The sequence below is a fragment of the Trachinotus anak genome, unplaced genomic scaffold (assembly GCF_046630095.1).
Source record: "Trachinotus anak isolate AG129_WGS33_773 ecotype Australia unplaced genomic scaffold, CSIRO_AGI_Tana_v1 ptg000001l, whole genome shotgun sequence".
NCBI lineage: Eukaryota > Metazoa > Chordata > Actinopteri > Carangiformes > Carangidae > Trachinotus > Trachinotus anak.
This window is the reverse complement of record NW_027273852.1, coordinates 14,385,397-14,529,575: the sequence shown is the minus strand read 5'-3', so window position 1 is coordinate 14,529,575 and position 144,179 is coordinate 14,385,397. Positions and strand designations below refer to the sequence as shown.

Sequence of the window (144,179 nt, the reverse complement as noted above, 5' to 3'; positions counted from 1 at the left end):
CTTTTTTTTTTTTTTTTTACCGGAGGCTATGGATATTAGCCGCCATCTTAGCTCTTTAAGTGATAGTTTCTTTGCTCCTGCCTGCTGTGTTTCCCCTCATTAATGCAAGCTATTCTCCATCACCATCCTCTGCAAAGGGACTCTCCTCATTTGGGCCGCAGAACTCTGACAAGGATCAAATTACTGTTAGCTTTCACACCTAATTAAAGTGTAGATGGCTCACCTTCAGTAGAGTTGACTGTATTGATGTCATTCTTTTACAAGACAAGGCTTTGACTGTAAGAAGGGTCGCTGGATGGATCCTGTACATGGTGCTTCTGAGTCTCAGGTAGTCCTCATATCTGCATCTGTCAGACAGAGTCCAGCTGTTTTCGGCTCAGCTCTAGAATGCCTACAGCCTGCTTACAGAACCAGAATTACAGCGCTAATATTATTGTTACGGTAAATAAAGGATGTAATGAGGATTTAAATTCTATTATATTCATGACATGATGTCTTCAGAAGCTCTCTTCAAAATACTGCATCATTAAACTTGTGGGAGCTTGCAGTGTTCAGTGTGTGGAATACCTTTCTTTTTCCTTTGTAGATTGGGGTTGGATGTGGACACTATCCAACCCACTGGGGGAAAAAAGAGCAGGCATGAACAGCATTCTGTTGTTAGATTTGAGACAAAGAGTAGCCACAATGTTTGCTTTACCAGACTCCGCAAGATTTCATTCGGCAGAAAGTTAGTTTTTGAAATCCTTCAGTGGGCTTGTTATATAAATGAATTTCCACTGTCTGTGAGAACATGCTGCATTTTTCCAAGCTGCTGAACAGAAGGAAATGAGAGACGGAGCTGAGGCGAAATTGAGCATCCTCAGCTGAGACATGAACACTCAGGGATACAGAGAAGTGATGCGTAAAAATAGGTTCCTTGCTTAATGTCAGTTTTGGGCATGTAAGTGTGTGTGTAAGTTTTGGGTGATTCTGCTCATGCTCATGTCTGTGTGTGTGTGTGTGTGTTTGTACGTGAGGGACATAAGGGGAGCAAATTAGCAGTTCTTACATGCAGGTTGGCAGGGGGAGCTTTAGAAAAGCCTTGAACATCAGCAGCAACTGATGAAGACCTTGGAAGTGCTTGAAACGGCGTTTGATTTCCCATGTGAAGTCACCGTGGCACAGCTCAATTGTGAAGAGATTTGGATTCAGCACCTTTGAGGGGAGCATTTCAAAAGGAGATGGTTCAGCTCCACTGCATCAATAGTCGCTTACAAGAACTTTAGAGGAGATGAAACACATATAACGATACAGTGCTGTCTTTAAGGATAAGTTTGGGGAGTGTGATATTAGGAAACTTTTGATCAGAAAAGGTGAGGCTTACGGCTTTATCCAAATAATGAGTGAAGAGCGCCTTTTAAAGCAGTTCAGACAGGGTGTGTGACAAGTGATGACTCAGTACCTGGTTTATAGTCAATTATATCTCACTCACCTTTGTTGTAGATGTCTGTTCCACCTCTGGCACCCAGACAAAAATAGGAATGTTTTCCAAGAACAGTGACTTTAACGGGGGGAAAGTTGTACAAAAGAAATGGTTCTTGCTTCTAGAAAAAGCAACAAAGGTTTTAGTAAGCAGAATAAGGAAGAGGTTACATCCGAATCAGATGAAGAAGCTTTTGGATTGTATGACTATGTTTGACTGAACTTGTGCTTTGACATCACAGCGGTTCAATCAGGAGAGACTCAGAAATATTTGAATAAGCAAAAACTTTCATTGCCATGTGCAAAACAGGAAAAGAGAGGTGAAAGAGTCTTTAGCAATTAGACGCCATTGTGATGTCATAATATTAGAAAGGGGGAAGATGCTATGAGTAGTGCATGAAATCCCAAGAGAAATGATGAGGAATGGATTCTGATCAGCTCAACCTAGATGCTGGACATGAAGCCAGGAGCTGAAAGTGGAGGAGGAGGATCACAGCAATCTGCCTGGAATGACAGCTGACAGCAGAAGAGAGAACAGATTTAAAGTTTGACAGCCACAACATGATTGGCTGATTGAGATTGTGATAGGTGTAAAGATAGTCTTCCTGATTGAACTTAGGCTAAGCTTCATTTTCCATATCCCCAGCACTGGTCTGGATCACCAGAGGGAGGGCAGACAGAGTTTGTAAGCTGCACCGTACAAGTATTGTATCTGACTTTCACCGTGACCGTGCTCCATCACACCTGGAAAACACCACGTTACAGTTCTACACAGAGAGAAAGGACATATCATGTAGAGCATTAAAGGCAACAGGGCAACTGCAGACCAGAGACTTTGGTCAGTTCATTCCTGCCCCTCTCCCATGTGGGAATGAGGCCACATCAAAAAAACTTACATTGCCAGGTAGTTTCCTTATTGTGCACACTGTGTAATGTTTTGTGTTACACTTTGACACATTTGTTCTCAATATTTGGAAGTTTTTCATTTCTCACAGGCTCAGGTTCTGAAACTGCATCTACAAGCTCAAAAACCTCTGCACCAGCCTTAAAGTAAGATACTATGGAACTAACTTGATAATGTAAATAATAGTGTGATAAGATCTAAAAATGACTATTAATGTTAAAAAAAAACCAGATTAAAACAATGATTGTTCTAACCTCATAAACAATGAGAACTATATTGCTGTTGGCCTTCTGAATGTGTTTTTAGACCTGATGTCCTTCCAGTTGGACATTTCATTCCAAACACATCCCTGTTTCTTCACTATTAAACTAACTCAGAGTAACAGTGGATATTGTAAGTGCAGTATGTCAATATTGCAACCTCTTCAAGACAGTGGGCTCTATGTATACAAACTGATATTTAATTTTTTCTTACTCCACTTCCTGTTTTGTCTGTCCTCTGTGCTGATCTTGTGCGATTCCACACTGTCTCCTCTGTTACATAGTGATATAGTTTGTCTTTAACTCATAACAAGGCAGAAGTCAAATCAATGCATTTTCATTGTCTGAAGCTAATAAATATTTGATGTCTGAGGTGTGAATAAACACATATTACCTCAAGACATTATTATTATAATTATCATAAAAAATGTAAAAGTAGTTATAGTACATCTATTTTTGCAAGATAAGTAATCTCTGAAAAATGTGACCATGTTTTACACATTTATTTTTGCCTGTCATTAATAAACATTTTTCTTCATAAACAAGACTTTGGATAATATGATTGTAAATGAGGAAAAACACATGCGGGCTTCGTCGTTTATCTGAGGACATTGCGTGATGCTCAGCCATTTCTTCACTTTCACGCCATTTGACCCTGACCTTTCCTGTCTGCTGTGACTCTGTGTCAGGCTGTGCACAATCAATGTCTGTCCCCTTCTGTGTGATCACTAAAACAGTGCACCCTCCCTGACAGGGTCTCCACTGGCAGCCCTGTCTCCCTGCATTGGGGCCACTAGATCTTCCACTGGTAATACTGCAACATCCTCCCTCATTATCTCCTCCACCCTGCCCAGCCCACTGGAAGTGATGCTAATAACATGAATTCCAAGTGACTGACATGGGTGAAGAACCAGGAGATGAAATCCATACTTCATGCATTTTGCATGGGGTGGTAATTAGGCAATTTTGGGGGTATTAAATGCTTCTGCTGAAGTATGCATGTTCCTGGTGAGACAGGAAAAATCAAAATCAAAACCAAATGTAAAAACTGAGTACATTAAAAAATGATGGCTGTACTCTAATCAGATTTGAACATTTGTAATAGAGAAAATTCCAACAATGAAGGGAATAAAAGACGTGATTCTCTTCACCAATCCTTCAAAACTTGCAGCTTCACTGAATGAGTAGCACCAACTATATTTGACTGTTCAGATACCAAGGGTGATGTTTTGAAGCATGGCCTTAATTATGTGTGCTTTCTTGCTCAATAAGTGTCTACTTCTCTAACCAACCTTGAGACCCATTTTAAAGGTCTGAGAATGTGCCCTTGACAATTGTTCCCCCCTCTTGTCACCCTGGGCCCCTGGCTCTGGCCATTAGGGAGATTCCTTGTCTTCCCTAAGCAATGACAGGTGAAATGGAGCACAAAATCCCAAAGCCTGCCGTGGGCCTCTCCACAATCCCAGCACCTCTAATTCTTACAGACACCCATCTTTATATTAACACTTCTTTCCACTAACATATTTTATGACAGACAACAGATTACTCGCGTTTGAAACGACAGACGCACGATCTATGACAGAGAAATACAGCGGTCAGAAAACATAATGTGGAATTACCTTTCCACATTAAATGGAGATAAAATGTGATCTGATCTCATCAGATTATAATCTTTAGTGTCCTTATTGAACAGTGAAACTCTTGATTGAACCTGCTTTGGCAGCTATAACCTCAAACTAGCACTTCCAGTAGCTATACAGCCCTGTATAACATTCTGGATGTTTTCTGGGCCTTTCTTCCTTGGAGAAGTGCTTCAGCTCAGTCAGTATGATGGTTGTAAATGTCTCTCTGTAGGTCATTCCACAGCATCTCTATTGGATTAAGGTCTGGGCCCTGACTGGGCCACTCCAAAGATGGATTTTAATTATTCGAAATCATTATGTAGTAAATTTACTTTGATGTTTAGGGTAATTGTCCTGCTGCATCACTCAACTTCTACTGAGTGTCAGCAGGTAGATGGCCACCCTGACATCATCCTGTAGGATACCTTGATAAACTTCAAAAAGAATAGTGAAGTAGCTAAGGAAAGGAACGTTAAGGAAATTCATTTTCCCCTGTTGTCCTGGCCCAAAGGGAACAAAGCAGCCCCAAATCATGATGCACCATACTTCACCTTTGGGATGATGTTTTCATGTTTGACATGCAGGGCTCTGTTTACACCATGTAAGGTTTTCTTCCCAAACCATTCAACCTTAAAACCTTAGTTCCATCAGTTCACAAAACATTTTCCCGTAGCATTGTGGAGTTCAAGCTGGAATGCAGTGACGTTTTTTTTTTTTTGGAGAACAGCAGCTTCCTCCCTGTTCCATGCAACCATGCACCATGATTTGCATATGGCAGACTTATGAACAGAGATGTTAACCAGCTTCCTTTAAGCCACTTCACTAAGTATTCTCCATTGTGTCTTTGGGGTCATCTTAGCTGGGCTGAGAAATGTGTGTGCACAGGCACATGTGTAGATGAGCTATAGACAAGCCTCCTTGGCACTGTTTAGCACCGATTTACTGATCCGATGTTCAGCAAGAGGGAAGTGAGTTTGAACAATCAATACCGTGATTATAACTTTGTGTCAGAAGTGGAGCCAACAGAGGTAAGTAAATAGAGGTTAAAGGGTAGAGACAGAGAGATTTTTCACAGCTGACAATTTAACTAGACATTGCAGGAGAAGCACAAGTTTTACTGATAACACTAACTATTCCATTTAGGTGTCCCCGTAAGCTACGACAGTGTGTGGCAGGGAGCCGGCATGCACTGAAACTGTAGAAGCTACATGGAATTTGGTCATCGATTACTTTATTATTTACAGCTGTGTTTTTCATAACGTAACATCAAACTATCTTCAGTTAACAGCTTGCCAATTGCATAGGATGCATCAAAACACAAGCACAGCCTATAGCTATAGGTAACACCCTCAGGGCTGAAGCTATCCAGAGTGTGAAGCTTCAAAATCAAGTGCAGACTATTGCAGGAGGATGGAGCGAGCTCTCCAAGCAATTCAGTGTGTGAACCTGCAGCTAAAACCAGCTGGCAGACTGAGTTTGATGGGCTCCACATCTCCTTGGGAGAAGTGAAGAAAGGGGTTGAGGAGCTTTTAAGAGCTTTTTGCCTCAACTTAATGACCGCCAGTCAGTGTTTTTATTTATTAAGTGCAAGGGCAATTAATTTCTCAGAGGCTAAAGTGCATCGTGTGTTTCTGTGTGTGAGCCCTGGGCATTTCTGGATCCACACAACACCATGTTCTTGCGATGCCACTTACACTCTGAGCAACTATTGGCTGAAGTGATCACATGATAGTGACGTATTCCAGGAAGTGCTGCAGCCTGAGCGTGTATATTTGTTTACAGCCGAGAGGCGCCCGGTCTGCACCTCACCGGGAGCGCTTTGTACGAATGAAACCCGTCACAGTTTTCGGCAAAATATTCAGATGATATAGCGCGTATTACCGATACATCTGCTCCCGAGCGTCTGTCGTGTTTATGCCGTATAGCAAAGGGAATAGCATCCGCTAACAAGACATGCTAAAGCCACGCTTCATCGGCTTGCTAAATACCAGGGTACCTTTCGCGTTACACCGTCATGCCACCGTCTGTGACTGTGTAATTACTTCACCTCTCGATTACAAAGGGCGAAGCTAACCACTGCGTCGATTCACGGGCACGATCGTCGTCCCTTTCTGCGAGTTATCGTGTGCAGGCGCTAGTTAGCCAGCTGACAGAGGAGCTAACATGGGAGTTACACAAGGCAGGGTGACCTCTCACAGCCTGTCTCTCAAAAGATAAGGTATGAATCCACCCAGTGTGTTAAGGCTGTGCTTTTATTGTTAAGACGGCTGTATACTGCTGTCACACCGCAGTTATTTACAGCCCATCATTTAGATAGCATTTGTAGCAGCTGAGCTGACACATTATGACCCTGTCTGGCTGCACTCATCCTCCTCCACCTGCTGATACAGGATGACCAAAGAGTGGGTGCATCATGGCGTTGTCTGAAGTTTACTGGGATCGCCAAATACTCCTGCCAAAGCTTGGCCCAGTCCAGGCCAAGGTCACAGTCGCCCTGGTGGCACTCCTGTGCTTCATGAACAGTTATGACGGGGAGTTTGTGTTTGACGATTCGGAAGCAATCGTCAACAACAAGGTAATTTATCTATGACCCCCACCTACAGACAGCTGAAATAGCAATGGTATTCCCTCCTGTGTTGCGAATAGAATGGATTTTATGACACTGCTTATGCTGCATCAACAGTCCTGCACAGGTCAGTCTGACTTTATGTTTCTGCTGCAGGACTTGAAACCAGCAACACCCCTGAACAACATCTGGACCAATGATTTCTGGGGAAGCAACTTGAGTAGCAACTCCAGTCACAAATCCTACCGACCTCTCACTGTTCTTACATTTAGGTAAGGAGTCCCATTTACTGTATGACCTCAAACTCACTCTTTAACCACAGTGTTATGTAGCCCTGGCATCTGGCCACTTTAACTTCTTTCCCTGATCTACCACTCATTTACCTCTGGTTTTTGCAGGCTGAACTACCTCGTGGCGGGAGGCCTACACCCTGTTGGCTTCCACCTGCTGAACATCATCCTCCATGCTGTCATATCCGCCCTTATGATTGATGTGTTTGCTATACTGATTGGTGGACTGGCCTATGATGAAAAGGATAGGATATTGAACCACGCCCCCAAGACTTCTCTGCTTGCTGCCCTCTTCTTCGCTGCACACCCAGTCCACACAGAAAGTGTAAGCAGAGTTCAAAATCAAGTTCACAAAGTTTGGATTTTTATTTCTGATAAATACAGCAGAATTCTTGCATCTTTTGCTCTTACAGCATCATCAAGCAGTGCAACAGGATGCTCTATACTGTTAGTATATAAAAGTTGTAGACCTTGGGTGTTCTTGGTACAGTGTATATAACTATTTTATGATTTTTTTCTGTTGTTTGGATGCTCTGTTAGAGACAATAATGCCACATTTGAGAATGTTTGTTCAGTTTTGCACAACAGCGAATGCATGCTCTAGATTTTGTTTCAGACAACCCGCAAATTGCATAATCATGTCTCAAAGGAAAAAGCTCAAGAAAACACCAACCACCAAATACAGAGAAAAGAAATACAACCGACTTTTTTTAACATAGTACTTCAAATCACAGGCCACATCTGCATTTTCAATGCTGAAAACAAATATCTTTGGGTAAAAAAAGCTCTGTGTGACATCGAAGGTTGGCATGACTGCAGTGAGCGTGACAGAACAATGACACTGGAACAAAAGTGTGTAACTATTGTCCCCTTCATCGTTTTTACCTCCTTAAACGCACACATCCCTTTCTCTCAGAAGTGCATTTCATACATTTCACACAGTGGGAGACCAACCTGATGTGTCCTCTTATACACATAGTGAATGAGACGACATAATAGAAACAGATTTGTCTTAATTGTATAGAATGCTGGGAACATTGTAAGCAGAGGTTTTAGGTGAAATCTGCAGTTAGTGCCTGTGGTGAAAACAATGCCCTCTGTGCTATCCGTGTGAAGTGTAAAGTAAGAAGAGAACATGAAATGATTTAGTGAATGCATATGACGTTGTGACCACAGCATCACTTTCCAGTCTTAGACCACAGTTGGCTGCAATGCATCTGAACAATGAAAAAAAAAAAAAAAAAGCGGATTATTCTGACATTTTCATGACGCATGATAGAACATCACATATTCAGATCAGCTTTTTGCCCTGAAATCCTGATGCATTAGTTGTATCAAATTAGGTCAGATCCTGTTCGTTTGCTTGGGCTGGGTCGGGCACAGTTGCCGTTGTGGGCCTGTACAGACAATTGCGTCTCAGCACTGGTACTTTTTTTGCGCTACGAATAAACTTTTCTTAACAACGTGGATTCTCTAAAGCAGTGCATCATGGCATCTTGACATACCAGTGTAGAGGTTTTAATACAAAACGTGCAGTGGTTCCATGCCAAGAACAAAAGCCCTGTCTCAGCTGGGAGTGCAGGGCCAAGGTAAGCGTGGTAGCACGGCCTGACTATTAGCTGTGCTGGGTTGCTTATTGACCTGCCAGCATATGTGTGTTTGCTGTAAAGCCTGGCTGGAAGGCAGCAATTCCCCCTCTCCATTCTCTTTAATCATGCAGGGCAAGGACTGGGTGAGACCTGGGGGGTGGGAGGCAGGCAGACAGTTGGCTTAGGCCTGCTGTATGTATCAAAGTAGACAACCCCAGGATGCCAACCATACTGTACCCACACACCATATACAACACACAAACCAGAAGGTCACGCTGCTAATGAGTCATTCTTCCTACTTTCGTTAATAAGCCATTCCATTATAAGTCCATTTGTAACTGGATGCACTATGCAAAGCAGAATATGATGTGATGCAAAATGCAAACGTGTGAAAGGATGCATGTCATTATTATGCTGTTTCTTAAAGTATGTTTGGTTCCTGCCTCGTGACAATCTTTCATCCTCTCGCTCTTTCTCTCTGTCCCCTCTCCATCTCAATAAGGTGGCTGGTGTAGTGGGTCGAGCAGACCTTTTATGCGCTCTGTTCTTCCAGCTCTCTTTCCTCACCTACTGCAAAGCTTTCAACAGAGGTAGGTATCTAACACAAATCAAAGTATTACTCTTTATGTGTACTATAATGCTGTACAGCGCAGAAGACTGTCCATGTGTGATGACTGATAAATATAGAGCCAGCATCAAAGATTGTGGAGCTGCTTGTTTTTGGGGTTTTTTTTTTTTTTTTTTAATGCACCTGTTTGAACACCTGCATCTTCAGCCTTAACTGTTCATAACCAGCTTGGTCTTGGCTTTGTGTTCTCAGGGAGTGACAGAGATGACAGGTTTTCTGTCCAGTGGGTTGTGATCAGCCTCTTTCTGTGTGCTGCAGCAATGCTCTGTAAAGAACAAGGCATCACAGTCTTGGTAGGAAGTCTTTTTGTAAAGCCGTTTTGCAGTGAGTTAATGATTTCATTACATCCACTAGTCACAATGTTTAAATGATCATCAGCGATACAAGATAAACACTTAAACATGCTGTAAAGACAATATAATTTTTATTTCATGCAACGGCTTAAGTGAAAAACCTAAAAGTCTCATGTTTTTCACATGTATGATAGGAGCTAAAGACTTGTTTTGTTGCTGACCCATATAAATTTTAAATGCCATTTCTTCTTCCTTCTCTATGCATTTTTCTTCAGGGTGTGAATGCAGCCTTTGATGTCCTCCTGATCTGTAATGTTAATGTGTATGAACTCAGCCAGAGGCTACTCCTTAGGAAGAATCCACTTGATGTGAGCTACAGTTTATACACCCTCCCCCTCTTTTCTGTCATAAATTATGCACTCCCTTGTATGATTAATGTCGCATCACATATATTGTTTAAGCGAGGCAACATGGATTTATGTGCATCGTGACGATGAACCAGTGCTTGAGAGTAACTTAACAAGCATGGGTTTTTTTCTTTGTCAGTGACACGTTGTCATATTTTTCTGACAGGTAAGTGAGATGTTACGAACAGGACTGCTCACACGATTGGCTCTCATGGGTCTTGGAGGACTCTCAATGCTGTATGCACGCTGGAGGATCATGGGAACAGGGCCGCCAGCATTCACTGAAGTAGACAACCCTGCGTCTTTTGCTGAAAATATATTTCTTAGAGTGAGTAAGGTTTCTTCATGGAGTTTATTTAATCTGAGACACAACATTTAATCACTCACTAAAGCTAAACATGATTAGATCCAGAACTAACCTTTATTTTCTTGAATCATTAACACTATAACTTGAGATCTATGCTATTATAAATAGTCTGAAACGTATTTCACTTTTGTCTCGTCGAAGTCTAGTTAAACATCTGATATTGTGTTTTAGCCCGAGTAACCTTTATTAAACACAGTGATTGACTTTGATTCTGAACCTGAAATGCTGTACTGCCCTCCTCTTTCCCTACTCTCTCCCATTCTGCACCCCTCCTCTTCCTCTTTGATTGGCAGATAGTGAACTATAATTACTACTACTCTCTGAATGCCTGGCTGCTGCTGTGTCCCTGGTGGCTGTGTTTTGATTGGTCCATGGGCTGTGTGCCTCTCATTAAGTCAGCCACTGATTGGAGGATAGTGTGGCTGCTGCTGCTCTGGTGCATCCTGATAGGCTTGGTAAGCCAAGCCTTATGCTCGCAGGACAGCCAGAGAAGGAGGTAAGCAAGCACAGCCATCTCACACTCACTGTAGATGAGATGAAGCACATATTGGCCTCTCTAGACTTACACTTGATTATGAAAATTGTATCATATCCACTGCAGTGTGACCAGAGCCCCACGTCTCGATTGCTGTTAGAGGAGTTTTAAAATCTCTGCTGGATCTAGAAACAGACTATGTGGTTCATGGGGAAAGTTTTCTGAGTTGGTGGTTTATAGAACCTACATTTCTTAAACCTAAATTTCTTCTCCACACAGTGTCAGACTTGATTTGTGATTGTCATGTACCTGTATATAATCCTTTTGTATTCTGCGGGCTTCTCCTCTCCTCTCCAGGACACTGACCTTGGGTCTGGTGCTGCTGGTGGTCCCTTTCCTGCCAGCCTGTAACATTTTCTTCAGGGTGGGCTTTGTCATTGCTGAGAGAGTGCTGTACCTGTCTTCAGCTGGCTACTGCCTACTGCTGGCCTACGCCCTGGGACACTGCTGCTGTCGCTGGACCAAATACAGGGTAGGACTGAATCATACCAGAATAAGAGCCACCACATGGTGCTGACAAAGCTTGATAAGCACTCAGTTTCCAGCATAGATACAACCAGGTGACCTTTCTATTTCTACAGCCAATAGGTCACACTGTCCTGGTTGTAAACTCTTTCATTTAGCCACCTGTTTATGCAACTTTGATGCTTCAGTAGTTCAGTGACGCAGAGTAGGAACAGACATGAGAAATGACTAATGACTCACCTATAAAGGGATGATAACAGCAGGTGGTGTCCACATTTAACATAGGAACATTCACAGGCTATTAACTCTGACTCTGAGAAAATCTATTTTTGAGGTTAAAGGTTATAATGTACTTAGAGTACATGGTTGTTAAATGTCTTCTTTTTTCATTTTCTGTTCTGTTTCTTCCACATTACAGAAGCTGCTGTGTGTGTCGGTGCTCACGCTGTTGTGTGTGTATGTAGCTCGCTGTGCTCTCCGCAGTTACCAGTGGCGGTCGGAGCAAAGCCTTTTCACCAGTGCCCTGCCGGTCTGTCCGCTCAATGCCAAGGTAGAAATCCATGTTTTGTGTGTTTGCCTGCTGCTTTGCCGCATGTGTCAGTAAAGACTTTGTAGTTTACATGTGGAAATAAATAACAGCCAAACAGGTTGAGGTCACATTTGGATGTTTGATATCTTTGTGACTAATTCCACAGGTCCATTACAACGTAGGTAAGAACCTGGCTGACAGAGGGAACACTACTGCTGCGATCAGATATTACAGAGAGGCTGTCAGGTACATCTCCTCACAAGCGTTGGCAATCCTGTCAACACATGACAAATGAGCAAGGAGTTGACTTTGCGCTGCATGTTTCCTGTGGCTTTCAGGCTGCATCCTACCTACGTCCATGCCATGAACAACCTGGGGAATATCCTGAAGGAGAGGAATGAACTGATCGAGGCGGAGCAACTTTTGTCCAAAGCTGTGTCGATTCAGTACGTCGTCCAACGCAAATGAACACAGTAGTAATACACAGATGATCATTTCATTTCACTGGTTCCAACACTGGATAACTTGGTAAAATAAAGCTCCTGCTGATGGTGTTGGATGTTTTTGATCTGTGCAGGCCTGACTTTGCTGCTGCTTGGATGAATCTGGGAATAGTTCAGAACAGCTTGCAGAAGTTTGAGGAAGCAGAGCAGAGCTACTGGAACGCCATCCGCTTCCGGAAAAAATACCCAGACTGCTACTATAACCTGGGACGCTTGGTGAGACTCCAGGGTGTCAGACTGTGTTTAGCACGTCCTGTTTTTAAAGAATAAAGAGGCAGTATGCAAAAATGGCTCACGGTCAGTTTTACATGGTGCTTCTTCGTAAGCTGAGAAAAAGTAACAATGGAAAAAAATTTATCTATAACAGTATATTGGTGGATTTTTGCCATACACAGATAAAGGACCACTTGAGATGGCTGATCCTTTATTTTTTCTCTCCTTTGATGATAGTATGCTGACCAGAACAGACACGTGGATGCCCTGAACGCATGGAGGAACGCAACGGTGCTGAAACCTGACCACAGCCTGGCTTGGAACAACATGGTCATTCTGCTGGACAACACTGGTAACAACAAAATACACACACAAATACTGTAAATACTGAACTGAAAAGTCAGCATCAGTCATTTGTAGCAGTGAGGCCAATCACACCTCAAGACTGGAAGCTGCTTAACTGCATTGACAGGTCTTGTAATACACAGATTACACTGAATTTTTCTTTTGCTGTAATAGGTTCGTTTATGTCTTAAATGTTTGTAATAATAATAACTAATAATTCTAATACTAATAACAATATTCACCCATTTCTGAATTAATGTGATTTTTTTTTTTTTTATGAGGCCTTTCCTTTCAAAGGACTCTCTGTCCCGGGTGCAGTTTGTTTCAGCATTAGCAGCCAAGAAAAACAGCATTGTTATTTTGGAAAGGCAGGAAATCTAAATGGCCAACAAGATTAGACCGGAAGAGCAGGAATCAGCAATGCTTGAAATTTATGTATTAAAGCTTTGTGTTGTGAGTTTTGAAGGCACTCTTCCCTGCCGTGTGGAGAATGCTCTGATTTCCAAACGCTCGAGCCGTTTTGTCAGAAGCCGCTCCCGTGGGGGCGGAGTCTCCCAGGAGGGCACTGGAACTGTCCAATCAGGGCCCAGTGTGTTCCTGATCAAACGTGGGCAAGCACAGCCAGAACAGCGCCCCCTCAGAGTTCCCCCCACTGCATTTGTTCCCCAAATCTGACAGAAATAATACTACCCCTCTCCCCAGCTCCCCGCCAAACAAAAAAAAAAAAAAAAGAAAAGAGAAAAGAAGAACAATAGGTGTCATTTTCAAATAGCAAGGAAATGGGAATATTCTTTTTCTCTTTGGTGTTCGACCCCCCCTCTTTTGTTTTGATCATTACACAAACAAAAGGCAGAATCAGTGTCGATTCAGGCGGATGCGCTCAGACACAGTCACACATTTAGTCGCATGTTAGCAAGCTGTGTCTGAAGGGCACAGGCCATGACTCAGGACATGACTGTCATTGTCTGTCTGACTGTCTCTCTCTCTCTCTCACTCGCTCTCTCTCTCTCCCGCTTTCTCTTTCTCCATTTCTGGCCAGACATCAGACGTGTCTGTGACAGAGATCAATAACCCAGTGGGCCTTGTGTTCAACCTTAATTAGGAGACTAAACCGCTCCTCCATGTGTGGAGAAGGAAAAACTCTGCTCTAGACAAGCAGTCAGATTCTCTGTTTACCAGCTGTTATTACTGATGTATCTCTGGGTCTGATTTATTTAACTGCATTTGAATGATAGCACACAAATTTAGTAGCATCTGTGTTCATTATTATATTGTGTAGATGTGTGTATATTGTGTGTATGTGTATCAATAAAAATTTAACATGATATTTTTTCTACTGTCCTTGAGGTAACTTGGGTCAAGCGGAGTTGATCGGCCGAGAGGCTCTGAAGCTCCTCCCCAACGACCACACTATCATGTTTTCATTGGCTAACGTCCTGGGGAAATTACAGAAATACAAGGCCAGTCTTCATTGTATAAACATTTCAACTCTGAATATTATGTTTTGTGCTTTGGTGATTTAATCCCTTGAAGGTCCTCCTTGTCTGCCTTAAGTCAGACGTGGCACGTTTCTCTGAGTAGCACGGATAATGCAGTGTGTTTTCTGTTTCTGTTTTTTGGTTGTTTTTTTTTTTTGTTGTTATTTATTTGGTTTTCTTTCCTCAGGAGTCAGAGGGCTTCTTCCTTCACGCTCTTCGAATCAACCCAAATGCTGCTAGTTGCCATGGCAATTTAGGTAAGGCTACTGCAACTTCGTTTATAACACAGTTGATGAGAGATTCTAAGCAACCAAAAGCTAAAAGAATAATTATGTATCTTGGCAGAAGCAATATTGTACCCGACCTGAATTGCCTGCACTAAATGAACAGAATTAGAATTGTTGCTTCTTCTCAGCTTGAAGAGCTTTTCTGTTTTTCCTCAGCTGTGCTGTATCATCGCTGGGGGAAGCTGGAGCTGGCAAAGAAACACTATGAGCTGTCTCTAAAGTTGGACCCCGAGGCTCCTGGGACCAGAGACAACTACAACATGCTGCGACGCAAACTGGACCAGCTTAAACGCAGCGCACCCTGAGGGAGCCTACAGGGACCCCTGCCTGCCGTAAAAGAATTTTTCCATTGTTCCACTTCGTATGATTTTATCTCACTAATTCTGGCTTTGTACCATTTCGAAATAAAGACCACGATCTGTGTATCAGGCTCTAGTTTTGTTCTTTGTGAAAAAAAAAACTCTTCCACTGCTTAAAAAGAGAAAATAAACGTAAAAAAAAAAAAATGTTGCACAGTTACAATTTGTCTTTTTGTAGTTTAAACTCATAAAGATTTTTTTCGTGCATAGGATTGCTTGTGTATCAAGTATCTAATTTGATTTCATGGGTGTGAGATGTGTCTGGGGCAGGTGTGCTGGATGCCTATGCTGGTTACGTGGTCGTCTGCACTGTGCTGTTTTGTTGCCCCACATGAAGGGCCATGTGGAACTGATCCTTGGTGAACCCCGTCCTCTTTTCATCTCTGACCCTGTGTTGTGTCAGCTGGACAGAGCACCATGCATGTGTGGATCCAGAGAATCTGTTGTAAAATTTATTTGGGTTGGCCTCCTGTCAGGAGACCCAAATGTTCCTATACTCAAAAGCTGCTATAGTTTCAACCGAGAGCATTAGTCTGCACAGGACCACAGCATAGAAACACAGCACACCAACTGTCTGTGAGAGGCATCAGCTGGTAAGTGTTGTCCACTGAAGGGCTGATGTGGTTATCATGTTTGTTTTTAATACCCGTGTCTTTGTTCCTGAGTGGGATGGCACTCTGAGGTTCTAAACCCCCTTTGCCTGCCCTCTCCCCCGTAGTCTCTGTAGTTAATGGGAGAAAGGTGTTTGTGCTGAGAAGTTTTTCTGAAGCGTCCAAGAGGAGACGAGGGGTCAGCCGAGACAGGAAACCCGTGGCCGGTGCTGTATGAAAACAGCTCTATAGCACAGAGCCTTCAAAGGGAGATGGGGATGATCTCCCCGGGGACTATGCAGGCACACACACACACATACAGACCCACACACAGGCCTGCTCCTCTTGAAGAACGCTGCCAAGGGAAAAGACGACCCCGGTGTGAAACATCAGTCAACAAGTGTGCGCCCGAGGTCAAAGTTCATTGCACTTCTATTTTTTCACCTGCTTCCTACAGCTTGCAGGAAACTTTTGAAGCTCTGGCGGGTTGGTATGGCTTTGCTTTAGGGGCCGCTAAGTTTGTTTACACATACAGTACAATACCCCAGTTGATGCTTTGATGCTTGGGAGATGTTACTGATATTCACATCGGGGGTGCCACAGCACACACGACCATCAATGTCCTCTGTATGCGACCTCCTAAAAACGCAACTAATATCACATGATGAAATTTCCTTGTTGCTCGGCTCAGTTTTTATTTTTGCTGCTTTGATGTAAAGACTTGGTGGTAGATATATCTGAAAACATAACAAATAGCCTAACTCACAGCATTGTTTAGTCAAAGATTAAACCTGTTTCAGCAAGACTCATGTAAAGGTCAGAGTGGTGAAAGGGCTTCATGCTATGGAGCCAATGCAGACAGAATACGATCAAAAAGGTTTTCATACTGACATTAAAGACTGAAAGTTTTTGCTTCATATTATTTTTCGTCATGCAGTGTAACACGCAGCGCTGCCGACGTAGCTACAATAACATCAGCTATTCACTGTATGTACTTACGGATCCTTTCTTTACTTGCCGTGTGATCCCTTTATTCGGTGCCTGTAGCTGACTGTCTAGCTGCACAGCTGTGCTGGCACATCAGTGGGGGAGTCTACTTTTATCATAATCATTCTTTGAGTACCTTTCATTATCATAAAATATGTGAGTATGAAAGGGATGGACTCACCGGCCCTGCCAACATCTTCATTATCCATTCTGACTGACAAAAACCTGCTGTCCTAGGGAGTGACATTAATAAAAGATGGGATACTACTGCCTTATGAAGTCCTTCCCTTGTTCTCCGGGTTTCCACTGTACACCTTTTACCTGCTTGGATGCTCCATCACAATGATAATGAAATCAGCTCCCAGGTGGGGTTCTTTTTTGTGTTCCATTAATCACACCGATGAGTTTTGATCAGTGTAATCAATGGATTCAGGAGAATCATGTCTGATTGTTCGCAGCCAAAACCACTCACAAATCTGTAATGCCAAATTCAACAAGGCATTTTGTTTTGATTGTCACAGAACTTGTAATGAAAAAAAAAAAAAACAAAAACATTGTCGTCCTTTTGTTGCAGCAGAATATTCAATAAAGAACAAGAAGCAGGGGAGCACTAATTTGAACCCACTGAGGGTGTTTTGGAACAGCAGGTGTGCTATTTTGCATCAGATAAGCACCCCCCCCCCCCTCAACAAAATAGAGAAACACAGGGCTTATCAAAACTGCTACATGGAAATGTCCTGAGACATTAAATGAAGCAGCAGTGGGAATACATGTGTGTGATGGTCACACTGAAATCGAGTGACTGGGAGAACAGGGCCTTTGTGACTCCATTGTTTTAGATGTGTTGTTGAGAAAAGCTCCAGTGGGTAAAGACTACACTGTGTAACATAATTACGTGGTATGAGTCACAAACATACTGTATCTGGCTTTGGCACAGTTCTCATCAATGTGACAGGATGTGATCAAGGGCAGTCCTGTGATGTGTCTGCTGGGCCTCTGTAGGGCCCTCGCCGTCCCTCCCTCCTGCTCCCCCCAACCACAACAATCCTAATGGGCTCTGATGGGCACCTCCATCCTGCCTGTCTAATTGATGTAAATACTGTGCATTTGAACCCACTGTCCTTCCCACCATCCCAGCCTGCCTCTCCCTCTGTTTCTTATAACAGTAGGGGTCAGAGGTTAGGCTGACTGAGTGATCATTAGAATGGCAGTCCTTATTAGAGGAGCAGCTTGTCTGACACCCCATCCGCATCCCGGAGAGGGACCCACCCTGTCTGCTTCATCTAGATCATATTACATGACACGACCTCAGAACAGATACTACCAGTGCACTACAACACTGCAGGCCACTAGGGCACGGTGGCATTTTCAGAGGGGTCCCCTCGCCTGTCACAGCGCCTCTCTGACACCACTCTGTCCGTCTGGCTTGGATGCACTCTGTCATTTTAAGGAGGGCTACTGTCAGTGGGCATTGGGACCGTCGTGTCTACATGCCCTGGCATTTTCAGTGGTGTTCTCTGTAACGGAGCATCCAGCCACCCTCTTGAGACTCCATGATGTCGCGGCCAATGATTAATAGTTAGAGATGGGCTATAAAATGTCCAGTGTGGCCAGATGCTAGCCAGGGCTTTGCTGAACTGATATAATGGACCTAGTCTGCCAATTTGGCTCCCTTACAAAGGCTGGAAGTTCCCCAAGATTGATTCTGTTTCTATGTAGCAGTGCCCTGGGGGCTGAATGTTGAGGATGCACTCTTGTGAAAAATGTTGTGGTGTATTATCTTCAGCTGAGAAAAGCACTATGAATGATCATGGATATAACAAGATGGCAAATGTACTCACTGACATTTTTATGCAACAGTGAAAATTTAAGCTGATTTATGATCATTTTATCATTTCTTAAGTCAAGCAAAGGGTCTCTGGAAAAAGGGTGGGTGGGTGGGGGGGCGCTGGGATAATTTGCAGCAGGAGCCCTCTGAGGCTGTTTTGCAAAACAAAACGAAGCAGCTAGACCCTTATTGAAAAATATAGTGCAGTGAGACGGAAATTTATTAACTGGCACCAGTTAATGTGTGCATTATTCATTTCTGGTGAGCATGAAAAATGATCTAAAGAGGTTTGAAATTGCAGACGCGCAGGCTGACTGCACAGTGGCTGGGCTTGCTGGTTCGTTTCATCCTCTTGCGGGGGTGTTTGGGCAGAGAGGTGGAGGGACAGAGGGATGGAGGATGGAGGGGAGGAGTGCAAGCCCCTTTCTGGACAGTAGGGCTTTCCAGTAACAGCTGTGCTTCTCTCACGAGGGGGCGGCAGCAGCACTGGGAGAGAGGCTGCTTGGGACAGATGGACCAGCCCAGCACCACCTCCCCTCTCACCTCCCACCGCCGCTTCTCTTATTAAAAATACATCTCTACCACTATCAATGTGTGTAAATAAGTCTGTGTATATATATGCACTCATGTTTTTTGTGAGTGTTAAAAGCTGTATTTAAGATTTTGCTCATGGACAGAACCACTTCAGGATAAGACGACCGTGTTTGACTTTTCTTATCGTTTTTTTTTTTTTTTTCTCTCTTTCCATGCTCGTTGTCCTCTTGCTTTTGATTCCCATCTCTCTCATCCTGCTGTTCTCTCTCTGACTTTCTTCTTCTCCTTCTTCTCTCCACCACTGCTTCAGGAGGAGGTGGTGGGCAGGAGTCAGTGCCAGTGGCATATGGCTTTCCACTGTGCTAAACATTCATACAAAAGACAGGCCCATCAGTCATGACTGTGGCCGGATGAGGGGAGAGAGCAGGTCTCTGATGAATGGTGTTTAGGACTTACCTGCTGTTAAAACATTACCTCCAAAACACCAGCTCCCTGAAGCATGCACAACATTAAGAACCGTATAATATCGTGAAATACGACCCTTGTGAGCACACATCATGTACGCCAGGTTATAGCAAATAATAAATATGCTTCTTAAACCCCTTGCACAGAACCCTGGGTCAGGCCTTCATAGACCAATTAATGCAGAGCATCTGCTGTATAGAGGGAGCATGCTAAAGAACTTCCGAGCCATTTCAAGCAATTTAATAAGGAGGAGAGCTGCTTCCTGCTTGCTCCAGTAGCTCTCATTGCTGGAGTAAGCATGGAATGGGTCTCCTCGATTAGACCAAATTAATCCATTCTTCAGGGATTCTTTTTCTGGTTCTATGGTGAAACTGGCGCGCCTTTGTTCTTCCTTGAGCCCCGGTGTTTTTTCTGCCAAATTTAACAGAAGGCTCGGAGGGTAACAGGGGTCCAACCCAGTATCACCTTCTGGAGCAGAGCAACTAGCAGAGAAAGACAATCAGCCTGAACCCTGCTGTCTCCAGCACAAAGTGAAAAGACTCTAATTGGGCTTTTTTACGCTGCATTTTCCTGCAGGATTGCTGGATCATGAAAAAGCAATTAAACCTCAGAGCTGCAATTCATTCATTCTTATTTTTGTCCTTTCATTGGAAAGAGATAAATTTGAGATCACTTATGCGAGACAGGACTTATGGTTTTTTTTTTTTTTAATTTTTACTCTGAGAGAGACGAGTTGTTGGCTTAAAAGATGCTATTACATATATAGACAACTGGAAAAATTACAAGAAAATGAAGGTTCTTTATTAAATGATCTCCGGGGCACCTTTGTAAATTCGAAGGAGGTCTTTAAAATTCAACCATTGCCTTTAAAATCCATAATACAAATTGTGATAAGACTGTAGTTCTCAATGTTGCATCTAGAGGCAGCGCTGCCCACAAAACCATGACCTCAGGACTGCAGTGAAAAAAAGTCCAAAAAATATTCAAGACCTGTCCTCTTTATGAAATGTTGTTTTCATTTTGCTTGTAAAGGAAAAATATGTCCCTGTCAACGAGCAGGTTAGAGGTCAGTGATAGATCATAAAAGCATGATGTGGATTTTCTGAACAACCTCTCTCCATAACTTTAATTTATTTAATACATTTTTTTGAGTAGCAATTTGTAATGGTGTGTGAGAGAATGAGCTATTGCAGCAGTTCAGACCTGCTATGAATGAATGTATAATATAAGTGTTTATCATGGTCCCAGATTCTTTAGGGTAAAAAAAACTCAACAAAAAAACCTAAAAAATAATTGATCAGTTAATACATTGCATTGCTTAAAAGACAAATGCAATATTTTAGAGGATGATTTGAGTACCAGTGTGAAATCCCCCTCCCCCCAAAATAAAAAGAAGGTCATTGCCCACCTGAAATGATTTCCTAAACACATAATTTAAGTAAATATTTTGTAGAACCCAGAATCCAGGGGAGCCTTAATGAAAGTTTTACTGGCTGCATTGGAATAGCTAAAACTAATCACAGAAATCCTAAGGGCTTCTGCATCAAACAGGACAATTAAAATCTCATTTATTAGATCTAATAATTTATACAAACAAACAAAAAACTACTTAAACATCCAAGTAAATGAGTCCATCTCAAATACTGATAATTACTGAAAAGAATATGCACTGTCAGCACTGAGTGATAAATCACACTAGTATTAAAATCTAAACTTAGTAAGTAAAAATAGAAAACAATTCAAAACCAAATAGATAAATCAATAACAGAGTATCTAAAATAATATCCAAACAACATAATTTATCTAACATTATGCTAAATTAAAGTATTTAAAATCACATTATGTAATACTAATATAATAACTGCATAAATGTACTTTATTGATCCCAAACTGGGACATTCTTGAATAATTGAAATTACCCATCACTAACTTACTTATAATTATTATTATCTTTTATTATCATTATTCTTATTTTAATGTATTTATTTTTGGCCATGTGTGTGTTTTTTCAGTTTTTAAAAAGCCTCTCAATTAAACTCATAATTAGAGACACACTAGATCACCACCAGCCATTGGCCCCATTTTCAATCCAAGCATTGTTAACCAAGCGCATAACTATCTCATAACTCCAAATGTTCCAGTCCGCAGAGTCCATACATTGTAAATTAAGGGTCTGTTAATGTACTCTACTCTGCTCCCAGACACAGAAAGGGACAGTGGTGGGTGTAACCACACACACACACACACACACACACACACACACACACAGACTATGTTGGCTTTGCATGCACTTTTGTTTTCCCACCATGCACAAAGTGATCAACTATCACACCCCAGACGGTGAGATGTCAACATGAAATACCTTCATTTGCATCAGCTTTAAAAAACGGCCTGACTTCTTGTTATGCCAGCGACCCACCAGTGCCTCCATAAAATTCACTTTAGCCACGGGGGTCCTGAGACCTTGCTAAATACTGCCCCAATACTGCTGTCAACAGTCCGTCAATCACATGACAAATCCTTCTGATTAAACAGAGCTTCACTGGCTGCTTCACAATGGACTGGAGTCAAATGAATTAAGTTTGGACGTGTCTGTGCCACAGAATTATGTCATTATGTTTTTTTTAAAAGATATTTCTATATACTGGGCACATTTTACATTATGGAAATTAAAGATTAAACTGTAGAGGCTTTGTTTCAAGCATTTGAAAATTTGTTAAAATCTGTGTGAATCTGAATGTGTGTAATCTTTATCAGATTTAAGTATTTAATTTTTGCATAGTTAAATTGTTTACACAAATATTCAGCTTCACAGAACTGCTGTGTGTGTGAACAAATCTGAGAGTAAACGAACAAATAAATAAAACAGTAGAAATAAATTTGCTGTTGTTTTGAGGGCAAATTAAAAGCCTCCAGTAACTTTTAAAAAAGGTAGTTTAGCAGGTTTATTTTGTAATTCTATTTTTTTTTGTTTTAATTAGGACCACTTTTACAACTTCTTGGTTTGTTTTTACAGTTGATTTGATAATTAATGAGCAAAACGGAGCACTAAATCATTCTTTAGGGAGGCAGTGAGTGGGTGCATCATACAAATCAGGCTGCCTTGCTAAGAGCATCTAAGCAGCCTGCAAAAGCCTCAGACAGACAGCTGAATAAAAGGCGGCTCAAAAGACAGGCTGTGGTAAGATAAGAGGCAACATCTAATCTGACTCGGATAGCTGATACAGCCCTGCCACATCTAAATCCTAGAGGTTTGGTCTGAAGAGGAAGGATTTAACTTAAACCCCTTTCAACGTGCTAAATGTGTTTTTGTAATTAAACCCATACAATTAACACTGACAAGCACAGGTCAAAGAGAGCACAGCTCCTCTGTTTAAATGGATCTCCACAAGTGAAAAGGGACAGAGAAAGAGGACCAGAGAAAGACAGATGAGGGAAGAGGGAAAGATAAAGAGAGAGAGAGAGAGAGAGAGAGAGAGAGAGCACATGCTGCCACTCCACACAAAGTTACAAAAGCTGCTGGAGTGAGAGAGGGAGAGAGAGAGAGAGAGAGAGAGAGAGAGAGAGAGAGAGAGAGAGAGAAAGCAGTGAATGAATGAAGGCTGAGGTGGGGAGAAGAGCGAGAGAGGCACCTTCATTGAAGCCGTATGGATTTCAGCATTCAGGCTATATAGTGCTCTGCAAGTTAACCTCCAGACCACAGTGTTTATTCTGGGACTGTGTTCCAGATCTGGGGGGATATCCAGTTCCCTGACATCAAAGACACAGAGCTGTTAGAGCAAAGCTTTTAGCTGCTCCTCAAAGCCCAACATTAAGTGAATTTGAGCAGCTGTGGCAATGTGTGACAATATTTTTACTCTAAATACAGCACCACATGGCAACTGGACAGCAATAAAAACAAAATCCAGATGCATTCATTAAGGAAGGAAAAAAGTGACATTTAGGAAAAATAAGGAAAAATTGTTCTATTCTTTTAAAATTTGAAATAAAAGCAGACAAGATTTTAAATAATGAATGGTAATAAATATAATCATGCTATGTGAATTACAACAGTTTCATTGCATCTTTTAACAATCCAGGTAATCAAAAGAAATCCAAAAATAGCCAATCTGAAACACTGAATTACAATTTGAGCATTAATTACTGATGACAGGTTCAAGCAGATAAGCACCAATCTGTGAAAGTCTTGATCGTAAAAGTATGTTTTCAAGCCCTGCAGTGAATACAGTGAACCGCTGTTTAACAGAGCACAGTCATAGTTACACTTATTCATTTGGAAAGATAATGCATATCAGACAACTTCTATTTTACAGCTTTAGCGAAAGATGTCTCTGCTTGCCACTTCTCTCCGTGCAGCCCCATGCATCTGTAAAGAGATTCTTCATTCAAAATTACATTTAAATCAAATGCATTCTGTTTTGGTAATACATTTTAGAAATGAATCTCTTGAAAGCAGCTATGTTCTTCCTGTTTTAATATCTCTTATTATTTTTTGTAGAACTTCTTAATTCTTCATTTACATGTTTATTACCATGTCATAATAAATCTTCTGTTTTTTGCTTGCAAAGAACTTCCTGCTGGCTTTGAAGTCCAATAATTGTATTTATACTAATTTGACTCACATCAGTAAGATGTAAAAATTCTTTTATCTTTGTCTATCTTGAAAAAAAAAAAAAAGAATGATGTTTGGTGATTGATTTATCTTTTCTGCAATTCCTTCTTTCAGCATTCATCATGCGCAACGTAAAGTAAAAGATTCAGGTAATTGTAAGTGAAGCTGACAACACCTTTTTAAAGAGCACACAGTTAATAATCTGCCCAACCAGCCATGAAATCATAATGGATCTCATTCAGGGGCCACTACGACGGTCCACTCATTATTGTGGGACCATTCAAAACATTGGTACTTCTATTGCTGCCAGCACCACATTAAAGGATTTAATAGAGTGAAGTGAGGCCTGCAAACTGAAAATGAAAGAAAATCTCTTATCAATCTTTGTGTAGACTGAATTATCTATCTAATTATAATTACAGTTCACTGCTGCTCTACGTTTTAATCCTTAAATGTTTTTTTTATTTTTTTGAACCAATCTGTCTCTTTTCAGATTAATACATTATGCACAGTGTCAGTAACAAAAAGTGGCTTCTGAACCTTCCCGTTCAACTGATTTTTCTTTACGCAATCACAAATACACAGCCAAAGTATTTTTGATGAGGAACAAATTATGGCATCAATATACAGTATGCAATCTCGATAAACTTTGAACATTGTAAATATTTGAACCATATAATACGCGATGACTGAAGGAGTTTGAAAGTGCATTTCTTTTTTTTTCTGTCAATGAGAATAACTTTTTTTTTTTTTTCTTCGCATTCTTTGTATGAACATCATGAGGGAGCTTCTGCACATCTTGTCCCTGAACAAACAGCTAGAAGGGCTGCTCCGCTGCCATGATCTTAGTGGGTCCTTAGTGTGTGACCCATGTCATGGGCCCCATGGCCTGATGGACACAGCTGTCTTGCCGCAGGCAAAAAGGAACGAGGAGGGACGGCGGGAAAAGATACAGACAGGAAAAAGGAGAAGGAGAGAGAGGGAGGGCAAGCAATTGTATTTGTGTGTGTGTGTGTCTGTGTGTGTGTGTGTGTTCAGTGGCAGTGGTGATTGTCCTCTGGCACTTTCTGGGGCATGTGCCCACTCAGCATGGCATCCCGCTTATTCAGCACCCCACGCAAAACTCCACACAACACAACAAAGTAAAGTCACACAAACGCTTGTGACACAGAAGGAAACAGCACCTCACATGTTGCTGACCATCGCGCCCACATAGAGCAACGCAGACACACTCACATGAACACTTGGCAGGTAACACCAAGGCACACAAACACAGGCACTGGGCCTGAACACCGCACAGCGACATGAACATGAAACATAGCTGGCCAAGTTGCCGGACGCCATAAAGGAAGGCACACAAATATCCCATGGGGACACGCTTATCCGAAACAATGGAATGAACAGAAATGCCACAGGACTTGGCTGAGAAGAACGGTCCTCACTGAACCTTACAAAGATCAGAACATACTTTGTCAGATTTTAGTTTAAACTGGAAACTGTTTAGCAAAAGATAAATGGAAAAGAAAAAAAGCCCAGCTGTATCTATAAAGCTTTTATGTTGTATTTGTATCTATTTTTTGATCTGGATACACAGTATATCATGATATAGCCAAGATGTATTAGTTTTTAATTACAGTTTGCTTTAAATGATTAAATTTGACCGCGCAATTTTACAAAACAATAACACGATCAGATCCTCACCAACAATAACACTGAAAGTCAATAAATGATATTGTCAAATGACTATGTCTATAGAATCTAATCTGGCTCCATGCTAAGGCCCTGTTCGCCTCAGACAGGGCCTCACAGAGCCAGGCAGGGCTGGACAGGGATGGGGTGGCACAGAGCGCATGTTAGGAACAGAGGAAAGAGCCACTCGGACTGGAGGAGGGCCACATGCGCCGGGCCGCGGAGAGAGACTCCGACACTGCTCATGCTGTCAACACGCTGACATATACATACGCAAACATTTGTGTGGCGGTACAGACACGCACGCAGACACACACCAGTGCACATACACACTGCAGGGCCAAGCCAATTAACACCCTGCCACAGCACAGATCACATTCAGAGCAGTAGTGGAACAGGAGGGCATATGTGGATAATCATACATGCAAATGAGATGAACAAGGAAGGCATGGAAAATTCTGGCAACAACTCGTGACAACATCTCAAAGTAGAGCCTCGAACCACCTATCAAAGATGTATATTGTTGCATAACATGATATGCACTATCTCACTGATAAGATTTATGTATGATTTGAAGACATGCGGCACTTTTAGACAAAAGTTCAAACAGAAGGAATGAAGGTGAAACTTAACGTGGGCTGAACCAGGCAACAAGTCTGTCATTAAGTTTTTATCTCAAATCTTAACAGTGGCACTTACCTGTAAAAGTATCGGTTGGTCGGGACAGGGCTGCCAGTGGCGGGACAAATCTCACCTGCATTTATGTCACCAATATGACAGATGGGGCAACTGGAGGTCTCAGGTGCAAAAAAATGTTTCTTCCCCTGAAGTTTGACTCCGAAACCAGAAGATGGCAACATACCTCTGGCTGAGACACCACCACTGCCTTGCTGCTCCTTTACTTATTTATGCATTCACATGTTCACCTAGTGCTTCATTTATTTATTTATTTATTTATTTATTCATTTACTTGCACTGCAATACAAACATTATAAGTCTTGAAGAGAGGAGCAGGTAAATATAGTGAATTATTCACTAGGTTCCTGACTTGACTACTGGTGGTTAGGCAAGATAAAAGCGGGGCACACACAAATCCCCACGGTTGGGTTTGAGTCTGTGTTGCATTTGAATGTGTGTATGCACGTGTGTGTGTGTCTGTGTATATTCAGGTAGGTAAAAGGAAATGGACCGCTGATGGATGGGTGGATGGACAGTGTGTCAGCTGCTTTTTTTTTTTTTTTAAAACCATTCTTAGTTCTCAAGAACGGTTTAGTATTCCTCTCTGATTTTCTTCCTCTCTTCCTCCTCCTCCTCCTCCTCTTCACTATGTCACGTTTATTACATAAATAAACGAATGCAGGCCACTACAGGGTTCCAACGTTAACACCCAAAAGCGAAGACATCAACGTCAGTCCTGACTAATGCAGAGTGGGTGCCTTTCCAACAAGAGTGTAGTGAAGAAGAGACACAACAGTGTGAATGGCAAATGAGTCTCTTTTACAGTAGAGAGTCCCCACTTTACGACAAGGGCTGATCCACTTTACCCACTACTCACAGCAATGACTGTCACTTCAAACAGACTCGGCTAAGATAAGTTTATTTACCATGGTAAACAATTTAATATTTGATGTACAGTACAGTGAGCAACCCTCCCCTTATGGTTTTCTCCCTTCTCCTCTGTTTGTTTTCTGTGTGTGTGATTGTGTGTGTGTGTGTGTGTGTGTGTGTCTGTGTGTGTGTGCTGGCATAGTCAGCGGGGCTACATGAGGCAACGAGAGCATTTGAGTGCATGCATAATCTCTCGGAGAGATGACGATGAAGAAAACATACTGGCTGCTAAGTGAACACTTTGATATAGTGATATCAATACTTACTGTGCGTACGATGGCTGCCACCATTATTTATTCATTTTGCTGCCTTTTTTTTATTTGAATTAATAAAAGTATCTCTACAGTGGTCACGAAAAAAAATTTAAAGGGTCAGTTCACTTTAAACACACATGCAAAACACACATTTTTTTCCCCCCATATTTCATCTTTTATCCAGCTATGTAGTTTCAGTTTTATCTGCCCAGGGCTTACATTACCCACTGTGTCGACTTGTACCATCAATTGCTTTCACTGGAACGATTTCTGTAGTGAAAAGAGGACCATAAGAAAAAAAATACAACAGGGACACTGTTTCTGGAAAGAGACGTTCCTTAAAAACAAAAAATCAATGCGCAGCACACCATGAACAATATTCTATTTGCATTTTTTGTACATTTATTGTGTGTCTGCTGAAATCTTAATCTGCATGGTGAGATACCACAAGAGGTAAGTGGTAAGAATGTATTTTTTATAATGGAGGTAAATCAACCCATTAATTAGATTTTTCTTTTCCACACGATTTTTTGCAAAGCAAAAATACCGGAATCTATCCACAACATCAAACACATCAGATTTCTTGTTGAATCTTATTTATTTTTAATGGTCCTTGTGAATAGCGACACAATGATGAGGGTTATGTAAGCGCTACAGTCATCAATAGGCATTCATCTGAAAGAAATTCCACATCAACATCAAACTGTACAGTTGTATTAAATCTCTGTGTTGAGGGGGCAGGGGAGTGGGGGTGGGGGGGTGGAGGGGGTGGGGGTGGGGGGGCTGTGGGGCCATGCCAAGACGGCCCATGAGGGCAATGTGGCACGACCAAGAGGAAGGAGCCAGTTGGATGGCTGAAGTGTAAGAGCTGGGAGCAGAACAATTACAGCAGTCACTTACCATCACAGTGTCTGGTTGAGGCAATGGCACAGCAGGACGCCGCAGGGCAAGAATGAAGCTTTCATCCAGCTGGTATCACAAGATCAAGCTGGTCATGCCAGAAATGACAAAACAATATGCTGAGCCCACTAAAAGGTTTTAAACATGTTTTTTTTCTTCTTTTTTTTTTTTGCTTGTTTAATAATTGAAACTTACAAATTAGAGATATAACAGACTCACCTGTGGTTAGCAGTTATGTGAAAGGAGATTAAGGATCTATGATGTCAAAATCTGATACTGCATGTCTGAAAATTCAATTTCTTCCACTTCTGTTCGTTTCACTCGTCTGTTTTCAGCTCGATTCGTATGCTCAACCTCAACATGTGTCATTTGGCACCTGTCACAGTTTTGGGAAGGTCCAATAGCAGACATGACAAACATGACAAAGTCAAACACTGCTGTTGTTTTGTCAGCTTTCGAAATAAAATGTAACATTCTACAGCTAACGAAATACTTCAGGTCCAGATGGAGAATGTGACTAGAGTGGGAAAAAAAAAACAAAAAAATGTGCCAAAATAACCACCCACAGACATGGGCTAGGCATTTAAATGCATGCACTTACAGAGATGCTAACATATAACATATCTGCATGCAAACATTCACACACAAGCACACACACACACACACATACAGAGCTGAGGCAGCTGACCGCATCTGCCCCTCGTCCTCAGGTTCAGTGGTGGCGACTCCTGCAGCCTCACCTCCCCCTGTCACGTCTGATTCTCCTGGTAGGATCCATCATCTGGCTGGCAGTCTGGGTGCCAGTCAGCTGCTTCCCAGGGGAATCCCAGGCGATGGGAGCTGGGAAGCACTGGGCTGAAGCCTCCCCAGCCTCGGCAGCAGCTGTGTGGGAGACAGAGAGAGGTGCGGCACAGATGTGGGAGTCTGGAGCCAACAGAAGGTATGGCTGATTTCAACGTCGGCCATATTTGTTATTCCACCTTTTCCTGGGAGGAAGAAGCAGGCCCTTGATCTGGCTCACAGCTAAACACTTAGCTTTTGTTCCTGAGATGAATAACTGCAAGGAGAGTGAGGCGTGAGGGAAAACGAGATAGAAAAGAAAAAAAAAAAAAAAGATTTGGGGCCAGAGGAGAAATCCGGTGACCAAGTGCAGAATGAGGCTGGTCATTTTATTCCCTGCTGAGCCTGCATTACAGAACAAGAGCCTCGGAGCCGTGACACACCTTTCCCGTTGCTACAATTCCTTGAAGCCCCTGACAAACTTACACTCACACTACATCACAATGCCTGCACACCATGTCAAAACATCACAGAGCAATTATGCTCATTTTCCTCCTAAACTAAACTCTTAATCTTAATTGATGACTAAAAATATTTTTACAAGCAATGAAAACATATTCTAGTGTCCAATCATAAAAAGATAGAGAAATCTACATTAAATTAAATTTGTATGAACAGCAAAAAAGTTTTGATTTTTTTTTTTTTTTTAACAATAATTGTTCTTTAATGACATTTGCTACCTCTCCTGTTACATTTACTAGGGGTGGGAAGGGATTCTGCCCACCATAAACAAACTTGCTCTGCTGACTCTCTGCGGACCCATGTGATGAATAGTACCAGTCAAAATCATCGCTAACGCTCATAACCAGATTTTCACAGGGAATTTTGCACAACTTCATTTCGTAGTAACACTATCCACCTTGTAAAAATGAACACCCTCTTCTAACAGCACAAGTGAGAAATGGGATAGTCTTCCCACTGAGTTCCCAGATGTAGGATTGCCATTGTATTCACACACCCGGTGTTAGCCCAAGACGGCACCCTCAAATACAGCTCTGTCTTAGCTTTGCAAAAAAAACAAGACTGTGATATGGAAGAGGTGGCAGTGTGAAGCTGTCAGTAAAAAAATGCTTGTTTATACTAGCGCAATTTGACTCGAAATCTGACAGTCTCTTCTCGTATTGCCTTTAAAATCCATTGTCCTAATAAATATTTGAGTTCCCATGATGTGCCAAATGCTAGAAAACAGTCTGTGTGTGTGTGTGTGTGTGTGTGTGTGTGTGTGTGTGTGCAGTACAGCGAAGCAGAGTACATCTGCAGTAGCAAGGAAACAGGCTGTTAGCATACAGCTTTGACAACTCCATCAGGCCAGTCTCAAGGTAGCTGTCAATCACAACAAATCATCTCATCCCTCAGCGCTGCGAGGACTTCTCTCCACTACTACACACATGACAGGCCCCTACAGCTCTATTTACCCATGCACACCCTCCTGGTGCCAGTGGATTTGTAATTAGAAAACAGGAAAAGAGAAAAGAGTCGTGGGGGTAGGTGGTAAAAGTAAGTCAGTAACAAGTTTGGATACAAAGCAAGTGAATGGTGCCTTTTCACCAGTGATGTTGGCATTTGAAGGGCGGGTTGGCACTTGCGTTGTGGCAGCGCAGTGAAAGGCAAAGGCATTCTCATTCACTGTCCTATTTAGGGGACAATTTGAGTGTGTGTGTGTGTGTGTGTGTGTGTGTGTGTGTGTTCATGTGTGCGTGTGTTTGTGTGTGAGGGGGGAAGCAGGGGTGTCACACACAATCCTGATTTGCAAGACTCATTTTCAGTTATCTATAATTAGATTAATGTGGTGATGGCATAGCACAAAGCCAGGCCCACTCCACTTCCATCTGAGAGCATATGAATTAGGGAATAAACACTTCTCTCTATTCCAGGCAGAGAAAGTGGTGGTGTGAGTGTTTAGCATACCCTTTATGATGGGGAAAGATGTTAATTGTGTGCCATTACCTCTAAACTGTTTGCTTGTTGTATTAATCACTGTGCTAATTGATGCAGAAATAAAATTGTTGCCACAGGCGAGGAAGGGAGTGAACCAGAGTCAGGGATGGCAGATAAAAGATTATCGTGGTAAACATATGGAGATGGCACTGCTTTGAAAGACTGCTCTATATGCCCACCAGCGCGGCATGGGATGATGAGTGGAGTGCCAACAGCAGCACAGTGCAAGGTTTATGCAGAATGAAACAAAGCATGTTGGTAGGTTTGTCTGCAATGTTTTATTGTATGATAATGGGGACCCTGCTATTACTGAAACTACAATATAAAATATATGTAGGCCTGTGCCAGATTGTGATCATACAAGAACCCTGGAATAATAGACAGAATGAGTGCAACAATATAATATATAATGCTGCCTCCAAATGGGACAAGATACAATACACAGTAACTGACTTGTGCAGCCTTTGTTGTTTCATGTTGAGTGATGGTTTGTTTGTGTTTTATTACCCTTTTTAAAAAAAATTAATAGCACTGACAAAATGGAACAAATATAACAACTTAAACCTGACCAGTGTGGGCCTAAACATTTGCAAAGACATCAGCACACTTCACAGCTTGTGAAGTTGGAGCCAGGGGCGTCACGTTAAGGGGGAATAGTGGAACTAACTACCTCGGCCCCCACAGAAGATACCTGGATTTAAGAGCTTAGTAAAAGCTCAGGCTCCTTTGAGTCTCCTGGGAGCTCTTCCCCCCCTGAAAGGAGCGCAAGGTTAAGTCCACTCCACCAACAGGACTGGACGAAAATAGTTCATCTATGAACTTGGTACTTGCACTGAACTTCCACATAATCATGTCTTCATCATGACATGAAGAAGTGAACTCAGGCTACAGAAAAAAAAGACACAAGAGAGAAAGCAGTTTGAAAAGAAAAATAAACTATTCAATCAGAAAAAAAAAATTAGAATAGCCAGATTTTGGTATGTACTATAGATCCACAACAATCGTTAGCTTGCTGATTAAATAAGCGGCTCTGCCCTCATTTTCAGAAATAGCTACAGAGACAGGATCAGAAGCAGGTCACCATCAGCATTATCACTGTTAAGGCATAAAAAAGACCTCAACCACCATGAGGAAAATAATATCCTTTAATGTTCTCTAATATTCGTAGTAATAGTGTTGCATTGTAATAATGTAGTGTGTTGAGAAACATGAGCAGGAAATATGCTGAGACTGGGGGGGCACTGTTATGGCACATTCACATGGGCCCAGATTTTTGTGCTACACCCCTGCTCAGAGCTTTCAGAAACTTTCTACTTTCAGTAATGATGATGTCACTTTAGATTTTGTCTTTCTTAAGAAGTTTTGTGTGTGAGGTTTAGCAGGTAGAAGAATGTGCAGGTGCCAACTTGCAGCACAGAGGCTTTAATGTGCGGCTCTATGCCTCATTGCCTTACTTGCCTCCAGTGTGAACGGGGGGGTAAACAGAGGCAGCCATTTAAAGAACCATAAGTCCATAAGGAGCAGGCAGTGAATGAAGAGATTCAGAGAGAGGCCCTCACCAGTGGACCAGCCGCTGCCTCTAAACCCGCTGTGTTTTTGTATGCAGATTCCCCTTGTCAGAATTCATTTATTCAAAGGGAGTTATCTGAGAGAGCGGGTTATGAGACAAAAATAGTGGCATTCACATTCGTCTTGAAAAACATTTGGAATGCTAATGCCATGAGAACATGCCGTTTATGTGCTTGTGTTTGCGTAAGAATCTGATCCAGCGCTCCGTTGGCTTGCTGGCCAAAAGGCGCAGTTCACACAGACAGGATAGCACTGATGCCGCTTACAGGGTTCAATGAATCTAAATCTGCTCTTGGGGAACATTTCTTTTTTTATTGCCAGGAACATTTACTACTGGAGCTCACCATATGCAGCATTTTGATCCTCTATGAAAGGGCAAAAAAAATCTATATTTTTTTAAAGGGTCATTAGATCATTCTGATCGCAGCCAATGTTCATACAATTGCACCGTTGTTTATCAAAATAGATGTCCTTGGTGATGATGACAAAATTGCCTGTCCTAAACTAAGAAACGATAAATCTCCTGCATTTCACAATAGCCTGAACCATGGCGTCACTATCTTGTTCTCTCTGTGTTGCTCTCCCTCTCCCCCGCTTTCTTTTGCTCTGCACAGGTGGTAGGAGCTTCCTGGTAGAGTCTTTCTCATCCCTTTTTGTTCCCCTCCAATTGCTCTGATCGGGAGCTGTTGATGATGATGACAGTTCTGGCTGTCCATTGATTTGCTGTGGCCCCTAGTCGTGAGTTCACAGCAGATGACACTCTTCCTTTGGCTTTAATTAGAGCTGCCCCATCTTCTCTTCTTTCTTGCCCTGGATGTGGTTCGACACATGAACACAAAAAAGCTCCTACACACAAAACTCCCTGCTAGGAAACAGCCAGCACTTGCTGACTGGAGCTAGTATTTAGTGTCTTGACTACAAATCTGCGTGGTCAAGAAAGGCATTTGTTTCTAGTAAATAAAAAAAGACCAGATGCTTATCATTGTATTCCAGCCTATATTGTAAACCAATTAGCGCACATGGGCAATAACGCATATGTGCTGTGTCTGTTTATTTTCCTGATCCACACAAGTCTAATCATAAGAAAACTACTATTAAACTGGAGAGATGACAAATTTTATCCTTATATCACCCATGAGGCACTGTACTCTGCTGTGCCAGGACGTACATGGGCCTCATCTTACCATCTGTCCCAGACATGAGCCACTCCAGACCTGGGTGGGAAAGAAGGGGAGTAAAGAGGGGGAGAGAGAATCCCTGGTCTGGACAGGGGTTATTATCTCAGTGGTCATGGGTCCTTGCACATATTTCATGGTTGCTCTCAGGGTGTCCTCTCACAGCCATTAGCAGACTAAATTCATTTAAGCACTTGTGGGTCACTTGCGGCCTGCACGTTACTCGCTCTGTGTTGAGAGACAAATAAGACGAGCTCAATACAAGGAACATTCAGTTCTGTTTGGTACAACTAATTCATTACAGTCATCTCTGTGTTTTCTTTTTCTCTTTCTCTCTGTAGAGGGTAGGCAGTTTATAGCCACTGACACAGAGATGTAATTCCAGAGTGGCCCTTAAGTCACTGACGGACACGTGCCATTGAGTGTCTGTGGATGACGTATAGGTTTGTGGTGTCTACAACAGCTTTGGCACTAATCAGGTCCTCTCAGCTTTGGTCGATTTGTTTTGCGTTTGATGCTGGTTGGTGAGGAAGCTCTCTGACCTTGGCTTACAGGAAATTAATAATTTCACTTATTTACTGTGGTTTCTCCTTAATTTATTGTGCATTAAACATTTATTTTACTTGCACGAGCAAAAGACAATGAGCTGACAACACCAGTGCAAAACAAAGCAAAACAAAATGTTGCAGTTCCTGTTGCAACTTTTTCACAGACATGTTCTTAATTTGTATTCCAAGCATGTGAAACTGTTAATGAGGTTCACAGTGGCATTAAAATGGTTGGCTAGCAGGCTTCCTTTGTCTGTCTATGACAGTATTGGTATACTCTGCACTTTTGACCAATAATTTCCTCACACATTTGCTCAGATCATATGTGCAAGTCAGGGTCATCCTTGTGATGCGTTTCAGTACAACATTTGACATAAAACGTGAGGCCACAGTCAGGCTTTGTTGACACTAGTTCTTTTAACTGTGCCAGTGCCACTGAAGATCCAGATGGCTGCAGATACTCCTCGCCGTAAGGGAAGGTCTAATGCTTAAGCTAACAGCAAAACAACAGCTGCCTTACCTCTTCAAGATTATCCCATCAAGCCATGATCCCATCAAGGCTCCTGAAGATGTTGGGCTGATGACTTTGGTCCGTGGACATGCAAGTACAGTACAACACACCCACACAGATCTTAAAACATGTGCTCAGGTAGAGTATGTAATAATGCTAAAATGAACATGCTTGACCGCATGCTTGCAGACAAGCACATAATCAATGCAGTCATACAGCAGGGCTGACCAGTGGGGGGGCATGACCTGACAGGTGACCCATGTATGTCTCCACTAGTGCCAGTGCTTGCCTGTGAGTGTGTGTGTGTCTATCAGAGTGAAAGTCAACCGGTCAGCCATGCGAGCATAGCATATTTCAGTTTACAACTTCAGAAGGCTCAGTGCACACACTACTACAGACTAACAATGTATACTATACGACATCATGTTCCCCCAGTAATTAACCCTGGCAGCAGCTCAGCTCCAGTAGTCCCAGATCTCTGTATCAAACTGCCCTCTGACCAGAACAGCCTAAGTTTAGAGTTGAAGACCCCCTAATGACAGTAGTAGAGAGCAGAGTGGAAGTCCTGCCATAAAGCCAATCAGGGGAGTCCTCGTTGGGCCTCATAAATCTCCCACTTTGTAGGGTTACTGGGAGGTCTGGGAAGTGAAGATTTCCCACTTATTATTGCCAGGAAACCCCAGACAACCTTCCCCTGAACTTAGGTCACGCAAGGTTATGACCTCTGGACAATCGTCATTGTTGTTTCAATAACCACGGCAATCAAGCACCTCATTGATGTGAGATTCACACCCGCTGTTACACACATACACATATAACCTTGTTATATACATATATATATATATTTAGCAAATATAGATAGATAGATATTATGCAGATACACACATCGTTCGTCCACTATGTAATGATTAATTTCCCTTTGAGAATGCAATGTATTTGAGCTGGCATAATAAAATAAATAAATGTATTTGTCATCATCTGTTTGTCTAATGCATCAACAGAGATAATACAAGCTTAGATTTAACCGCTGTTGTCTAGATATGTGGTTATTTGAATGTACACCCACACATCACTGTGTGTGTGTGTGTGTGCGTGTGTGTGTGTGCACTTGTTTGTGTGTGTTTGAATACGTTATGTTGAAAGCCCTCAAAAAGCTTTGTGCCAATGTTCCTGCAGACACCTTAACAGGCATGAGACACATTTCCAGTGGGACACCAACCATCTCTTTCTATCTCAGCAGAGAGCATTGCTCCAGTGCCAGCCTGGTGCCATCAGCACCGGGATAAGCTTTTTGACAGAACATCGACAGGCTTTCAGAGTCTCCCGAGGCCATTCCAGACCTGAGAGGATCAGCAGGCTTCCAACAAGTGGTCTTCAGGGCAGCACAGGCTCTCATACTGTGAGGGTCTCTGACAACTGAACCATGAGAAAGTAAGTGACAGGAGCCAAGGACCAATAACAAACTGTACCAAAGACCACAACAATTTTCCCTGTATTTAGTATCATTTCAGTTCCTAACACCTTTTTAATGACTGCAAGAGTGCCAAAGAGTGTGGTGTACAATAAACATTATGACAATGAAGTAGGACATAAACCTTAATTTTCTGAAGAATCTATAAACCGCATTCTGATAATTACATTTGTTTTGGAGAAAGTTCTTTAAACCACCTCCTCATTTTCCACATGTACCACAAAATTTAAAGCAAAGAATAAATAAAACACACTTTTCAACTCTAGTGCTTAAAAAGTTTCCCCAAAAATATCAAAACGTCTTTTTATGACTTCTGTTCCACTTCTAGTTCTTGTAACAGCCATATAGGCCATGCCAAATGTGCCCAGAAATAAGCTGGGCCTCCCCACTGTCTCTGAGATTGCCCACCCAGGAGTCTGGCACACGCCACAGCGAGCAGGAGGCCCTCTGGATTACAGTAATACACACTATCTCATAATGGAAAGCTGCCGTGCACATTTCCCTCTCTCCGCCCTCATTGTCCACACTACCAACTGCACAATCAGGATATGAGACTGTGATTGCACCCGTTAGCATCTGTGAGCTTGCTGGTGAGCTTCCCTCCCCCCTTTTTCTGGGTTGGGGACTGCTTGGCTCCTACAAGGTAAAACAATCAGTAAAAAAATAGGTGCTCTATTCTGCAAATAAGTATGTCACAACATGTAAAAATTTAACTGTGAATTAAAACTAAAGCTAAAAATACCTTGAACTCTTAGACATGAGTGGCTTGATTAATATCAGGCAGCAGAGGTCATGGGTCATAAGGAAACAATGGCATGAGCATACTTAACCTGAGATACTAACATGGTTAAATAAACAGTCAAGCTGGCCTGTTTGGACCCGCCACACTGTAGGCAAACTCCGCCACTTTCCCTCTAACCCTGTAATCACCAGAAGCTGTAATTAATTGGGAGGCTGACCTACAGTTCAGGGCAGTGGAGAGGACAGCCAGACAAAGTTGAAAGCCATTAAGAGGAAAGGGAGGTTGAGGGAAAGAGAGAGCCACACAGTCCTCCCTGGGTGGCTAACAAAGGTGCAGGTGGGGCAGGGGGAGCAGAGGTGCACTCTGGCCAGAATTTAGACCACCAGGTTACCCCAGACTGATCGTAATTGCACCATAGAGGTCATTTACTCCACTAAGTGGCTTGCCTACCGACCCTGTTGGTGCGCACACACTAATCAGGCTTGGTGCTCCGAACAATGGACCATGTGCGCCTCTGAATGTTGTGGGAGGAGTAGGGGTAACCAGTAGACCACCACTGATCAACGTGGACGAGATGTTTCAAAAGGACACAAAAGCTCTGAAAGGGGGAGAACATGAGGATAGCCCAGAGGCAGACAGACGGACGGGGAAGGGTCCACTAAAGTTGCAGACTGGCACGTCCTCAGACCTGTATTTATCCTGGAGGTTCAAGAGGATAAAGGCGGATACAGTGACACTTAGGACAAGCGCAGAACAGATGCTTTCTCACACAAGGACAAAGAGGATTTGAAGACATTAACAAACCACAAGTCTCAGATATCCACTTTATTAAAATGATTATTATTGGCCTTTCATGTTCATTCGCTGTTACTGCTCAGGCCACCGTATTGTATTTCAATGATACGTCCTTGTAGGCTAAAACTTAATAAATGCATGTGAATAGTGAATCAGTTCTCTGTAGTTTGTTAAGAGTTGTGCAGCAGTAGCACCAGGTCTCACCATATTCGATGAACACCCTTGAAAAGGACTACCTTTGTACCCTTGTGTTAGCAGTTTCTGCTAACTGCTAACATATGGATCATTGTAATGTAATGTTTTTGCTACTGGTTCTTGTCCTTATGACTTGAGTTAACCAGCTGTTCAGGAGCATTATTTCTGGCCATCAAACAGGCTAATGTAACATCACATCATAAAATGATCTGCCCTAATTAGAACTGTGCTGCCCCCACTACACAGGAGCTTTGTTGTTCTTTCGTATGATCTGTGTATGTATATATATATATATATATATATATATATATATATATATATATATACATTGCTAACAAGCCAATCAGCCCTGCCAACAGAAGCAGTGGAAGCACAGAGAGCCATTAAAGGCCCGGCCCCAGCTACAAAAACAAAACTTATCCACCTGAGACCACAGAGGGACAGGATGCAGGCTACTTATAGCAACCCAAAACCAACCCACAAGAATAGCAGGAAAAACGACTCGGTATGGGAGCTGCACTAAGGCTTTTGAAGTGCGCCACCTCTAAACTATTCTAATACACCACCCCGGCATCTTTGAAGGCAGGTTATCCTCCACGGCTGTGTGTCCTGTTGTGGACGAATTGTTTCCTCTTTCACTTTGCCTCTATTTCCCTGTAGAAACTGACACTGTTTTATTGTTCTCCTGGGCCAAACTGTTGTCTAAGGGAGCGCAAGTGGGGGAGGACCTCTCGCTGTTCTCCTGTTGGTGAAGAAGGACAGTAAGTTAGTCACACAGGTGATGGAGGGGTGGTTATCCCTGTGGAATCTGCAGTAGGATGACCCCCTGCTTATTGAGTCCATTTCCTGTAGCCTCAAGGTTGTGACCTCACAATGCCCTCCTGCCTAAGGATGGGCCGTAAGAGTAATTAATCAGTCAGTGGTCAGTGATGTCATTGCACAAACATGTCACAAGTATAGGGAGAACAATGACATATTTTGTTGTTTTTGGTGGGGTGTTGATGGTTCTGGTCGTAAAACACTACAGATTTATGGCGGGGGAGCATGCACCTGCCACTCTGTACAAAAAAAAAAAAAAAAAGATTTTTAGAAGTAACTGTGAAGTAAAAGTACCACGACTGAATTTATGTTATGATTAATAGATAATTCATGGCTCTGAGGCAACACATTGGATTTACTGCTGACAGAATATGTCCTAAAATCTAATAAAATATAAATGAAGTGTTTCTTTTATTACACTATAACAAAATATGCCATACTCCCGGGGAAGGCAATAGAGGTGATGTTGCATGCTTTACAAAAATATGTATTTTATATATATTAAAGAAAAATGTTTTCAACTGGCTGCCAAGAACATCGTAACTGAGTATTATCTGTGTAATCTGAGACAGAGGTACAGTACATGTGCTTCCCCTGGCTCCTGTGGAGAGGGAGAGCTCATTTTAACACTCAATATCAGGGAATCTAATTGCACCTACAAATCGTTCCTTTTGGCGTGCGTCTCTGGAACGCGTCTATGGCAAATAGTGTGGTATCACAGCCCTATCAGGCTCATTACAGGCACCGTTTCAGAGACTCAGAAACACATCAGCAACAGTGTGATATAGAGTCAGATTTACTGTCTGTGAGAGGCTGATTCAGAGTGTGCAGCATAATCCAGAAATAGAAGATTTCAGATCATTTGGGATAATTTGTGTAAAAAGGTAATACAATTGATATAATTATATTTCAATCAACTTTCACTTTTATTCATTATATTTCTCCCAGTTCCCAGCGTTGACCATGATTATTTGTTTTACTTTAATTTTTTTTTTTTTTTTTTCGTAATTTTCATTTGCATATTTAACAGTCAGGCTGTGTTAATCAGTCACATACTGTTTTAGCCTTTTTTCCTATTTAATTATCTTAGTTTTCCTGTCCGTCTGTGTTTGGTATTATTTTGCTGACATTATAATGAGAACATTCTGGCTAAGAAGAGAAGGCCGGTCTCTCACCTTTTCATCATTAACTGACTGCACTGCAATGCCTGTGGCCAGATCCCAAACACGACTGAGGACTTGTGAGTGACACTGAATGAGGAAGGGGAAAGCCATATCTCAAGGGCTCTAAATAAACAATGAACTGTGAAATTCTGTAAGAGAGAATTACTAACATCTGTGTCCCCAGTGCAAAGGCTTTTCCCATCATGGTGCAGTAACCGTTGATTTAAATCTAACCAGTGAGTGTTTTTAATGCAGTGAGAGCTCAGTCATCATTCATTGAATTATTAAAACTGATCCACTACACAAGGCATCGCCCTCGCCCTCGCCCTCACCCTCTCCCCTCCCCTCCTCTCTTTTTTTGCTCTACATGTATTGTATTGTACACTATGGCCAGAGAAAGTTCTGTTATTTCCTCTGAGGAGTCTGCTAACGTGCAGGTCAGCACTGATTTTCTCAGTGCATGGGCACTGGACCAAAGTGCAAGTCTGAATGCTCACTAGAGCCAAAAATATCATTTTTGATTCAGGGTAGAGGTTAATATGTCTCACCTCTAAGAGCTTTGATGTTTACATTCAGCACAGACACTGATTGGTCTATTTGATTAGTTTCCTTTGCCTCATCTGAGAAGCCACTTCCACTCATGAGTACTATTCCAGTTTTTCTCCATTGTTCATGTGCATATCTGCCATTAGAGTTCTAAAACATGGAAAGTGCAGTCATACACAGATCAAAACATCAAATGCATTCTTTTTTTTGTGCAGAATCATTGTATGGTTTGTAAGGTAGGGAAGTTTCCCAATTTTGCACAGCATCCTGTTGGACAATCTGTCATTCTGTAGTGAAGCAGATCAAGACAGGTCTAAGCCCATCTATGAATAGCAACAGTCAGTCTTTCACCATATATCAGCTAAGTTTTTCTTTTTTTCTTTTTTTGACAGAAAGCTTTTTTTTGTTTAATCCAGGATGTCTGGCCACAGAAAATGTTACAGTGGGCGCAATGTACATGGAAATCTGTTCCAATCTGTCCCTGATGTAAATAACAAGGCAAGATGGAACAGTGAACAGACTGCCTGAAAAAGCTGTTAATTTTAATTTATTTATGTGAACTTTGTTTTGATGCTTCTTCCTGAAAAGTGTTTCTTTTAGCTGTCTCGAGTAAGCAGTTTATTTGTATGAGGAGGTTTAAGGACAGGTCAGATTTTGAAGCTTGCATTTGCTGGTTTGAAATCTGACACACAGTGCTGGTGTTTGTGTCTCCTCTGCTCAAAACTGGACCTTTTTTTCGTTTTTCTAACAAAACACTGAGTTGAAACTGTTATCACGTGACTCCTAACCTTTGTGCACATAAATTTTGTGTCAGTACTTGTTGGACAGCAAATTCTTATTCATGTAAATTAAGAGACCTAAACAACAGAACTTAAGCTAATGGAGTATTGCTTGCAGTAATGACAAGAGATGAGAATAATGGATTGTTAGTTTGCTTCATAATGACGCGAGATATCCGGGGACGTGTAGATAGACACATTAGAAGTCAAAGACTGTTCCAGAATAATAGGAAGGCTCAGAGATAATGTACTCGCACAAGGGGGCCTCGACATTAGCAACAGCCCAGCAGGACTCGGCTTGCACGTGTGCCAATGACGCATTAAATCCCTCAATGACAAAAGATACAAGAAAGGTAACTGTGTAGGCATATTGTTTTGCTACCATCATACACCCGACACCATACTGTACACATGCCAGTAACATAGATGGATGTTGAGGTGGTTAGTGAGAGCAAGAAAGAGCAAGAAAGACACATTAGGTGGAAAATCATGTGTGAATGTTCATCCTTTATGGGCAGGCCTCTAGACTGCCCAAATTAATACGAGACTCTGTCTGAAAGACAAAACACGAGCAAAGAGGTGATAGGAATAATTTCTCACTATTTTAAAACAATCTTATTGAAAAATAAATTAAAAAAACTACTTACAAGAGTCAAAAATCTTTAATCAGCCCTCATTGTGATGAAAGCACAGCACCAGCATGAACCTCACTACATGAAAACAGGAATAAGACAAAAGAAGGAAAGTACAGATGACATTAACTTCTGCTCAAATGAGCACAGTGGGAGAACACAAAGTATTTAGCACCGTTCTTTCTGTCTTTTGATGTTGTTTGTCAATTCACAGCATCTACTGCAGTATTTAGTGTCTTCAACCTCGATCTTCCCTGATGGCACGAGTGCAGGGTGAGTGTAATAGTGGCCCTCTCCTTCATTAGATATTAATTTATTCATTACATGTTAACTCTGCAAGACCTTGGAAGGAGATTCCAGGTGACTCTTCTTCATTTGGTCCCCACTGCTCTCCACTGGGCCCAGGAAAATCACAGTAATGCCACACAGTTGGGGAAGTGGAGAGCAAATTATTCAGCTCCATAGAGAGGGACTCTGTGGTAAACACACGGTGGGATGCTCGTGCTGTCATAATTAAATCTGCAAATCCATAGGACCAGGGTGTTTCCATTTTAGTACACAAACATGTGGTCTGGTAAACACAAGCGAGCAGAGGCCCCGAACAAGTACAGTACATATATTTGAAAACCACACAAAATATGAGTATATACTTAATATTATATTAATATTATAAGTGCACACTTGCAAAATGCACACTGTTCAAACAAGCACATTATGTCATCTAATTCATTCATTCAAAGAATCAGGTTTTTCTCCATGGGTTTCTTCATCAAATTTCCTTTGTTTACTGTTCAAAAACATATTGCAAAAATATTACTCATTCTTTGAGATATAAATGCAGAAAAAGAAGAAGAATCTAGTGATAGAGGAAGAGTAATGGTTGGGGACTTTATAACTTCCTCATAAGAGAGCGAAAGAGCTCTCAATCTTCAACCAAGCCGTGGCAGATCAGAGAAAAAGACGCCAGAGAGCATCAATCCCAGCTTCTCTCAGTAGCCCGTCAATGGGGGAAAATCCCCAGTGAACAGGCAGCCTGGCTAATCCACAGCTAAATGACACCTCCAGACACTAATGCCCAGACTGACCACAGAAGCAATCCACGACGACTCCTCCACACATGTACCCACTGATGCTTTTCAGCTCAGGGAACTTAAAAGGGCTGGGGCTGTCTCTGTCTCTCTGTGTGCCACCTGCTTAGCATCCCCGCGCTGCAAGCTGCTATAGAGAGACATCTCCGGCAGAGGAGAAAGGCCCATTGTGTCCAGACGCCTTTGAGGGCATTGTTCTGCTTCGCTGAGGCCAGGCCGACATCTGCACCATTCACACTGAAGGAAGTTGTAATCACTCCCCTGCTCTTAGCTCTGTGGCTCCAACTTCATACCAAGAAAGCTTGTGAAGTTGGGCCTGCGGTAAACAACGAGACGAGAGGAAGGGGAGTGGGTGTATAGGATTTGGAAGGGTGGCTGTTTTTGTTGAGAGGCATCAGTTTAAATAGAAACTCTTACATACCCCCATACAGGCCCCCTGATCCCTACCCTCCCCTCCAAACCCCCAACTCACCCAAGTGCACTCACTCTCTACAATACAAAGCTGGCAACTGATTTACAGAGTTACCACTCCATCAAAAGCACTGATTAACTGCTTGTCTTTCACAAGTAGGGCAAAAGATTTCAAACGTGTCTGTGTAAAGTATAAAAATGTCTGGCTGCTGCGTTTTCAAAATGCTCTTTTGCTCTCTTTTCATTAGTAAAAAAGGGAAGAAAAAAAAGGAGGCACTGAAAGCCAAGATTGTTTCAGTGGTCAAGTTTAGAAAGGGTTTTGTGTAGTTTTCATTTACATATAATTACACTTTAATGGAAGTCTGACTAGTGTGGGGTAAGAGGCTGGCCGTGCGGGCTGCTGAGGAGACCCCCTATGATACAGGATGACAGGCTGTAGTGCAAACTCCATCTCCGGCTAATTAAATGAATCAATTAAGAGACTATTGTTGTAACTGTGTAACTGATGTTCTGTAGTGGCAAAAATGGTCCCTTGGGGAGGTCTTCCAACCATATTAAAAACCCTATCCTCTACATCTCCATCTGATACCAATATAGACACTTATTTGCGCCTTGCTGTCATGTCATTGGAGGCGGGCACATTATGGAAATTGAAACGGAGGGGTTGAGGGGAGCAGGACTGAGCTCAGTGTGAAGCGGCGAGGTTCACTTCCCATCACCCTCCAAGGAGAACTCGCTTCAGCAAACTCCAAAGTCCCTCAAAGTTCCCTAATAGCAGAGCTAGAGCAAGCACACCCAGCTGTGTGCATCCAGTCACTAGGTAAGGGTCGCGCAATTAGCATACTCCTCCCTGCCAGGCGAGTCGCATTGATGCAGATAAATTATCATATTAGATTTACCCTCCTCAGTTCAACTGATTGGCTCCCAAATTGTTTTAGATGGCCGTCATTAATCCTTAGCATAGGCTAAGTGCTTTGGCTTCAGATCTGATTGTGTAGAGGCGCCTAGGGTCAAATTAACAGAATACTAATGTCTGAACTCTATCTCATTTGCAGTGTCAGGATGCTGCCTCTATTATAGGAAACAGAAAAGAGTCAATTGCCATTTATCTAATGTAGGATTTAGAAACTCTCAGGATGATAATTGAGGTCCAAGGTACGAGTAGAGAAGATGTTATCAAGTGAGCTCTTTCTCAGTAATTGATATACAGTTTATATATATATATATATATATATATACATATACCGTATGTGTGTGTGTGTGTGTGTGTGTGAGAGAGAGAAACAGAGAGAAAGAGAGAGAGACAGAGAGAAAGAGAGTGGCTATGAGCTAAGAAATTATCAAACAATGCCAAAACACACTGGAGTTTCAAAGAAACTAGATTTCAATATATTTCTACATATGTCTAAAAAGAAGTGACCGCCAGAATCACATTTTCATCTGTAAAAAGCTGAAACCAAGCAGTGTTGCAGCTTAGATAAATTGAATCCATTACATATTTCTGCTTGGATAAACCCTCCTCCCTCCTCCCCCTCCACCTTGCCCAACACCCCCAGCTGCTATGAATATGCCTGTGTGCTGGGAGACTGACAGATTTATGAACAGAGCAAATCTGAGGACTTGAAGGAGGGTCCAATGGATCCGTGTCATTCCTTTGTCTTTGTAAGCTGACCCTGTTTGTTTAAGGCCCACAGTGCTGGCACCACATGAGTGGAAGGAGGCTGCCTTGGCGCCTCGGCTGTCCTGGCTCCTGTGGCCAAAGTCAGCATTGGCATGTCGTTGAGACCTTCTGATGGAGATCAAGAGATTATCCCCATCTCCACACACACACACACACACACACACACACACACACACACACACACACACACACACACACACACACACACACACAGAATTGACATTCATTATATTTATACTAATATGTACCCAGTACACCCGCAAAATCATAGACTTAATCGTACTCTTAAATACTTTTCCCACATTTGATCAGGCACAGTGCTGACAGCATCCAATCATCCCACTGCACCATCAAGTCACGCAGACCCCAAAGAAGAGCAATCTGAACAGGGGCATCAGATTCCTTAAGAGGCAAGTGATGATGTCAGGGCCTGGGACCCTCTAAGACATTATAGACACAGTATAGCTGAAATATCAGTCATTACCCAGATCCCAGACACAAATACAGCAGGGAGTCTCTGATAGGATGACATTCAGATGGTACAGTCCAACAGAGGTGAACAAAACACACACACACTGTACAGGCTAACTAGAGTTGTTTTACATGTGACTGTATCCATTACATTATTATACTCAAATCAGTAAAAATATCAAATTATGTCAGCCTTCTCCAAACGGATCTACAATGTTGCTTGACAGTTGACTTGCTGTACCTCTAGTGATATCTAACCATGAAAGTCTTATGTTGCAAGGTTTTACTGCCATCTCGACATACATGAAGTAACAACACCAGATACACACACACAGAAATCAAGGCTGAACACACAGAGAATAAAGAGCAACCTACACAGATCATTAATCCAATATCTAAAGAAAAAGACGTGGCAGTGCTGGATCTCCATGTGGTGCAGCAAATAATAATAGTGGCTGCTTGTAACAAAAAAAATAAATAAAAAAAGTCACAAAAAATAATGAGATAATGTGTAAGAGTTTACTGCTGTGTTAACCAATGCTGTTGGAATCACAACTTGTACAAAAGTAAATTCAAAACATTTTCTTAAGGGCATTTCTTCCCAGCTGTGTTGCCGAGGTCTGGAACTCTATTCATTGTCCTTCAACTGCCTTCAACTGTATGTGTGAGCACATCTATGTGTGTGTTTAGGTGTGTTTCTTTCTTTTTGCCTCCCAAGTCTCTCTCCCCGCCTCCCTCATACCTGTCATCTGGCAAGGCTAACCCCTGGTAGCTCCCCGCCAAATGCGCACACGTACACACTCACACATGCACGTTGTAAATCCCCGCCAAATGCCCGCCCTTCCAGCCCCCTCACACGGCAGCCGGTGTCAGCGAATCAGCTGAACCGTCTCCGCCCCGAGAATAACCCCATGACAGACAGCCCTAGTGGCCTCCCCTTGTCAACGCAGCCTGCCCGCAAAGCTGACAGCCAGGGCATAGGGTGGACAGGCTACTGTACGCAGGAGTTTACTCTGGGTTGGGCCTGGAGAAGACGGGCCTTGGGATAAGGATAGAAGAGGGAATGGTGAAATCTGTAGAGACGGGATACAGCTTGGAACGTGGATAGGGGTTATGTGAATACAAAGGTAGGACCAGAAGAGAAGATAGTGCTTATCATAATGCTAAAGCTAATGATAGGAGCAGGGTTGAGGATGTGAATTGAGAATGTGAGGCCTGGTTTTGAAACTATCTTAAAGCTGGGTTCATTTTTCACTGTACAGCATGGAATAAGTTGGAAAAAAGAGCTCCAATACATCAGAAAATAGGGATTACATTGCAGAGGTCAGCTTCTGTCAAGGTTACTGCAGCATTTGGTGTATAGTACTTGGCTGGCAGAGTTGAGTGGTCAGTCCCTGCAGAGCAAAGAGTGAAAGGTTCAGTTTGGCCCGCAGCCGGAAGACTGTCATTCTTCCATCCTCTCTGCAACAATTCAGATAAGAGGCAGACTACTCTTACTTCTCCTCTGTCAAGCCTTCATAAGAAACCCTTACACATTCAAAGCGAGAAAAAAAATCCATGTTGCATGATGTTTTTGTTGTGTTTTGACAGATAGTTGACATCCCATTTATATTTAATAATTTGGCTCAGCTTGAGAATCATTCCACATTGAAAAAAAAGGGATAAAACATTATGATACATTTGTTTCAAAAGTGGGACATGGGTGACAAGACAGAAATGAGAACAATGACTTCATCTTCCCAAGTCTCTCTGTCATGTGGATGATGATTCCCTTTCTAGCTGTTGGTCTACCAACTGAGCTCACATGTGCACACAACACACACATGCACAGAAAATTATTAATTTTAATTGATGATTTCTTAATCAAGGCATGCATATACTATGTAGTAGGAGGGCACTCCTCTTCTCAATTTGAAAATGTCTCTTTTTTTACTGGGTTGCTTATCACTTTAATATCAAACAATGAAAAAATGTGCAGCCCTGCAGAGAAACAAGCAGCAGCAGCACATCCACCCTCCAGTCTCTGAATGAAATTATTTTACACAAGAACACAAGAAGAAATTTATATTCTGTTGTCCTGTTATCATTTCAGGTTGGATAACACTGACTAGATGGTTGCTTAGTAGCAACAGTGATAAATCATGTTTGTGCCCTTTGATCTTTTTTTTTGCAGACAGTTTGCTTTTACATAAGAATGAGAGAGATCAGGATTTTTCAGGCAGACATTAATTCTTGTTTGTTGAGGGAGCTTTCAGATTTCTGAGAACTTACTCTGTCTGAGCCTTCCTGATAATAGTGTTATAAGAAAAAAGGGCAGGAACTGTCAGAAACATACATAAAGGCAAGGAAGGAAGGAGCAGCACAATGTTTCACAATATAGAGCATCAGATGAAGACGGTGCTTCAAATGCAGTTGAAAAATCAAAGAGGAGATCAATTATCACGAGGACTGGTAAGGTTTCTACTGTAACTGCAGAATGTGGGTATGCAGGTCTCCACTAAGCTGACTGCAAACCTGCGAGCTAGGAAACACAAAGATAGAAGAGTGGGAGAGAGATGGTGGTTCACTGCTTTCAGTACATGAGGCTACCATTCATACACATGTGCACAGAAACACACATACACACTCACTCACACACACACACACACAGACACACACCAACTATACAGATAAAAAAGGATTGTCACATGACAGATTCCCAGCAGACTGTACATGCGGAGATCTTAGGTCTTAGCTTCTGTGCCTTTTGACTTGAAGCGCATACGGAAAGAGTGTGCCCTCACAAACACTGGCTGCAGCTGAAATCAAAATTAGGGATCAGGATTATTTGCTCAGTCGGACATATCTCAATGTTTAAATTGCAAAAAAAATCTTCTTCAGGGATGATTTAAGTCATATTTGAGGACTTATTTTCAATGGGGTTCCTTTGAAGCTTTCCTTGCAAGTGATCTTTGAAATTAATCAGAGTAGTGCTAATGAAGCCATCAGTGAGTAGATAGATAGATAGATAGATAGATAGATAGATAGACAGATAGATAGAGTGGGCTACATATTTAACAATAATGCCTGTCAGAGTCTTCCCTGTAACATCCAGAATCCTCCAGAAGTGTTCACAGTCTTGACACAAATCTCTTAATCCCTTCAATGTTTATGTGAAATGGTGCCACAACAGTGGCAAGACCAACTAGACTGTTTCACTGAACTACATTTGGCAGAATGATGGCATTTACCTGGATTTTATCTCTGCAAACCCAAATTAGCCTGCTGTCAGCACAAGTGTAACAGCAACCTGTAACTGTAATTCTAGCATCAATCATTCCTTTGTTGAGCTTTTAATGAATATGCCCCAGGAAGTTACGTCCCTTAACTTATGAAGGACTGAGAGTGAGAGGAGCATAAGGTTTGGGCAAGCAAGGCAGAGCAGAGAGCAGTGGGACTACACGGCTTAAGCCAAATACATATTTATGAGTAGCATCCACCCACAAGCCTGACTTTTCAAACTCAGCCAAGCTCAGGCAGGCATGCAGGCACACAAGCTGGGCCAGAACAGGGCAGGCTGATTGGGCCAGAATCGGCAGGGGTTAGGGTTTCCACTCAACTTTGTTTACGCACTATTGTGTCCTCTTCTACCACTGCTGTTTCAGTGATTTGGCTGAAATATAAAGAAGATTTTTAAGAAATTAATATTGTAGATGTAAATTTAAGCTGAAATGCTGCAACCTTAATGTAAGGGGCGTTGGCTGGGCGGACACAGAGGGAAGCAGAGGATGAAAGAAGAATCAGTGGAGGATCTCTGAGAACTTTTTTCCAGAGGATTTCCAAGGTGTTCATCCTTTGAATAATCTCACTGCTGAGTATCTTCCCCTTCCTGCTGACATTCCTCTTCCCTGTGATCTCGTGACCCTTTCCTCTTCAAGGTCATTGTGTGAGTACTTAAGATCTGGAAGAAGCAGCTATATGTGCTCAGATAGCAGCGGCTTGGTGGAGCAGTGCAGTGGATGGGTTATCGACTGGCCCATCCAGTATGGCTACAACCACCACAGTTTGGTCTCCTTCACCCACTTCTTCAAGGCTGCCTTTAATCTCTCCCTGTGCCTCCCAGTCCACGCCTTTGATGTGGTGATGCCCTTCCTTCACTTACTCAATATTTGATCTATCTCACTTCATACTGCTAAATCCAGTTGAAGTGGACTCACGTAGACAGGGTACTCCCTCTCTTCTTCCAGTCTTTCTCGTGTTCAGCAAAATGACCACCTAACCGACTACACAAAATCATTTTCTCCCTGTCATGAAACATGGAGCTGAAGTTATTGTTAATTGATAGTACATCAGTTGCCTCAACACAAAATATATAGACTCGCGCACTCCGATGGACATGGAAACAGGTTGAAATAGAAGCTGTGCTCGTGCACGCAACCTCTCTCCCTCTCAAACACACACAAACACATTGCTATGTCTTAATAAAAGTCAACCAGCTGCTGTGCTCCCACCCACCATGTTAAGCCAGAGGTGTAAGTATCAACTCTCATCTCCTCCCTGCCTGCACCCACAGACAAGCCTACGAAATAGAAACAAGATCCAGAATTACTGCCAGTTTACTTCAACTGGAGACCTAACACATGTTGTGTGGGAAGATAGACTTTGTTGTCAGCATGAAAAAAACAAAAAGCTCTGGCTGTATTTCCATAAACATAACAGATGTTTCACTATATAACAGACCAAATTCTGAAAGCATGCAGCCCTATCATACAGTTCGCAGGCTACTGTTGACTGCCTGTGTGTATATAATTGCTGTCTCTTTACAGTGCGTGGTAGTCGGTGTCAAAGAGTGACCCTGCGGCCTATTCCCAAGTCTTCTCTTCGTCAGGATGGCGAGGAGACATCTACCATATGGCCCAGCCTTCTGCATCCCTGTCCCTGCATAATCACAAGACCAATACTGTATGCAGGGCAACAATACAACTGAAACAAACAAAAAAAAAAAAAAGAACACATCCTATACTGAGAAAGGAGAGTGAGCTTTCCATTGTGTTTTCATCACTTGAATAGACCTGTTGGATGATGGAGAAAAGCCTAAACTCAAACAGACAACCATAAACCAAACAACAAACAAGCCCCAGATTTGTTTCAGTCATGACTCGGTTCACTGAGGCACTCTCCCTCCTTCTTAACAGCAATCAGAGAATCCTTATTACAGAGCAGAGGGTTTGTGTAACACTGAACTCAAACCCTCTACTATTCTGTGCCACATTAGTTCCACTTAGTTGGGTCCCAATGACCTATTCAATGTAAATGTACTGAGCAATAATGAGTGGCGGACTGCAGCAGTTCTTTAATGGGTGAGTACGTCCAGGGAGAGCAAAATGACAAGGCAGAAAGAGAGAGAGAGGGGTTCAAGGCCTTTCAGGATGCGGGTGTTTAAGCAGGGTAATGATGGGAAAGTAAAGGACTTTAAAAGAATAATTAGGGCGAGATAAGAAGAAGGCCAACCATGTCTCAACAGACACACCTTCAGATTCATTAAATAAAAGCAGTGTCAGTCTACCATTAGGGGCACATGGGTGACTGGTGGTTTTCTAAACTCTGATTTCAACAAAGGACAACACAGAGAGAGAGAAAAAAAGCATCTCTGATACTGTAATGACAACAGGATGGCCTCCAAGGTAAAAGACCCGCAAATCAGCCCGAGTCGCACCTCAAAGCCATCCGCACTGTTTTGATTTAAATGCCGTTTACGCAAGAAAGGACTCAAATTAATGCGTGAGATGAACAAATGAGTGCATCAGAGACATATTAATGACTTAGGTGTTAAGAGGAGTGTGACAGTCTTTTCTTTTTCTTCAGCTCAATTTGGCAAGAGAAGGTGTTGAGGGAAACAGGCTTTTGACATAGCGCCATGTCGGCAGCCAGAGAGTGTTAGAAGAACTTGACTCAATCTGTTACGCTCTGGGACCGCTTCTCTTAATACTGTTTTTGCTTAATGGCCCGAGGTGTGTGTATGGCTGCACTGTGTGTTAAAGAGAGCGTACATCCATCTTTTTCTCATTTTGTGTTTGCGTGTGTGTGTGTGCATGCAAATGTTTGTTTTGTTTGTATTTGGTGATGAGGGTGCACCTGTAGGTCCTTAGGGTGCTGTTTGATGCTAGGCAGCACCTGCAGATGCCAAGTTCAACTCAGTGGACTCCCTGCCCCCCTCCTCCTTCTCTCTCTCACTCCCTCTCTCTCGTGCACCTCCCGTCTCTCTCTCCCCATCAGAATCCTCTTGTAGAAGCCAGGAGACAGGACTGTTACCTCTGAGACAGACACCAAGCAGATCTCAGGTTGAGCTCCCTGTTACCATGCGGCAGCCATTGGAAACAGATGGTCTCCAAACAGCCTGTCATGTTTACTGCTGCTGCCATAAAAGACAAGAGTCCAACAACACACTCCCTCAGGAGCCCCACGGGATCGCACAGGGGCCTGCAAACAGCTGCCTGGGGGTGGGGTGGTGGGGGCCCATTGGCCCTGCACACTCACGCATGGACACACGCACTCACACCTTGAACTGACTCTTACCTTAACTACCACCCAAATGCCTCTATTACCAAACACTCACACACCTACATAGTGACACAAAAACAGCCAGGCGCGCACTCCAAATGTCCTCCGCCAACCCGTCCGGACATGCTACATTTACTGCAATTAAACAAGCATGCCATTTGAATATCTGATGACACCTTGCAACCTGCTCCATGGGCTCTGAATATAATGGTGTCCCTGTGGAGCCCGGGAGAAATTGTCCATGTCACAGTTAATGAAGGGAATTTGCATTGTTATCTCAATTAAGGGCAGTGGAATAATGAAGCTCACTTCTGAATTAGTTAATCGACAAAAACTTGTACAAATGTGTTTGCATGGCCCATAGGTATGGCCCGCAGCTAATGTATATTCTGCAGGGTTAGCGGGGTTACGTCAGACGGAGGGGGGGCAGACGGTAATGAGGCAGGTGCTACTGGACACTTCTCTTCCTCTCCTCGGGAGTCGAGATGCTACTCTGACCTCCCAACGCCTCATCCTCTGTCTCTTCCTCCCTGTCTCGCTCACACCACGTCTCCCTCACTTCTCTCGATAAGCTCTCTCCCCAGTGCCCCGGTCTTTCACTCACACGCCACGTCAAATACGCAAACCAGAAGCAGATAGCAGATTGGACCTACAAACCCAGGTGCTTTGCCCCTACCCCACATCACCCTCCTTCTCCATCTCCTCCTCCTCCCTCAGGACATCCACCCTGACCCTTGGTGGAGTTTCTGGATACGGATACCAGTAGAAGGTAAGTGATAAAAAATGCTCAGGAAAAAGAAAATATCTATTTGCTGTGAGTCTTGTCAGGTGGGGAAAAAAAGTCTCAGCTTTGGCACAAGAGGATAATGTTGAGTTTGGGCTTTCCATTGATCTGCTGTGACAGTTTAAGTGGCTGCTTTGGTCTGGTGTGAGTGGAGTGTATTCTTGTGTGTGACGAGTGTGTAAGTGTGTGTTTGTAAGGAGTGACTAACGGCCATCACTAAAGGCTTGCACAAGTGCTCTTCTGCTCTGGGGGCCTCAAATGGCCAATGAATTATTTATAACAGCCAGGACATGAGTTGATGTCAGGGTAGAGGAGGGGTGGCACACACACACACACACACCACACACACACACACACACACACACACACAATGTGGCCTCTGAAGGGGGTCAGTGTGCCAGACTGGCACAGGCTAAGCAGACAGCTCATAGTCAAAGTGCACTGTGGGACAGTAGAGAGAACAGGACCGGTCAAAGGGGAAATGGAGGGTTTCATTACTGTTTTCTGCTCAATCTACTAACTGCTGGAGCTCAAGAGAACAGAAGAAAAGAACACAAATAAACCAGGACTTGATGTCACAAAGCCTGTTACAGCAACAGCACAATCACAGCTGTTGTATGATGAGCAGACAGGTATCATAGCACCCATTAGATTTCATCTACCCATGAGAGAAAAACAAACTTCTGAAAAATGAAAGACAGAAATAAGAACAGGATACATTTAATGGAAGAGTTATATATTTTATCATGTAAACTCTGTGACAGTTAACACAGGAATACCCATCTGTCCTCGATGACAGATGTTCTGCATGAGCAACTTTACAATAAAAGCATCATTATTGTGAAAACGTTTTGGTAAAAATCATGGAAGCCTGAATGATAATGCAAGCTTTATTATTTACTTCATTAATTGGTTATATTTGGTTGAGGATTTTAATTTTCCATCAGTTCAACATGACACATTACAGTTCTTTAAAAATGTTGCCAGAGGTGGCAACATTTATTTTCTCTTTTTCTCCCCCCTCCCTCTAAGCTTCTCATAGCTGGCACTCAAGGCATGTGTATGCATAATAAAGATTGGGCAGTGAAGGGAAAAAAAAGAAACTTTAACATAATTACTGTTGAATTATAGCAGATTAAGATATCCTCAGCATATTTCCGTATTAAATCCTCCAGCCTCAGAACTGACATATCTGAATATAACAAGAGGGATTAAACCAAACTCCTGCATACTCTCTCTCTCTCTCTCTCTCTCTCTCTCTCTCAAAACAGACCTTACACTGGGTGCTCACACATGCAGAATTATAATGATAATCTATGAAGTCATAGAAAACCCGGGGATGGGTGGTATATGTGATAACTTGTGCAAACACTGACAATGAATTTTCTAAATTAAAAAGCTCTTTTCCACAATATAAAATGCACAGTCCAACCACAGGATCTGTGAAACCTCGGCTCAGCTTAGGCCCAATCTGCTGTGTGTTCAGCTCTTTCAGATCATAAGTCATTTTCTTGCCCCTTCACAGTAATTCACAGTAAAGGGACCTTTTGGTCTAATGCTGCCCAAAATGTGCATTCTTCTGCAGGGCTTGGACACAGGCATGGTGAAAAGAGTTAAATAGCGAGACTGTTTTTTTTTCTCTGTGCCCATCCTCAACTTCTCAATTATATGTTCCACTGCTTTTGGCCGTGCTGTCCCAGATGGACTGGTTTGAGTATTTCTGAAATGGCTCATCTCCTGGGATTTTTATGAACAGCAGACTTGAGTGACTGGAGACAGACTAGAGTTTTTACTCAGAATTGAGCCCAAAAAACTCAAACATCCAGACTGAAACACCTTGTAGATGACTGAGGTGAAAGGAGAAGACCACGTCTGGTTGCAGTCCTGTCAGACCGGAACAGAAATCTGAGGCTGCAATAGACACAGCTTCACCAAAACTTGAGGAGTGCAAAATCATAGCCTGGTCTGATGAATCTGGATTTCTGCCGAGGCTGCAAATGGTAGAGTCAAAGTATCAACAGCATGAACCTATGGACCTAACTCGGGTCAACAGTGCAGGTTGGCTGTGGTGGTTGCTATTTTTAATGCCATGGACTGGGTGTTGTTGCTGAACATGGTCGTTCCTTTATGCCCACAATTTACCATCTCCTAATGCCTACTTCCAGCAATAATAATAATAAACCATGTCATAAACCAAAAGTCGTCTCAAACTGGTTTCATGAACGTGACAATGAGTTCAGTGAACTTCAGTGGCCTCCCCAATCACCAGATCAGAATCTAGTAGACCACGTCTGGGATGTGGTGGAACTGGCAGCATGAATGTGCAGCTGAAAAATCTGCTGTATTGATGTTTTAAGAGCAAAGGGAGGCCCTACAAATATTAGTATTGTGTTCCTAATAAAGTGTTCTGAGTGTAATTATAATAATAACGTTTGTGATTAATTAAATATGAGGACATTCAATTATTTAGGCTCAAACTCCAGTTTGGCATCCAAAGTGAAACCAGACCTTGTCAGAAAAAAAATCATCGTTCATTGTATGGTTGAAGGGAGGGATAAAGACATAAGACAGAAACAAAGGCAATGAAGAGAGGGAGGAGGAGGAAAAGTCTCGATCAAGAAGGCAGGAAGAAGTGAAAGGGAGGGCACAAAGGAAGAACATCAACTCCAGGGTTCAATGAGGATTAAGTCCAAAACAAAACAAAGTGAATGTGGATGTCAGTAATAAAAGCTTCATTAAAAGGTCAAAGGATCGAGAGGTCACTTAGGCGGATTCTCCCCACCTCTGAATTGTCTCCCTCATTCCCCGCAACACCGGAGCCGCGTCCCAGCAGCCTCTCTGCTCTGATGCAACATGGCATCTTAAAACAAGCAGTTTACATTGAAAGGTCAGCTGGGGGAGGGCACCGTGCTGAATCTGTGGCTGAAGATGAAGAGGGCACCTGAGCAACGACAACATTAAAAGCACGCACACGCGCACACACACACTCACACACACACACACACACGTGCAAACGCACACACACAGATTGTCTTGTCTGCCTTTCACAATGGAATAAGCACAGGCATACATACTGTAGGTAGACGCATACATACTATGCAGGTAAACACACAGACACACACACACTGTCTGTCTCTCACTAAGCACAAAAGGTACCCAAACACGTGTTCAAATACCACAGAAGCACAGACTTGCCTCCGAAAGGTTAGTGAAATCCGAAAATCAACAAGAGTAGAGTTTAAATGCCAAACAGTCTCAGATGCAGACAAAGTTAGATTTCCATGAGTGTAAAGAAGTCACATAGAGGGTGAATCTAACATGGTGCGGATTAAAAAAAAAAAAAGCTTATCCAGGCTATGAGTCTTTAGTCAAGATGACCTGGGACATACTTGTGAGAAAACAAAATGTACAATTACGGCTTTTACTAATTAACTAAGTTTTAATGAATTTTATAATGAGCTGTGTAAAATACTGTAGATGCAGTTGCAAGGTTGAATATCTATATGTGCTTTAATTATGTGTGTGTGTGTGTGTGTGTGCATGTAGCTGCGTTCGGCTGCAGTTTGTGTTCTTTGGGTGATGCTCGCTTCCTCCTCTGACACACAGCCACGGTGAACGGCTGCTTGATTAATTCTGATGCACTTAATTAGAAAGCTGACGATTTCCCATGTGAATACTGATAACACGGGAAACTGCTGTCATTGACTGTTATTGACTGATGGGTTCATTAAGACCGAGGAACATGGTTGTTGAGCGGAAACTTTCTTGCCTCAAAAAAAAAAAAAAAGAAAAACCTACAACAAAACCTTGAACAATTAGAATTTCTTGGAGCTACATCTGCTGGTTTTAGGCAGATAGTCGCTACATAACACACACACACATATAGGGGCCATGTGACACAACACTGTATAACTATGAGATAAAGTGGCATTAACACAGTAAAGAAAGAGGAGGCCTCATAGTTGTGAATCTGCATGAGCTCAAAGGTTTCGTGCTAAAGTTAAAGGTGTGTGTGTGTGTGTGTGTGTATGTGCTAAATTTAGAGCTAAAGCAACAAACATGCCGAGCGTGTGTTTAAGTGTGGCTGTACGTGCTCGTGTGCACCGAGAATACTCCTTCTGTTGGAGGAACACTTTGTATGTGTAAGCGTATGTGTGTGTGTGTGTGTATGTGTGTTTGTGTGTGTGTGTGTGTGTGTGAGCATCAGCAGGAAGTTTTGTCAGCTGCAAGTGTGCAGGTGTAACTTCTTTCAGATGCTTTCACGGCTGATGAGAGAGAAAAATGTTCCCATATACACTACAGCGTACTGTAAATGTGACAGAAACATGCAGAGATGCAAATCTGCATGATCGCACTGCTGAAAAAGCCAGACAGTGGAACTCCTGTTTGCTTTTATGCATGTTATGTTTGTTGTTATGTTTCTTTTTTTTTTTTTTTGTGCTTATCAACATGTTTCCATCATGTTCAGTGTGCAGCAGCAAACGAAGGTACGCACAGAACATTTTTCTGTGATGTGAAGTGAGATATCATCTTAAGTAGGATTGAAACAGTGGCAGAGTGAGAGGGAGATGGACAGGCCAATAGTGTGAGTATGTAAGGAATGTGTGTGAGGAGGCGTGAGGGCTGTGGATGGATGTGTCGGGAGTGTAGGGGGGCCAGAGGGCACTCTTTCCCCCTGTGGAGATCTCTCCAGTAGGGTAGACAGTGATAGTATGGACCCCCGATCTCCAGCCCCGCCAACAATATCTACATGTCCAACTCCTGCTGATTACCAGCGACTCTGCTAAACAATGCCCTAATTCTCCATGCTCACACTCTCTTTCTCTGGGCGTCTGTCTCTCTCCTGGTTTGTTTCTGTCTCTGCCATTTTCACTCTCTTTGTCATAAATGCGTGCAAGCATGGATCAGTAGAAACTTAGTGACAGCTCTGTCAGGGGCTGGCGACATGTACTTCCCTTCCCTCCAAATAAAGTGTATACGGAAAATGTGGCTCCAGCATCTATTTAATCAGTGGAGAGAACGGATGAGCGACAGGTCTTCTAAAAAAAAAAAAAAAGTCAGGCTAGATAGATTTAGTTGATCATAATAATTCATCATTCTAATTTGAACGTCTGTCTGCTTCACTATAGGGGCACAAATGCATACATACTCCCTAAGTGAATTGGTTACAGGCCTCTTGTCTCCTACACACATCTCACACAAATCAACTTAGCCAATATTGAAAAGCCCTGATTATGCATAATTCTGATATATTGCTTTGGTTCATTAGGAAAAAGCAAAGAAACTAGAAATATGATCTATTTCTCTGTTGCTCCCTTTGCCATTTTGGTAGCTCCCACTCACTTCTACAAAAACCCATTAAATGTGAACCTTGCACATAAACACACACACCTGCATGCATAGAGGCAGACACACACACACACACACACACATTTTGCACATGCAAAAACTTCAGGGAGGTCAGGTTTGGCATCAGGTTCCTGCTTTATAAGTTTTTATTTGGCAAATTTAGGCCACATTTGAATCTGAAGGGAAACAAACTATTTTCACAAGAGGCAAAGGCTGTATCGTTCCCATCTGAGAGAGGTCGTTTGCGTTGTTCGACATTCACTGTGCTTCCCACAACCCTACAGTTGCGCCCCAACCTCCTTTGAAGTCAGCTAGAATTACTTATGACACAATAAGCTGCAACAATGAAGCAACAAAAGAGACAGGAATTTAAAGGGCATCCCTCTTCACCAAACTCCACCCAAAACAACGCTGTAAACTCTCACATCAATTCTGACCTGTTTTACTGTAGCTGCGAGAAAGGCAAAAATCCAAAAGTGCTTGCAGGTGGCAGGTTTGCCATCATTGAAATGTGGATCCAGTTTGGAAACTGAAAGTGCATGATAGTGTTTTTAATATGCTCTCCAATGATTAACATCTCAGTGTAATCCAGGCTTGGCAGAGGGACTTAACCAGAGCTTCCACACTGGCTCTGAGCCAGGCTGGCGCTGTGACTTGTCTTCCCACAGACAGAGGGATGAGCCTGGGACGGGATGGGAGATGTGGGGGCCTGGACGGACTGGCTGCAGACACAATACTGGCACTGTGACAACAGACACTGATAAAGACTAATCTCACACTCCCAAGAACAAACATACATGCACACACATAATGTACGTAATCTATATTTATGGACTCTACATTTATATTTTCTGTATTCTAAAATGCGATTGAATTTATGCTTTATATACAAAGAAAAAAAAAATTCAAAAAGCACTGTTCATAACCCCAAAACGTTTAGCATCTTGTGCAAGCTACAATGCTTTACACATGCAAGAGTTACAATTTTGAACATTACAGAGCAATTTGAGGAGTACAACTTGAATAGCTTATTCATGCAAAAAAATGTGCAAGAGCAATTTAAACAGTAATATTGAATTTCTTTGAGAGAAAAATGACCAAAAGTTCATTATATTAAGGCTGTTAGAAAATCAGCCACAGTCAAGTTTCCCTTCAGTTATACTGGAACCCATCATTGTCAGACTGTGCCCTTTACTTAGCAATTATTGCTATAATCAAACAGGCTTATGTATATTTTACTAAAATCTTGTCAGTGTAGATTCCCTGGTTTCTTGTATCTATATTTGACTGGTTGGTTACGAGAACGAGGGAGACATTTGGACATAAAACACTGTTAATAGTCAGAGCATCATTAAGGGATCTTTCCTCATAACTGGCTTCACGGGGGGCAGAGGAATGATCAAGAATAATGTGCAGTGCTTTGTAGCCACCCAGGTCACAGCCTGCATACAAATCCGCAATAAGGAGGAGAGGCAGGGAAGGAGGGAAGGCCGGGGACAAGGCGGGGGGAGTCTCAAACAGTGGGTGGGTTTGAGGGTGGAAGAGAGAGAGAGAGACAGAGGGTGAGGATAACCGATCTCAATAAGGCGGGTCATTTCTGTGTAGCAAGTTCAGAGATTCTGTGGGTCCTTGTTGGGAAGAGGTGGGGGGAGGTAAAAGGGAGGGGAGGCTATTTGGGAGAGTTGGGGGGAGAGGTAACAGGATAGAGAGGGGGAGTCTTGTGCAGGCTGAGGCCCAAAGCTGTATTCAGTGGGGGTAGGCTGCTCCAGCTCCAACACTACTACAAAGCTGGACTCCTAGGGTTCATGAATAAGGCGAGGAAATGATCAGAAAAAAAGGGAAAAGAACCCTGAGAGATGTTTAGACAGATGGCCCACTTAAAACGATGCAAGGACACAGAGAGAGAGAAAAGTGGTTTTAATGAAACTTCAGATTCGGTAAATAATTGATCTTTATTTCCCCCCCTCAAAATCCCAGCAGAAAGGTGAGAGTAAATTTGATGTGTTACAAGTGCCTGTCCAACAGACATTAAAAGATACTGGTTGCTTTAAATCCTTTAGATTGAATTAAATTGACATCATGAGAAGGGGCTGGTAGAGAGGGAGCAGTGAGGGAAAAAAAAAGAGGGAGAGGCAGGGAATCAAATGGAAGACGTTCAGAAAAGAGATGTGGCGCCAAAGAAAATAGATAGCAGGGGACTTCTCTCCTCCTCCAGTCGTTCACTGAGAGCCTTTGAGGAAGAACATGCTAGTCAGTATTTTTAGAAATTTCATTTGATGGGATTCTGGCAAACATTTCTGCTCTGGGCCTTAGATGTAATATCAAATGTTACTTGCTAGGGACAAGATGATGTTTTATGAATTTAGTGAGCATGAATTATTAATGGCCAAACTGCTATGAAATATCTAAAATGTGCAACTAATTATTTGATGTGGAAGACAGGGGAAAAAAAAGGTATCGCTTTTGTGATTCCATCAAATTAATGCTGATTATTTGACCATATCAAACCTTCACACTTGAGTTCTCTCATAAGGGAAAAAAGCCAGAGGAGATTTCAAAGGTTCTCAGTTGCAGGGCAGAGGCTTATTGAAGGTTTTGAATTGAGGCACAAATAAAGTATGAGGTGTGGTGCACAGGCACAGTATAGTATGTACAGAAGAGTAGCATAAAGAAAATTACCAAGGCTACAGTTTAGGCAGCAAGGACAGAGAGCCTCCTGGGGCGAGTTTCACCATATTAATGTTGCACAGTGTAGGTACGCTGCCAACCCACTACCTATCCCTTATAATCATAATCCATTTCCACTGCTATTGTCCTCCATGGAAAAGGCTCGCTCCATGAGACCACCAAATGAGTGCGAGAGAAAGAAGGAGAAAGAGCAATAACAGTGTGGAAATACTCTGTGTGTGTGCGCGCGCGTGCGCGTTTGTGTGGAAGGGGGGAGCTCTCACCAACTGAATGCCTATTAGAAAGTCCCCCTGAAACCAACCTGCCTATCCCACCCACAGTCTCCCCTCGGCCTCACCCAAACCTGCCGAGGCCTAATCATACGCTTGGATTTCTCTCAGATGACATGACCATAGCATTGCGGCTGTAGCAGTCAACCACTCCACTTCTAGAACATGGAATTAGATTTAGGATGGCGATGAAACCCAAAACAGCTTGATTCTGGGCCTGTGTTCCAGTCTTAACTCAACATTTGAGCTGTGTTTATTAACCCCTCTGACGCGACTCTCTGAGGTCTGTTTGCGTGCGGGTTTGTGTGTGCGCGCATGTTTGCCCAAAGGCCCGTCTGTCGTGCTCAGGGTCTCATTACTGAGTGAGTGAGCAATAGCTGTTCTGCTTGGTCGACGAAGGGAGCAAAGAGATATGCCTCAGAAAATGGGTTTTCTGGATTCTGATTAATCAGATTTTGTGTTTCTCGGTCAAAAAAATCAAATCAAAAGACAAAGGATGGACTTTAAAATTTTAGAATATTTGGTATCAGCCACATACTGTATGGCATATGTGTACAGGTACATGTAAAATAAACTGTGAATGAAATTGTTTGAATACAATGGGCACAAAAATATTTTTTATCATTTTCTGTTTTGTTTATTTAGTCCATCAACATTATCCCAAAAGCAAGGAGTAGAAACAGAGGGAAATATAGAAACAGCTTCTTATGGATGCTATCAAGATGCCATTGTGTGTGCTTGTGTGTATTTTCTTGTCTATATAGGAGGGGACAGTGCTCACTTAGACCCAAACACACTGACCTTTCAAAGTGTCCTGTGATTATGATAGCCTGCCATTACTGCAAACACTACAAGTGAACACACTGTACTGCTGACACACACACATACACACATACACACACACACACACACACACACACACACACACACACACCACCACCACCACCATGGCCTCAACGGCTCACCAGCATTGATTTTCACTTAAGTCTTACAGGTCCAGTATACACCTCTAACCCCCTACCATCCACAATATTTACCTAGTTGTCAACAGGGGATACCCTATTGTCAGGGTGGTGTAGTGACAGATAGGTGTACAATGTGGCTGAGAGGCCTCTCCTTTGACATCTGTGCTGGTTCTATTCAACTGGGCACCATGGGGGAGCTGCATATGAGTTGCCCTCTTCATTTATGTGTTCCTGCTCCGTCTCCATCCACCTGCCTGTCTAACTGCTCTATTTCACCTGTGCTCGCTTCTTTCCGTCTTTTGTCACCACCTCTCTGTATGTTGGGTTGCTTATGTGCTGTCAATAATAGCTGCCTTTCAAAATAAACTGTAGTATCTTTAGAGCGGCTTTCTTGTTAGTAACTGCAGCCACAAACTAAATCATCGCTGCGCAGAGAATAGAATGACCACATGCATTTCATGGGAATCAAGGTACTTTGATTTTAATAAGTTTTTAACAGAGCTATTTGTAAGTTTTGCTGTTGCTACATAGCATGTTAGCATTCACAGTTAGAAACAACTAGAAGCGTCTAGAAGAAATGTTGCGAGTTCAGCATCAGACTTCATTCCTTTACTAACCAAGAGCTGTCTCCAGCAGTGGAAAACAACCCTTTTGTTTTGCTTCTATTACTATCACCTCTTTTCTTCTACTGATGCTAACGGGCATGCTAACCAGCTAGCCCGTCACCTTCCGATACCGAGTCACTGTAGCGTTCAGTCTGCCCTGAAGAAGCAGTGCTGCACAGAGGATTTATGATAACCCCTTGTCTTGCAAACACAATGATGGCTGAAGCTCTAGGCAAGACTGGTAAGTAAACAGCCATTAATGCTAAAGCTGGCTAAGTAGCAACAGCAAAACTTACAAATAGGTCCTTTAAAAATACAATTATGAGCTGAGGGTGAAGTAAAACATGAAACATTTTACAAAAATAACAGGCTATCCAAGGTAAGGCCAGTCAGCCTAAGAGGCTCCCAAATGATGGATGCTGTAGGAAAAAAGATGGCGATCTGGTGCCAGTCGCTCTCCAGGGGGTTACCAGGGAAAAGCCCAAACCTTGTGCAGGAATTCAGGGGGTCAAAGGTCAACCTGCAGGGGACAGGTAAGGTGACAGCACACTTGGCTTCAAATATCATGCTTGCATATACCATAATGCAAACCCACACTACATGCAACTGCACAGGCAACACACAGACACACACACACACACACACACACACACACACACACACACACACACACTTTTTGAGCAGTAGGGTGCTGTCTCAGACTGCTGGTGTCTCCCAGTCTGCGAGTCAATCAATCGAAAACAAAGACAAGAGAGATTTTAAGCCCTTCTTCCATCTACTCCCTCACATGTTTGTGCAGAACAAGTCTCGCTCTTAGTGTTGCGGCAGGTAATATTCAATATTATAGCAACTATCTTATTTGAATATTCATGGATGGCACATTTCCAAATCCAGCGGTGAAGGAGAAACACAGGCTACAGAACAGATTAAAAGCAGGAGTCAAAGTCCTGGGGAGGAAGGGTGGAGGGAGAGGGGGTGCAGATTTTAATGCATGGTCAGAACCAGGCATCATTGATTTCAACACTAAGTGAAGGACAAGGAGTGCAGCGCTCGATTCCAAATCAATGACACAGTCCAAAATGTCTGCCTTGCCAAGTGCAAGGTTCTAAGATTAGTGTGCAAAATGCCGAGTGGCACAAATTTTGTCAGACACACATGTGACGAAACTGCTTGGCATACACGGAGGGGAAGACAGTCAGTCAGACAGACAGACGCTCCACCTGAAGGAGACAGTCCCATCCCCTGTGACGTACACAATGTTTGTTTTCCTTCCCATCATTTTAAAAGGAAAAAAAAATAGAAGCTTGCCTATGAAATCGCATGGCATATGCAAAGGAGCACCACTTACGGAGATCCTATAGAGACCAAAGCAGTGGGTGTGATGGACTAATTAAGTAGGGCCTGTGTACTCAGACATCAATAGGTTCCATTAGACTGCACATAGCTTCTATAATGGCACATCCATGCCCAATCATAGAGGGAATACTGCTGATTACACACCTGCACATTTGCACACATTTAAACACATGCAACACTGAAATGATCTGGCTGTAAAATCTGTATTTTAAAACTTCGGACAAGACAAGATAAAATAAGATAAGAGCTTCATTCATCCTAAAGGAAAATTCTTATGCCATCAACATCCATGAGAATCACTGGGTAGAGAAAAACAAACACTTACACAGAGACGATATTTTCTTACATCTGTCACTTGAACTTCACATTAAAGTTGCTTTCACTGTTTGTAAATGTATTTAAATCAATAAAATTGCAAAAACAGGAAACAGAAAAGAAAGATGTAAATCAATTTACTCTCTTGACTTGTTAAAGAGGCGGGGAAAGAGATGTTGCAGAAAGAGAAAGAAAAGGGAAACCTCTGAGTGTTGTCCGAGTGAAGGTGCGAGCAGAAATTAAAATGTTTCATATCGAGCAATACGAAATGAATTGGGTGAGGCGAGAGGAGAGAAAAGAAAAATCAATGGATCTCCCTCTGTGGTGAAAGGGACGGCATCACGAATGGGATTTGCCAGTGGGGCACAGCAGCTGCCAAATAACCTAGAGCTAAAGAATTACAATAATACTGATGAAGTGTGTGAGGGCTTTTAGAGGCATTGCTGGAAAATTGCTCTGATGGAGGCATAACAATGCTGTCTAATTCAACTGCCCTCTCCTCAGCTCTGAAAAGGCACAACAAGAGATGTAACACTACGTTCTGCAACCGCTAAACAAAGAAAGAAGGACACAGAGTGAGATAGAGGTGGGTTTTCTTTCCCTATTATTGTCCAGTGTGATGCACTGATAAATGGTTTTTACATCATCTTCTGTTTGCAACAAACTCTTAACCAATATATAACTCCTGCCAGGAAACCTGCTCTCCACCCCACCACTGTTTTTATCATGCCAGCTGTATACATTTTTTTAGAAAGAAAGAAAGCAAGTGCAAGGTAGAAAAAAAAATAGTAAGCCACACTTCCTCTATTACATTTTGAGCATGTAGCTGTAAAAAAAAAAAAAAAAAAGCAATGGAGGAAGGAGGGAGAGATAAGATGGGGTGAATAAAAGGATGAGAGGAACAAGCTCCCATCATCTATTTTTATGCTGCATTTAATTTACATTTTCTTTTTGCTGCCGATAAAAGCGGACAGGGAACACAAGGACGATGACACCCAGAGAGCTCCCCGGGTCAGGGGGCAGCAGTTAACCTGTCAGAAGCAGAGTACTGATTAGAATAAATCTACACACTCACTAGAGGTCAGCTCCGGCCTCCGCTTCCGATCTGATCCACCACTCTCTTAGGCTCTGTCTGTGTGTGTGTGCGTGTGTGTGTGTGTCCACCAACTATGCCTGGTGTGTCTAACAGTGTGCACAAATGCATGCCAGTGTTTTGAGAGTACGAGTAAATCTGAATGAAAGCATGAATGCACATTAGTGTGATTGTGCGTGCATGCACATTTGCTTTTGTATTGTTTTTCATATTCATGCATTTTGTTATGCATCTCCCTGCTATAACACACACCACCTAACAGACAGTTGTCCTCTTTAAAGCTGAAAAGTGTAGGATTAGAGACTTATCTCAAGTTTTTCCAGTCATACTGACTATTTTACTGATCTTGATGATTTAAACAAACTTTTTGCAAATGTTTGGCAAGGTTAGTATCAACTTATATGCCAATATAGGTCATCTGATTTCTAAAAGAAGGTGAGGTTTTATGTTTTTGATGTTACTACAGAGCGTGTATCACCGCTTTTCTTTTATAATGATTGTTTTATGGTACAACACTGGCTTATTTCCTTGAAAATAGCTTGTTCTCTTTTACTCCACTCTATCAGTTTTATTTAAAACAAACAATAAATCCAAACAGCTATGAGGAGTATTAATCTATTACAGCAGAAGAAGCAATAGTTGTAATAATAGTCAGCACACCAGCAGCTGCTTATCCGAAGTCCTTTCTGCCTCTAGAAACTGACAACTACAAAAATGTAAACCACTGGGCTGCTGTCCACATCTCCTCTTTAATGTGAGTAGAAGGGGAGGGCCTGCTCTGTGGGATGGAAATCTAACGCACATAAACACTAGACTTCATCTCTGGGGCTCAGAGGGCAAGACCCTGCGGCCCTCTTACAGAGGATGAAAGAGCTATCCCTGAATAAAAGAGTAAGGCTGCCAGTGTACACATACATGCACGCTGCCAGATGCGTGCACAGACACAGAGTACCTCATATGAAGAGCTGGAGGCTATCACAGTGGGAGTTACCATGTGGGATGTTTCTGGGCCCACACCTATGGAGGGTGTACCGCCGCTGCTGAATGTGTAGGGTGAAGTGAGGTTACCCACTGGATAGGTGAGAGGCTGGGTTCGTACATTCACAATTAATCTGCATCAACAGATAGTTAATGAAAATATTTGCCTTACTTTTTTTTGTTTTATTTATTTATCTTTTTTTTTTTTACAGTGAAAACAGAGAGATGCAGTTTTTCATTTACATTTTAAACATTCGGGGAGTAAGTGCAGCAATCGAATCAGCTCCCTTTCTTTAATTGCCACCGTTGCAAGCAACAAATGCTAATGAGTACAAGGGCCATCCATGTGTGCCTTGAATTTCCATTTATCAGAGGCCACTAACAAACAATCTTCACACATTTGCATGTCATCTGTTTGCAGACACTATATGCTGATGGTCTCGGTATCAATACAGAAATTGTTTTTGCTTCCAAACTCCATATTTTCAAACATGAACCATGAGCATTTTTAAATTTTCATAACCTGCTTTATTAATTTGTTAAGGTTGTAGATACTTCAACACAGCTGGAAATGGTTTTATAATAGTGTCTAGTGGGGTCATTAGCCCGAGACTGCAACAAAATCATCCAGGCCAGTTTATTTGAAGTTTATTTGCACTACTATTAAATCTCTACAATGAAACCAGTCATTCAAACTGACAAAATCATAAGTGGAGAGCTGAGAAGCAAACAATGAAGCCATCATTAATCATTTCTGCTGAGTTCCTAAAGAAAGCAACGTGTGGTGGTGTTGTACACAAGGTAGACACACAATCGCACAAGTGGCTGCCACAAACACCCCAGCAGATCTGCATGGAGCTTGGCGTGATACTGTGGAGCTGCACACTGTATACACTGTGCGTTCCTCTGTGACAGAGAATTGTTGCTGCAGCCAGCTTGAGTTCACGTCGGCTACAGTGGACTCCGAGGATGACTCATTTTCACAGTCACAGCAAGAAAGTCAAAAAGAAACTTCTCAAGTCACTCCCGTGGTGTAACCCACCTCTCCATTGTCCATCAGTATCTTCAGAATATTCAGATGTTGATGTTGTGAAAGTAGATGTGGGCTGGCCATCTCTTCCTATGCCCTGTTTGAGGCGTTGGTATAGTTCAAGTTTTACAAACTTCCTTCATATCTGTGCGTGTCTTTATTTCACAGAGCTCATCTTCCAGTTATAATCTTAGATCACAGGGCACATATATCTGCTGCTTGTCCCTAGTGTGCAAACAGATATAGGGAAGAAGGCTTTCATGTGTTCTGCCCCAGCCACTTGGAATAGTTTGCAGAGGGAAATCATACTGAAGAACTCTGTGACTGAAATCAAGGGGATCATAAACTCTATGGTGAATGATTCCTTTACTTTTGTTTTTACTAATTGTAATTGTTTCGTAACCTTCTTAACCTTTGTTCTTATCTTATTTGACCCTTTACACATAGTTACCTGGTTTTGAGCGTTGTTTATTAGTGCGACTGATGTTGCATTGTTCTTTCTGAATCTTGTGATGCTGCCGTCCAGGCCAGTTCTCCCTTGAGAAGGAAGTTGCTCTCTTTAGTGGAAATTATCTGGTTGAGTAAAGGTTAATTAAAATAGAATAAATAAAATATGTCAAAACATGGCTAAATAAACAGTTTTTATGTTATGCTGTCATACTCTTGAGTTGAGTGGAATACCACTTCAAAATTGGCATTAACCGTAATTTTCAATATCAACTCAGACACGAACATTGAATGTAAATGCCCTGATTTTGTTTTACTATGTATAAGACAGTACTGACACTACTTCAAAATAGTGGTGTGTACCTTTAAATACTGATTTGCTCAAATTTTCAAGCTCTTTGTTTTTGGGCCACATGTCAGTCAAGCAAACTGAAAATACACCATGTGGAAGTGTAGGCTTGAGCACAATGGTGGCAATACTAATCATAATAAGAAAAATGTAAATCATTATCATGAAAGATTGTAATAAATTCAGATTGGAGGGAAAATCTCATGATTATACATGAGGTACCACGTCGCTCTGATCTGCGTTTCTTAAATGCATAATAAGCTAAAATTGCAATAAAATTCCTAAATGAGGCAGGTGCCTATGCAGCAGGAGCACACAATGCCCACAGGTATCTCCTGTCTCTTTCTTTGTGTGAGTCAGCCAGAGATCAGTGGTGTCAGAACTATCAGGCCCCAGCCTCAACAGAAGGGGGGGTCAGGTCAGGGGAACTCTTTCTTCCTCTGACCTATTGTTCTTCCTCAGTTTGAAAACACACCGCAGCTCTTTCATCTGCAGCTCTGCACCCAGAGAAACAGGAAGTGTCTGCATCACAGACTCCATCCATCATCTCCAGCCAAAAGACCAGTCACATTTATAGACTTTTGACTCTCATTGTTATCCACTTCTAACATGACTGACTCACGCCATTATTCATGGCAGTATGAACATTGCCATGATGATCTCCCTCTCTTACGCCTATGTTTTCAAGCTCTGGCCTTCTGCATTTCTTGTTTCCGCTGCTGTTAATTGGCCGCTGTGGTTTGAGAGCAACATGACAAGTGCTTGAATCTGATAAAACTGAAGTCCCCCTTCTCGAGTGGACTGGAGCAGCCTGCTCAGACAGGCTTAACTCTCCTCGTCGCTCCTCCACCCAGCTCCAGGCCAACTCTAATAGCAATCAATGAAGTCCCAGACACAATAGCTAATTCAATTTCCCTGGACCAGTTTTCTCATCAGGGCTCAAGGTCCTGTCCCCAGCTGATAGGGCCCCAGAACATATCTGGAAGAGGGAGGATTTATCCAGGCCGTCAGCCACCCTTCTGTAATAGACACAGATAACCGGATTGTTAGAGGAGGAGGGAGAGCAGAGTGAGGTGAGAACCAGCTCACCTGCCTGCATGCCCAAAGTGGGGTCCTTACTCCCAGCGGCGAGATACATCCCCCTCCCCTGTTTGCCATCCCTTCCCTCTCCTCCTCTATTAAAAAAGAAACCTAATCAAGAGACTTCTACTCCCACTTTGCTGCCTTCAATGAGATTTCAAAGACTTAGGGCAAAAAGGGCAGGGAAAAAAAAGGAAAGGAAGAGACCTAGAAGTAGGTGGAGGAGTGTGGTGTCTGTCTGAGGGGGGGCAAGGGGAGATTAACATCTGTGTGGCTTCGGTTCACTTACCTGGGGTTCCCAAATGATTCCCCGGGTGCAAAACGGTGCGTATCCCAAACGGCAAAAAAGTGAGAGAAGAGAGGATAAGAAGAGAGGCGGCACCCTCCTCTGGCTGTCTGACAGCTGGTGACCCATGGGGGCAGAGGTTTGAGGAGACAGGATCAAAGGCAAACGGAAAAGGAGAGAGAAGCAGTATGTGAACAAATATAGGGGAAAAAAGATATAGTCAATGATCTCTTTCTGTCTCCTTCAATCTCTGCCTCCTTTTTTCCCCCCCTTTTCTCTTTGCTCGGCCTTTCAGCTCTCCTGGACAGTAACCTGCTGTCCGCACCAGTCATAGTAAATAATACAAGGCTAGAGTGAGGCCTAAGTGTGCAACAATCTCCTACATGCACTGGGACAACAGAGTAAACAATGCAAACATCAGAGACACAACAGCCCTCAGGCTCTGCATTCTGGCTCTCACACAGCCTCTGTGAAGTGTGTGTGTGTGTGTGTGTGTGTGTGTGTGTGTCTGATTGTGTGTGTGTGTGTGTGTGTCTGATTGTGTGTGTGTGTCTGATTGTATGATTGTGTATGTGCACGCACTCAAAGATTTTTCTTTTTTTTTTCTTTTTTGCGTGTACACGCACGTTCAAATGTCATGTTCAGCAGTGTGAAAGCAGATATACTCGCATCTCCAGCACCATTCGGGATCCCCGGTGAGAAGACACCTGATGGCAGATGCTGCAGTCTGATGGCAACTGAATTATCCAAACACACCAAACCATTACCTCTAACTAACTCTACGTATGTGCACACATAGCAATGCATACACTCACACACAAAGATCCAGGTGTCCAGGCGCATGAACGCACATGTGCTCGCTGGTAGACACACAAAGGCACACACACCCTCAGCATCATCATTTTAGAGTCAGACTGTCAAAACCAGCTTTTAAACAGAAATAGAAGAAATTTCAGCCCCGGTTCAGCATGCATGGAAACAAACAAAGGCAAATCCATCCGTTTACAACAAAGGAGCTGGGCAGCAAAACCAACAGAAACACTGATTTCCATTCCTAATGCATCAGACATGGTGGGGAGATGTTGTTTCTGAGGTCTTGAATGGCGTGCCGGCAGTTGTCATCTGTCTGCTGTACAGCGAGTTAAAGCCGCCATGGCAGCCCAGTCCAGACTGGTGTACAATGAGCTGGATGAGAGCCAAAATGTCTCCTCTCCAAACATCACACGTTTCAGACGGCCCTTTCAACTCGCACAGGGTGGCGGGAAGGCCGAATTCACAGAAAGAAAGGGAAAAAAAATGAAAGAGAGATAATTCAATTTCTTATGAGCGTGAAATAAGAGTTAAGAGGCTGGAAATTTACAGAAACATTTCGAAAATTTCCAAATGGACGTCTGAGCTAAAACAATGTACATCAATGTGATAAATGAAAACGTCAGATAATTGTTTTCCTCGCAGCGTTTCATTATTCTGTGTCCCCTCTCAAAAGCCTCAACTAAAGCAAGAATTCATAAAATATGTAATTTAGCGCTGACCTTTGGCAGAGTTCAGCAGGTCCCCATCTGTGTGTGAGGAGCAGAGAGGAGCAGAGAAAGAGAAGAATGATGACCCCTTTAACAGCTTGCCTGCGACTACCTGCTGATCCAAAAACACTGGCCAGACATGAAGCCCCTGCATAGTCAAAGGATCAAACACGGCAAGAGAATACTGCTTATTTCAGAGAGAGGGGGTTTGGGGGTGGAGGTGTGTGTGTGTGTGTGTGTGTGTGTGTGTGTGTGTGTGTGTGTGTGTGTGTGTGTGTGTGTGTGTTTGTGTGTGGGGCTGGGGGGGTTCCAGTGGTACATTTTGTGCTACTTTGGCCGCTAGGGAAAGGAGGGGAGGGGGGGTTGTGAGAAGATGTAGTCAGCGAAGAGGACAGGAAGAGCCACAACTGTGCTCAGAAAAATAAGACAAGAGAATGCTAATGGGCTTGTGCCGCCATTAGGGGTAACCCGTAGGCCTACCTCAACTGCTGGGGGAAGAAGGAAACTACAAAAACTGTGCTGTTTGAAGCCTAATCCCCTTTTACATTCTTAATTAGGAAACAACAAGCTATAAGCCCCTTTGTTGTGGTGACCCACACGTACTAAACGCCTATTGTGTGTGGGTGTGTTGAGATCTGAGGAAGAGAAAATTTCGAACGGACACAGCCATCCTGAAACACATCACCGTATGAGGTCATTTAGTTGTTCAAGCAATTTGCTCTTTGAGTGGCTGAGATGAATTTGTACTTTGCAATCACTGTATTTAATGAAATTATATGACTGGTTGATTGACTGGAGGGAAAACATGGGCACAGCCTCACCTCCGAAGACACAGATTTGCAGCAATTGTGTTTAAGCATGTTGTGTGAGTGTAAATCAATACTTGGAAACCGGAGATGATTACACGTATGCAGATCTGTTGTCGTCAGCCAGTCAGCTGAGCAAATGAATATATGGATAATGTAAATATGTACACTTCTCTCTTCAACGCGGGTTAAACATTCACTGAGTTTCCCTTTATTGATACTGTTTGTGTGTCTCTGCTCAGCCACTCATCACACACACTCGTCTTCTCCCAGTATGGGCCTCGCGTCACACGCGGGCCACTACATAAACACACACCCCTAAATTTATGTGCCCACACACACACACACACACACACACATGCACACAGAAGCAGCTGGGGAGCACGGTGGCGGGTAACGTGAAATGCCCACAATGGCTCCAGAGGGATTAATTTCTCCCACTTTATTTGTTTTTTTTATTTTTACTGCATGGAAAGCAACTAGGGAAGCAGTGGCACAACAAACAGGATATAGTAGTGAGTGGGTCCCTCCTGTGGTTTGTAATGTCTCATGCTGATCTCTATATTAAGATGATAGAGTCTGCTGTGATATACAGTGTATACTATTATTCTGTTCCAGTAGACAGTACAGTGAAGGTAAGCACTGCCAACTGCTTGGATCTAAAATGTCTCAGTGTAAAAAAAAAAAAAAAAGGGCACGTCACTTATTAAAACAGACACACTTTAGAACTGTTGCGGTTCTTATATTAAATTTTTTTTTGAAGTCTCATTGAATGTATAGCTACTGCAAAAATCCACATATATCCTGGTACATTCTAAGAACATACTGATATATACGAATCAATGTCTCACAATTTGAAATGCCATTTACACACACATGTTGAATTTAGGCATAACTCTAAACATGTAGTAGCTCGGGCACAAGGTGCTGGTGGCCAAGGTATTGTGCAAAAGTTATGTTTTTTGTGACTTTACAAATCTTATGTTTTGTTGACATTCGTTTTACTTCCTCACAGTTTGGGGTCCAACAGAGCCCAGTTGTTTATGTTTAAAAATAATAACCATGCCTGCAAAATCTTTCCATTTTTTCAACAAATATTTTCCATTTCTTCTTATTAAAAACTAATTTGTAGAAGAGCCTTGAAGTGGTGACAATCTATGGATAAAAAAACTATAAAGCATTGTTATTAAACCAAATAAGAAAATAGTTATTGTTTTATATGTTATATGAGCTATGCATGAAGAAATTAATTTGTTCCACAGAAAGGGAACTATACCTTATGTCACACTACATAGTGGCGTTACTTAAGTAGAGGTTAAATTAGATCCAGTGAAGAAACTGTAAAATAACAGAAATCCAAATGTTATCAGTTCAAAATCAGGTTAATGAGCAATTGTCATAAATTAAGAAGGAATAATGTATCAAGCTCATACGACTGTGTTAATTATGTTTTTTTGACGTTTTAGAGAGAACAACTTATGGTATATAGCCATCAGATTTGAAACTAATGCAGACCCCAAAACAAACCTACACACAGGGACATCGAATAATATTCTATTTTATTCTGTAAGAATGATGAAGAGGTCTTATCAGCCAAATGACTGAAAATACCTGTTTATGTGTGTAAGGATTTAAATGATATAAGGATATGTCTTAAGGTTAGTCACCCTGTTTTAGAAACAGACAAAACAATATTATTAGCAGCTTCAATATAAAACATCTGTGCTGGCCTTTAAAATGATATTACATGTATTTCTGTAATAAGAACATACTCTGAAATGAGGGTAGCATGTGTGGAGCAGATTGTGGAATTGTAGATAAATACGACCATTTCAGTGGAACTTAATCTGGGTCCCAGTGTCACCCAGGATGAGCTTGACCTCCTTTTTATTCCATCCAGAGATATTTTTGTACTTTCTTAAGCCATATTCCTCCTCCCTCACAGTGAGAGCCTCACTCTGGCTATCTCATATGGGACGAATGAAAGTCATACTTACACAGACAGTACAGTACATGCACAGGCGCGCACGCTCGTGCACTCTGTATCGCCAGTGGGGCTGTCAGAGAGTCAGAGATGATCTCCAAGTGTGAGTGAAGGCAGGTGAAAAACATAATAAAACACTGATGCCTCTTAAAACTGATCAAATCTACAGCTGTCTGAGATGACAGATGAGCATCAGGCAATGGAAAACATTAATTATGCAGCATGGAATAAAATCAACTATCATCATCAGAGCATTAGCTTTTGCAAGAAAAAGGCATTCTCTCAAATTAATTTTATAATGTCCATTCATTGTCGTGATTGTCCATGTTTTAATTTCCAGCTAATTTCCAGCTAACTGGCAAAATGATATTCAATTAGTTAATTAAGTATGATCCAGCTGCGTGCCATCTCTCCACACCAGGGGCTGTCTCCCCGTGGGCCACTGGTTTAAGCCTCTCTGCACTAATTATCACACTGACATTATCAGGCTGTACCTGGCGTTCTCCGTTACCTTAAGCACTGCACCATTATGAGCTGCTACGATTGCATCACATTAAAGGACAATGAGCTATGTACAGTCTGAGTATATAAGAAGCATGATGGGCAATTTGCTTGAGTTTAAAGATTAGAAAGAAAATTATCTTGCTCTGCTTTTTGTAGGCTTTGTAGAGGATTTAGCATAGCTCTATAAACACTCATTTTCATTTTTTTCTTTGTGCACCTGTATTTAGGTTCATACACCTTAAATTACACAATAAATATATGACTGCAAAGTATAAATAAGCCAAAAACAAACATGGCAGCATTGAGACAATGATTATGTTTGCTATTATATGGAGAGTCAAAGAGATGCTATAAATAACCACAAAGCGATATCCTGTGTGCTGTACTAATATGTCCTATTAATGACCACACGTACAAAAACACCCACGCGTCAGTTCTGTAAACACCGATGAGTGGGTACACTTCTGAGCTCTTCTTCATTTAACTCTAAGGTATATGCAGTATTTTTATATATTATTTTTATTACGCTCCTCATGTTGCTTTTGTTTAGATGGAAAAACAAAATTAAAAACACTTAGGGACCCAAGGCAGTGCACATACAGTGTCCGGCCCACCCATGTCTACCTGACAACTGACAGCCCAATCTGATTAAAGGCTGACTGGAGGAGGGGCCTCCGCCGGCCATCCACGGCAGGCCAAAAGTGATCACCATGGCGATGGGTAATTACAGCTGTCAACGCATCCTCCATCCTGCTGGCACCAGTTTGATTGCGCTCGGCAACAATGATAGACAAGCTTAGCATGCAGTCTACCGACCGCCAATCATGCCCCTCTCTGCTCCATTTAGCTGACATGCAACATTCACATGGCCACACAACACAGGCCCGTCATGGCATCCCAGCCCAGTTTTAATTGTTTCTCTCTCCCTCTTCTTTTATTCCCAGCCTCAGCCTCCTCCCTCCGTTCCCTCCTCTGTTCTCCTGTCTCCCTCTCCTCTCCCTCTCTCATGCGGACAGCTCAGAAGTGCAAGTGTTATTACATGAAACTCCCGCTGTAGCATTAATTGAAGGGAGATATGGTGGGACAAAAACGACAGGGGGTAGAGCATGTCCATTATCACTCCTGCTTTCAACAGGTCTCACATTTGGAAACTGCAAATTGCAAAAACTTGCAAGGGCAAAATGTTTGACATTATTTGATCTGCAACCATATGGTGTAGGCAGGGAGGGGGGCAAACACAAAAATAGATAAGTAAGTAAACAAGGGGAGACTGAAATACAGGCGACGCAATAGGAAATGTGGCCACAGAGAGCAAACAAATCAAGAAAATAATTATCTTTAGGGTGTAATTAAGGAGGGGTTTTGCTTGCAAGAGGGTATGTCAAGTGCTCTCCCCCTGGTCCCTCTAGCTAACTTCTCCTCCTGGTAGCCTCTCCTCTGCCATGCCCTTGCCTCCTATCCTATGGCTGACAGTGACAATAGCCATACTGTGGATGCTAAACAGCCTATTGTGAAGTCTGGGAGGCAGAACTACAAGTTCACATTGAGAAAAACATAGCCTTCCTGCTAGCATTGTGACGGTTGATTTAAGTTAGCCGTATTAATGAAGTCAAGTGTAACTGGACAGGGCTGACTCCAGCTCCCATATCCTCTCTTAATTACCTGGCTTTGTCTCGGCATGCTCGTCCTTAATCTGACCTAATGTGGCTAATAACTGAACTTGAAAACAATCAAAACAGCAATTAGCAAGAACAGGCCAGAAATGATGAACTCTCAAATTAATGCCGCAAAATTGTTTGCTGCCTTTCATGTGAACAGTATGTATTCAAATGGAAAGAAAGAAAGAAAGAAAGAAAGAAAGAAAGAAAGAAAGAAAGAAAGAAAAAACTAAAGAAACAGAAAGAAAGACAATTATTTTCAATGACATCATATAAACCAATAAAAGCTTTTCTGGTAAAGGAGCAAAATCATCTGCAATGAAACGAGATTTCGACAAAAGAATGAAATGAAAACATTACATCAAAGGTCATGTTTGAATGTAGATTCTTATCTCCCCACATTCTCTGAATAACATGGCAGCACTTTGTGACACTGACCAAGCCATTTGGAAGAAAAGAAACAGTTTCTCAACCTTTACTTTTGTTTTTTTTTCCTCTTCTAACACAAATACATCTTCAAGGAGGTCTTGTTTAAGCCTGTAAATTCCTTGAAAGTGGATGAAATTAGGATCTGCCTATTCCGGTTACAGTCCCGGCATGGTACTGACAAAAACAGATGAGTGTTTCTCCTGAGGGAGAGGACTGTGGGTATGGAACCAGTTAACACTGCCTGTTATTGCAGCTGATCATAAAAGGCTACGTGCATGGGAATTCCACTGTAAAAACTGGAAAATGTTTGTTCCTATAAAAACATGTTAATGCAAAACAGTTAGGTGAAAGACTAACCTTAAGTTAATAAGGTCATAAAATAGAAACATTTAATTGTCCGCACTGTGTTAATTAATGTAATGCATGTCTAAACATATGCTGTGTAGAAAAATAAGAGATTTTATCCAGATGCACCAAAAAACAGATTCACTTAGAATTTTACTTGTGAGGTTTAGAACATAAAACATAAAATCTATTTTACTTTAAAAACAACAGTCTAATCAGCGACATGCTGAAACAAATTTGCATAAAAAGGACTTTCTCAGATATTATTCTTTTTTATTGTTTGACCCAATGCATAGCTTTAGAGATTGCTTGAATATTAAGAATAAAATACATTTTTTAATCAACCAGTTACCAGAATCTTCCATCAAACACTTTTTTAAAATTTGATTTGCTCTGAGAAAACTAAACCCTGACTGTGGGCACAGTGGACAGGAAAGCAAATCCTTACTGATGTTTGATTGAATTCAGGCACCTCCTCTCTCTGGCCCCCCAATGCTGCCTCAATCCACCAATGGGATGCAGGCAAGCGGATTAGCAGGAATCCTGAGAGGAAGTTTAAACAAGAGGAAACATTAAATTTGAAATAAAACACAGGAAACAGGGTTAACTGCAACTCCTCCCAGTCAGTGCCAGTGGCAGGACTATTTTTTGCCCAATTATCCTTGGTTAACGGGATTAATTACTCTAACTTCTCTTTCTTTTCTTCCCCTCCAAGCAAACGGGCAATAAATCCTTCTCCGTGCTACACAGTCTGAGAGGGCCACTCTAATTAGCATAACAAGTTTCAAAATCATTACGGGCCTTAAAGTGCTTACAGAGAAAACAACATCAGAAGAGCACAGGATGCAGGATGGGATTTAGGAGGGCTATTTAATTGAATAAAAATGTTTGGCGAGGTGGGAAGAGGGGGTAAACACAACAGTGGTGACGCAAGGGGAGGGCAGGGACACAAACTGAGGGGCCTGACTCCGCAGGACTGACCCTGGTATGCCTCACATACAAACACACATGCACACACAAAAACAGAAGAGAAAGAGGACTCAGCTGCGTTAACCGCACAGAGACCCAAAAAAATTCAAACACAGAAAAGGTTTTTTTTCTTATTTTGCAAATGATTTGACTTCATTTAATCACCTGAAGAGGTTAGGTTGTATGAATTCATCGTTTTCTGGAGATTATGGCAACGTCTGTGAACCCGCTGCACAGAAAATCCACCGCAGTTCTGGGACTATTTGCTCACCATCCACCACCTTTTGCCAAAAGCCCACACCGCAGAGTCTGAGGGCAAAAACAGCCGTTTTCTAGCCAACCTGTTTAGCATGAGTCCCACCCAGTCGTCTGCTTTCACTAACCTGTCCTGACAAGTACCCAGATTAACGTAATCTTATATCAGTGCAGAGGAGCAGAAGAGAGCAGATGGACCCCCTGTGCCCCCCCACCACCCTCTCCCCACCATCCCACCCCACCTACCCTCCACCCAACACTAGCTCACTCACACACACACACACACACACTCCTGACACACACAGGCACAAGCAGGCACACAAGCAAAGGCAAAACTCTCTCACTCATAAACACACACGCTCATACACACATATTACAGACTTAGCTGCAGAGTGCTTAGCATGCAAAACCTGGGCCCCAGCCACAGCAATTAATGTTCTCCCAGCAAATTGCCACAGCTTTGGATGATGCTGTTAGGGGAATGTTACCCTGTATCTTCATATGCTGTGTGCCTCAGCGAACACCGCGGTCCTGCTGGCGCACGAGTGTGCCAGTGCGGTCGTCTTAACATAAGAAAAAAAAATCATTCATTTGCAAATAAAATAAATAAATAAATATATTAACGGACAAGTAATTGAATAAGAGACAGAACAAGAGACTGCAGGCTGGGGAATTGAATTTGGTATTTCTAACACTTGTCATCTGCCATGTCGAAGTGAGCTTATCTTTTTACAGTTTCCATGGTAAATCTCAACAACTTTGCTAAACTGAACAGATGGGCTTGCTAATTAGCAGCGCTCAGGCTGTAAGTTTGTTTATAAAGAGAGAAAGGGTTCCAGACATCTTGACACATTTTATTAACATATCATACCTTAAAGCTATGCTTCTTGATACCCACCAGGCTCTTTAGCTAAATGCACAAACACACACACACACACACCCACACAGAGACATGCACTTTCACACATGCACACACTTATATAAACATGCCCATGTGCGTCAGTGCACACACATACACTGTACACACCAGGGAAACAATAAAAGCCAGCCTTGCGAAACGGAACACCCTGTATGTACACTCATGAATATGCACAATTAACTCTGTCTGTGTGTGTGCGTGTGCATGTGTGCAAGTCTTTACAGAAGTGTAACGGCGCATTTTGCACATGAGAGTGTGTGCACTGTATAAATATGTGTGTATGTGAGAGATAGTGTTTGTTTACGAGGGTGTCGCTGTGGTGTGTCGTGCATCCATGTCCTTGCCAGGGCAGTGGCATGCTTCTCTCTCCACCAGGCCCCCTCCTAAATTCACCCCCTGTAGTTTTGTCAGCTTTCACTTTTGTGTGTCAGGGCACCGACACTAGATGATGTCCCAGGCATACAGGGCCGGTGAGCTCCCAGAGGGGTCCAGAGTATTCAGCAGCGGGATAGGATGGACTGCGACTCCGTCGGTGCCATGTAAGCCTCCTGCCGGGCCCCACTTAGGACAAGGGCAGCATCACGGCACCCACCCACTACGCTGATGCAGTGAGATGTGAAAAACGGTGTCAGAAAAAGACGGTGACAGAGGAAGAGTGCATTATAGAGAGAGATTGAGGGAGAGGGAAAAAAATCCATCACCAATACCTAATGACACAGCTCATATCACAGCTATAATTTCTGCCTCTTTTCGACACACACATGCCCACAGACATACCATGGCCCAGTGTTTCAGCAGGCACATATTGCTATGGTGATCCTGGTTAAGAGGCTTACATTCGGCCCATGCTGATGGTTGCTGGGGGACACTCCCATTGCCATGGTGATGGCTACCGGGAGGACACTCACATTGCCATGGTGATGATGGCAGGAGCCAGGCATGCCAACCAATGAGATGATGGATAGATGCCATGCAGGAGGCGAAGAAAACGTGACTAGAATGCTCGCTTGTCATGTCTACTGTCAAGGAGACTTTTCATAAATTGTACCTTCACATATCTGCAACAAGCGGCTTTCCTGCAAAGAGACAAATTTATGTTTTCATGATGGCTAAATTAATGATTGAATTTTCAAGAAGGAGGGGCAATAATATCTTAATCTATGAAAAAAAAATGTAGCTACTCGAAAGATTACAAAAGAAAATGATGCAGATTACGCATTTAAGATTGCAGATGACATGAATTATGGATAGGAGACATGCAAAGAAGGAGCTTCAAAGTCAAAGCATGTAGACATGCAAAATACATCAGAGAAAGACACAGATTCGGTCATTGATGGCACAAGGTTGGATCATGTTTGTGTCAGCCTTGTGTGTATACCACATTATTCTACATTCCACCAGTAACAATATCAACACAGATGCAGCAAAAGCATGGCAATCTGGTGATTTAGCTCCAGATAACAGCTCAAGCCATTTTGCCTGCCCCCCAGTAGAGGGAGGCTGGGGCTGAGTTGCAAACCAGTGGGACAGGGCTGGGAATCAAGGGACTAAGTCTGCCTGAAGGCATGGCCCCAGTCCAAATCTGGCCCAGCATAAACGACTACCAAGAGTTGTTGTGCGTGTGTTTGTGTGAGTATGTGGAACAGAGGAGACAGGGTGGAGCAAGGCAGGGTTCTTGCTGGACTGAATCCTTTTTAGACCAAGACACACATGTGCACACATCTCTCAGCTTCACCTGTCTCCTCTTCCCTACTGAAGTTTTTTTTTTTTTTTCTTCAAGATGGAAGATTCTGCATGCCTGAAAATGCTGATCCCCCATAAAGCAACAGGCCAGCACCTAAAAGGTCAGCCACAACAGTCCGTAGAAATATCTCATCCAGCTTTGCCACTAATACTTTAAACCCGATCAAATGCATACACACACAAGAATGCACAGATCGCCACATGTTGCTTGTCTTTTCTGTGTCATGAGAGGCTGTAAATCTCTCAGCCAATAAGAATCAGCGCTGAGTGTTATCACTGACCCTCAGGCAATGGGACTTTACAATACCCACACTAACTGGACAAACCATGTATGTGTGTGTGTGTGTGCGTACTCCTGCATTGACAACCAGATCCCTCAGCCTAGAAGGGGGGCGCTGTACCTTTGACTGCTTTCATTTTGCTTAGGTTGACAGTTCAGCTAAGATAAAAGATTTACCTTTCTTCCTGAAAAAGCGACACACAATACACCAGAGAAAGACGGTGGTTAAAACGCACCGAGGAGTGTGTCATATCTACAAACCTGTCTCTGCATGGGCCAGAGCACCTGCAGCTCACTATCTCCAGATCGTACGCCAGAGGAACACCCTCTCGCTCACATACCCAAGTGACAAATGGAGAGAATGTGTTTTGTATTTTTTTTTGCACTATGTTATATATGTGATATGCTCAAGCAATGTGGCTCTTGCTCTTCAGTTCAGTGACCCGCACTCTCCAGGTGTGACCAAACACACGAAAAACATCTATGGGACACAGCGCGGTGAATACCACGTCACTTTGGGTGCAGTACAACCATTCAGCACAAAAGCAGTAATGATTTTCCACATTTCAACCACATGGAAATTCATTTAGCTCAATGATCTCAGTAAACATTATGTCTGCCCTCATCTCAGAAACTTCATACATGAAATGATATAATTACATAAAATCAGAAAACATCTGTAGCAGGTAAGTTTTTAATCTGACTGCTGTATTTGTGATTCTTTTATGATTTTGGATTTGCCTTCCACGCACAGGAGCCTTAGGGAGCCTTATGTGTGGATTACACCTTAAAAGACACTCCCAAAATGGCCCAGCCCCTGAGGAGGCCAATAGAGAGCTGTGTTACCAAAAGTCCCCGCAGAGACAACAAGCCATGTGAAGTGTGAAACCTCTCGCCAACATGGATTTAAGATTTCAGAAACATACATCAGTAAGAATGGAAATATTTAGAGCGAAAGAAGAGAACGAAGGCAGAGAGAGAAAGAATGGACAGACTGCTGTTTGACAAATATTGTGAGACGTGGTGGAGGGGTGGTGGTGTTTTCATTGCTGACATCAACATAAATTTTCCTGGCGCGGCTCTCCTTGCCCAGCGTGGGCTCAGCACTGGGAAACTGGAGAGGAAATTCTCCGAGCCGCAAGGGAGTGGAATCAAAGAGCCGTGGCTCTGAGACCTCTGACACACTGAACTCCTCGCTGACCCCAGAACTCTCTTTCGCTCTCTCTCTCACACACACACGCACAGTTAGAATGCAGATGCACACATAACAGACATAGAAAAATGCACATATACATGACTTTCAAGATCATTTGGGATCAATGCTCATCACTTTGTGTCTTCAGTGTCTGGTCCATGCGCATGTGCTTCTGCAATCTGATAGAGGACAGTGTTTGTTCCTGTGCGGCTCTGACGAGCACTGGCCTGCATCAGAACTGTGAGGCATTCAGCAGTGGACCAAAGGTTCAATGAGCCCTGTCTAAGGGCCCTCATTAAAAGTTGACACACACACACACACACAGATGTGTGAGCACATATGCTTGAGTTAATGATGATGTAATTAGCCCTGATATCCTTGAAATGTGGGGTTCCAGGAAGTGGCGACATGCTTCATGTCATGTGCAGCATTCGAGTGTGAATGTGTGCATGTGTGAGCACACTATGCCTTCGGATTTGTTGGAGACTGTACAATGAACTTGATGGCCACCATTCTATGCCACAGTGAGTCGGCTTTCCAGCCCAGCTCCTCCGAAAAGAAGCACATGTACAATGACCGCCATAATGAGGAGCTCTTCCACGCCGTCACACAAACGCGCAATCTGACTATTTGAGCAGGTGTGTTGGGCAACTGCCGCAGACACCGAAGGCATTTTTGAGAAACGGATTGGTGTGTTTTTGTGTGTGTGTGTGTGTGTGTGTGTGTGTGTGTGTGTCATACTTGGTGTGGGTCCTTTCTTAGGTTCCAGGGACTATTCATGATTGGGCACCAGGTGAAAGAGGGTGCAGCTGGCTAGACTCGAATGAATGGTCTTCCCTCTGACCCCTGTGTGCCTGTGTGTGTGTGTGTGGGGGGGGGGGGGGGGGGGGGGGGCATATGTGCGTGCACATTTGTATGTGTGTATAGATAGAGGGTCCAGGGCGTGGGGGAGCATGGTGTGTGGACAAAGCGACTTTCAGATGCCACCACAAAAACACATCATCAGTTCGAGAGGAAGGGTACAGAGGTGAAGGGAAGAAAGGGTTTACATCACTGCTCAACCATGGCAACTTGTTCTAACCTCCTTTTTTATGTGTGGAACAGTGTCGCCCCACCACCCACCACCTATGGGACCTAGACAAGAGTCTCAGGGGCTAAAGAGGGTTTCAGTCCTAATGCACTATTCTGTAATGGGTGTAGATTCAGCATTAACATTAAGTGCTTGTGACACAGTGATTTTAGTGTTTTGATGGTTTTTGGTCATTTCTGATGAACAGATAATGTTTAGACTGTGATGTTTTGGTGTTGCTCTGCTTTACGTGTGTCAGCTACCAGAGAAGCAACAAGGTCCCCAATCAGAGCTCAGAGCAGACGCTGGGGCCCAATGAGGTCTGTCAAAGTGTGCAGGCTGTTTTAATCCACTCTGCTGGAAGTCTCCTCTGTAGACGTGTGTGTGTGTGTGTGTGTGTGTGAATGTCTGGAACAGTGGGCACGATAAGCCACAACAAGATAAAAGCTAGCTCGAACAATGATGTCATAGATTTCCACAGATTTTCTGGGAGGTCGGTGAAGTCAGACCTGAATGAAGATGAGGCCCCCATCACGCTCCGGCCATCCGCCTTCCCTCCATTGTAATAGCATGACTGCGATAGCTACAGGATTAGCTGGCGCGATAGGTTTGAGGCTTTCACTTATCCATCAATATCATACTTAGAGTTCCCCAGTCTTAGGCTGCTCTCCCTGCCTCAGCATATCTTTTTGATCCTTGCTTCTCCATATCGGTAAACACTTGTTCTCCCCTCCTATCAAGGAGGAAAGAGGAGAGTGACTAGAGGACTCCAAATAATGCAATTAAACACTGACCGCAGGGTTCAGTGCTGCTTATCAATACACCCAGCAGGGGAGCAAAGACCAGCTCAAACCATGGCGTCAGCTGTCTACTCTATGGAGACAGGCATTTTATTAGACCGCAGCTATATCCTCAATCTTTCCATCTGCTCACCGAAAAACACAGGTCTTCAAAAAGCAAAAGAAAGAAAGAAAGAAAGAAAGAAAGAAAGAAAGGCAAACAGAATGAACAGAAAGATGAGCTGCCTAGCACATTATCCATAGGTGTGCTGTAGGGGCCGTACTCCCTGCTCAGTGGTGAGGACAGGTGTGCTGTTCAACACGTTTCTCCCCTCTCTGCTCTGTTTCACTGTCGGCACAGCTGACCTCCACAGGAGGCTTGTCTGTAGCAGAGCCAGATTGAGAGCTAGCACACCAGCCTGGGAGCCCACAGAGCACATGAACCAGGCCTGAACCAGGCCTCTGCCGCGCAGTGAAGCTCCCAGCCCCCGCCCGCTACTTCCACCCCTTGGCCAGCCACTGACAAATGCTGAGCCTCTCCCTGGTTCTATGGTTTCTCCAACCTGGACACCAGGCACCTAGAGGATAAATCCACTTATACATAATAAACACTGGCCCCAGGGCCCGGTGTGTGATCTCATCATGCATGCGTGTCCTCTCTGGAAAGAAATGTGACAGACTGCAGCGAGGAAATGTGTGCTGGGGAAGGTGGCGTGTGTGGAGAGCTGCAAGGGTGCCAAACAGAGTGGTACACAACAGCAGCATGAACCCTCTCCTGCCCAGTGTGTGATGCTCTACTGGCCCTCCCTCATCTGCATAATGAAAATTTGCACCGATAAGGATGGTTAAACTGACACAAGGCCTAATCAGGAGGAATGACTGTCTTTGGACCACAGGGATCTACTGGTGTGGGAAGAGGGAGGCAGAAGAATTGCAGAGCCGAAAGGGCAGGGCAAATATTGGCAAGAGTCTGGACTTTCACATACACACCCGAATCTGCAAAACTAAAACGGGAGGCTTGAGTAATTGATAAAAGGGTTTTTTTTTTCCACTACAAAGCCCGATTGGATTGTTGAGTGATTCAAAACAAACAGAGATGGGGAGTTTAGTGAACAGAGCCAAGCACTTAAGGAACATGAAAAGCAGCAAAGCTCTGGCGAGGCAGTCTGGCTGTTTCATTGCTCCGCAGGCTGAGGAATCAATGGGAGCGGGGAGAGAGGGCATTCCTGGACCACAGACTGACTGACTGACTGACTGACTGACACACACAGCGAAGAGGGAGGACCGTGCAGAAGAAGGGATAGAGAGAAGAATCGCCATATAGGAATGACTTGTGACAGGGCAGTTAATTTCAGGCCGTCCTGTGCAGACCAGGGTGGGCCTCTGAGGGGGAAAATAAGCAGTGGTTCGACAGCAGTCTGCTGCTATCTGCAGCTGGACAAATGCACTATTGAGACAGGTGGACAGCACAGGGACCAGGAACACACACACTGATGGACTGGCAGTGTTATCCAAATACACGATTGTGATGTAGACTCGTGACACCTTTTCACATGTGGCTGGAAAGACTCTTTCTGATATAAGATCTTTACTATTTAAGTCCCAACAAAGAAAACAAGAACTATAATTCTCACCTCCTAAAAACTATTAGCTATGAAACAGTCAAATGCATGTGAACCATAATTTTTTGTAAAGGCAGTTCTGTGCAGACCTAGCTCACTGTAGAGGACATAAAAAGCCTTGAATATACCATACATCAGCCAAAGCAATTAGCCAAACAGGGGCTCACGGAGGTGGGCTTTGATCACACAACTGTGAAATATTTATAAAGAGATGCGATACATGAAATGAGCTCTGAGAATGAGTGTCTGTGGGGGTCCGAAAGGAGCTCCCCTTAGAGGGACCTTCAGGGAAGGACAACTGTTTGAACACACAGCGAGTTACAGTGGGCCCAGTTCCAACTCAAAATGAAGGGCAGGAGGGACTGGGCAGGCCTAAAATGGCGGCCTAGTTTCGAGTAAGAGAGAGTGGGAGATGGGGAGATAATCCACGGTTTGGAACAGGAGTGGAGGCAGCCATGGTGCTGGTGCGAGCAGTGTTTGGGGGGTGGTGGGGGGGGTTGGCGGCATTGAGCTGTGTTCTCAGCTGACGTGCTCAGTTCCACTTGGTTCCACTCAGACAGAGAGCAGGAGTTTTAACACACTCAAGCATGCGCTAATTAAAAATCCACACTCGGCATCATAGCTGCAGCAATCAATACTCTTGATTAACTCATCTATACATCACTACAGCACACAATGGACTGAGCCAGTCAGCAAAATGAACTATATTCACTTTTAGTTGTTATATTCATTCCACATGCTATTCTGAAGAAATATTGCTTATTTCTAATTCAGACTCTATCAGTGTCATTATCCATTTCTCCTCCTGCCTCTATCATCAAAATCATTACGATTCATTTCATTTTCCTTGCTTTCAAATTGCAACTCATCTTGTGGAAGGTATGGTGTAAATGATATACATTTCACCTGTGATTAACATTAACCTGGTTTGTAGATTGCTGCACACGTCTCACTGCTCCTCTTCCTAATTAATTCACCCTGAGAGACTTGAACAAGGGGAATAGTTTTATTCTCTAGCCCTTATAATAATCAAACTGCCCCCTGGAATATTTTCACACTTCAGCTTGGTGGGGAACTTGGGATTCTTAATGCAGCCCCTGCTTCTTTAGGAAGTGCTAATTTGATAACATTCGAATATCAAAGGGGAAAAAAGCTTATTAATATTTCCTGTGACTTTTGATATAGCTAGGAAAAAAAAATCCAAATTCCAGCAGGGTTATTCACATACGCTTTTTGTTTGTTTGCCACTTTCTTACTCTAATTAAAAGTGTAGTCGTTGAACACAGAACTCATACAGCATCTTATATAAAAAGAAAACAGATTGTGCAGAATGTAGGTTTAATTTTCTGTGCCAACTGAAAGGGGGCGAAGAAAAATATTTTTAGCTGTTTTCCTGTTTGACTTTTCGGTGTGGACGTGCTGTTTTATAGAAGTGAGCTGAAAACCGCCGAATGTGCAGACGGACGTCTTTGTCATACACAAACAGCATTCTCAGATGAACCTGTATGCCCATGATACAGCTTCACACACTGGCACATTACCAGAGGCCAGAAGTCACTCATTTGAACGGAGGGTGAAGGGAGAACAGTGAGCAGCAACAGATTAGTGCCCCTTTGCAGCTGTTGGATGGCTGGGCATAGCGTCCTGTCCTGGCAAAAGTAATGCAGCAAAAGTTTTGCCCATGAATTACACCATGTCCACACTATGTGTGAAAAAGTGAATTAATCTCAGTGCCCTCTCTTCTGGAAATGACTCTATGCCTTGGTTAACAGATAGCAGCTGAGGTCATCCCATTACAGAAATAGAAAAATATTTCAAAAAGAACAAGTACATTTCAAAGCATTTAACCTCCTGAGACCAAGGGAGCAACCGTACCTTTCAAGATTATATCTGTAATGCAGCGTTTGGTTGTTTGCTAACCGAATGAAGGGGTAGAGAAAGACATTCATCTGTTTTCGTGCTGTTTTTAGCTTTTCAGTATGGACTGGCTTTTTAATGGCATAAAAATGTGCGTGGATGTTGTAAGCTGCTTGGCCTCAGCCCTCTCTCCTTCTCTCTCTCCTGTTGTTAGCTCAGCCTGAGCCGGGGCCCCAGCCCAGGCCTCCCGTGCCCCTGGCCAGACCAGCTGTCCTTGAAGCAGGCCCGAAGCGTTCCTTTGCTGTTTGTTAAGAGAGAGTAGAGAGTAGAACCTTGAACGTGACCCTCCAAACGGCTTTTATTCTCGGTTCACTCCAACTCCCTCCTTTATATCCCTCTCTTTATTTAACCCTGACTATTTGCTGAGTTTCTGCTAAAAATCCAATTAGGTTAATTTGAAACAGTCCCGGTGAGAGAACTTTATCCTTTTGGTGCAGAGATAACTAACCTAATTAAGAACAGACCTCTACCTCCGTCCTCTTTGAGCCTGGAAATTAAGATAAGAAAAAGAAAACTTGTCAGAGATTAGGGCTGAGATTAGATTCCTAAAGCAAACACTGGAGGGGAGACTTCATCTTTGAATGCATTCAAATTGTTTAGTGCTCTTTCATCACCAGATTTTCAGGTAAATGAGGTAAAATTTTATAAAATAATGAGAAGAAGGATAAAATGTAAATTTCGAGCAGAGAAAGAGAAACGGGGGTGTGATTAGACCACCTGTGAAAGTCGACCATGATTGATTGTGTTTTTATAGAAACTCTTTAAAGCTGCTGCAACATGTGAAGCAACATAGGGGTTGTTCTGTTCAGCTGAATGAAACACACACACACACACACACACACACACAGAGTAAACACAAACAACAGGCCTGCTGAGTTTAGTTTGCTCCTATCAGCTGGCTCTGACCAACCACACAGACCACCCCGACTCCTCAACTCCTCACTCACTCTCATATCGGGACAGGAAGGGGAGGGGGTGGGGCAATGGTGGGCTGGGGTGCTGGGTTTGAGGGATTTGGATGGATGGGGGGATGGGTGGAGCTCAGTGAAGGGGTTTGAAAGGGGGGGGGCTCCACCAAATTAAAACCCAATCAATGTGAATCTCTCTCTGCCCGGTCAAAGCCCCTTTTCCAACTAAAGCCTTTTCCCCGAGCCCCCTCCTCATCGCCCTTTCCAGTCAGCCTCCATGTCACCCCCACCCCCAGCGCATGTACCCAATCCAATGCCCTCCACACCCTCCCCCTGACCCACACTCACCCAGCACTGTCACGGAGCAATGACTCAAGGCACTGGCCTCTATTTCTCTACTCCACACCAGGAAAAGTAACCACAGCTCAGAATTACAGCACAGTGAGGATTAATCCCCAAACTACAACATGCAAAAACCAAGCTGATCAGAATAATTTAAAGATTTTCTTACTTCAGATGTGTAAGGAGGCTGTGCAGGCAGGCAGGAAATCCTTTCACTGTACTGGTTCTGTGCTGCAGCACACAATTTCAAATAAAACATGAGACTTCAAGAGTCAAACAACACTGTCCTCATATTTACAGGCTGCACTGTGCAATATTATGCACTCACAAGCATGCTTCCAAACACACACTCACATGCACACACACACGTGCATGCCACCTGCTGAAGATGGAGAGAGTCCTTTCTGGCTGAAGCCTAACAGTGGGGAACAATTAAACCAAAGACATGCCTTTGATCACTTGGTCATGTGAACATGACAGGTGAGCATATGGCTGATAAAATGTAAATGACAATCAGTGCTTAGAACGTTCTGGAAGTGGGCAGCAACGAGAAACGGAAAAGAAAATGAGGAAGAGATGTCTTCTAATGACTTTTACGAAAAACATCCCGTTCAGTGCTGGATTTTCCATGCCCTAAGTGTTACTGAGGTTCATTTTTTATATGTAGTGAAAATGTCCGGTTTTGCTTCATCATCTAATTTTAGCAAAAAACTGTCCCTTATGTGAGTTACGGAAACCATCCTGTGCAGTGTGTGTGTGTGTGTGTGTGTATGTAGACAGACACACAAAGAATACTCACAGTCATGCAAAAACAAAAAAAAAAAGAAAACACATAAGATCATTAGACTTTTATAGCGGGATGGGCAGACAAGAAAGAAGCTAGACTGAGTAACAGTCAGCCGCCACAAACAATCGCTAGCAGATGCTGGTGATGTTGTTACCGAGCGGCACAGGGGTGAGAGAATGGAAGGTGAGGTCACATACATATTTGTGGCAGGATGCAGCAGAATAGACCTACTGTGTAATGTGATGGGATGGAGAGCTGGGTAACGTGTGCGCTCGCTGGCACATGCAAACAAGCACGCAATACCACCCCCCCCACACACACACACTCGCCACCCCCTCACCCCCCACCCTTACATGTACAGGCACTCACAGAGCTCAGAGAATGATCTGAGGCCCAGAGGCAGTTTCCATCTAGTAGCAGCAGGGGGAGCAGCTCCACTATTGTTATGACTGGATCCAGGCCCAGGGCACTGGGCTGGGGAGTGTGTGTTCAAAAAAAGTGTGTCCATGATTTGTGTGTGTGCTTGTAAGTATGTGCATGCATGCTGGAAGGGAGGAAGGAGTGATGGGTGCAGGAATAAAATAGCAACGCACAACATACACAGTGATTGATATTGTTTCCTCCGCCGCCCCACCCTGTGTCTTTGTCAGTTTTTATGGCACCTTAAATTTGGGTAAAAGCAGCACAAATAATTGTAAAAATCAAAACTTGAGAGGGGCATTTTTCTTGAATTGCAAACTCTAGAAAAAGACGTGCTTGTCAAACTCAACAGAGATACTGTAAGTGGTTGAGAGAGGGACTGTAAATCCCTGAATAGATCAGAACCACCAGCGCTAGTATTGTTGTTTGGCAGCAGCTTTTGTACTACAGAAATCCACAGCCATCCGAAATGGTTAAGCACACTTTATTCCTCCTTTATTACAACGACCGTGGCTCGTGTAGTTTATTCTGAATTGCTCTGTGGCTGCTCAGGTCTGCAGCTCTGTGTTTACAGTGTTGAGAGGAATAAACTGCACTGACTTTCCCCATTGTAGTGAAGGAATATGTCACTGAGTGTAACTGCATGACTCTCTTATGTGTTTCCAATATTCAACACACAAAGTATATATCAGGCTTTTGCTAACAATGACAATATTTGTCGGGATAAATTCATTGTTGTAATTTTTTTTATAATCATAAAATAATGCTAGCCTCATCCTTTAAAGAAACCTGTACACAAACGTACTGAGGAAAGTAAATACGCATGTACACACTGACACACGCTTAAAGAATTTGTAGAATCAGTTCAGCTAAATTACAAAAAATGCAGACAGTTTGGGTTTTATTCACTTATGTTTTGAGATATCCACGTCTGAGATTCCTGCTGCCTCCTACCAACATATTTTTTAGAGACCATTTTATCTAAAGACAGTATTCCCAATATTGAGGAAAAGTTTAGCATTACTGAGCATTACTTTTTAATGCTCAGAGCTCCTTAAACAAAAGTCCATTCATAAGACAGATCTTACAAAACCTGGTCAAATGAAGTTAATTCTTACAACTGTCATCGGGGTGAAGTAGCCGTTGTTGTTTTGTTATTATGTTCTGTAAGACCATACTCACTAAAGAGAGAATCTGAATAGTGAAAGAATGAAAAACTGGACAGATTTAGAAACAGAGCACAATGTTGCTACAAGACAGCGTTGCCCATTGAGTGTCTCTTTGTGTCGTTAACAGACGGCATGTGAAAGATATCTACTGGGTTTGATTACGCTAATTCCTGTTTGTGTGTGTGTCTCACACAACCATCACCGGTTTGTGTGCTCGTACTCTTTGTCCCCTCCTTCACAGTTGTGTGAGGACACTCATGGTTAATGGCTGTTAACAGCACAAGTGTTAAAGCATCCAAATGTGGACAATTAAAGAGCCGCTCTGCCCGAAAAGACGGATGACTGCTGTTGGTCCAGAGAAGAGAGAGCTTTTATTCAACGCCTCACACTTTCTTTTCTTATGCAATGTCTCCAGCTGAAAACAGAGTGTAAGAGGCCACTTCACCTCAAGGGCTGTTGCTCAGCTTACTGAGGACACACACATATACATATGTACACCAGGAAACACACACATGCAGCCCCTGTCAGGCATTTTAACTGCAGTTTGAAAAAACTGTTTTCTGTAGTCTGGGTTTGAAGACTTTGCTTACAGTAGGCATTCATTTTCAAAATAAAAGATCCTCATTCCACTTAATGAAGTATCCACTTTCACTTTCCACTAACCTGTTGAAGGCACCAGAGAGAAAAAAAAAGTTTGAGGAAATGGTTTGAGTGAAGAATTGATGGCAGGTGACATCACATAGAGTCTGACTGAAACACACATGGTCCCATCAATCTCCACTTTCATTTTTACCATCACTCTCTCCTCCCTGCTGAACAACAGACCTGAATCATTTGCCATTGGCCCTCCCTATGTGTGTGTGTGTGTGTGTCCTCTTTTACTTCCAACAGGACCCATCACCTTGTCCACTACAGCAAGCCCAAGCCGGGCTGACCTTGGCTCTTCCATCAACAATTAATTCTGAGTCTTACTGTCTATCTTTTCCTCAAAGCCTTCATCTCTCAACATTGTCTCCCACGGCTTGAGTTGTGTACGCCTGAGTGTGTGTGTGTGTGTAGTCTCCCATGGTTAAGGGAGCGTGTGTGTGTGTGTGTCAGGTCCAGTGAAGGTGACACCTTATGCCTCGTGCCGAGATAATGAAGGCTTTAACTTTACAACTCAAGCATATCAGATTGCAGCACCACAGTCTCTCAGACATGCGCCCACAACATGAGTGATCTGAATGGGTCGCCACCCTCCATTTCATGTGCACTGAGCAGTGTGCACTGTAAAATCTGCCAAAAGGCCTCATCATCATAACCATCGCTTATTCCAGAGCGGGCTTCAGGATCGGGTTTAGTGAGACATATCACAGTACACATGCTTGCACAGAAACACACACCCTTCAAGGAGGGCAGGCAAGGGGTTGCATACTGTTTACCAACTGTTATGGCAGCCGGAGGCAGGGGGAAAAAAAAACAGCTCTGTGTGCATAACCTCAGAACATGTGAGAGTCAAGATGTCAAAAATCATTCACGTACCTCACAACTGGGCTAATGTGGTGAAGAGAGAAAGAGAGAGAGAGAGAGAAAAAAAACATCCTCCTAAATTCCCTCACTGCCTCTCTTCAGTGCTTTCTCCTCAACTCACCTTTCCTCCCCCTTTCATTCAGGAAGGGTTCTTTCCATAATAAAAGGAACCTGTGGAACTAATCCTTGCAAATCTCCTGTGCTTTCTGTCCTATACCTCCAGGCAACACAGCACACTGAAATCCTCCATTTGCATGCCTAAACTGCACTAACTGTGAATAAACCCTTTTAGCTGCTAATGTAATAACATCTCCATTTCAGGAAAGGAGCAGGGGGTTAGCCAGCCCTCAGAGATTCAAGCAAACTCACCCCTCTCTCCCTCCTCTCGCCTACCCTCTCTCTTTTCCCCTCTCATCCCTTCTCCTCTGCAGTACAATAGGCCTGGCATCCAGATGCATCCAGCAGCCCGCCATATCAGCCACATCTAGTTAGGGTCAGCTTTGGAAATGGAAGTGGAGTACTGATTACAAGCAGATAAGCAAGAACACACACACACACACACTCTCTCTCTCTATCTCCCTCACAAGCTGCCTACCAGCTTCTCTTCACCTTGGCTGGATTGTGCATCAGAGGATTAAAAGTGATGTTGAACATGATTTCAATTTTCTTTCATTTTATTAATGACAGCTGGAAGATAAGGAATGAGAGAAATTCCCCTTTTAAATAACTTGATATCTCAATTGATGCTGTGTTGATCTGACCATCTTCACGAGCTAGTACACACATAAGCAACCGTGTTTTCTCCATATGTCATGATAAAAAAAAAAAAAAAGTCTTGAGTTTAACAATGAATTTCCTGACGAGAAACTCATTCATAGTATTTCATGTTACTTTACAGAATCTAATTGGCCACGACTGCTCTCCATTTCTTTGCTGCAATAATCCACAGAACCCTATCAGAGCTTTTCATCTCTGACTGAATCCCATTAACACTGCGAAGCAGCACAGAGGCCACGAAACGTGCTCGCTTCACCACACACAGACAAACTCACATGCAGACACGTAGAATTACGCTGCATTATTTTCCACAGTCATATTGAGATGAGGGTCAGAATACATTACGAGCTCTCGTTCCTCTGCCTCAGAGCAGGCAGCAAGAGATGCCAAGATATCACTTTAATTGTCCAATTACATGGAATATAGTTGTTCCAGCCCACCCTGAACTCGGTACTCCTCCCCAAATTCTGTTTTTTTTTTTTTCTGGAAAGATCAGTTTGGTTGTTGCAGTGATTTTTTTTTCCTTCTTCTTCGTGAATTAGGGCTTGAACGGGAGACATTGCTCACGTTTCCCCCCCTGAGAGCGAGCGTTCACTACCTCACAGAGTTCACATGAATAATATGAACATCAAAGAGAATTTCTTGGAACCCATCTGATCAAGCTGTATCATACATCGCTGTGACATGCCTATAACACATCCCTCCTGTCTCTCTCTTTCCTCTCATCTCTCTCTCTCTCTCTCCCACACATACACACACACACATACACACACACTGTATATACTGACACGCCTAACATACATTGGTATTCTCCTTGTGTAAGAGGGAGATCCAGTTACTTCAAAGGACCCATTTCCACTACTACTACTACTACTACTTACTGATACAACACTGATAAGACATCAATGCTGAATGCATGCGCTGCCGCCATGGTGCACTCAGTCAAATGCACACAGCACAGGCAAAATTGAGCAATATAACCTATATGTTGAAACATCTATCACACATATTGTTTGTAGCAAATGTATTCTGCTGACCCATTTTCCTTCCATTCATCCAGCTGAGCATTTTTACCCTTCTTATTCAAATTCACTAGCAGGAGCCTCACAAAAGCATCCACCTGCTTCTAAATATTACAGTGCAACAATACACACGCTGTAATGCGCATACCTGTACATATATACTGTACACAAATCCATGCAGACGGAAAACACATCTCGGTGCTACACGACAAGAATGACGACTGGAAAAATGATTATTCTTGATGTTTGATGACTAAATAAATAAGCGGGATGAGAGAGCGCTGTGGGGGAAACAGCTTGCAGCTCTGCCAGTCATCCAACCAACCAACCAACCAAACAACCAACCAAATGCCAAGCAAGCCCCGAAAAAACACACATGAAAAAGATGAACTTATTGAGGTCTCTATTTCCATGGCAACACAGAATAGTTTTGATGATGTTCCTTCCCAGTCGGCAGGCAGGGCTTGGCCGAATCACGGCACAGATTGGTGCTCCGTGGCTTGTTACTAAGGGCGGGTTGAAAACGTGGAGAGAGGGAGAGAGAGAGAGAGAGAGAGAGAGAGGCGCAGATGGTTGGAAGAATTGCCACTTTGAAGAAAACCCCAACCCACACTCACAACTGGGTTCTACAATATTGATTTGAATGGATGGAAGGGAAGAAAACCTAGTGGCCTATGAATAAGTAAGTACTGGATAATATGGGCTAAATCAAACGACATTCAAACTGAATAGGATATGCGTTCTCAATGATGCAGAGGTCCAGTGCGTCTTTCTCTCTACATGAGGGCACAGCAAACTATGGTACTGAACAGTACTGTCAAGCCTCCTCATGTCATGTCTCTAATATCCTCCAACTAAAAAGCACAGAATAGAGACAGAAAAGCAATAGAGAAAACCAAAAAAGATCAAAAATCTTTGCTCAACGAATCTCGATCTCATTTAAATGAGCTTAACTTCTTTGCTCAAACCACTTAGCAATGTGAGTATCACAGAGCTCACGCCACTACTACAAGTTACTGCTGCAATGACTGCTGGCTAATTTTTTTTTTTTCTTTTTGGCTTTTAAAATCTTAATTACAAATTTCTTCACAACACTTGAGAGGCCCCAGTTCTTTTTGGATAAACAACACACAATCATCAGGGGTTTTAATTTACCCAGCAGGAGAAGTTGTGCTAAATACCATCTATTTGAAAAGAGGAAATCCAAGAAACTTCTACATCTCTCTCACTCTCATTCTCTCTCTCACTGTAAATTTTGCTCATCTCCTCTTTTCCCTCTGCAGAGAGCGGCACTATGAGCTGCAGGAAACAGCAACAGAACGCAGGGCCCTGCCAGGCCGCGGCTAGCTGTGATTCGTGTTCGACATGACCACACTGCTGTTTAGACAGACACAGCTGAAGACGCCGGGTTGATAGCATGGCATCATTTACACGAGCACAAGGTCCCACACACCGTCCCTCTGTTATCTCCCCTTCCCTCACCTTTTCTGATGCCCCCCTCCGCCCCTCCCCTTTTCGCTGCGACCCCACAACCCTAAATCCCCCTAGCACACGGCGACATGGCAGACAGGCCGCCACGCAGACAGGTGACCGTAAACAATTAATCAACATGGTGACACCTCTACATCTGCCAGGCCCAACATGGGGAGGGGAGCTGTCAGCTAGCAAAACAAAGCAGCCCCCAACACACACACTTGTCTAACACACACACACACACACACACATAAAATCACGTTAGTGAGTGGCTCAGTAGCTCATAAAGAGTGTCACTCGCAAAATGTAGAAGCTTGTAGATATAAAATATTTACCTAACATACTGGAGAGGCAGTGAGACATACAGCTTTAAACAACTGATTTCTTTCATTATCACTGTTCCATGGCCTTGTCTTCAGATATGGGGAGCTGGAAAAATGCTTGTGTTAAGCCACACTAGTGATTTCACATCATCTTCTTCACACTTGCCATCTACAATCAAACACTAGTCACTGTCCACATTACACACATTTTCTATAGGTGCAATCAAAGTGAGTGGAATTTTGCTCATGGCGGTTAAACCATTAAAAATAAAAACAAGTAAAAGTACAGCGCACCTTTTACCCCTTTAATCTACAAAGAACTACTTCTTTGGTAGAAAGTTATTTGGCTTAAATGTCACAGACTAATTCCTCAAAACCTGGGAAAACAAAAATAAAAATAACTGCATGGCTACATAACACGGAGCAAGCTTTTTCTTTGTTTGGTTTGGCTGTTTGGTCCAGGGTACTTGAGTTTTGTTGCCCCTGACTAAAAGCCTCTGTTTTAGAGGAGCTATTTGTAGCCTAAGTGTCGGGGTTATAGCTATACAGCCAACATTAGCATTAACAGCTTTTTGCTTTTCAGTCGAAAATAAATGTTGCAAGTTCAGCATCAAACTTTGTTCCTTTACTCAGTAAGAGCTCCAGCAGTGGAAAGCAGCCCTCTTGTTTTGCTTTTATTTCTGTTCCTTCTTTTCTTCTACTAATGCTAGCATGCTAACCAGCCAGCCCCAGGCCAGTTGGCCCATTTCGTCACTTCTCGATACCAAGTCACTGTCACGTTCAGTCTGCCATAAAGACGTTACACCGCTCTGAGGATGTATTATAGTTTTGTGTCTCATAAACACAATGATGGCAGGAGCTCTTGGCAAGACTGGTAAGTAAACAGCTGTTAGCTGCCAATGCTACACTGGCTATGCAGGCATAGCAGGACTTAAAAAAAGCTCCTTTACTTCATTTCCCTAATTATGAAATGTAGGTGTCCTCACTGATATTTGTCTGTTTGTTAATGTTGTTTCAAAATTAAATCATTATAAAACAAAGCAAATCTTAAATGTAACCTTTTGACCAGGGCTAGCAATATTTTTTGTTAATATAATCAAATTGGTGTTTAGGCTTAGAAAGTCTGCATCTTAATATTGCAGCTACCTGGACTTGTCTGATGTGTGATAATGTTACAATGAACCTTTACGCTTTGTTTTCCCATCTACTCTCCAACTCAGTGCTTTCAAATTAATTCACTTTGGAGAGATTTTGAAAAGCTCGATTTCAGTGGCACATAACAAAATGCTTTCTGTTTTTAATTGATCCAACATGTGGATGTGGTCTGTTATCTCCTACAATTGTTTCTCAGTGTTGAGGATGTTTTTCTTGATATGCCACCATTGTCTGAATCCCCCCCCCCCATGCCCTGAAATCATCCTGCAGGCCAGGGAACAGAGCTGAGTGACATATTCATATGAATGAGTGGAGCAAACAGGTGATGAATGTCAGAGCTGCTGGTGGCCTATTGTCACCAGGGACAAGGACAATATGAGGGGGAGATGGAGAGGTCAGCACTGGGATGTCTCCTGCTAAAGTTTAAGCCATATGACTTGTGTCATCCATCAGCATTAGCACATTAAAATAGGGCCACAGCTCCCCAGGCTATGATGAATTCACTTACGTGCACATGTATAAAACAGCTCTTCACACTGAATTTACAGACGTACGAATGCTTCCAGAAATGGCATTTTACAAGCCTATGATGGCATTTTGAGCCCATAGTTGGTGATTTTTTGCTAGATGTATTATTTCAGTTGGATCAGTCTTGGCACAAAGATGCAGAAGGGTAGAGTGTGCCTGTGCACAAACACTCCTGGGGATTCTAATAACAATGCTGTGGTCCTGGGGAGCCACAGAGCAGCTAGAGCTGTCAGGCCTTTTGTTTCAAGGGGCCACTCATTACATTACAATCCCAAAGATAAGGCTCCTTCTGGGGGGTACAGAAGGCCATGAAGGAAGTGGGATTGTTCCTCACTCCATGCACACCTCTGTGTTTTTGGAAAACCACTACACAGAGATGAACAGAGTTAAAAAAAAAAAAAAAAAGATTAATGCTTACAATAAGAAGATGTAGACAAATGGCACTGCTCACCTGGTGTGGGGAGGAAGGGAGGAGAAAGAAGAGGAGGAGATTGAGGAGGAGAAGAGAAAGAAAAAAAAGTTGGGTTTAGATTAACCCTGCCATTTTCAAAAAGGTAATCATTAAGCTGCCAGTAGGAAACTTGTGGGATGTAAGCCGAAAGCAAAACACAAAGCTCTTATTTGATTTTGTTTGCGCTTTACAGAACGGCTATCAGTTTGAGGGGGAGGTGAAATGTACAGTGGGGGAGATGTTTACGATGGTTCTGGCTTTTTTTTTTGGGAGGGGGGGCTTGTTTGGTGTTCAGGTTTGACTGCATCTCACACATCAAATTGAAGTAAAGTGTAACATGTGAATGTTGTGACAAATGAGACACACATGACAGAAAGCAGAAGTAAGTGTGAATTGGGAAGTGAAGTGAAGGCTTCCCTGGGGAAAGTGTGTGTGAGTGTGTGTTTATATATATATATATATATATATATATATATATATATATATACACACTTATATATACTCGCTTTTCTATTTGCCATGGAGACAAGGGTACACGAAGTACATGAAAGGTTATCAGCTGCAGGTACCTGAGCTGTCAGAAGTGTAAGGCTAATCACTTGACCATAATATTAATGAATGGAAAGTTTGTCTTTTTCATTTGATGGTAGCGCTGCTGACAACGCTGTCTCCTGGAAAGAACATTTCTACTCTAATTTATTGTGCTGTAGCTTTGAACAGCACGCAAGTCATAAGGAGGTGGTCAGGGTAGATGGGGGATGTACAGAAAGCCAGACTTCCTAGTTATGCTTGGGCAACAAAAGTGCTGTTTAAAGTGATAGCTCAGGTTATTTGACATGGTGTTGTGTGAGGTACTCATCTATAGTCAATGTGTTACCTGCAGTAGATTCAGTACACTGATACTATACATGAGTACCTCACACAACCCCACGTCAGATAATCCGAACTATAGTCAAAGAATGGTTAAAGCAGGGACTGGCAACATTTACTATCTATTTTTTGGGGAGAAAGAAAAGCTGTCTGTAGCCACAAAAATATTTGAGTCCTTTAAATGCAGTTACAACAGCCTTTTAGTCTTAATTAACTGATCAACAGTAGTAATAAAAGAGCATTCATTCATATGTTTTAAGACAACAGACCATCAGGCTTTCACATACCTGCATAGTAGTGCTGTCTGCTCAATATCATTCACATGGCATGAGTCTTCGCTGTCCTCCATTTGCTGACTGGTGATGTTTGTTGCCAGTTTCATGGCCCTGTCTTTGATGGTCTGTGCGGAGAGAGGCATATCATTAATTTTCTGAAAGAACTACGTTTTGGTTTTGAAGTCTGGGAATAGTTACTCTGATACTTTTATGTATTCACCATATGTGAATGACTCTCCATGCTTAGTATCCCCCGAACTGCCACAAAATTAGCAGCAGTGGTGGAGTTTGGAGATCTATTTCTAAAAACTACTTTTGCTCCCCTCCTCTCTCTGCAGCAGTTGTGGAGCTGCTCTCTTGAGTCCCTTTTCCACTGGTCAAAAAACCAGCTAAGACCCGCTAGCATCAGGCTTTTTTTTTTTGGCAATGGAAAAGGGTACAATCAGCAATCAGACCCCGGGAGAGGTGGCGTGCTATTTGATTAAGTGCCGGGGCACACCCATGACTTTTGCCCATGCATGCACGTAAGTTGCAGCTCGTTTCGAATGTTATGTAACCACTGTTCCTCTGGTGAACACACATCGGTCAACTATGATCACAAATGTTAGACTGACTTTATGGACAATCTGATCACGTTGAGAATGTGACGCAGCAGTCAGGCAAACATCCAGCTCAGTAATATTAGACGATACCATGGATGTGGTAGGTTGTAACTGGTGTGGCGTTAAGCGGGCAGGTGAATGAACACAAGTAGTTAGTATGTTGAGTGAGTTCATTTACTTACTCGTGTCGATCAATTGAAGCCACGTCGGAAACGTCCATGCAGAGGTCGAGCTAACAGGCTAGGCTGTGAGAATGTAGCTAACACAGCTTTCCTTTCCAGCAGCTCTGTGGAAGCAGCACAAGCTGTCCCAGTGTCACAGGCTGACCATGTCATGCTTCTGTGTAAATGCATCACAAATAAAGAAATGCCAAGCTACTGACAGCTACCAGCAGCCTTTAAGACGGAATGTTTTCTTGCCCGTTACTCAATGCATGGTTGACGTTTGAAAATCAATCAATACACCTTAAATGTCAACACGACAACTTTGACCAGTTCATTCGTTTTTATTAGCTCTCTTCATGACATAAGCATCAGTGATGATGGGATGGTCAAGCTCTTAAACAAATATATAAATTTCAACCAGCTGTGAACTGCAAATATTTTATTTCATTACTTCGAGAGAAAAAAAAGTGGGGCAGCATTGTTCTGGTGCACCCTGGCAGCACTACACCTATGCACCCGAGCCATCTGGCTCTGCAACGGATGCAGGTATTTATCGGCTCAGGTGCCGATCAGCATTGATGTAAACGCAATAGTCAGTCACCTGCTAATCCTGGTTTAAAAAGGGTATGTCTTTCATTTTCTTTTCAGCAAAGGCAGTGTGCTTGTTCTGGGAATGCCTTTCAACGTAACATTTTTCATTGCTTGCCAACTTCTCGTTGCAGATCAGATATTCTGGTGAACCAGCAGTAGTGGTGGTGAGTGCAAACAAATCTGTCCACGGACTATTAAATTCTCAGTTTTTGAATGAATAGCTAGCCAGACTATGATGTAGCATATGATGCACATTTTTGTAAATTAAGTGTTCAAACATTTAATTCTATGTATGGGATATATACTTTTAAAAATGGGTAAGGATGACTTAATAATGGCCGCAATAGTTCCTTCTTTTTCTTTAATCTAGGAAGCCACTGAAGAGGGGCTAAAAACCATGTGCAGCTCGGGAGCTGCAGGTTAGTGTGAAATTACTTTTTTTTTGAGGAGGCATACGACATAACACAGAGCCTAAGCATATATCCACTATGGTGTAGCCAGGAATATAATGAAGCTCAAGTTGACCCTTGAACTCCCACATTACTTAACCTTCAACCTTTTTGTTGCTTTGAAAAAGCAATGATCACACCACGAATGCAAGGCTGGTCCTGTGAGATTTAGTTGTCCATTTGAACCAAGTTAAGATACATGGAAATGAAACAACAGATTAATGTTTAACACTGCGGTCATTAAGGTCTAGAAGACCAGTCTATAATGAAAGAGGATGAAGAAACTAGTGTAGTGATCCCACTCACTCAGTAAAACCTGACAACACTTTCATCACCTCGCTGCATCTTTCTTTCTCTGGTCTTTTAATGTTACACAAATGCAACCAAGACCATCTTTTAAGCAAAGATTAAAAGACGACCATGGATTTTTAGAAATGTTTGATATTTAGCTCTGGTTGTTTTGCATCTGTTTATAGGGCTCAGTATGTGAACTCTCTCTCTTGGCTGGAATAAAACAGCCCATAAATATACTGTATGGTTGACTAAAAAACACAAAAAGTATTTTATCATGTCTACAATGGAATTTTCATTATTCTGGAATATATAATGAGGCCTTGAAAACTCATAATACAGCTTTATTTATTTGTTTCCCTCCTCTTACATTACCACTGACACACCAGCTCCATTCACTCTCACTAAAACACTGGTCCACTGATGTTCTGACTCTAGACACAAGCAGATAGTACATAGGTTAAGTTTGCATCTTCCCACCAGAGACTTGGAAAGGGAAATGTTGATCCAAGCTACAAGCCTCAAGTCAGCTTCTGTTCTGACTTGGCAAGAAAAGCCTGAGGGTGTCAAGCCAGGGAAAAGGGGCCACTCTCAAAATTTTTATGTAAAAAACAAAATCTCTGTGATTCAGTGGTAAACGTGTCAACCTGCCACTTTTTTTTTTTTCCATGTCTGCTCTACATGTATGACCATTTAAGTTGTCTAATTATCCATACAGAAATAATTGGTCCTCCTCCATGTACAATGACCCTTGTGTTTTGTGCATATGCGTGGGCAGGCACACACGCGATTGCATGTATGTGTGCAAATCAAGTTTTCACCCTGACAATCACAGCTTTAATTAAATTAAAGCAAAGGTGTTAAAGCTGTTGATTGTCAGTCTGAACGGGTGAGGAGCACATAATACAATGCATATCAATGCAGCCATGAGTGACTGTGGTCCCCCAGGTGTCAGCCAAATGAGTGTGAATATTCAGCTTTTTCCCCTCCACTTAACTCTCATTTCACTCTGATGACATTTTATTAGCCTTCCCTCGGCAGTGCTGGCGGGTAAGCGGTCCACAGAAAACAGATTATTTGTACCGTTCATTCCATTTAAATGAAAAGTAACGTGAATACAAAACAATAAAAAAAAAAATCTGTCCTGGCTCATTTGAGTTTTCATGTCATAGGTTTTTGTGACAGCAAATACAACACATTCCATGAACTAAATGAAATGGATCCATAGGACAGCTTTTTCACCATTATAATTTCCGGTCTAAAATGAAGACATCGGTGATGTGAGGAGATGCACTTTCCTTTCCTCCATATTTTTCATGTCAGGCCAGATCGGAACTCGCTCCTGATGGCCACTCCCCTCCTCAGTCGACCTATTCTTTCCTCTGAGCTGCATATCGATTCAAATGAAAACAAGTTGCCAATCCAAATAAACACCATGTCAAGGAGTCATCCAAGCAGACAGAAATATCTGCCCAGCATGATACCATAGGGCAGAAAACCACAGGGGGACTGGTGCTCCTGACCTCACAGGGGGTCCACAGAGGCTTGAGAGGAGAAGCCTATCAATGTGTGTGTGGACATATGCGTATACTCATATGTGCATGGGTGCACATATGAGTGGCTAATCATGTGTGGGCGTGTTACTCTATTCAGGACATTTATCTGGTCAATAAGAGCTACCACTGCTATCACAGCGCGTGCACTGTACTATAAGCATATCTGAAAAAGCTCTGATATAAGAAGGAATAACCACCTACAAACTTCCGCCTATAAGGTGATGATTTCGCAGTTGTCACGACTGCAATGTGCTTCATGCAGGTTTATTTGTATGCAACAGTCAAACGATTTTGTACACAGTTTTTGCAAGTACTTAGGAAACTAGTGTTTCAACAAGTTAATTCTTGACCTCAAACCACGTCTCCTAGACATGATATGTACATATGACGGACTTGTTTCATCATTTACGTTACTATGTGAGGGTGCTGCTTGGATTATGTTTGCTTGCAAAGTTTTTCTAGATTATGAAGTTCTGCGTATCATTATTATATATCACACCTATGTTCAGAAGTCATGGATAGAAAATGCAGGATGCATGTTGTTAGGTTTGGGCTGAAGAACAGCACTCTGTTGAAGGGTAGGTAAAGGTCATGGTTCATGCCACAACGGGGTCTTCAACCAAGACCATGATCTGTCTCCAACAAAGCACTGTCAGTGCCAGTACATAACTATAAAAAAGTTATAGTATGCTTTAGCTGCTGTTTCGCAGGCTCAGACAGTGTATTGAAAACAAACAGAATATGTTGTCAATGAACATTTGCTAATATGTATGTTTCAGTTTTTGAGATTTGAGGCTTATAATAGAAAAGGTGATGTAATGCAGAAATGTAATACAGATGGTGTTACATTTCCTGCTATTGCTAAACCATAGCACAGAGTCGTGACCTTTGGAAATAGTGTGTGTAACAAAATAATCCAAGCTGAAAGGTCTGCTTAGCTCTTCGGAGCTCTGAGATGAGATTATTCTGTTACATGAGACTGCTGTTATTTCTGTTCTACACTGAAGGCAAGGTGTAAGGCAAGATGCGAGCATTCGTCGCTAACAAGTAATTTCAGGGACACTGGAGCAGGGTGTAGAAGCCCCCTTGGTGCCATGGAAAGTAAAATTCTAAATGTCTTAGCATGCCTCAAAGTGGACTGTCCTTCAAGGCAATAATCTGAATCCAACACCAGTTGCTTCCTGGGCTCCCCATTTGAGTAATGATGATTTGGGGTTAGCACACAAGGAAGCTCCCTTTAGGGACCTCGGGAACCTGTGACCTCTACTTGTGTCCTGATGTGGTCCCCCAGGGCCCCGTGGAGCAGAAGACCCACAATAATCGGTTGGACCCCACTGAGTGTGAGCGTAGCCACAGCACACCAGGGTCAGAAAGAAGGACAGGCAGAGCTAGTGGTCCACAGGGCAAAGGGGAATGTGCAGGGGGTGAGTGCCAAGGCCCTCGTGGTGTTTTTAAGGTCATGCTAATTGCCATGGATGTACAGCATGCCTTCGGTTAGCCCTGACTCCACTGTGGAGGAGGGGGCGAAGGATAGGGGGTTGAGAAGGTGGTGGTACAGGTGTGGACCTTTAATTAAATACCACTGCAAAGGTTAATGCATAGAACCAGGAACTGCAGCCACCGTTAAGTGGAGGACATTTAAACACAGCCGAGAATATGCACCACACTGTGAATGTGTGTGTTCGTGTGTGTGTGTGTGTGTGTGTGTGTGTGCGTGAGCGTGTCCACTTGTATGAGGATATGAGTGAAGAGATGGAAGAGAAGGTGAAAATTAAAAAAGAGGAAAATTCACTTCATTTTCCTCTGCAGGTGAAATGAAGTTGAGTCGCTGACATATGAAACTTGGCAAATTGCACGGAATTAGAAGTTCGCTCGAGCTACGAAGAAAATATCTGGTGCGGTAGAACTAAAAAGACTGTCGCGTACGTGCGTGCTCTCCACAGCGTCATCAACTAATTTCATCCTCTGTTATGTGTGAACTCCGGCATCTGCAAGATTCCCACAACATATATTAGAAGCTATATTAAGAGGTATTGTCACTCCATTAATATCCTTAAACACTTTGTGTGTGTGTGTGTGTGCATGTGTGTGACCCTTGATAATTAGTACCATCTGCCATATTAGAACACCTCTGGAGAGACAGGTTATCTTCACACAAGCAAGACAGACAATTTGACATGAATTTCCCTGCGACTGACAAAAACAACATCAATGGCGCGAGCTTGAGAAATCGCCTGCCAATAAATAGAAAGGCATACTTCATTATTTTTAATTCTTCTTGCTCTTTATTTATTCATCTTTCCATCTTTTGTTAAAACATGTAGCAGTTGCAGGTATGGCGGAGACACAGCTGTGTGTGGAGCACTCCAAAATTTAAATTACTCAAAAAAAAAAACTAAGATGTCAGACCCCTATTACAATTTTGGCTCCAAATCAGCTGCAGAATTAAGAACACTCGCTCACACACAAACACGGCCACACACATGACTTGTTCCTCAGAGTCATCACCAGGAAACTGCAGAGTGGAGAAAAAAAAAGAGCTTAGGGACCATTTCAGCACAGCAAAGATATTCATAAAGCCAAAGAATACACACAGCCCAAATCCACCAATTCAGATATGTCCTCCTCAGAGAGAGAGAACACTCTTTTTGATCTCACATCTCAAATTAGACAAAACACACATGTTATTGTCCTGATACAACTGCTTTGTATGAATAATTGTCCTTGCAGAAATTCCACGTGAAGCACTCATCGTGGTCGCGGAGCAGCGTGGACTCTGCGCGGCGCAGACGCCACAGCGTATGATGGACTGTGATGAGGCCGTGGAGAGTGGCCAACCGGTGGTTTGGGTTACTCCAACTACCCAAATATGCTATTAGGCTTTCACTCAAAGCACTAATTGGGTATTCATGCGGCGTTTTGTTTGTTTATCACCATGTTACCACTGCAAGTCTTGGTTCAACACATCTCATTTTCATCCTCGACATGAAAGCCAGAGACAGTGGAATTTCTGCACTGTATTTCAGCCACGGAGTATAATCTCAGTTAACACAAGCCGGTCTCAGTTCTTTTTTTTTTTTTTTTTTTTTGCTTTGAATTACCACCCGCAGTGGTTTTGTTGTCCCTTCCCTCCACCATCCCCCCCTATGTTTTGTTAAATAATTTATTCTGCCTTTAAAATTCACTCAGAATATATACCTTTTTGCATGCAGAGCAGGGAGGGAGGGAGGAAATGTGCTCATGTGGTGGCAGTAGTGGGCTCAGTGCGTGGTTATGTGGTCAGGATTGGAGCAGGATTATTTAAGAAAATGAAGACAGTGACATGGATTATGATCTGCACGGGTCATCACTATCTGACTGCCCCACTGAAACCACACTGGACAAGCTGCATAACTACATCCATCGTATCTCTCCTTTACACCACACGTCCCGCGGCTCGCTCCCGTGTAATGAAAACATGCATGGTAGTGACTCCTTCACCCTCTGATCCACTCTCCAGAAAACCTTTTCCACTTTTCTCACAATAGGCAAGTGCACCCACGTCACCCTGAAAACTGAACGCTGATCCAGAGCTCCTCATGAAAAAAAAGAAAGCCTTATTCTCAATTTCTATGTTGACATTCCATCTTCCATATTGCACATCTCCTTCCCCTTTACTTTTATCAGTCTATTGCTCCTTCTCTTTCCCCACTGTTCCCTTTCTGCCACTGCCATGTTTCTTGACTGTTTCCAGGGTTTTGAGTTTGGGGTATGTCTAAGCCGCTGCCCGACTGAGAGCTGAATCTGGCCTCTTTCAGACTCACAGCTTGCGCTCGCCTCTATACTCCTCCTCCACCTCCTCCTTCGCCTCCTCCTCCTCCCGTCACCTCCTACTCCTCCTCAGCTTCCATGTTGTGGCAGCCACAAGAGGCTGTTGGGAGCGGGCCAATCCGTGCTACCATTGCCGCCATTTTCCCCGACTACTGAACATAATGTCCATCGCACGCTATGTACATCTCAAATAATGACTTCCAGTGCAGATCTAAAAATGGACACCTCTTGTTTTGAGCTTTGAGTGTTCAACTTGCAGCTGTTCCAAAAACCAGACAGCATGGGCGGAAAATAAAAGCTCTACTCTCGTGATGACAAATGGTTTTTTTTTTCTCCATGCATTTCACTCATTCAGTATTATTATGTTTTCACTGGATTTAGTACTGTATTCAGGGAACTTTGGGGAGGCAAATGCATACACACTGTTCAGATTGTCACACAAACCTTTTTTTCCTTGACCTCACATTATTTAATGGTAAATATTATCCTGTGTAATCTTCAAAATAGCTATTATACTTCAGTTAGGAAAGATAATCTCTGCTGGAGTAATATTTAGGTTTAGGATGGTCCAGTATTCTATCGCTCCATGACAGTTTAACTCCAGCAACACACAGACAAGCCCCTTTCAGACATTTATGTTAATCTGTATTTTAATCTGTATTTACAATTTAGCAAGTCTGGAATGAATGCTGTCAGATTAACATAACATCTTATCGTCATTCTGTCAGCAACTGTCTCCGAGAAATTATGTTTGTATACACCGTTGTTGCAACAGCAAATACATTTTGCAGGAAATGTAATCGCTGCATGGCCAGAACGTGGCTGGGGTAGTGGCGGACATACACAGTGCACGAGCTGGAGAGCAGGGTTCACATCCAAAGTCTGGTCTGTGGTTTTGATTAAGGTTAGGGAATTGCTGTGGTTTGGGTTAAAAGTAAAGAAACATGTTGTGTCAATGTGCATTTTTTTTTTTTTTTGGTATAAAACCAAACAACAATCTCTCCCGTCCCTAGGTGCTGTGAGTGCTTACACATAACCATAAAACAGGAATGAAGCTGTAGTCACATCAAACGGATACTGTACTGCAAGACCAGATCATTTGTCAGAAAACAAAAATGTTGTCTGTGAACAGTTTACTGATATTTTCAGTATGAACTTTTTTGTGACTTGGCCAAATACATAAATTAACATATTGTCGTTTAGTAAACAGAAGACAAAATCCTGTCCCAGTCACATTATGTACAAAATTATTGTTGCTGCACTTTAGATGTGTAGAGATGCAATTTTCAGGGGACACGAAGCACACACAAGCAAAATTCATTCTCTTATAACACTGAATGATAAAATATTGATGCAAAGGTCTGACAGGAGCAGAGGGGATGAGCCTCCCCCAACCTCACCACAGTCATTAATTAAGTCTTCAACAGCAAAATAGGTTTTAAAATAAACTTGTAAAAGCAGAGAACAGTCTTCCTCCTTGCTATCATAACATTTTTAACCCCCTGCTGTTCTCTCTCTCTGCTCCCTGCTTCCTCTTGTGCACTAGGTGCCAAAACTTGTTCGAGCAAACAGCTCTTTCCATAAATGTGCTGTCATGTCTGAATAAAGCCAAAGGAACATTAATGTAAAAGTCACCTATGTCTGAATGACAAAAAGCCATCACTCTAACGGATGGATGGTGCCAGCAATGTGAACGTGCTCCATGTGTGAGGAGGACTGCGCTGACACTTAAGTTTCACCGCAGCTCTCAGAGATCTGATCTCCTGAGCGGGAAAAGAACAGCTTTTGAGTGAAAGGCAAAAGATCTCTTGAACTCACTCATTTTCACTTCACTTAGCCACCTTGCTTCACATTCTGGTTGCTGCTGCCTGTTTGAAAATTACTGTCATGACTTATTGCTTATTGGATTTTTTTTTTTTTTTTCCTGTCTGGAATTTAATTTGGTGTAAGCACGCACACGTGTGAACTGAACTGAACAGCGGGACCACACAGATGTGCAACACAGTCTACAGAGGGAGTTGGATTGCATGATCTCACATATGTCACAAAAGATGCTAACGTGAAAAAAAAAAATTTGTCGCTGATAAGTGTGAAGGGAACGTGTTTTTTTTACTACATCTAGAAAGAACTAGGGGAGCCTTTTAATGGTTACACACTCATCTCCTCTCCACACTAATCTCAACTGCTGTTTCCTCCCAATTAACAGAGTTTGTGGTGCAGAGGAGGCCTCTTGCCATTTACGCCACACGTGGATCAACTTCTCCAAGAAACTCAGCTACTTTTCCATGGAGTCACACAAACTTCCCTACATTTATACATATATATATTTCTATATCCATATCTATCTAATATATATATATATATATATGTGTGTCTGTGTATATATATATATATATATATATACACAGACACACACACACATACAATGTGCCAGAGAGTGTTTATTGGTCATCTTGACTCCTCCTGGCTGCTGACATTGTTTATACATGCAGATTGAAGAAGCAACATTCAGATGCTGCTCTGTGCTGGCACCCTGGGCAGAGTGGTATAATTAAATGAATTGACTTAAAGGGATGCGATGAATATCCCAACACAGTGTCAGGTCAGGCTTGCTCACAAATTAAAGCCAGGGGCCAAAGAAGGTAAACATGAATTTATCTGAAGTGGGAAAGCAGAGGAATGCATTCAGGACTCATGCATCCATTAATGATATTTCTTCTTGTATGCTATGGAATCATTTGACTTGGTTTGTTTCTGTCAGAAAACAACTTGCCTCTTGTGTCTTCGTTCCAGTTTCACCTCAGTATATGCATTGTGTTCCACGTTTTTTGACCGAAAAAAATCATTTTCATCATAATTTACACTGGGATTTATTTTCTCAGCTGCAAAATGTATGAAACATGCAGCCTAAGCATCACTCTGCAGTCTCTGTTCTGTTTCACACATGGTAAGACACACATAAACGTAAACACGGCGGTTCTAATTTACAAAACAAACAGCACCTGCACGCGCTCTCTGCTGCATATGCACGCAAACACAAACAAATATACCTGAGGAGCATGTGGTGGTAAAACTGGAAGCTAATTAAGTGACAGACAACAACACACAAGGGAGGCATATTCTGGGAATCCTAGCACCAGACGCATCAGAACAGCAGCAGCATGGAGTACAGGAGCTTTATAAGCCACTTGTTGTCAACTTGTCCTTTCGCCAAGTGCTGCAACTGCCTCGTCTTTAGCTCTAATAACACGAGTTATTTCTCAACAAGATGAAACAGCTCTGCCGTCTATAAATCGTGTTTATGTGCAATTCACTTGCAACAGCAAATGCAGTTTTATAGGAGACAGAATCTGGATCAGGTTTTCTGTTAATGTAATGAGGATATTTTGTTAATTTACACATTTGGCAAGGTGCAAATATTTTGGCGCTGAAGGTATCAGTAGAATGTTCACAGACAGCTTCTTCATTTTCTGACACAATATTCGATCTCCGGCAAATACGTTGCCACCACAACAGAACAGGTGAAACAGTTGAGTAGTATGTGAATGTAATGTCAGGGAGGCAGAGTCGGACTGAGCATCTGCAGCCTACAGGGGCTCGGTGAGGCTTTTCTCAGGCACAGCAGCACTTTGAGCTAAACGCCAACATCAGTATACTCCAATGATAGAACACGCTGATGTCCAGCAGACATCTTAACGTTAGCGTTATGCTAGCACGCTAAATTTGGCTAATCAGCACTGATCCACACAGTACAGCCAAAGTACAAACACATCCTTAAGAGGACATGAATGTGTGTGGGACATTTCATGTCAAACTATGCAGTAGTTTGACAGACATTTCACTGTGATTGAACCAAACATTTCAACCTGATGTTGGAGCTGAAGAGCCATCATTAAGATTCATCCTCTGGGGAGCATGAAAATTATGGTAAACCATCTTGTAGTTGCTGAGATATTTTAGTTTGGACCACAGTGGTGGACAGAACAACAAACAGATCAGTACTGCCATTACCAGAGCCATATTTGCTATAGAATATATTGTTCAATATATTGTTCAAATCTCATTATTTAATAAAACTATACTTCCAAGAATAAATATAATGACTGCATCATGTGAAATAAATTCCTCGTTGTCCCTTATTAACATAAATTCAATGTCTATTCATTTGAGCTTAGAAAAGAAAGCTATAGGTTACATTTGAGTGGCACTAAGACAGACACAAAAAGCTAAGTCCAATGTGACACATCACAAACTTTCTTGCTATCTGAAGAGATCCTGAATTCAATTCAGTCTAATTAATTCACCACATTAAATCAAATGTGGTCAAGTCAATACGAAGAGGTTTGCCTGGGAAATGTGATTAGCTTGCAGATGACACCTCGATTCCTGACACCATGCCAGGTACACACTTCAGCCTCACTGTGGCTATAGCTGGATGAAATGACCCCACGCTGCAGTGTGTTCTGGAGTCTGATTGATTCTGTGAGGGTAAACTGCTGCTCCATCTGTGGCTGGAAACAATGGCAGAGCAGCCCATCCTGCTCTGATGGCTGTGTATTGAGATGTAAATACTCTTCTGCATAGACATGAATCTAAATCCAACAACAGGTAAATTGTGCAATTCCAGTGCTCTTCCAGTTTTGCATAGCTTGTGATTCAGAAAGCATCTGCATTAGAAATGCTTTGACGTGTTCGGGTTACGAACCACTTGAAGCACTTCTTGGTTACTGTCTATTGTTCAAGTCACGCAATTCCCTATATTCAGCCTGGCCCTATAGTTCAGTAGAGAGGTGTAGAAATGCAACTAGCAATTGCGCATCTCCATCCTAGACTTGTGAACCCCCATACTGTAAGTGTCCCATTAACAGTTCCTCTAGGAGATGGGTGAGATTGACTCTCAAAAGCTTTCCTTTGTGTTTCTAATGTGAGGCACTATTGTTAGCTTAGCTAGATTGTAGCAAGGCAATCAAAACAATCAGCCATTCACACGAAATTAGGAAGTAGAGGAAAAAAGCTTCGATAAAAGAAGCAAATGCATCGTCCTCGTCACAATCAAAAACCAGAAATTCAATCAGAGAGGATATGAAAAATAATGAAACCACTTTAAGCGCGCACGAGTCTGACCAGAAGGTTGTTGTTTATAACGTTAAACTGAAGAGGCTGGGAACAACTCCATTGTGCGTTAGGCATGCCTCTTATTGGTGAACAGAGCCCCTGCATGTCAAGCAGAGGTGGGGCACTGTCCCTAGAGTCCACTATCACAGCAGGTTAACCTGGCACTGCTTTTCTAAGGACTGATTGCCAGGCCCCCTGCAGCTCGAGGTAAACCGACAATTTTCCATCAGCAGGGAACGTGGCTTTATTAGTAAAAGTAGAGGGGGGTGGTGGGAGGTTAGAAAAAAAAAGAAAGTGAAATCAAGTTCACAGTGTATTTGTAGTTGTTATGTAGGAGGGCAATAAAGTGTGATCGCAGACCTTAATCCTGAAATTGATTATTATATTATATCATGATGCGTGGTTAAGTAATTTCAGATTACAATCAATAAAGATTGAATTTATTCAAACTTTAAACAAGAGAATAAAGAATAAATAATATTATGGCTGCCACTCCAAAACTTAAACACAGATTTCATGGAGATTTTTTCGGAGAAATATTTACAAATAAGCTGTGGGGCATCTTCAAGAGTAGGAAAATAGTCTGTATCTGAAGATGTACTTTAAGGTGACGCAGGATCTCATCATGCACAGACTTTCTGACAGGAGGGAAAACATTCACCTGTATAAAAACTGCAGCCCTTATCAGAGACGAGACAGACTCTGTGAACAGCAAATCAATACCATCCCCAGGCTGTGAATTTAGAAGGGCCAACTCCACCAAAGATATTATATTTCTAAACAAAACACAAGCAAATCTACAAACAAACACAGACTGTACAGTTATCTAGGTAAAGAAAAAACAAAAAAGCACAGCTTAGAGGGCAAACAAGCAGTGCCTTATGGTTTTCAAGGTCTCCATTTGTTTTTCCGTGTTCCACTGTCAGGTGCAGAGAGAGGAGAGAGCAGTGGAGAGAATGGCGAGCCATAGAGGGTTAAAAGGCCGTGGCTGGGATTATAGCACAAGTAAGGACCCCATACTGTGGCTTGACATGCCTACCAGCTTACAGTGCATTTTTCTCTGACAATGCAGGGTCACACACGGTCAGAAAGCATGAAATGTTTTCACACACATGTTGAAAGACAAGTGAAATGCTCAATGTTAAAGAGCCTCCTTCCCAAAGGTTATCTGATAGCATTATGCTTTTTAATAACAAAGTCATGTTACAAAGTCAAAATCAAATTGTGGAAAAGGCAATTTTTATTCCCTCCATGCTTGTGACGTTTGACCTGAAAGGACACTGTAACATGTTCGCCTATTTGCTGGAAAGTTAATCGTTCAGTGTGCATGACGTTCTTCTCTTCAGTTTAGAAAACGGGTGAAAAAGCCCAGTGATCCAGCATGTTGCATTTGCTAACCACTCCTCAGTGCCTTTAAATTATTCTGCAAGAAAACCTATATGTACATAGGCCTTTACTCTCCCTTCACTGTTAATGAGAGGCCACTGTGCATGAGGACATAGTGAGGGCCGGGTGGTAGTTACTGATCAGCATGGGAGCCAGCTAATCCTGCCACTGATGAACTCATCTGTCTGTCTGTCCACTCCACCCTCAGACATGTGCTAACATGCCATAATCGTCATAATTCTACTCTTGCCCTGGGCTGTGCCACCTCAGTCACCTGATTAGGGCCTAAGTCCCAAAGGTATCAATGCTAAAGCTTTAGTAATTCCACCCTTAGCTTCACACCACCCCTGTCTATAGCTACCCCATTAAATATGTCATATCTTAGGCAGTGCGAGAATCATGTGTTAAAGCACAAGGAGGGGAAAAGGGCTGTTATTCTGAGAGAAACTCTTTGTGCATCTGACAAAAACAAGGATGCTTCTCAATGTGTCATCTACAGTGCTCCCTGATGCAGCATAGGATTGTCTTTTATCAACAGCCAGCATTGACACTTTCCAAATATTTAACACTTGGGGGAATTTCTCATTTAATGTGAGTGTGTTTAAACTGCAAACTGTTTACCCTTTAAAAAAAAAAAAAAAAAAAAAAAGACCCTCCTCCAAATCTTGTTTTTTTTCACCAGCCGTGAAAATATCTGTCATGAATACCACTCTTTTCATGTAATTCCCCATCCTCCTGCTACACTGTACGCTGCTGTCAACAGTGTGTCTTATTTATTTCTCAAGTGTTGGTGGGACAGGGGCTCCCGCATGGCACTCCTGGACCAGGAAGGGGGGAGTTTCAGAGGGGCAGGCAAAGCCTCAGTTTCCCCACGGCTCGGGAGACTATAGGTGGGGAGTAAACTTAGCCAACACTACTGAAGCAGAGCGCCACACACCCATCAACGCCTGCTTTGCAGGTGAGTGGAGAAAAACAGGAGACAGGAGGGGATGTCAGTTGCAGCAGAGCGCGTGAGGCACTTTTTGGAGTCATGTTTATATTCATGTTCTGCAAGACAAATATGGATCCTTCAAAAATATATGCACAAACCTGACACTGAGAAGAGTAGAAGCACACTGACAAACAAGTGGCACGCTGATACTTTTTACACTTCTTATCACTTGTGCACACACATGCAGACAGACACACACACTATCCATCAGTATGATGCCTTGGCCTGTACTCCCTGGCCTTCCTCTTAGAAAAATTACTAACTTTGAAAGCTGAACTAAAGAGAATCACAGCTTCTGAAATAAATCAAACTCCTACTGTTACTGAAGTTACTTGTTTACTACCTAACAACCAAAAAAGAGGAGTATGTGACAATATTACAAATGTTAAATATGTTTTCTAATAGAAATGAAAGAATCTGGCTTTTATCAATATGCAGTAACCGTGTTTTTTTCCTGGGGGCTCAGAGGAGGTCAATTGGCTTTTGCTTGGTTTTACATTTCAGAGCCAAATGGCAGGGATTACATTGGAGGTGGGTGTAGGAAAAGGAACCGCTTTGCATAAGAATATGCATGAATGAATATCAGATGCAGGAGTAGAGAAATGCAACAAAATGCTTTCATGAGGGGGTTCTCATTTGTAATGTAACCTGCTGCACTTTATCATGATTTATGTAATATTAAATACATGTTAACAATAACAGAACAAAGCCTACAAACTAAAAGGACACTACATTGTGAAGCGTTACATAGTGCATAACGCTGCCACAATCTGTTCGATTCCTGGCAAATAAATCTATGGCATCAATGAGAAATATACAGAAACACCCAGGACCTAACAGGACTAGACTGGACTGGGTATTGACATGTCAAGTGCTAACTGACTGTCTGTCAATACACTCACTGACCAGAAAGGTCTCTTACTGTCAAGGGACTGCGAGGTATAAGGCAAAGAAGAAAGAAAAAATGGAGGTGAAAGTCAATCAAATTAGCTCCTTCCAGCCCACTAAACTCAAGAAGTGAAGGTAAGCAACCAGAGCCTCTTCTGACAATGTCTGTGGGGTGCAATCTGAGCGGCACCCTGCGGAGAGAGGCTAGCACTGATAAACCTGGAGGAAGTGCCTGACTTCTTCACTTTTCCAGTAAAACAGAGTATTCAAGGAAAATATCAAAAAATAAAAAGGAAATACAATCGATAGTGAATGTAAGTCTAGTGACCAAATGCTGGTTTTGATTGAAATGCTGCAAAAAAAAAAAAAAAAGGCGCTGATTTGCATGTGACAAAGCCTGCACCAGTGTGTTATTTGTTTGTCTCCTCTGGTGAATGGAACCCTCTGGAGAGAAACAGACAGTGAAAATGCTGTTAAGATCAGAGTGATAATGACTTACTGAATAAGAGTCTGCATCGCGGGGACTGCAACTGGTTTGATCCCTGTCCTCTTTCATTTCTGTCTCATTAGATAAACCTGTGGAAGTCAGACAGCCTTTTACCACCGATGTGTTTTAAGACATTAAACATGCAACACAGTCATGTCACAACACATCAGAAATTAAATCATCTCAAAGTGAAGGGGAATTTACCAAAAAAAAAAAAAAAAAAAAAAACTCTCTTCACTGTTTCCTTTAGATTAAGCTAGTGTCAAGGGTTGTCTTGTAAGATTTGAGAAAAACAAAAATTAAATGAATTAGAAAAAGAAATAGAGAAAACATAGCAGGTGACAGATGGGAGGCCAGTGTGTGTGTGTGTGTGTGTGTGTGTGTGTGTGTGTGTTTGTGTTTGTGTGTGTGTGTGTGTAGGGGGAGGTGGGGGTATGTGGAGGGCATATTCAACTCACTCTTGTGTCATGTCATATAAATCTATTTGAATATGAGCTGTGACTTTTGTTTTCTGATCACTCCTGAATTTAATGTGAGTGACAGGAGAGAGGAGGAGAGAGAGGGGAGGGGGGGGAGGGGAGGAGTGGGTGGTGCCGCCTTCAGTGGCATGAAAAAAAAAACAAAAAAAAAACAGTCATTCAGAAACTTTGCTCATGTGTCACCATGGATGTTCAGACACAGAGATCAACCAGGCGAGCTGATCACTGGCAATCACTTCCAGATTGTGTTTTTTTGTTTTTTGTTTTTTTTTGTTTTTTTTTTAACAATGACCTTTTTAGTTACAAATCAAATGCTACTCACTGTTGCGCAACTTGAATAGCAAAAATCACAAATGTGCTCATCTAATGTGGCTACCTGTGTTGTCCTCTTAGATGGATAGCCAGAGTTAACATCTCACACATGATCGGGTTCTGCTGTTCACCATGATCGTATGTTCACGCCACACAGAATGAGTCAGTCTGGTGTCAAAACAGAGCACACTCTGCCTCATTCTTTATTTGTTTTTGTCTTTTCTTGCTTTCAAAGTTAAAGAAAAATTTTTTTGAAAGCTCCAAATCTTATTTTTTTCAGACAGTGTTAGTCTTTTAGTGATATTTCTAATTGTGCTGTCAAGCTGGAATAATGGATTTGTTATTTAGTTTGCAGTGATTTCCGAGTGAAACGGTGTAACTTTGGTCCATGTTGTTGAACTCCGCTGTGAGCTGGACCTGACACTGACTCTGTGTCAGCTTCATCTGAAGTGATCCTAATGGTGACGAACACACGGCAGATTTTTCCATCATGAGCTTAAAATATGAAATGCAAACATGACCACAAGGTATGTTCCATTACTTGCCAGCACTCCCATAAAACAGAAAACACACACACACACACACACCACCCAGTCACCTTTCTACACAATGTCCCCCAGGGCACAGCTCTGGTCTGTTTGAAGATCAAAGGAGCCGAGGTAAAACAGCATGTTTACAGGTGTTGGGAAATTGAAAATTTCCTTGGCTGAGTGTGGTTTTGAATGGAAAAGGAAGTCTACGATCACGTGTGTGTGTGTGTGTTGGTGCCTGTGTGAGGGGGACCCATGACAGTTACATGTTCCATATACAGAATGCATAAACCAAAGATGTGCCAAAATATATACACAAAAGCGGGGAAAGAGGGGATGGGTGGGTGATATTAGCCACTGTGAGCCTGGTTGGTTTTGTATAGAAAACTGGCCTTTGATGGTACAGCTGCTCCTGTCTTGAGGAGCCCTGGCTGCAGCAGAAAAGAGTTACCTGAAAACCCTTCCTATTAACAGCACATTACCCATTGCGGCAAATAAACAGAACTGGCAAGGTGTTGTGTTGGAGCCATATTGAAAACCTCGCTGCAAAAGCAACAGCAGGGGAGGATGCTGAGTTTGTGAGGGATTAGTTGAATCCTAACACTTTTTGGAAGGAGACCACAACAATAAGAACACCTCAGTCAAGCTCAAGTATGTCATTTACTCTGCACCTCTCCACTTTGTGTTTCTCTGTGTGCATGAGAGGACCAGCCATGCCAAGCTTTCTGCATGAAAGGGAGAGTGTTTAGCTTTTGAGGCTATTTGTGCTTCTGACTCTGTAGTGTTTGTGTCCGATGGGAGGTGCCTGCGCCAGCTTCCTTAAAGGAGTAGGGGGTTTTGTTTGTTTCTCCGCCGTGCCAGGAGAAGTGACAGCCATTCCGGCTCTTTCACAAAAAACACATTCATCTGTGTGAGAAAAGGCGGCCGCTGAACTCAGATGAAAGGGCCATGGGGGCTGCGTTGCACAGGAAAGGCAGACTGTACATCTACTTCAGTACAAACACAACATAAGCCATGTCACAGACAGACAGACAGACAGACAGAGGGAGGGTGAATCTGAGAAAGAAAGAAAGAAAGAAAGAAAGAAAGAAAGAAAGAAAGAATATATGAAAGGAAACATTTTCATTTTTACACTATTATAGTTAATATGTTGATATTTGAGGTATGAATTATGTATTTATTGCACCAGTAATAATATGGGCCACAGTTTTCATGCATATCATGACATCAAAATAAACCACCGACATAATCCTTGCATTAAAATATGTCTGACAGCCCAACTTTCATTCATCTTAGGTCACAAAAATCTACATTTTGTTTGATATTTGTGCAGCCATTGTATGAATAAATTAAGCTGCACTGTGCCTTTAAACATTTATTTATTTATCTACTTATTTATTTATTTATTTATTTATTGTGTGTTTTGCTTTTGTTCGTTACTGAATGTTTTGAATAAAATATTACATGAGATTTGGGGATGGGGTGAGGGTGAGGGGCTTGGGCTTGGGCGTTGGGGGGGGGGGGGGGGGGGGGGGGGGCTGCTGTTTGAAGTGACACTATACTGTGACTATAAATAACACAGGCCGGCGAACGGACACGTTCATTTCATTAGAGAAGTTGAAATCCAATTAGAGGATATGGCGTTTGTTTTAAAAAGTTTTCTCTGCAAACATGGCGGCCGATCAACTCTTAAAAGTGTCTCTGTTGTCTCTGCTGGGGGGGGGGGGGGGGGGGGGGGTATGACGTGGAGAAACGAATCTGGCGTAGGAGACACCAAAATTACACTGCACTCGAAGGTGCAGCCTTGACACATTTATTTATTTATTTATTTATTTATTTATTTATTTATTTATTTGAACCCCAGAAGTGAAATATAGGTAATGATATATTTCATAATGACGCAGCTCTTCACAGAAAGAGCGGCCTGCAAACAGCAGTGACGGCGTCCCCAGCAGGAAGCATGTCAGTCATTCATTCAAATAACAAACAAATGAGCGCGGCCACAGGAACAAGGCAGAGGTTGAAGTGGAACATTTATTTATTTCATCTGCAATTATTTCATTAGGCTATTATGTTTTTGTTTTTTTTTTGTTGTTTTTTTTGTTGTTGGTGGCTTGCAAAGAATTTATTTTGAAAAGAAAAGGAAATTATAATCATAATAAAGACAGCGTTGTTATGATGCACTAGGGCCGATTATTTATTGATTGATCGATTTGTTGATTTTAAATAATAATTCAGTTCTGTAGTCACTGTTATTGCTTTGGTTTTACAGCATTCTCTTCTGGCCGTGACAGCGCTCTGTCATGTGCCAACTATTCAGCCCTTCAATGCCGGAAATGAGTGGGACCCTCATACTGCGCGTTATGACGCCTCATACCTTCAAGTCAACGGAATCAGTTGAATCTGACTTTATGTGGCTGTGTGATCAGGACAAGCTCTAATAAAGCCTACCTCTGTCAGCAGGCTTCATTACAAAACCATGTCCTTGAACCTGAACTTTCACAAGCACGTATGGAGAGAAAAAGACACTTCTGTTGCCTTCTACCATGAATTACCTGTAAATGACCAGGAGCAGTAACGGGGGCTCTTCAGCTGCTGCTTCAGTTCTATCTGTCCAGCGCTTGAGGCGGAGCGAGGGAGGTTTTTGCAAAAATACACAATTTATTTCAACAACGCGTCATTATAGATTTTTTGTTACAAGCCGAAAATATCAAATATTTAACCTTGAGCAATTAGTGTGAGGTGTGCGTGTGTGTAGGTCCGAGAGAGAGGGAGAGAGAGAGAGAGAGAGGGAGAGAGAGCAGCGGATGAATCCACCTGAGATGACTGACAGCTCTGATGTGTGGCCGTGGTTTCACACCAACAAGTGGAGCCTGGGACACGCAAACACCGAGGAGCGGGCTCGCTGTAGGGCGGCACTGACTTGATTCCGTTCCCCGGAGGCCCCGACAACCGAACCTCGCTCCCCGCATCACCCTCACTCTCACTGCACCTTCAGTCTCACCCCGATTACCGCAGAGCAGCCGCCTCAGCTCACACGGCCAAGCGCAGGCTGCGTTTAAGCAACGTTGCCCCAAATATCGACATGCTGCCCCTGTCAGCTGCTGTTGGTCATGGATGTGTCCCCAAATGCGGCCTATGGCGGCCCACCCTCATCTCTGCCTCTCTCTCTCTCTCTCTCTCTCTGTCACACACACACACACACCAACGGGGGCGTAACACCAGTCATCTTCACACAACCTTATGTACAATGACACATCCAGCGGGTGATTCAATAAGTAAATATTTGTCATTCTCATATAATCTGCTCATGTAGCCCATGAACACGCATTAAGTCTTGCTATAAGATGTTAAAGAGGTTTTTTTTTTTTTTTTTGGGGGGGGGGGGGGGTTCCCCCCCAGGTAGCCTACGTCGTGATTGCAGGTTTAAAAAAATAATTAATTAATTTAAAAGAAAAAAACGCTTTTCTGTTTGAAAGTGAAGTGAATGAGAATGAGAGGGTGGCACGTTAGATAAAAAGCTAGAAAAGAGCCTTTAACTCCACAGCCAGCGGTCTGCAAAGCAGTTTCATATTCAGTGTCTATGTTATGTCTCATGTCATAAATTAAACATCCAATTATTTTTCTTCCCCCCGCCAATGAAAACGTGAATAAGCAGGTTTAACGCAGGTCCCCCTGACTGCGCGGTCAACTTATCACAGGACAAACACGTCCACCTGAACTTTGACCTGAGGTCCAATGTAACAATCTTTAAAAAAATAAAATAATAATAAAAATAAAGCGCATCACCGATGAGCTACAGGCCCAGTGACTCTGTGTTCTTACAGTAGAGTTGTATCTTTACAGTACAGTCAACAATGTACAAGGAGTTGTGAGAAGAGGAAGACGAAGAAGAAGGGGGGGGGGGCGCTTCCTTCTCCGCGGATCAATATCAGCGCAGCAGGAGCCGAACAGGAACCGGCATCGACACACTGTGCGGAGTTGACCTTTCCCACTCCCCACAGGTCATACCTTCCTCCGCCGGAGAGGTCACCGGGCCAGGCCGCTGAAGGGGCCGTCAGGAGGTGACTTCAAGAGCTAAATAAGCTGCATATAAACCAATATTCCTCTCATCTACCTCTGGGACAGAGATAAACCCGCCTCAGTTTACACACTTCTATTTTTTTTTTTTTTTTTTTCTTTTGCCAAAAAAAGAGTTTACCCTCTTTTGATTGCCTGTTAATGAGGTTTACCATGGGCAAGGAAAACCGAAACTTATTACAAGTATTTTTCAGCAGAAGAAAACATCTTTTTTTTTTAGTGGGTTCTAACTGATTTTAATTGATCCCATTGCCTGGTTGTAATCAGCATCGCTTCCCTGGAGGTCCCAGCACCTTTTTATTCACTGCATAATTCCGTGAGCAGCTTGTATAACAGGAGACAGCAGCAGCTCCAAAGGACAGACAGACAGACACAAAGACGGACAGACGGAGTGCCACTTGCTGCTGCTGCTGCTGCTGCTGCAGCGGAGAGCCGGCCCGCAGCGACATCTCCACCATCACTAACAAGTCCCACTACGTGTTTGCTGTGTTTCTCAACATCCATGAAGCATGACTCATATAACAATAATGACAGCAACTTATTCACACACAAGCATGCGCAGTTAGCAGAAGCCAGAGGCTCCCGGAGACAAACAAGCAAGCAGCTGACAAACACTTCAGATATCCTTCCTCGGCCGTACGTAGCTCATCTGAAGGCCGCAGCGCGGACTCGGGCCGCGCTCGGACTGTGGCGTTTATTCTTCAAAGAGCCTCAGATCCGCGCGCGCCATAAAAGTTCACTGACAGCAACCTGCGCCATTCTCTTCCCTCAGAGCACTGCCAAACCTCAAACTGAAGCAAACACACCTGAAGCGGGGTTTTGTTTTTTTGTTTTGTTTTTTCCAAACCCATCTATAAATTAAAAGCAGGACCACGGGAGCATATGGCCATGTCCCATAGCAGGTTACAACTTCCCTCCTCACAGAACCACAGGACCGAGCCCAGTCAAGTTCAAGTTCACCACGGCTGCCTCCGCCGCGCTCACTCCCGTGCAGCAAAGTGCACAGCCCGGGTGGAGGGTGGGGGAGGGGGGGGGGGGGGGGGGGGGGGTGACGGGGGTTACATTTACGGCCTGTTTTCAAATAAACTCAGTGACTGAGCTGGGAAAATATGAAGTGACAAGATATGATTTAAGAGAGAAGCTTTGCCGTTTTCTCCCTTTATGAGCAGACACTGCGTGCGCACAAGCCCAGAGCAGGCTGAGAGTGCAGAATGAAAATGTCTACTCCACCTGGGTTTTATTCATTTCAGTTAAAAAAAAAAAAAAAAAGAAAATTGTAAATGAATAAAACTCAAATGTAGACTATGAATAGTCAGAATTTAATTTCTTCTTGTGCTTGACTTTCAATAAACTTCTGACTGTGCACACTCTCTCACACACACACACACACACACAGTTCAAATAAATTCCCAAATCTCCTGTTTATTTACAGCACCACAACAGCCACAGTGTTTAGGGGCCTGGAAGCATGCTTTGCAAAGCCTGAGGTAAAACACCACAATGTTCTTAAGCCTAAGGAAAAGAATTAAAGAGCATAAAGAATTTACCAAGAGCTGATGACTGAGTTATAAAGTCTGAGATGTAAGAAGTTCTTCTCCTGAGAATGTGAGATTAATTTTCAAACAGGCTACACCTCCCCAAACAAGACACAACTCACTAAACTGCACTGGCAACAACAACACAATAGGAAAAAAGCATGATAAAGCAAAGAAAATACTTAGCACTTGCAACACCTTTTATTATATTTGTATGCAGTAAAATTCTTATCACAATAAGGAAGAAAACACCTCTTAAAACTTTGAACAAAAGCACATAACGAAACAACTGCCCATGTTTAGCTCGTAATTGTACATATTTATAGTAAAGAAACATTCTTTATAAATACTGTTTCATCTGTAGCAAGTAAATACCATAATTTAATTACAAATGGATAAATATGGCAGTTGATATTTACAAAAAAGGATGGGTGTAGTTACAGAAAATCGAACGGCACAACGTTTATTTTCCTCACAATCTTCCAGATAGTATTTCACAATTCAAACTTGCAAAGCACAAAACATCACAAGTTAAGCCCAGCAAACTAAAATATACATTCACAAGCATAATATTGTGGTCTGTTGGAGTTAAATGTTAACTTTGGCACTCTTTCCAGTTTATAGGTGTTTAGTATAGTACAATCAATTTGCCTTAAGATCACAATATTCAACATTATAGTACAATTTAATCGTAATATGTGCACTAAAAGTCCAGTTAGAGAAATAGCTACCATTGAAGGAACATCTATACACCAAAGACTGACAAACTATCACAACCAATGGGAAAGTGGGCTTTTAGTAATTATTTACAATATGAAATACACCTCGACTATTATACATATTTTCCTCTGTTGGTAATCGTCATCTTCCCTGGTGAATCAGAAAGAACAAAATAAAAAAAGAAACAAATGTTTGTGTGCCTCTCGTGTGCACGTGTCCCAAAATCTCCTGCTGGATGTTGTTCCAGTGCTGTGAAATGTGTGTGTGTGGCTTCATTTCATCTCAGTCCTACACATACCATTCACTGAAATTGGAGGATAGGCCACTGTGACTGGTGGTGTTGTGGACAGCTGAGGCTGGGGACAGGGTGGTGTTGCTTTGGGTCTCGGTGGTGGGGGACACCAGGCCTGGAGGCGTGGAGGATTCATACCCAGAGCTGGCTGCTGGTGATGAGTCTGATGCTGGTGGGGACGCTTCGTGGACCTGGGGAAATTCACAACACAAGGAGGCATTTTAAAATCGGACACAATGCTGGGCTAAAATAAGAGCCTGGGAATTATTCTTTTAAAATCCAACAACAGGACCACTAATATTAGCACCCATGTGTTGATGACAAGCAAACACTCTGTGCAGGCCTGGCTCAGACATGAGCATTCAGCACACACTTCCCTGCCTGGTATTTACCTTCATGTGTTTTCTGAGGGAGCTGGGGTGTGTGTAGGACTTGTCACACATTTTGCAGAGATAAGGCTTGTCCGACGTGTGGACGTGCATGTGTTTCTTTCGGTCGCTGCTGTTTGCAAACCTTCTGTCGCAGCCCTCGAACTCACACTGGAACGGCTTCTCTCCTGCAAAGGGGGGAAAAAGAGAAATGAATTAAAACAGGGAGAAAAACAGCCAGATACTTTACCGAGAGACGCCTCGGGCTGAGTGTGTAACAAGGAGTTTCTCAAATCACTCAAAGCGTAAAAAATTCAAATACAAAAGTTGGGTGTAAAGTCCTCCCTCTTTAAAGAATAAAAAAAAATAAAATAAAATCACAGCAATCGCAATTTTAAAACAACTCATATTATCATGGTGCCACTTGTGAAAGTTTGAAGCGCATTGTTTTTTTTTTCTTTTCTTTTCTTTTTTGAAATGAGAACGGGGGGAGTTGCTACATCTTATTTAGCCTAAATAATGCGCATAGTGATTTGGAGAGGGGGTGGGAGAGAATGGATGGGTTGGGGGGTGTGTGGGGGTGCACGAGGCCGTCCTCAGTAGGCCTACAGAAGGCGTACCATTTGCTGGGAGACAATAAAAATCTAATTAGCACCTGACCAATTCCATGGCACGGCACCATCATGCATTTCCCCAGAAAACAGGTCCAAATGTGAAAGGCTGGTAATGGCCCTGTCTAGCACCTTATCGCTGCTGTCACAGGGACGCAGGAGAAAACAAAAGGCGCATAAACAGTACTACTATACTACTACTACTACTAATACTACTACTATTAATGCTACTGGTGCTGTGCTCGGCTAAACACCACAACACACACCTCCTGCACAATGTGCTCAGAAATGAATCCTACCGATGTCTCCCCCAGTGCCAAAGTAATACAGATCTATGTGATGTGAGCCGTGAAGCGCAGCGTCCTGGAGCAGCTACACTAAACCAAACTGATGTGATTTACCACCGTTGCAGCGCCACGACGCACGCAACGCGCTCCCACAGTCCCCTTTGACCCATTTTAAAGTTCACCCCCCCCCCACCCCTCCCTCCCAAACAATAACACATCTACAAACGTTGTTAATTTTGTTTCCTATGCGTTTGGAAAATGTTTAACACCAGAGGAGCTGTTGGAAAAAAATAGGCTACAAACTGTGGCCCAGTGTGGCCGTATAGTGGAGAAAGGAATTATTCCACTATTCTAAACTCATTTTCCCTCCCTGGATGTGGTCTTAAATCTGCTCAGCCTGTTTCTACTTTCTTACTATCTGCTTTAGCAGCCTGAAATAGCCGCTTGATAATCAGATCTTCATTTGGCAGGAACAGCAAAATACAATGCACACGCAAGCTATAGTAACAGCAACAACAGCCCCCTCGCTATTTTAATTAAATGCAATGAAACAAATAAATAAATAAAAAAAAGATCTCACGGCGTTATGATAATTACCTGTGTGTGTTCTCTTGTGTATCTTCAAGTTTTCCGACCGTGCGAACACCTTTCCACAGCCGGGGAAGGGGCACGGAAAAGGCTTCTCCCCGGTGTGCACCCGAATGTGGTTAACCAGTTTGTATTTCGCCTTGAACGGTTTGCTCTCCCGGGCGCAGTCCTCCCAGAAGCAGACGTGGTTGGTCTGCTCCGGTCCACCGACATGCTCCACCGAGACGTGCGTGACCAACTCGTGCATGGTGCTAAAAGTTTTGTTGCAGCACTTCTTCGGGTTGCTGAGCTGCTCGGGGTCGATCCACTTGCAGATGAGCTCCTGCTTGATGCACTGCTGCCTCATGTAGCGGAAAAAGGCACCGGGGTGGTGGTGGGCTGCCATGTTCATCCCCATGTTCATATTCATGGAGCCGTACTGGTTGTGGAGCTGCGCGGCCGAGTAGGGGTCGGTCCTCGGGCTGGAAACCTGGTGGTACTGGTCGGAGCGTCCGAAAACTTCTCCGGGTAGTCCGAGCCTCATTTGCCCGTTCAGGACATTCGGGGATCCGTGGGACCCATGTTGGTCGTGGATCCCGGGGAACAGAATGTGGCCTTGTGTGTCTGTGTGGGAGTGATGAAGGGATCCCGCCGTGGGGCCAAAAATAGTATGTTGGCTGCTCGCCGGAGAGGATTCTCCGAAGCCACGACTACGAAAGAGAAAGTCCCTGGTGGAGTTGAAAGGAGAGCTTGCATACGACGTGACATGGGCGGCGTGAGCCCCCAGAGCCGCAGCGGGGTAGCCCGGCGCCTGGGTGGTGAAGGCAGAGCTCTGTCCCGGAGAGAGATCGTGGTTCAGCTTAAACGCACCCATGTGTGCGGAGTCTACAAAGCTATTTTGTGCCAAACTCAAGTCTCTCTCCTGCATCTCGCTCGCTGAGTGATGCCTGGCAAATGAGCCCACTCCCAGTCCGGGGAACTGGTGACCAGCATCCAGTAACATTATGTCAGGAAGCAAATTTCTTTTCTTGTTTAAATCAGCGCAGTGCTCAGAGATGCAGCGAATAAGTTAAAGGAGAAAAAACAAACAAACAAACAAAAAAAAAAAAAAAGAAATCAAACGTTGATGCTGGCAGGCAACGATTCAACTTCCAACCTTGGAAACACCATATCAGGTGTGGTTCAAAACGCTGCTCCGATCATGAAGGGGGGGGGGAAATAATCAGCTCGGCTTATCGAAGACTGAATTTACTTCTAGTTAACTTGTGAGTGAAAAATCCAAATGTGACGAAGTGAAGAGTTTCCCCGCGTCCTCTCCTCTGGACTGCGACAGTTGGTTGCGTTAAAAATGCACTCGAAGAATTAAATAATTATCTTACTAGGTGTCCTCAGCGTACACAGAGCGAGGGTAGTCGGAGCATCTCAAAAAATCGCTGTTCCGATTGGGTATGTATTATTTCTCTGGCTCGCCTGTGTTTATCGCGGAGGGTCCCTGTTTCTCCGTGGACTGGCTCTACCTCCTCTTCCGCCCCCTTTAACTGGAGCCCGTTCATTCATTCCTCGCAGTCTCATTGGCCACCGCGCCTCATCAATCCCAGGTGCCCCTCCAATAGCAGGTAGCGCTTTGGCGACTTAATAGCGCAACGCCATTTTCCACTAATAATTACCGCCTACTTTTAGGAGAACATTGGGGGGGGGGGGTGCAGGCGAAAAGGAGCACGACAAGAGAGAGGAGCGAACATGTTTCTGTTGTTTATATTTCGTGGGTGCCAAGTTGTAGCGTGTATAAAAGATAAAAATATGGCATTTGATGAGATATAAAAAGAGAGAAATATTTAGATCAGGAGGGGGGAAAAAAATGTGGCTTAGAAAACTGTGAAGTGTGATCGACTTAATCCAAATATAAAGCAACAGCTTCATGTGTTTCACATTTACAAACTAAAAGAAGGATTAAAGCCTGGTGTTGCACCGTAACCTACACGGAGCCGTGCTATTAAATATATATATATATATACCATCAATTCCCCACCGTGACAACTGTAATGACACTATCTGCTAATGTAAAACGTTCAGTGCGCATGTCAGAATAACTGCAGAAGAAATGTCAAATTATATAGAAGCGTCTTTCCTCCTCTGAAGCTCCATCCACCGCCTGGATATTCAGCTCTTCTGTTCACTTTCAGAGTGTGTTACTGCTGCTGAGGGCGCATCAAATCTCTGTGGCAAAACGCGTGGAAAACAGGTTCTGTGTTAACGTAATAACGCACAACACTGTATTTTTAATTGTTTTTTTTAAATAAACTGCCCAGATGGCTTTTTTTAAGCACTACTGCTCATTATAATAACAGCCTAAACTGCGCCATTCCAAGCTATTTTATGCATCTTAAACGGTGATGGATCGTAACAAAGTGGGACTGAATGAAGATGTAGTTTATGAATCATTCAAATCTGACAAAACTCCTGAGCCACTTCATTCCTCACAGCTGAAAAAAAAAAAAAAAAAAAAAAAGAAAGAAACACGTGTGTGTGGCTCCATATGGAGTCCAGTGGTTTTTCACTGGCTGTAGAACCACAACTGGGCCTTTAGTGGTGCCCCAGTGCTCACACTGGCAACCACCAGAGGTTGTTGGTTCTTTTAATGGTTCCATATGTTGCTGGTTCTGCTTCCTCGGTGGTTCTCACATTCACCACACCAATTAAGTTACACGTTATGGTGGTGAACTGTGCTCAGATCCGAGTAAATCATTAGTGACCTGTAAGGTCGAGCTTTTCTTGAACTCACTATAATAAAGTTTTAGCAATAAACGCCCCGCCTTCAGTTAGATACGAAGTTAGGGTGTAATGGGGATCTATAGGCCATGTTTTGTTCTAGTCCCCAAAACTACATCCTTAAGAAAACAATAAGCTACATCCACCCAGCCACTGTTTTTCTTTTAGTTTTTAGGTTTTTTTTTTCTTATAAACACATGACATTTTCTTCATGGGATTTTCTTTTCGTCATTTAAAAAAAAACAAACAAAAAAAAAACAAAAACGTGGATTCACTGCATTTACTGGCAACTTCCCATCACAAGCATGCACTGAATCTGCGTTCAAACTGAGGGTATATAGAGATACATACAGGCCATAAACCACAGCTGCTCATTCAAGTCCTGCAAGTCAAAGGAAGTTTACTTACATTTTCCCCAAATCCAGGTCCCACAAGCTCTCCCCGCTCTCCGCCTCTCTCAGCTCTCCGGTGCTCCGGCTGTAAACGACAAATAATGGTGAAGGCGAGGGAAACGTTTAAAAAACTTTTTTTTTTTTTTTGAAATAGTGTGTCTCTTAGCTCAGAGTGGGACAGGCTGAGCGTTGTGTGCCATTCTTCCAAGTCTATTTCGACCCGCACCACAGGAAACGCAGGAGCTGATCCAAGTTCAAAGTCACGTCTGCCGACCCCTATAAGAAGTTCTTTATTTCTCTGGAAAACCACAAAACCTTCCCCAGATAGGAAAAAAAGCGAAAGAGAATTAAAAAGGGGGAAAAAAATCAATCGGGTAGAGGCACATGGCTGCGGGTTTTCCCTTCTGTGTGGGGCAGAAAGGGGGTCTAGCCTATTGAAAATCCCCCAAAGAGCAGTATTTCAACAGGTTTGAGGAGCAGCAGTCCACACTGAGACATGGCCTACGGATGTAAAATATAAATCACATAAAATATTAATCAGGATGTGAGCTGAAGTTGGAGCTGACAGAAAGCAACAGTTTTATATTTGTAGCGAAGATGATCGATAAAGTGAGTGGTCCTGGTCACATAAAGGCGCTCTGCCTGTGTATTCTAATGGGGGCCAATGGTATATCTCTCCTCTCTGTCATCTGACAATATCAATATGTTGACACACTGGAAGGTTACTTGTGTGGCTTCCGTGACCTTGTGTTTCATGGGGGTTTGACCTATGACCCATTAAGACCACATATGTTGCCCCCTTGACTCCTTTTGGTAAAATAACCCTGTTTATGACAAAGCGTCTTTGTTTTAGAGAGGGGGGGGGGGGGAGAGAGAGAGAGAGAGAGAGAGAGAGAGAGAGAGAGAGAGAGAGAGAGAGGTGTAAAACGTCCCCCTCTTTCGTCTGAGGCATCAGGAGCTTTAGGTTATTTGGAAACCATAAGTCAATAGTTTGAGTTTCTCTTTATTGTTTTAGCGTTTTCATTTCTTTTTTTTTTTAATTTTAAGAATTATAACTTTCAATGTTTATGGAATTTCAAAATATGAAAAATTAAGGAAAAGGTCATCATATAGTTCGTGTTAATTTTGGGGGTGTATAGATTAGGTCCCCTTTAATTTAATGTGTACGAAACAGGGGCCCTTAAACAAATCATAAACAATAAACCCACTGCTCCTCTGGGTTTTATGGGGTTCCTGTAGCTCGCACTGGAGGAGCGCATATTTTATTTAAAAAAAAAAAAAAAAAATACCCGAGAAAACACATGTGATCATGGGTTTGTTTTTTTTTTTATAAAGTAAATTTTAAATTCTAAAAAAAAAAAAAAAAAAAAAAAAAAAAAAAAAACACACACAAATGTGACACAGATATGTCATGTGGTCAAGTACAATGAAAAAACTGTTAATAAGCAATACATTGACAGAGGGGCAGACGCAGTGTCAACACCAGTAAAGGCAGAGAGCTGGAACAATCTGGTCTGAATGTAAACTGATACATTTCTGTTATGATTCTTTTTTTTTTTCCTAAGACTCAAACACGTCATATAACAATTTGAGAAGTTTTGACACAAAACGTCTTTTCCAAGCTTTGCCTCAGTTTCTGCTGATCAAGTTCAGAAATCAGTGTCAACACGTGCAACAGGCCCAGAACATGCACCCCCCCCCCACCCCTCCACCCCCCCACACAAGATGGAAATCAATTATTGCTGATTTCCACTGTGTTGATCCATATATTTGAAGTTACAGTTTTTAAAGCCAGTATCTCCTGTTCAAGCTACAGAATCTCTGCGCAGCATGATGACGACAGGGTTTGTAGTTTGAGGCCAGCTATCACAGATCGATTGGAAAGGTGTCTGAATGAAGACATATCAATGACAGATCAGCATCCTGCTGTCAACAGGGACCATTCAAATGGCGCGACCCGTCATATGAAGAGGGCTTAGACAGAGCTGAACACGTGTGTGCCAACCTCATTCCACTAGATCACAGAAAATGGTAAATAATGTTGAGTTTATTTGCTGAAAAAAAAAAAAAATCTAATAAATACGTGACACCTTTCAAAGGAGCTGCCAAGAAATTCACTGAAATAAAATGACAGATTACGCTGTAATAGTCTTGTCTTATTTAACTGTTGAACGTTTATAGCTCTCACAAAGGTCTGCCTTAAATTGTAGTGTGTGTAAGCCAAGACTTCAATTATTTTAATGGGATTTTTTATTGAGGAATTATGAAAATGTCTGAACAAATAAAAATTTAAGACATTTTTATTGGTTTTCCTAACTTCAGCATTATGTGATGATTGGAATGACAGCCTACACCACCCAAACCCCCACTGAAAGCTTCTTTAAATTCAAGTGCAGCAGTCATATAGGTTATTTAAAGCTACATCATATCCACTGATGATGGTGATTAATAACCACTACGGGGAGAATAGCTTAAAATGAACAACAACTAAAAAATTAAATGAAATAAAAATTAAAAATAAAAAAAAACAGCAAAGCAGATGCAACATTTTCCTTTGACGTTTTTTGAATTTATTTTATTTATTTCCTTTTTTTTTTTTAAACTGTATTTCATTTTTTTCAGTAAAATAGTTTGTATAATTTAGCAATGCTCTGCTTTTCCACAGGTGCGCACTTGTTATTTTATGTTTCCTAACAGATCATCTTATGGAGCTGGATATTGTCCAGATGCTTCTTAGTAACTACAAAATGTCCAAATACCAAATATGAATACGGTTTGAGTCGTGACCGATGTCTTTATTACACATCCCTGCTTGGCCACATGTTTTACACAAACCACACACATCCATGCACCAGCATCGCGCTTTATGTTCTTTCTCTCTTTTTTTTTTTTTTTTTCCTCCTATGGCGACATGAAATCAATACTGAGACACTTGGACAAACCAAACCAGAGAGAAACCAGGCTGCACTTGTCAGATAAACTGACATTTCGGTCATCCACATGCACCAGCACCAGTAAACAGAAAGCCGCACAAACACAACTGCTGGTAACTCTGTGAGTACAACTTTTTGGAGTCAACAGCGATAAAGAGAGTGAGGGGGCGGAACCCTGCTGAGCCCCTGCGCTGAACGACAGCCAATCGCTTCGTTCTCCTAACTGCCAGTCACCGAAATCCGTCCAATACCCGCAGTGCCATTTCTAAACTGTATTCCCCACTGTGTCCTCCAACTGTTGTATGTTCTGCCAATCGCTTGAGGACAGAGTGGGAAAAGGAGCAAGCAGAGTTAGAAGCCGGACAAAAGAACTTATAGACCCCTTATATACATATTTTCCTCATGTTTTAGAGAGCGTGGTGTGGTGAAAAACAATTGCGGTGAGTGCGGATGGACTTGTCAGTGTAGTTATGGAGCCCCCTTTAAGCAAGAGGAATCCAGCGATAAGATTAGCGGATTTGGCAGCGACTCAACCCCTTCCTCATCAGAATATGACAGGCTTCCCGGGGCTAGGGGGGCATCACCCTCTCTCCCACCATGCCCACCTCCACCCTGGGGAGCTGGGCAACGACCCCGGAGTGGCACTCACTCCATTTGGACCAGAGCACATGGCACAGACAAATGCTCTCAAACTTAGCCCATCTCAGCACATTCAGAGCCATCCCGAAGCCCAGACCGCGGCATCTTTCACTTCTGCTCAGACCACAGTTGGTTTCCCCGTGGCTCACCCCCACTCAGGCTACTCAAGCAGCAGGGACTTCATCCTCAGGAGAGAACTCTCAGCCTCTGCTATGCATGCACTTGGCGACCAGCATAGTTCCGCCTCCTCCCCTCATCACCATGGCATGTTCATCTCCCCAACAGGTGCTTATGGGCACACGGAAAGTGGGGCCCATTCACTTTTTACTGGACTTCACGACCAGGCGTCCCCAGGTGCCCACCACCATGCCCTCAACGGGCAGATGCGCCTGGGTATACCGGGGGACATCTACGGCAGGCCAGAGCACTTCGGGCACAGGCCAGAGCACTATGGACCCTCTTCTCTCCACAGCTACAACTCCATGAACCTCAATGTGAACATCGCATCTGCTCCTCACGGAGCGGCGGGGGCGTTTTTAAGATACATGCGGCAGCCCATAAAGCAAGAGCTAATCTGCAAATGGATTGACCAGGAGCAAAGTCAGAAGAAGCCCTGCTCTAAAACTTACAGCACCATGCATGAGCTGGTCAACCACGTCACGGTGGAGCATGTCGGGGGACCGGAGCAGAGCAGCCACGTCTGTTATTGGGAAGAATGTCCACGGGAAGGAAAGGCTTTCAAAGCGAAGTACAAACTGATAAATCACATCCGAGTTCATACGGGAGAAAAGCCCTTCCCGTGTCCTTTCCCCGGGTGTGGAAAAGTGTTCGCTAGATCGGAGAATTTAAAGATTCACAAGAGGACTCACACAGGTCAGTGCTTGTAATTGTGTAAAACTTGCACACTGCAATCTGAAAAAAATGTGTCACTCGATCGCATGGCATTGTAGTCAATCCGAGGCGAGCTCGCTTCACCATCCACGTCCTTTAAGCGGGTGGACAATGCGATCGTGCGTAATTGCGCGCACAAGCGAGCAAAAAAACTGTTTTATTTTAGTGACGCATTCGCACTGCGAGCAAACGTGTTTCATTTCCTTTCTTAAATATATAAACTTTTTTTTTTTTTTTACTCGCCGAGACGCCTGCAGTAGGCGTGAGAGGATTAGGGCATATGATTTGTAAAACGTGCTTACGTACATGCAGGGCAGCGCTAGAACACGCGTAAATGTAATTATCCTCAGGCGTAGGGGGCTTACGCAAAATAACTCGGTTAATATATCGACCAGTCTGTGCACATGGTCCACGATATCTTAACATATGCCGCAGTTAGTAGTTGTAAGCACTGGTTTCACTGTTAGGAGCTTGAGCTACAGGCTACATCATGTCAGCAGAGACGTGTAATCCATCCGGGTATGCCGTCCAACCAAAACAACTGCGTCCTGGTCAAATGTTGGACAGAGTTGCAGAGAGTTTACAGTGCAAGACAGTGCGTCTGTGAGACAGTGAGAAGACTAACTTTCCACTAGATAAAAATTTCCCGGGTGCTCTGTCTTTTTGAGAGATGTGTTTGTTGTTATGATCCAGACCGAAGGTCCTGTTTTTCCCCAAAAAATAGATCAGTTTTGGCCTCATGCCACCAGTAAAGATAGGCCTCTACACCTTACTGGATGAGGTTAATTCCCGAGGGACTGAAATCCGTCATTTACCAAAAATTTGTCATCATGAGGTACTGTTTATGATTTTGAAAACGCACACTCCACTCCAATCCAAAATTGTACGTGTGTGCCATACGCAGTGTATAAATCTAAAAAAAACATTTCATTGAAGTGTCAAGTGTGTGTGTGTGTGTGTGTGTGTGTGTGTGTGTGTGTGTGTGTGTGTGTGTGTGATAAGTTATAGCAGAGTCCACCACAGCACATAAACGGCTCCTGGTGGTCTCCAGAGTAGCCCCCTACCCTCACCCCCCCTCCCCGCCATACACACATACATGTAAGCAGAAGGCCTAAAGGCATGTTACACGTGTTCACGCAGGCAAATGCTTTGGACAAGTGGGTGTGGAGTAGTGGCTCTCTAGTAGAGGTTTAGTGAATCAGCTCAGCTGAAGAGGAAGCCCCAGTGGAGAGGTGCCGGCTGCTGCACAGAGCAGTTCATGAGGAATTGGCCCCATGTTGGATTTATTGAAGGTGACAGAGGTTCTGTGAGGTGACTGTAAGGAGGGTGGACAGGAAAATGGAAAAATGAATTGTCATTTCCAATCTTGTAATGTGAAAATGTAAAATCCCTGCATGGAAACAGGTTTTAAAGACAGTGACATTATTGCACATGGCACTGACACATGGTTTCCTTCTTTCTTCTTCTTCTTCTTCTTCTTTCAAGGAGAGAAGCCTTTCAAGTGCGAGTTCGACGGCTGTGACAGAAAATTCGCCAACAGCAGTGACCGGAAGAAGCACTCTCACGTCCACACCAGTGACAAGCCTTACTACTGCAAAGTCCGTGGCTGTGACAAATCCTACACACACCCGAGCTCGCTGCGGAAGCATATGAAAGTGCACTGCAAGTCCCCGCCGCCCCCCTCCACCAACGTCACCTACATTTCCCCCACAAACCCTCTCGGGGACCCCCTGTCGCCCGGCTCCGAGCCGCACAGGAACCGCTCCGCTGCGAACCTCTCCCCTCAGGTCACCAACCTCAACGAGTGGTACGTGTGCCAGGGGAGCGGGGGACCCAACCACCTCCACACCCCCTCCAGCGACGTGCCAACGTCTGACTCAGACGACGAGGACTCTTTCAGAAATTCAGACCCGAGGACGATGCTCTGATGCCCCGCTCACGACCACATGACTGTCAAACTCGCCATCTCCAGTTGACCCATTAAAAGTGTGTAGATCCATGCTGGCCTGTGCGCTTGGGATATTGATCCGTTATGTTCACTGTAGTATTATTAAACGACTGTGCTAAACGCAGCTAATACGCATTTACTGTGGATGCAGTGCAGGCCAAATTAAAGTAGGAAGAAACGCCTCTGCTGTGACCCCTGACCTTTCTTGAGATGTTGATCATAACTGTCAAAATAAAACATTTAAGTGACATTAGAGCTGAAATGAAATGTTAAAAATCTAATTTGAAAGGACCAAAAATTTTAAAAGTCAGCCCATTTCAGACAAAATAATAATTATTATTATCATCATTATTTACAAAAGCAATATGCAGGGTGTAATTACCTGCATGTCTAAAGACTCAACTGGTGTTCTGAGGTGACATCTTTCATGTGACCTCCCATCATCCCCTTGCAGTTTAATAACTGGGCTGCTATCAATCACTGTCATGTTCCAGACATTTAAAGGAAATAAATGGTACTGCTTCTAACACCACAAATGGCAACAAATAGCTATCAGACAGAATCTAGTGGCTTCAGTTGAGGATTTCTTTTTAAATTTTATTTCACGTAATTTCTCTAAGATGTGGTACAAACTTTGATAAACCAATAAGAAAAAAAAAAAAAAAAAAGAGGCAAACATCTGGGTGTCTGTCTTAAGGGTTCTCATTTACCTTTTCAGATTTATACAATACATGTGTTTGGATGGAATTTTGTAATATTTAAGAACTATTTAAGACTATATTTTATGCACATTACACAAGTGTTATGCTCGTTAAAGAGTACGAGTAAGTCCCTTGAGACCCTAAATGTCTACACTGACAGGCTTTGACCCTGGAGGATTTGTATATATGTAACTGTACTGATGCTTGTGAATGTTGTGTAGTTTTAATTACAAAAAAAAAAAAAATGTTGTTTTGTACATTGTAATTTATTTGCTGGTATCAATGTTGTACTGGAATTACAGAAACACCAAAGAATAATAATATCAGTTTTGGTGATGCGTAGTACCCTGCTGATGTTTTTTTTGTTTTTTTCCCAAACTTTTGTTGAATTTTTTTTTTTGTTTGTTTGTTTTCAATTTTTACTTGTGTTCTGTAAAAGAAGAAAACATTTACTTGAATAGGCTGTGTAATGTGAAAAGTCCCTTTCTCGCATGCCTTTTGTAGTGTCTCTGTCTTTCTCTTTGAGGTGCATGGTGCCGTTGGACATGATGGATAAAAAAAAAAAAAAAAAAAAAAGAATCAGCTATGATTGTGCAGACCATTGATGTTCAAAATTAAATTTACAATATATTTTTTTTCCTAAAACTTAATTAAAAACAGGACATATACAGTAAATAATTAGCAAGTGTCAAATTGTTATAATGTATGAGTGAACCTGATTAATAATAAGGGTACTGGACATCAGAAAATGTAGCAGGTGGGAATGGATGGTTAACACATAAATTCAGCTGGACTCTGGTGATTTTGCTACTTTTTTGTAAAGTGTAATTTTAGGAGGCTGTACCTCTCTTGTCAAATGATTACATTTCTTAAAATGTGAACTGTAAATAAGAGTCAACAAAACATCAATGTCAGTGTCACTTCAACTGAAAAAAACAAAACAAAACGTAGAAGCATCTCTGTTCACTTCAGATCCTGACGTTTCTATAAAATACCCACTGTCATCTCAGAAACGGGCCTGACGGGCCAAGGAGGCTGGTATAAACTAATCACTGAGCTAATGGGAAAACTTATAGCCCCCTGATGGCGCTACCTCTGAAAGGCGCGACAGCACAAAGCGGCCGAGGCATGAATCATTCATGGGAAAAATAAAAGATAAAAAGATATCAGACAATAAGCAAAGCCTTGTATAGAGCGTATGAAACAAGTTCCCCCTCTTATTTCCTCCATTAAAACGCACAAGCTCACTTTCAAAGAGTTGCCTGTCCAGTCTATAGAATTAAAATTGACCAACGCGAGTCCTACACCACTTCAAAGGCTGCGGCTCCTGCGAGGAAGGCCGGCCGCTCTGACACTCTTCATGGTGCGTTAGGATTTCTATGGCAATCGGCTAGTGAGACGCTCACATCTGAATATGTCTGGGTGGGGGGGAAAAAAAAAAAAATACTAACTGCCACTTTACATGAGCCACAATCAAAGCACAGGATGCACCCTCTCCAGAAAAATGTGTGCTACCACAAATACACCGCTGGCAGGTAGATGACACACAACAGCCTGGTTGCATTGGAAACCACGAAAACGAAAACACGCTGATCATTCTGAGCTTCCACGCCGGCATCTGTCAGGGCACACTTGACTCGGGTCAAACCGGGGGATGCTGGGAGCGCGGCCGTAAACATGCGCACACTTACTCAGCGGCGGAGCGCGAACAATCTCAAATATTAACCTAATTTTACAGGCCGAGACGAGGAGCACTTCACCAGCGAGAGGAGGCTTTAATAACAGACAACCACCGCCTCGCCGTGTCTCGCTGCAAATACAGGGCCTTTATCAGTTTTACAGCTGTCCTCTGAGGATTTCTAAAAAAAAACAAAAAAAAAAAAAAACACTTCATCTGCTGCTGCATTCAGAGCAGGAGAACTCGTGGGCCTCCTCTCGTTTTGTGCGTGGACTTTTATGGGAGTAAGGTCCTGAAGAGGAGCCTGCTCTTGCAGGGTCCTGTTTGGAAACAAGTGCTCAATGAATGTTGCAAAATAAACACGATGAAAAATAACCAGAGACAGTTCCTTCGGCATTAAAAGGAGGGGGACTTAATAAAAGGAGTGAAGCAGTCACCCTTCAGCGAGAAACGCTTTGAAGTAGAACTTATTATCTGAGAAATACTTTTTGGTTGTCCTAACGACGCTGCTGAATGGGAAAGGCACTCCTTTGTCAGCGATTTGTTCTCCTTTAGTGGGATGCCCGTGGAAATCACTTACATGGGCCACCTTAACATACTGCCTGCAAATCAGTAACTGGCAGAGTCAGACATGCAGACGCCACTTTGGAGAGGACAAAGCAAAAAGTCGCAGTGAAAACGCCGCAGCCTCTCAATTGCGCCCTTTAAAGGGGTTGAATGATAATTTCTCAGACGAGCGTAGAGCCAAAACAAATGCCGTCTTGTCAGACTTTACAAGCATTATCCATCTCCTGAATACTGTTGGCACAATGCGCACGAAAGTGGCTTGTGAAGTGATTTTTTTTTTTTTTTTTTTTTTGGGGGGGGGGGGGGGGGGGGGGGTCACAAAAGTTAAAGAGTCTCTCTGTTAAAAAAAAAAAAAAAACGCGCGTCATTTGATCCAAGCACCTGCGCCGGGACTCGGCAGTGCGCTCGGCTCACCTGGACAGCACCAGAGAAGTCTTCAGTTATTGGAAAGGGAGGGGTGGGGGGGGTGTTGGGATATTTATAATATACATATATTATTTTTTATTTTATTTAACTTAACCTTTAATTTCTGTGAGCAATATAGCAGGTGTGGAGCAAACTACCCCCCCACCCCCACCCACCCACCCACCACCTCCACCACCACACACACCCACTCACACACGTCTAGATATCAAGTATAGCAGAACAGCAGCACCTTGTGACAGCTTCAGCCCGTTTTCCTCCAGCCACAAAATGAAATCAAACTTTTGAGTGGAGTGAAGACTAAGAGGTGACTGATGAGTTGAAGTTGGTAAAGACTCCTGGAAATAAGAAGATGGAGTGTGAGTGAATTAGTCTTTCAGTAGGGGGGGGGGGGGGGGGGGGGGGGGGGGGGGCATTTGGCATATTTATTCTCTTTTAGTAAAGTTACAGCGCAATAAGAGTCAAGTAGGGGCCTATTTTCGTTTTAAGGGGGGAAACAGTTTCCTTGGTTTTTCATGTAGCTTTTGTTTATCACCGAGAAACTTCGGTCAAGATTTTACTGCTGCTTTTCACTTTTCCCCTCAAATCCATTTTTTATAAGGCGCAAGTTAAGAAAACAGGATTTGGATTTGATCACTAGTGTATAATCTATACATTGTGAGACTTTGCTGTGAAGTCAAACAATGATCTGGAGTGATGCTTCCAAATAATCAGGCTACTGTAAAGTAATACATTTAATGTCCAGTCACTTACATTGAAGTGCGTCTTTGCCACAGAAGCGAACACCTGTTTGTTTGCTACGAGCCTGAACTTCCTCCCAGTGCTCAGGCTCTCCTTTCCTTACAATCACACCAGTTTAACGGCCACATATTTGCCATCCAGGCATTTTGCCAGCTCTGTCCAAGCTGCCTACCTGGCTACAATCTTAAGTTTCATGATCAAGTCAGAAAACAACGCGGTTCCTGTTGCTGTTGCACCTCTCCCGGTTAACTCGACACTCTCTGCCTTCAGAGCTGATTTTTCCTTTTCTTCCAGTGGAAGCAAAGCGCACACACTCAGCCCCTGCTCTGCTCTGCCGACAGTCAGTGCACACTGTAAAGTCCATGTTCTCCAGCCTGCAGGGGACAACTCAGCAGTAACTTAAAGGAGTGACTCGAAACTTGTGTATTTTTTAAGGAAGAGAACTAACCCTCTCCCCCCTCTCTCTCTCAGCCTCCCCATCCCCTGCTCCGTGGATTGTGGAAGCTGAGAGGGGAACTGGAAATTCTTTGTCCGGTTTTACACTCGATCTGTCGGACGTGTGCAGGGGGGAACATCGCTCCTCTCCAGCCCAACTTCAGCAGCTGTGGTTTCACCCATTAGCCCCGGTGTCCTTCCCTGAGGAGCGAGGGAGTTAAACATCTGACAATGGGCGCGCCGGGGGGGTCACTCGACTGACCTGTACTTGGTTTTAGTTTCATAGGAGGCTTCATTAAATCAATTACCCAGTGAGCACATCAGGATTTTTTTTTTTTTTTTTTGTATTTTTAATAACTCAAATGTGTTTTTCCTCCTCGTCTTCCGCGCGTCCTGGCAACATTTGGTGGTCGTGGAGGAGGCGTCTTGCAGCTTCAGGCGCTTCTGCAATTAAATGTAATCATAACCTGCATGGCTCTGTGCGTCGTGAGGGAACATGGTCTGTTCTCGCTCAGACGTTTCACCCTCACTCACTGTCTCAAAGTGAAGTGGCGGTGAGACGGAGTCCCAGCAAGCACAACAGCCTCTCACCGTCCCTCCCAAACGTGTTGCTTTTGATTTAGGCCTATTTGACAAAGTTGAATCAAATTCGCATTTGAGTGTTTCACAGAGGTCAAGGCATATATATATATAATATATATTTATAAGACATGTGATCATTTGCCTTTGAATTTGTGTTTAAAAAAGAGAAAAAAAAAAAGTTAAAATACAGAAAAGAGCTCAATGAAGAGAAAGAGATGAGAGGAAAAATATGGGAAATTACAATAACAGGTGCCAACAAGTATGTTCCTGTTAAAGACAACACATGAGTAGCTACATATTTGCAATATTAGCATCAAAAATATTTAACTTTTATTATATGTTGTGTTATTTTTAATAAATGTAATCTGTTATTTTGTTGTCATTTTTAGTAGAAACATATTCATATTGATCCTGGCTGTGAAAATAAGCACTTTGTCCCATAATGAGCTGATGATCTCTGACGTGTCAGGTTAGTGTAACACCAGAGAGTCATAAATATAAAATAATAACTAAATCATGCAGGGACCAGGTTACTTCACTGATTGCATCTCGGCTACTTTACAGTCACGCACTGCTACTCAGAAGAGGCATGATACATCACTCAGAAACTGACATAATAACTGGTGGCTCAGTAACATCTGTGGGGGTAGAGACTTGGTGCCGGTCCAAAGCCCCATCCCGGGACTGGGAGCCACTCCAAGGCAGTAGGTGAGGAGAGCAAGGTCGTCCACGGACAACCGCATGAGCCAGGCCCTGCTACCTGGCCCTCATATAGCCCACCAGCCAGAAAGTAGAAACTAAAGTGCAGATAAGCGTGAGCATGCTGCCCCAGTAGTCTCTTACTGAATGACAGGGCTTTCCTAAAAGCCTCTAAATGCAGGATGTAGGCTTCAGTGTACTTGGAAACTAGGGCTGAACGGGTGGAGGGAAATGGTGAACTATATACTCCATCAAAGAGAACCAGATGGACTTTGTAGTGTAGGATATTTTGATTTGTGCCCAGGGATGATACTGCTCACGAGGTACTTTAGACTGAATCACAGAAACTGCTTCAGCTCTGGCACATGAAGAATGTTCTCTAAATATGTCTCAGTTAGTTTAAAATAAGCAGTTTTCTACAGTTAAGTATTTGAGCATAGAGCCAAGAACTGCTCATAATCAGTAGACACATCAGCTCCACAATACAGTCTGCTTCTCACATGTTATTATTGAAAACATGTTGAGGCTTATTAACTAACCTGGGATAAAAGAACAGATTGAGGCCTTTGTTGATATTTTTATATATAAAGGAGGTTTATTTCACCAACATAATCCCAGGTGATTCAATTTAAATCCATCTACTCCCTTCCTTTTCAACCTGACATATCTTAAAAACCTATCTATGATTGATCAAAATGATTTCAAAAGCATAGTGCCAGTCCACCGTTTTAATCCACCCCCACTCCGCTTCTTCTTTCTTACCATAACTCACTCCATTGTGGCCAAAGATTGGTATCAGTACCAGATTTGTGCAGAACTATCGCGTCTGCAACATCAGAGGGCTGACCCTGAATGCATCTGGTTTTATTGCAGAAAAGGTCAGCATTTAGTGTGGGGGGAAATCATTCTATCACAGCTGGGGAGAGGGGGCATCTTTTTGGAAAAGAGAGAGGAGGGAAAGGACGAGGGTGATGTCCAGGTAAGGAGAGAGGGAACGCGAGTGGAGTGGCCTCAAGAAGCAGTCTGGGTCATAAAAGAAAGACAAGGGGCCGTCTGTGCCTAGAGCAGATAAGGCTTCTCCTCCTTCTCCTCCTCTGCCTACCAACATCTGACTGTCTTCACGTTGCTGAGCCACTGTACGATCATCATGGGCAACCTGGTGAAGTTGGTTACCAATCATCCTCGGCTTCCACTCTCCCTGTAGGAGCTCTAATCCAATGTGATAAACCAGTGCACCAGCAGTAAAGCATCCAGGGAGGAGGCACCACTGCCTCCTCAACCATGCAGAGCCAAGACCTCCCTCTGACTTCATGGAGGTGTCTGCGTGGAACCCCGAACATCACAAGCCTCATACCCATTCTCTTTAAGACTTGGGTTTGGCATCGACAGATATGGCTCTGAATGAGCAGAAGAAAATGTGGCGTCTTGATGCTTCCAACTGACCCGGATAAGCCAGAAAGGAAATATGGCTGGATAGGCAATGAGATTGAGATATGGGGCCTCCATCTGAAAAGATGGCTTCAAAGAGATGTGGTTTTGGTCTGCTGAGGCCCCAGATGAGGCTTAAGACATAAATGATTGAATACCAAGATGACCTATGGTATTAATGGTGTCCAGGATGCACCTCTCCATCCACTTTTCCATTCCTTTCTTTGCTCTGTGCTGTGGAGTAGATGTTCGGCCTTGATCAGCACTGATGAAAATACATTTAAGAAACAGAAACAGTGATGCAAAACAAGTTGAATCAATAGAAATCACAACCCTCCACCTCAGATAAGCAGCATTATTAAAGCCGAGCTCTTGTACTTGCTGTGAAGATACTGATGACAGCTATAATGTGTCTGCTTGTCCCACAGGACACTTAGCGCTGGACTGTCCCAATCACAAGACTAATTGTATAATTAGGCCAGCTCCGTTGGGGACAGGCACCTTTTAGCCCTTTGCAGACACTTGCCATGGTAAATGACAGTATATCTCACAAACTATCAAAGCTTATCCATCTTCATGACACTAAACCTTGAGAGATGGCAATATTTTATTACCATGACTGATAGTTCACCAGAAATCTATGTTTATCACATAATGGGCGGTAATTATAAATGTCCACCGTTTACATAAGATCATCTGCTTAGTTTTCATAACATTACTTATTTTGTTTGAGGCTATAATTTTACATTTTAAATATAAAATGTAAGATAAGCTCTTTTCCATCTGGACTGTGAGGAGACCAGCCAGCAGATTAAGTATTCATCGCTTCAGTGGGAGCCTGCAGTAGTGGTGCCTTTCTATCAGAAGTGAACTGGTCCTGAGGAGAACTGCGAGGGGCCCCACCTCCGGAACAGACATGAAGACTGCTTATTTCCCTACTACTGCCCCTCCTTAGATTTTCAGCATCACCATGCACATCATTATCGTTGTCAAAAGTTGTACGCGGAGTATGAACTCTCGGTGATGGGGGGGGGGGGGGGGGGGGGCGGCTGTGGCAGGCGAGGCCCGGGGGGTGGGGGTTAAGAAGAGGGAGGGGGGTTGAGGGGGTGGACGCGCAGGTGTCTGAGCCTCAATTCTGACCGGCCCTGGCGAGGTTAGGACAC

At 42.9% G+C, this 144,179-nt stretch overlaps 3 protein-coding genes and 2 long non-coding RNA genes across 6 annotated transcripts in view; 2 read left to right on the top strand and 3 right to left on the bottom strand.

Moving 5' to 3' along the window:
• Positions 1 to 2,970, bottom strand: part of LOC139631098 (uncharacterized) — a 4,129-nt gene extending 1,159 nt beyond the window's left edge. The window contains exons 1-2 of the long non-coding RNA XR_011693350.1: positions 1,472 to 2,970; positions 224 to 1,194 (exon numbers count right to left, since the gene is read on the bottom strand). This is a non-coding gene — a long non-coding RNA (uncharacterized lncRNA). The remainder of the gene's footprint in view (positions 1 to 223; positions 1,195 to 1,471) is intronic.
• Positions 2,971 to 5,997: 3,027 nt separating this feature from the next.
• tmtc4 (transmembrane O-mannosyltransferase targeting cadherins 4) lies at positions 5,998 to 15,165 on the top strand. The gene is made up of 18 exons (XM_071479471.1): positions 5,998 to 6,465; positions 6,638 to 6,822; positions 6,970 to 7,085; positions 7,212 to 7,428; positions 9,195 to 9,282; positions 9,513 to 9,613; positions 9,889 to 9,981; positions 10,187 to 10,348; positions 10,681 to 10,883; positions 11,220 to 11,394; positions 11,806 to 11,937; positions 12,083 to 12,162; positions 12,255 to 12,362; positions 12,494 to 12,635; positions 12,870 to 12,984; positions 14,325 to 14,437; positions 14,643 to 14,712; positions 14,899 to 15,165. Exons 2-18 carry the CDS (start codon positions 6,661 to 6,663, stop codon positions 15,045 to 15,047), a joined length of 2,226 nt encoding a protein of 741 aa, XP_071335572.1. The 5' UTR covers positions 5,998 to 6,465; positions 6,638 to 6,660; the 3' UTR covers positions 15,048 to 15,165.
• Positions 15,166 to 67,235: 52,070 nt separating this feature from the next.
• On the bottom strand, positions 67,236 to 105,431 carry LOC139622273 (uncharacterized). 2 transcript variants are annotated; one of them, XR_011691186.1, is made up of 4 exons: positions 100,864 to 105,431; positions 100,092 to 100,204; positions 68,366 to 68,487; positions 67,236 to 68,238 (listed from the first exon to the last, which is right to left on the bottom strand). It is a non-coding gene; the product is annotated as an uncharacterized lncRNA (long non-coding RNA). The 2 variants fall into 2 exon arrangements; XR_011691187.1 differs by lacking the exons at positions 67,236 to 68,238; positions 68,366 to 68,487 and adding an exon at positions 77,611 to 77,865 and having other exon boundaries at positions 100,864 to 105,423.
• Positions 105,432 to 123,524: 18,093 nt separating this feature from the next.
• On the bottom strand, positions 123,525 to 127,838 carry zic2a (zic family member 2 (odd-paired homolog, Drosophila), a). Its single transcript, XM_071479463.1, has 3 exons — positions 126,221 to 127,838; positions 124,750 to 124,913; positions 123,525 to 124,548 (listed from the first exon to the last, which is right to left on the bottom strand). Exons 1-3 carry the CDS (start codon positions 127,191 to 127,193, stop codon positions 124,354 to 124,356), a joined length of 1,332 nt encoding a protein of 443 aa, XP_071335564.1. The 5' UTR covers positions 127,194 to 127,838; the 3' UTR covers positions 123,525 to 124,353.
• Positions 127,839 to 132,581: 4,743 nt separating this feature from the next.
• zic5 (zic family member 5 (odd-paired homolog, Drosophila)) lies at positions 132,582 to 137,042 on the top strand. Its single transcript, XM_071479462.1, has 2 exons — positions 132,582 to 133,796; positions 135,300 to 137,042. The coding sequence occupies exons 1-2, from the start codon at positions 132,755 to 132,757 to the stop codon at positions 135,740 to 135,742; spliced, it is 1,485 nt and encodes a 494-aa protein (XP_071335563.1). The 5' UTR covers positions 132,582 to 132,754; the 3' UTR covers positions 135,743 to 137,042.
• The last annotated feature ends 7,137 nt before the right edge of the window (positions 137,043 to 144,179 follow it).

Bases quoted from the DNA above. Each gene is read 5' to 3' on its own strand.
- zic5 (XM_071479462.1), top strand. From the start codon at position 132,755: ATGGAGCCCCCTTTAAGCAAGAGGAATCCAGCGATAAGATTAGCGGAT. The intron at 133,797-135,299 runs GTCAGTGCTTGT...TCTTCTTTCAAG, and splicing joins TCACAAGAGGACTCACACAG to GAGAGAAGCCTTTCAAGTGC.
- tmtc4 (XM_071479471.1), top strand. From the start codon at position 6,661: ATGGCGTTGTCTGAAGTTTACTGGGATCGCCAAATACTCCTGCCAAAG. The intron at 9,283-9,512 runs GTAGGTATCTAA...TTGTGTTCTCAG, and splicing joins CTGCAAAGCTTTCAACAGAG to GGAGTGACAGAGATGACAGG. The intron at 11,395-11,805 runs GTAGGACTGAAT...TCCACATTACAG, and splicing joins GTCGCTGGACCAAATACAGG to AAGCTGCTGTGTGTGTCGGT.
- zic2a (XM_071479463.1), bottom strand. From the start codon at position 127,193: ATGTTACTGGATGCTGGTCACCAGTTCCCCGGACTGGGAGTGGGCTCA. The intron at 124,914-126,220 runs GTAATTATCATA...CCCCCTTTGCAG, and splicing joins ACACAAGAGAACACACACAG to GAGAGAAGCCGTTCCAGTGT. The intron at 124,549-124,749 runs GTAAATACCAGG...GAATTTCCCCAG, and splicing joins CCCTCAGAAAACACATGAAG to GTCCACGAAGCGTCCCCACC.